This window comes from Triturus cristatus, chromosome 12 (assembly GCF_964204655.1).
Source record: "Triturus cristatus chromosome 12, aTriCri1.1, whole genome shotgun sequence".
Taxonomy (NCBI): Eukaryota; Metazoa; Chordata; class Amphibia; order Caudata; family Salamandridae; genus Triturus; species Triturus cristatus.
The window spans coordinates 428486005-428630183 of NC_140595.1; the positions used below are offsets into that span (position 1 = coordinate 428486005).

Genomic DNA, 144179 nt, shown 5'->3' on the forward strand with positions numbered 1-144179 from the left:
GATACAGTATTTTTGAAGGGGACAGAACTGATTTTCAGATGGAGTGTGCCAAAGGGAAAGTCATTTACTTGGAAAGTACTGAATTCCATGGGATATTATCGTTAAGCCCTTTCTTATGAGTGGAAAGTCTGTACACCCAACGTTGTTCTTTTTCAAAAAGTCTTTCCTGTGATTTTTCTCCTGCTGTAATCTGTTCGATGACAGTCCATTTTAGATCGTTGGTTGTATGACCGTTTACTAGGAAATGTTCTGTTAGTTTTGTCATTGATTTCTTGCATCTGATTGTGCTGCGGTGCTCGCAGATTCTTTGTTTGATTTTTCTGGTTGTCATACCCACGTATTGTAGGTTACATGGGCACATGATTAGGTATACTACATTCGTGCTATTGCAGTTTGTGTGAGCTCTCAAGGTCCATATTTTTCCTGGTTCCAAGTCTAGAGTTTTAGTGTTCTCAGTGAGATGGCAGACACTGCAATTGCCACATTTGTAATGTCCAATGATACCAGGTAGACCCCATGCATTTAGAACAGTAGGTTGTTTTAGCTGATCCGTCATTCTTGGGCGTGTATTCACCAGAGTGTCTTTTAGGCTCCTGGCTTTCTTGTAGGAAAACAAAGGTTTTTCCCAATTGAAGATCCCAGTATTGAGGATTTTCCAATGTTTATTGACCGATTTTGTTACTAGGTTTGAAACACTATTGTATGTGGTTACACAAGTTAGAGGTGTGGTACCTTCTTTTGGAGGTCTGTTTTCCAGAAGTGCCGCTCTAGGTTGATTGCGCGCTCTTTTCTCGCATTTATCGAGGATCTTCTCCGGATAGCCTTTTGATTCAAGTTTCTTGGTCAAGTCAAGGGCTTGTTTCTTAAAATCGTTGATTTTACTGCAATTTCGTCGTATTCTTAAATACTGGCCATACGGGAGATTCTCCCTCAGAGGCCTAGGATGGAAACTTTCAAATCTTAATAGATTATTTTTTGCTGTAGGTTTATAGTGGGTTATTGTCTCTAGGCGATCTTTTTCTTTCGTGATCTCAACATCTAGAAAGACCATGGTGTTTCTATCTGTGGTGTGGGTGAATCTCAGGTTCTCGTCACAGGTGTTGATCCACTGACAGAACTCCACTAGGATGTTTTCTGGTCCTTGCCAAATTGCAAGGACATCGTCGATGTAACGTTTCCAAAAAGAGATGTATTTGAGGAAAGGATTCTGCTCAGTGAGTATGAATTTCCTCTCGAAGTTGAACACATAGAGGCCCGCTACGCTCGGCGCAAATGTGCTTCTCTTGATAATTTGACATAATGTGATATGTTACTCAATTGTCTCAAAGCCTCCATATCATAATCTGTCTTATCTTGTATAATGATACTGCCACCCTTATCAGCCGGTTTGATCACAATGTCGTCCCGACTGGCAAGGGTTTTGAGAGTCAGATGTTCCTCCTTTGAAAAATTATATTTAACATATTTTCTATCACGAAACATTTGTTCAACCTCAGTTAGTACCACATTTTCAAAGGTAACTAATTATTTTGGCATCAGATTAGTAGCTGGATAGAAAGTAGATGAACAGCGTAACCCTGTGATATTATTATATGTCAAAAAAGGAGTCTTATTGAACAAATATTTCAGACGTATTGTTCTAAAAAATCTGTACAATTCAATCTGGGTTTCAAACGAATCATTTCTATTAGTAGGGACAAATGATAAACCATGACTCAACAACTCAGTCTCCTTGGTACTCAATTCATATCTCGATAGATTGAAAATAGGAACTATCTCCAAAGTGTGATTGTTTTGATTAATCATTATGGAGAGATTATCAATAGAGGTTGGCTCTACCATTCGTAATAGGTGTTCCTGGTTTGGCGGAATCCCGGGGTGTACTGGTTCCTGAACCAACCCCTCCGGGTGTTCCGAGCTCTGCCTCTCTGTGGTTGCTGACCCCTCGCTAAAAAAGGGGAAGAGGAGGAAGGATTCTGTCCTCTACCAAATCTATAGTTCGAAGTGTTCCCACGACTATTATTTTCATCCGAACTTGAGGAAGCTGTATCAGAGAAAGTAGTGTGTTTTGGTACCCAATTGGATTGATTAGGATTCTGTTGGAAGAAGTCTTTCTTCAGATAAGGATAAGTATGTTCCCTAGAATAATTTTTTATATCTTTTTGCAGTTTTTCAGTCTTTTTCAATATGTTGTTTCTTTGAAAATCCGATATAGTGGTTTCTAGTTTTTTAAGAAATTCCCGAGCATCTGTAATAGAAGTGTCCTCTAAGATTTGTTTCTCCAGATCAGCTATTTCGCTTTTCAACTTCTCTATATGTTTTAAAGCAGTCTCAATACTGAGGACCATCCAGCTTCGTGAGCACTTATTCGAAACGAAGCTAAAGCCTACTTTGAAGTCCTCATCATCCACAAAAATCACTGGGATATTTCGCACCTGTAAACCCACTGGGATTATATTGTTATTTAGGCAATCTGTGAGATACTGATGCGGATACTGCACACCACTACCGCAACAAAAAGCACACACATTCCATCAATGTGCAGGCAATAGTGGACCACCGGGGAATGCTCACCAATGTCGGGTTTGCCTGGCGACTGTACCCCATCTTCCTCTTCTCATTGGCTTTCCACGGGCCCTGTATTTCTGGGTGTTCCTCCGTGGGGATTGTGGGGTTCATGTTGTCCTCTGCATTTGGTCAGGGTGCATCCGTGGTACTCCGCAGTCGATGTTGTTTTTTAGTGGCATTTTCCGTATGCTGTTCTTGTGCTTTTTCCCGCATTACGCGTGGGTATTGCTGGCCTCTCGCTGGTAGTCACTGATTTCTTATCGCGTTTGGGCACATCGCGTCTTTTTACGCATTGGGGTTTGTGTTTTTATCTCCATCGCGGTGGTTGGATCGCGGACATTGGCTGCGTTTTCGGCGGACTATTGCATGGTACCACCGAGTTGTGAATTCCACGTGGATACGTGATTATTTTCCCACGATAGGCTGCGATGTGTAAAGTTGCGTTAACATTTTTTAGAGATGTTTAACACACGTTCTTGTGAATATACCCCTTAGATTTGATTACTGTTGTTAAAAAGGTCTACCAGGACTTTTTTTCCAACTTTAAACAGTTATTAAAGTTTGAAATTAGAACACTAACAGCTTTAGGCTTTGTATCCCCTGAACACATGGATTAACATTTCACTGCAATTATTAAAAGTCAATACTTTAGTAATAATAAAGAAAGATTGGCTCCATTGCTAAATTACTTTGAGGGTATGTGGATTGGCCATTTAAGATGCTCGGTTTGTGGAAGATGACCTATTTAGAGGGAGGGTGCAAAGAATTACAATGCCATAACTCATTTTCCTCTTCAGTTGATAAATCCCAATCAGCATTCTATAATTTATTGGAAACAACGTTTCCAAGAAACAAGACATGTACAATCATTTTCAGTTAGTCTACTAGATGGAATTCCAAAAAGAACAAAATAAATAAATTCACAATTCCTTTCAAACGTGCAACAATTCATCATGTTTTCAGGAGTAGGTTACCATGAAAATGTTGCATACATATTACACTACCAATTGTGTAACAATTAAATCCCTACTTACCAGCCCTTATAATTAACAATAAAATATCAGGCCAAATAAATCCTTCCCTTAAATCTCTAATGACCCAGTTAAACATTACTTAGACAACAAAACATTTTTTGAAATTGGAAATCTATCCAAACCTACTTTATGAAGCCTTCTTTCTTTGGCGGAGTGTTACTCATCTCAGTTCCATGCAAGTGCCTTCGCAGCCCATAGATACACAATCCAAAGAACATACCATCCAAAACCTGAAAAAGCATCTTAGAGTAAAGAAAACCACGCCAGGCAATAGAGAAGAAACAGAATTCAAGAAAAAGATTTTAGATATTCATTCCTGACATCCTTGCACCTGGGAAAAAACACAAAGCACCTCGATGCAAACCAAGTTCTATCCCATTAAAAACCTAAAATATAATGGGAACGTTTCCCCAAATATTACTCATTACAAATGGAGAAATAACGGTAGGGGGTATTTAAGCCTCGTTAAAGAGCTTGAAATCCAAACACCTAGAGTCCATTACAATTCCTCCGTCCATTTTCAAAACCATCCAAAACCCGAAAATATTCGAACCTCAAAAAATAAAAAACTGAATGATAAGTAGGAGTAAAGTGTCTTAACAGAAGAGCACTCCGGACTTTTACCTTCTACTCACTTTTTTTAAAAAAACATCTCCAATATCAATGTGTCCCAACAGGCATGGAGTCCGGCAACCTGTTTAACTAACAAACATCTAAAGCACAAAAACAATTTAAATTGCCCACAACCTAAACGTTGCTTCCCTTTCCGATCAATGAATCTAACTCTAAATATTAGTAGTATGTAAAAATGTTTGAATCTTACCTGACCGCAGCGGCTGCATCCCTCCATCTTCGACCCTAACGGTCGACGTGGTGCTCCACTGACTGAAAAACACAGACACAGCACCAGAAAACATGAAAAGATTGGCGTTGGTAAACACAAAAAAAAGACAATTCCCACCAAGCTAATTAATGTAAATCTGTTGGGAAAAGGAAAGGAAATTGTTAATCAAATGATGTTATTCAAAAAAGGTACCAAATCTTTTACAAATATTGTACATAATTTATTTAATCTTTAATAAAATTTATGTTTGGTGAAAAACATTTATTATTTTCCCTTAAGCAAAACATATGTAGCAAAAATAAATATTTTCTTTCTTTTATTTCATTTCACTTCCCCCAAAAATTATATCAACATTAAGTAACTGTTTTAGTATTTATATAACACATTCCAACCAAAAACCCGATATACCCACAGCCCATTACTATAGCCCTATCCCTGAGCCCTAAAAAGGGAAAACTGCACCCCACAAAAAACTATACTACTCAACCACCATGACCCTAAAATATAAAGCACGGCAAAATGAATACACTGCCCTTCTATAACTCCTATTAACCAAAGAAGCCATCCCTAAAAACCTATGTGAGAGCCTTTAAAAAAATATAAACGCAACCTCAAAAAATACATTACCTCAAAATGAATACACTGCCCCAATTAGCAATAATCTTTATTCGGCAATAGCCATTAATGTAAAACATAAATACACAGTACATGGATAAAAGCGTAAAAATATAGAAAAGTAGGAAACAATGTTAAGGCCTGCCTTCAAAAGAATACATCAAACTTGCTAAAGCACAAAACATACAATCCTTATAAATATAGCTCTTCATAGCATTTCCTGATTGCAAAAGCCATTCTTATAAGATGTATGACTGTGTAAAGAACTTCTACTGTGCAAAGTTTCTGCAAAAACACAAGCCCTTCCTCATGCTGTCTCAAGTTTGTGTTACGCAAAATGGGAACCAAAAAAGAGAACCGAGGTACCGAATACAGAGGACAAAACAATATAAAGTGACTTGTGCTTTGCTCAGATATATTAGCACAATGGCAGGGAGGTAGATTGCACTGCCAAAATCCTTGCAATCTTAAAATGCACTGTACATAATCTAAAAAGAGTACGGTAAAAGCGATGGGAAGAGTTCACGATCCAATCTAAATAGGGTTCTGAGCTCCTTGTAGTGGATACCAAAGAGTATCTATCCACCGTCTCCTTAAACTGCGCTCTCTCCAGCCGCAGTTCCACACAATGGTCTAAGAGGCGCTGTTTAACTACCTCTTTACATTTAAGCATTATCTTTTGCTGGTTTTCAGACACTTCTGGGAGGCCTGATCTCTCAAATGTTTTTCTCAAGTAGGAGAGCCAGGGGATTCGATCTACTCTGTCAAGAGTAAGGTCATCTGAAATACATGTTCTGGCGAAGCCCGCCTCCGGGACTCCCCAACGCTTGATCCATAAATCAAGGGGAGCGAGCCCAATTGAATCTTCCAGGTACGGCAACCCTGATTCCTCATGGCATATACTAGTGGCAGTGCTTCTAGTAACTGAAAGACAGTTTTCAGCAGGTTGAAGAACCCGCAGGCTACAATGGCCCCCACAGGCCTTCCCCGTGTACCCCTGCTGAGTCGCATTTGGTTTTATATAAGCCTATCATCTCCTTAATTGGCTTATGTCTTAGTCTATGTGCAGATCTAAAAATAGAATTGTGTTCCTACTATATTGTTGGGATCTTAAAGGTAAAAGAGCATTCCGACTAAAATATAAACTAAAAAGAATCCCCAGATAATTGAAAGATTTAGGGGCATATTTACAAGGAATTGAAGTAGGGTAGCATCGCAAATCCTTTTGCTGTGCCTCCCTACACCATTTCAAAAGGACAGGAATGCATTGAAATTAAAAGATGCGTGCACATTTTGCAGCCATGAGCCAATGCAGCATCCTTGCACCATGGGGCAAGGGTGTTTTTGGCACAATTGTTTTTGTGCAGGAAGGGGCATCTTACACAAAAACAATCACAAGAAGCATTTTCCTCTTTCTATGTGAGCTGCAGAATGCCACACACGTGGAAAGAGGAAAAAAACAAGAAGAAAGGTGAACATTTCTCCTCGGTATGCCCGCTCTAGGGGGGTGCAAGGTTTCGGCGCTGCCCCAGGTTTACCTGATGTCGCAAATCTGGGGCAGCGTCAAATTCCATGGGGGTTGAGTGGGAACACCCAAAGCAACACCCATGGAATGCATATTTAAAGCAGAGTAAGGCAAGGCAGCGACTCGCGCTGCCTCGCCTTACTCCATATCTACCAGGCCATGAAAAACCACGCAGTGTGGCTTGACCGGGCTTTGTAGATATGGCTAAGCACTGTGCGCCACTGGGAAGTCACAAAAAGTGACTTTATGGTGGCGCACAGGGCTTGTAAATATGCCCCTTAGTCTTCACTAGGTTTGTCCCCATACCAAAACACTTGGACTTTGTATTTGGGTGTCCACAGGTCATAATATATGATTTTGAATGATTTACCTTTAGATCCAAATCATCCATATAGGTTGAAAATGAATTCAATATAACCTGTAGGCTGTTTGCTGTGCGGGTGATAGGAACTACATTGTCCTTGTATAAAAGAATGGAATTGATTGACTTCCTATACGGGCATATCTTTCCCTTTCCCACCAGATATTTTTTAATCCCATTTTTGTAAAGTAGAAAACAAAAGGGGCTAAAATACCCTTGTCTGACATCCTGAATGGAACTAACTACACTGCCCACACATAGCCCTTACAAACTCAACGACTTGTTCCTAAAAAACTATCCAAGAACCAAAAAGGAATTAATTAAAAATATTAAAACTGCAACCCAAAAAGTAAACTTCCCAACAACCCAGAACTCTAAACAATAAAGCATCCCAACGTAATACACCACCCTCTTATAACTCCTATTAAACCCACAACCCAGCCATAAAAACCCACCCCTGGACCCTAAATATTTTAAACTGTACCCCAAGTAAACTAGCCAGTATCTTCAATAAAGCACTCCAAAATTAATAACCTGCCACCCATAACCCCTATAAACCAAATACCCTGTCCTTAAAAACCTTTCCCTGTACCATAAAAATGAAAAATACACCCAACAAAATAAACACCCAACTACCTTCAAACGTGAAAAGTAAAGCACCATAAAATTAAAACACTACCCAGCCATAACCCCTATACAAAAATAACCTGTACCAAAAGAGCCTATCCCTGAACCGCAACGAAAACATAAAACTGCATCTTAAAAAACTACTAAACCACCCGGGACCCTAATAAAATACACCAAAATTAATACACTACCCACTAATCAACCATAGAAACCCAACAAACCGTCCCTAAGAATATATCCATGAACCCTTAAAAGAAATAAACTGCACCCAAAAAAACACTACTCAACTAGCCTGCAACAAAAAATAGCGCCCACCCACACTACCCACCCAAAATCGTATTTAACTCGAACTTACCACCTTGCCAAGTAATAACTCCTAAAGTCTTGCCACGTGATGTAAATACACCCCATGTTACATTCACCACAAAGTAAAGGCCTTGTGGTAAACCTAATTCATGGTAAAACTTCCGAAGAAAAGTTAGCATTCTGGACTGGACTGGGTGTTGGGATGTGTCCTACGCCCAAGACCATGGTTTGTGGTCTTGCTGGACAGGCAACCACGCATGGGGCATAGATAAAATAGAAAAAGGATACAAAAAATATTAACTTTTTTTATTGATTTAATGCATTCTTGTAATGTTGCACTAAAAGGTAAGAATGTTCAATACATCAGTCTTAATCCTTTGTAAAATTATTTCTAACGAAGGATCAATGGCAGATAAAACTTTGACTGCGGTCTTGTGTTGGCGTACAATTAGGGCCTAATTTATGGCATTTTGGGGTACGGCATCGCAACAAGGCACCTTGCTGCGCTGCCCTATGCCACAGTGAAAGGGCAGGAGTGCGCTCCATTTAAGCAATTCGGGGCATTCCTGTCCTTTCTGCCTGCGCTGCCATAGTTTCAGCAGCCTAGCGACAACATAGACACCCTTGCCCTCCATTGCATGCAGGATTGTTTTTGTGCAGGAAGGGATGTCTTCCTGCACAAAAACAATCCTAATATGCATTTTCCTCTTTCTGTTTGTGCTGTAGAATGCAGCACACATGGAAAGAGGAAAAAAGTAGGAGAAATAAACATTTCCCCACGTTATGCCTCACCTCAAGAGGAGTTCGGATTTGGTGCTTCCCCAGGTTTACATCACTTTGCAAATCTGCTGCAGCATCGAATTCCATGGGTGTTGTGTGGGAAAACTCACTGCAAAGCCTATGGAATGCCTCCTGGGTGCAGAGTAAGATGATGCAGCAATTCGCGCTGCGTCGCCTTACTCATAATATATGTGGCCACTCAAAGCCATGAAGGGTGGCTTTGCGTGGCTTCATAAATCTTTATGAGAACCCTGCATCATGCATGGGCCACTTTACGTGGTGCAAAAGTGATGCAGGGCTCTCATAAATGAGCCCCTTAGTCATTACTCATCTCATGGCTAATGAGAAATGAAATGAAGGGTGGACTCTGGCAATGTTCAGTCCTCATGCAGGTAGGTGACACATAACTGTGGGGCTAGAGGACCTAGGCAGTCATAGGGCCGGGCTGGCCGGAGCAGGCGCCGGGCATTTCCCCAGTGGGGCGAAGTCCGGTTTTGTCCCATGAGGGCCGGTTTTGCTACAAGGGGCCGGTTCTGCAGTAGTGCTGCAATATCTGCCCCCTGTGCAAAAGAAGGAGCGGTGCTTCTCAGTTGCAACCCCCGCTGCTGGGGCAGGTCGAGCAGCAATCTGCCAGAGCTAGTTGCTGTTCCCAGTCTGGCCCTGGGCACACAGTGTGGCTAAATGTGTTACCATGTGCCATGAGCACAGTGGCAGTGGGGGTTGGGTTATCAGCAGCATGGAATGGCCAAAGCCCCCATTCTGCGCCAAGAGTTTTTTGCTTATGGCCAAAGTCCATGCCTCTGAGTCTAGAAGAAAAAATTAAGGTGTGCAATGTGGCTAAAGTCACAATCCGTGCCCTGAACTTGCGGATCACAGCCAATAGCCATACCCCTTGGTCTCTAAATGCATGGAGCCCAGGCGCTAGGTGTAAATGAAGGCCAAGGGCAGCACCTGGAGTATATTTTAACATGACCACCGGCTGTACCCAGCAGGTCCTGGGTGCAGCAAGCCACCAACATGAGGAACAGAAAGCTGTCAGAATATTCATGGACATATAGTAAAGGCAAGAATAAGATAGCTCCATTTATCCACCACCCATGAAGTCAGATGCCCCCACATTCCATAAGATTACCCTGCTGGGGGTTGGCCTCAAATCTTGTACCCTGCCACTTTGTTATAACTTTTACACCCTTTATGTAATCAAGTTTGACAGTTTTGACAGTGCTCTCCCAGTGCCATTGCTTACAATGGTAGGGGAGAGCAAATAAACTTCAGTATACTGTCCAATGAACAGTATGAATGTCAGTACATACATAGGGAAGGGACTTATCCTAAATCTATGATCCACATATACTGTAAATTCGCTGTTTTTGGAAAATAATTGAAATTTCAAATTGCTATTAGATTTTCACCCCAGAGGAGCTTGGGATTCCTCCCAAGGCATCTGGAACTCTCCTCTGGGCATGGAGTGCCTATATAGGTTGGTGACTAGAGCCCTGGTCCAGGGTTCATAGTCCAGAGTAGCCAGCAAGGCCTTCAGTATCTCTGACCTGGCACTTTCTGGAGCATTTTACAGTGGAGGAGGGAGGGAGGATTTCCAGGGTTTATGGAACTGATAGAGAGGTCCACCTCGGTAGCTACAGGCCCAGTCCTGGGTCTGGACCCTAGACTAGGCATTCATGCCCCCTACAGCCCTGGATGACTGGGCATTTGTAGAGCCTTACACCCTCGGGGAGCTTGGGAGTTCTACATAGAGTTGAGAAACCAGTCCTAGGAAAGGGAGAGCCATCTCCAGCTAGTGGTTGGATCTCAGGTCCATGGGTTACCAACCCACACATCTCATGTGTCTGGTCCTGTATTGGTTGCCTGCCTGGAAGAACTGTACAGCATTAATGTCTTGATGGAAGTAATCCCCAAGATGCCTATAGAGGTTTTAGGACCAAGATTGGTATCACCCTCTTTCCGGAGAGAAGTATCATGAAATTGCAGTGGTGCCATACAATACAGTGTATAGCAATCCATGTGGAGATAGTCATTCTTGTATTTCATACATCCTTGTTGGTGACAAGTGGACATGTGTCCTAATGTACCTGACGTCTTTGTAGGCTGACAAAAAAATGCAGACAGATCAGGCTCCACTGCAGAATGGCTATTCTGGCCTCTGGATCCATGAACATGGCATGAAACCAGGAGGTACAGGCACCACAAGAAGCATCCGCCCTCAGAGCCGTAACACATGCGCTGCAGGCCGTGCATCAACGTTGCCACCCCAAGCCTTCAGGGGCCACTCAAGCCTTGAGGAGGGCCCACTCAAACCTTGAGGATGGCACCCATCCAGCCAAGGTCAATGAATATCTGTGAAATACGGGAGACTCAGGTTCCCCTCTTAACATTCTGCAGGGGAAGGCTTTATTTTTGGGTGGCAAATGGGTGGGTGACAAGAAAATAAATAAAAAGGCACTCACCTGAATGAAGGTCTGCTCGGCTCTGTCTCCAGCGTGGGACCCTCAACAACTCCCCTAACAAATCCTGGTGCTGCTCTCATCAGCATGAGAGCAGCGCTGAGATTGGAGAGAGTGGCCGCTTTCTGCACTACCAAGGGAAATGGAACCCTGCACTTGCACTGTCTTAAGACCAGCCGTGGCTCCTCTGCAATGTCGGAGGAGCGGCGCCCCACTGCCTGGCTCAGTGCCAGCAAATGTAAAATAAAACAATGTTCTTGCATCGTTTTATATTGCATTTGTCTGATCTTAGCCAGCGCTGTAGGGAGGGGCGGAGCCTAGGCATGGGAGGGGGAGGAGGAGTGCTACGTGCACCCCACTCCCTAAGTGCTCATGTGTGTTTAAGCCAGCCGTCTTAGGGTGACCAAAACACCCATGCGCACTTAGGTTTTCTCCATCCCAGCTGCATTAGGCAACCAGGCTGGAGAAACTTCACAGACTCCCCTGTACTGAGCAGGGCATCTTTTTAGCTGGCTCAGCCAATCCCTGCGCAGCTCTGCAGTATGGGGATTGGTTGGGAGTCTGTCCCAGGGGCTACTGGGACCCAGTAAGTGGAGATGCCGCGAACGAGAAACCTGAGGCAGCTTCAGGTACATTAAAAAAAAAATCATCTATTATTTTTAACCTTCACACGACACGTGCTCCCCCTCCCGCCGCATCACCCTTTATTTGTGGCGGCCGCCACTGCTTAAGACAGCTGGGTTACAGCTTTCAAAGTGCGCATGTCTGGCCGACTGTCGCAAGACGGCCTGCCAAATGAACACGTGAACTTTGAAATTTGGCCAGGAAGCCCACGCTCCTCCCTGCTGCTGTCACTCTGCAAACCCCGCCCCATCCTGACCCTTGGTTCGGTACAGGGGATTGAAAAATAAATTGGTAATGAATTAAGTTTATTACCATTTTATTTTTCATCTCTGGGGCTTTTTTGTGCATTTAGGTGAGTGGGACAATGCTCCTCTGCTCAAATAAAAGAGCTGCCCCTGTGAACTGGGATCACCTTACTGCAGGGGTGGGTGAATGCAAGCCCGTGCTCTTGGTGTACCAAGTTCCCGCTCTCAGTGCAAAACCAGTGGTTTAGCTCTGGGTGCCTCAATAGGGTTGTGTGTCGCCATGGGCTTCGACAGGGCTACCTAAACCTGACTATGGTGAGCCGTCTGACTGGGCTTTCTACCTGAAGAGTCACCATAACAAAATATTTGTATTCATGAAGTAACGGGGTGGGTAGTGAACCAGGCTCAGGCCTGTGGTGGAATCCTCAAACACAAGTTTGAAAGCAGCTGAACCTTAGATAGAGCTTTGAGTTAATATAACCGGCAGATTGTGCGTTGTATAAATGCATCTGCAATAACACATCATAATTAGTGAAAACCCCAAACTTCGGGTAGTTCTATCCGACTTTGTGGCCAGGTCATTCATTCTTTTTATGTGTGGCAATTTTGAGTGAGGTGGACTGTTTGACCCCAAAAGAGATAGGTGCAAAATTAATTGATGCCTCTCATCCTAACCCATTTATTTCTTGATATAGTAATGAATTTCAGTCTGTTCAGTCAAGAACCCACCATTACATCGGGTAATCCAGTGCTTTCAATGGAAAGTTACTGTCCGGTACAGAGGGCCTGCTCTTCTTTAATTTGAAAGGGAGAATATCTGCACTTTTCTACTCTTCCACAGCAGATTTAATGGTAAAGTTCCAGTAATTCTCAGGAGCAAATTGGTACTCTGAATAGTGAGTACCAATACTTCTGTAGTTCCATTCAAGCTATTGGAGTAATGTAATGCCTCTATGACCCACTTGCCACCTGGCCGGATGATCTAGGAACACCGCCTAAATTATCGAAGGAAGTAAGAAACCTCGGAATGACCATGGACTCCGAGATATCGATGAATGCCCAAGTGGACAAACTAGCAAGATCAAGCTTTATTACTATAAATACTCTGCCACAAATCTTCCCCCATTTGGGATTTCTATTCAAGGTCCAAGCTACCGGGGGCGTGGCTAGCGACCACCGGGAATGGTCGCTCTCTGAGGCGGCTCCGCAGCCCTCGCCAAATATCCGTTCACTTCTCCGGTTCTAGAGAGGTAGATTCCCCCCTAAGCCCGGGGATTGTCAAGACTGCCGGTTCCGATCCCGGCGAACTACTAAAATGGCCGCCGTTCAGTTGGACGCATGCGCGGAGGGAGGTCAGGCGAGTCAAAGCCTCCCTCGAGTAGTGACGCTTTACGTTCACTTCTGCTGGAAACGTTGCCAGAATCTACGTACCCGAATTCTCCCAGGACGCTATGTCTCTTGTGTTGTTTCGGCGCTTGGAGCTGCATCTATCCCGCAGTCCCCAACTCGGCGGCGTCCCTCCTGTTGCTCCTCTTGGTGGCGTCTCTCCTGTGGCTCCTCTTCGCAGTGTCTCTCCTGTGGCTCCTCTTGGCGGCGTCTCTCCTATGGCTCCATCTCGGCGGCATCTCTCATGTGTCTCCTCTCGGCGGCGTCTCTCATGTGGCTCCATTTTGGCAGCGTCTCTCCTGTGGGTCCTCTTTAGGCGGCATCTATTGGGGGCATTTCACGAACCTGCAAAATTAGAAAAAGAGAAGAATTTCATGCCGAATTTCATGCCTGCATTTATGAAATTAACGGTAACAGCGCTCTTGCGCTGCTCTTTTAATTTATTTACTCTGCTACTACTTACCTGATCCTGCTCCTGGCACTGTGGGGATCCGTCCCTTTTCTTTGGTGAAACTATTTAAAAGGAAAAAAGGAATATCTGAATAAGAGGTTATTTTTAATTTTACGCTGTGGACTCAGAACAAGACACCTTGATGCATTATTGTCACAAGCAAGACATGGCATAGAGGTAGGCTTCAGCATCTGCAAAGAAGATTACATTTAGTTCTTTTCACAAGTTACACATATCTCAATATTGTTTTATTATTTATTTTATAACCAAACACAAGCCTTATACATTATATGGAGGAAGGGATAATACAAGACTCTGGCCTTATTATTTTAAGGTAGGGAATAGTACTACAAGGAGATTAAAAAGGGATATAAGGGGAATATTCCTGCCTGTTAATTTGTTCTCTGTCATTTACTACTTTCCCATAGCCTCGTGCCTTATCCTGACAGGTCCTGTGCCACTTGGAGTAACAACGTGGGATTTCTTCCCCTGTTCCTTGTTTTGTTGCCCTTCTTCCCCGGGTTACCATTGTCACTTTGACTTGGTTGGGTGCAATAGGTGGCTTAGGGAAGTTGTGGATCTTGCTTCATGTTCCTGATGTTCCTGCAAAAATATTTTGAACATTGACAGAGATCTACTGTACAACTGATCCAGCACAGAGGCACCGCTCAAGAAGCGTATTGCGCCGGATCCGAAGCCAGAGGGAGCTGCTGTGTTGAGGACCTCTGTGGGCGGCAAAATGGCGGCCTGAGAAGCTGTCGGTGGCACCTGCGGCAATCAACGGCGCTACCCCCGGAGACAAGAGCTCCATCGCCTAGAGCTGCTGCACCTCTCGAAGACCAACGAGAGGCGGAGGTGAGGGGGTGGCAAGCAAGTGCAGTGGCGGGAGGCAGCGTGAAGAGGAAGACGCTGCAATCCGCAGAGAGCTGTGACGAAGCCGGGCGGCTGTGCGATATCGAGGCCCCGGCTTTGAAGCCTAACGACGAGACCAGCGAAAAACAGACCTCACATCCCTGATTCCGGGCCAAAACAGTGCGCAAAGGTGACGCCAGGCCCCCGCCCATCACACAGTGCAACAAAGGCAGATATTAATGGGCAACTTGGCCCCCTGCATCTTTTGGCCTCCCTGGAAGCTCCTTTGTGGGACGCCGTTGAGGAGGAACTGCACAAGGTCGAGGATCGGTCGACTCCCTGCACCACGGCGACCCTTGCGAATTTCGAGAGTGGCGAAAAGAAGCCCTCTGAACAAACGACTCGCAACATACCCAGTACGGTGCTCACTGCAGCGGGGCCCTGGAAATACCAGTCCACAGAACATATATAAACTGTTTCAGTAGCAGGACGGACTCACCCTGCTATCAGGAGGCGATCAGGCTCACTACCTAGCTACCATCACCACCTGGAAAACCTACAGGCTGGCGGGGGGCAGTTTTCACCTCCGCGCAGGCGACGTCGAGTACAGGTGTATCGCACTCTCTTGTCTCCTGATATAAAAGATGGCCAACAACAAAGGACTTAAATCCCAGGCCCAAAAACAACTGGCAAAATTTGCCTCGAGCAAACCTGGTGAAGACACCGACGCAATGCCGGGAGAAGACTCCAAAGCCTCGCAGCCCCACCTTTCAGCCAAGAACCTCACCCTTGAAGACGTTATGGAGGCCATAGCGGGAATACGGACATCTTTGGAGGCCCGTATTGACTCAGTAAATATAGAAGTGACTCTTCTGCGAGCAGACCTAAAGAAAATGGACTCTAGGGTTAAAGACGTGGAAACCACTACAACAGCTCTTACGTCCGACACCTGTACTCTACAACAGCAGGTAGCCCAGCTCCAAGACCAACAAAAAACGATGGAGGAGCTCCTCGATGATTAACAGAGGGCGAGGCGGAACAAGATCCGTATCCTAGGGGTTCCTGAACGGGTGGAGGGGCCTGCCATGGATCTCTTTGTGGAAGATCTGGTGGTCAACAAACTTCAACCCAAACTTCTCTCCAGCTACTTCTCTATCGAACGGGCCCACAGAGTCCCCGGGGGGCGTCCAAAACCCGGTGCCCCTCCCAGGCCCATAATTGCGAGGGTCTTTAACTTCCGCAACAGAAACGTTATTTTACAAACTGCAAGGGCCGGCCCTCCGCTGAAAACTGACAACGTGACTGTTACCTTTTTCCCGGATTTTACTGTCAAGTTTCAAGCACAAAAGCACAGCTTTACAACAGTTAAGAGAGCTCTACGCGATAAGGACATAAAATACTCCATGCTGTTTCCTGCCAAACTCCAGGTTGAATCAGAGGGTAAGGTATGTTTTTTCCTGTCCACGGTGGAAGCTTGGGAATGGCTGGAGGGCTGGTGTCGAGTAGGAAGAACATCGGAAGTTCGCAGCAATAGGGCCCACAACAACAGTCAGCGTGTCTCTTCAGCCTCAAGAGAGAATTATTCAGGTGAAGACTCAGAAGGGAAACGGTGACTTGAACCAACGAACCTCATCTGCTCTAAACAACACCCTTAGACAACATGCTTATTCTCTTACTCTGGAAGTTATGGCCCACATGGGGTGGCTTCCTATGCGATTGTTGGCACCACTCCCGAGGCAGCATTGGATGCACTGAGCTCCTGCCTCATTGGCTCACAGTTAACATGCAAATACCCGTACGGATTGGACTAGAATTGACTGCTCCTAAGTATAGCATGACTATAATACATTGATCAGGCGAGGGGTGGAAGTAGTTAGCCAGGTACCTCACACACGGAGGGGTGGGCAACAGGTACTCTGCCTTGTTGGGGAATGGAAAGTTGTAATTCCACTGGCAGGAGGCAGGAGGCAGGGAGGGGCAGTTTTGGGGGGGAAGGGAGGGTGGTTGGGATTTTTATTGTTAAAGTTCTTCTTACACAGAGCATCCTAATGAATCTAGCTCCGCCGGATTACTTTCCTAGACTGCTGTCACCACCTACATACTTGGGAGGGCATGACTGGTGGGGTTCCACCTTTGCCTCTAACTTAAACCGCTCTCAAGAAGTGGAGTCGCTATGCATTCCACCAATAGTCGCCTTACACTCCCCCCTCGATCTAAAATGCTACCCGCCATGATTAATACAGGGGAGATAAAATTGTCAATACTGACGTGGAATGTGAATGGCCTGGGCAATAAAATAAAACGGGGAGTAGTTCTACATTACCTTAAGCGACAATCGCCAGACCTGATACTATTGCAAGAAACACATCTGTTGGGTAATAGCTGTAAGGCTCTAAATAGGTGGGGCTACAAGCTTCTGATCCATGCAGGGTTTACATCTGGTTCCAGGGGTACAGGAATCCTTATATGTAAACATTTGGTCCTCACTTCTACCCGCATGTGGGCTGACCCACAGGGCAGATTTGCTGTACTGGAGTCGCTCTGGGAGGGTAAGCCACTAAATATAGTATCGGTCTATCTTCCACCTGCACTGGGAAAGATTGCACTGCAAGACCTGGGTAAGATCTTGATAGATCTCCCCCCTGGTACCCTTATAGTAGGGGGAGACTTCAACATGACAATGGACGAGAGGCTTGATAGGCATCCCCAGAAACAGTCTCCCTGACATAGCACTCATATGGCAGACTTCACTCAAGCAATGGGCCTCACTGACATTTGGCGTTCACTGCACCCCACTCTGGTCTACTATACACACTACTCCAATGCACACAAAAGTATGTCCCGCATTGACTATTTTCTTACCTCCCTTGCAGATACAGGCCACTTCCAAAACTCCAATGGACTCCCACGGGGTATCTCCGATCACTCCCCTCTCTGGGTTGAACTCACTTTTCACCAGTGATATACCCGAGGTCCCAAAATCATTAATCCATGGCTCCTTACAATCCCAGATATTAAAGACGACCTTGCTGAACACACTGACCATTATTTTACTGAAAATGTCAGATCCATCGATTCGGCGAAGACTATATGGGAAGCTTACAAGGCAGTGATCAAAGGACATGCCCTGGCGTTGAAGATTGGATATATCCAAAATCAAAATAAACAGCTGACTCGAAAGCGACTTGCTTCAACCAGAAACAGAACATAATGCCTCCCCCACCGAGGCCACAGCCCATAGTCTCCAGAACAAGCAGCTAGAATACAAAGCCCTAGCACGTGAAAAAACCCAGGTGAGGCTGCTCCATACTCGCCACAGGGCCGGTAAAATGCTGGCATGGTTGGAACGACGAGATCAGGCGGCTCGATGGGTCCCTGAAAATTTTACATGACGACGGGAAACAGGTGACAGATCCCCGAGGGTGGAGGAAGCATTTGCAAACCACCTGGAGGCAGTATATACCTCTAAGACCACCACTTCCTCAGACGACTCACGTCAACTCTTGGAAGAAATGGACCTGCCCACACTGTCGGACAATGACCGGGAAGCGCTAGACGCAGATATAACAGCAGAAGAGAACTGTAAAGCCATCTTTGCCATCCAATCGGGGAAGGCAATGAGGCCTAACGGAATTCCAATTGAATGCCTTAAAGGTATGGCCTTGAAAGTGGCCCCACGTCTAAAAAACATGTATGAAGAGAGTCTGCAACAGGGTATCCTTCCATTAGATCAAAGGCTAGCCTCTATAGTTGTCATACATAAACCCGGGAAACCAGCGACCAACTGTGGGTCATATAGACCTATATCTTTAATAAGCTCAGAAGCCAAGGTGTTGGCGAAACTCTGATTGCAGTCCTCCCCTCGCTGGTCCATGAAGACCAGTCAGGGTTTGTACCGGGACGTAATACTGCTTTAAACATTTGTCGTGTCCACAATGTCCTAGGTAGGCAGCCGTATTTGCAGGAAGACGCGGTCATAATGTCATTGGATGCCGCTATGGCGTACGATTCGATAGAATGGCCTTACCTCTTCGAGGTTTTAGCTAGGTTCGGCTTTGGTCCACAATTCCAACAGTGGGTGGCGCTGCTCTACACTGCACTGCTATATCAAGTCAGAGTAAATAATCACATGTCACGATGGTTTGCCTTAGAAAAGGGGGACGAGGCAGGGATGTCCCCTGTTCCCTCTACTGTTCGCGTTGACTCTTGAACCACTGTCGCAATGGATACGACGTGACGTGTCGATACGTGGACTGCGCTGAAGTGAAGACAAGGAAGACAAAATATCTTTATACGCTGATGACATCCTAGTATATTTGGCGTCCCCGTGGACCTCTATTAAAAGCCTACTAAACGTCATGACTAATTTTAGCAAATATGTGCGTTACACCATCAACTGGTCCAAATCTGTGCTGTATGTCTTACACGGCCCCCCACCTAGGTTTCCTCGAGGCTACACATTTGAGCTGGCCACAGAGGACTTTAAGTACTTAGAATATCTTACGCTCAGGCGTGATAAAGATACCTATGATCGTAATCTTCTGGGCCCCCTTAAACGACTACAGGACGACGTTAAACACAGGAGATCGCTGCCCTTGTCCCTCCTGGGAAGAGCAGCTTTGTTCAAAATGCTCGCCCTACCTCGATTTCTGTATGTACTTCAGAACTGTCCGTTCCCACTTACTGATAATTATTTGACCACCATTGAAGGAGAAATCTGCACTTTACTATGGGACGGTGGTGTGCCTCGCATCGCCCTCCAGAAGCTGACAAAGGGGTGGTATGATGGGGGGATTGCCCTTCCAGATCGGCGCTTATACTATTGGGCCTCGCAACTGGTGGCAATTAACCACTGGTTCCATGGCTCCCCATCGAATCCATCTTTTCAACTGGAAAAATATCAAACAAGGCGGGAAGGATATTTAGGCGCCCTCTACACTAATTTCCGCAGGGGACGCTATCTGGGGCCCATGTCACAAACCGTAGCCTTTTGGCATAAGGCCACTAAACGCCTAGGTTGGGCAGGTAAACGCATGAAAGCTACATCTCTGTGGTCCTCCCAGCAGCTGGGTCTGCTCTGCCATCACACAGGTTTCGACAAATGGGACACCATTGGCATAACAAACATAGGAGATCTGATTTGCAAGGGCAAACTTCTTATGTTTAAAGAACTACAGGCCAAATATGCCCTCGCACCCGGGGAGGTTTTTCGGTATTTACAGATTAGACACGCCCTTCTCACGACAATCCCAGACCTAACTTCCCTACCAGACTCCTCCCCTTTGGAGGACCAACTGCGATAGGTGCAGGAGATAGCCTTGGTCAAGAGAGGTTCTGAAAGGAAACTCTGCAAAATCCTACCTGACTCCTTTGAGACTCTCCGAGATCGCTGGCAGATAGACATGGGACCAATAGATGTCAAGGACTGGCAGTCAGCACTAATGTCCCCCAGGGAGATGGCAATAAACCATCGCTTTCGTCTTATACAACTAAAACTTCTACATAGGTCCTACCTTTCGGGGGTACTGCTGGCCAAAATAGGGATTCGTGCAGATGCGTTGTGCCTCAGGGGCTGCGGCCAGGACAGCACCTTCTATCATATTTTATGGGACTGTTCTGAGATACGTCCTCTGTGGTATAGTGCAACCAAAAAAATGAAAGACATATTGGGTAAACAGCTCCAATTGACACCACGGTTAGGGATCTTAAACATATGGGAGGCCACAGATCTGACGGAAATCAAGCAACAATGGGTAGCACTGGGGCATCACCTGGTAAAACAGGCTATAGCGATGCTTTGGGAATCTAATAGACGGCCCTTAACAGTTTGCTATCATGCATCTATCCATCTCCGCCACCCAGCCAAGAAGGAGGTCTACAAACTGAGGGACTGCCCCAAGAAATGGGACAAGAAATGGGTGGGTGGAATGCCTATAGAGTGTAAATTTGTACCTCACCGACAGAAGACATGGCGATGCGGAGACGACCGGAACTGTAACCTCCCAAAAAACTGAATATACAGTCTATGAGTATTATTGTATTGTACTTCATGCAATAGACGGATGCTATTGTACTGTAATGATGACTCTGTGCTTTCAACCTTAATAAAATTGTTTGTACAAAAAAAAAAAGGTCAAAGCTACCATCTCTCTTGTTCTGTCCAAACTCGATTACGCCAATAGCCTCTACCACAGATCACCTTTAACGACCAAGAAAAGACTACAATGGACTAAGAACTCGACTGCCAGACTCCTCTTACATATAAAACCGCAAAACCACATCTCCCCATGCCTTGGAAGCCATACATTGGTTACTGGTCACCAGAAAATCCACGTTGAAGCTGCTTTGTATCACCCACAAAGCAATACATGGAACGGGACCACTCTTCATCAGGAATAAAATCACCAAACACATTCAACAAAGGAACCTCTGCTCTAGAGTGGCACCTCACCTCAAAATTCCAAGATACAAGAAAAAAAAACATGGGTGGCACATCCTTCTCTGTTGAATCAGCCAAACTCTGGAACTCTTTAACCCCCAACATAAGATCCATGGATAACCACCTTATCTTCAGAAAACTACTCAAGAATTGGCTCTTCACCACATAAGCACCATATCCAAACAGAAATATACCGTATATCTCTTTGTATATAAGCATTTATTTGTACTATAGATATGTACCTATATATGTGTATTGCTTTGTATGAATGTGTTGAATAGCTATGTTTAAAAATATATAGATATTCATTAGTTCTGCAAAACAAAAGTACATATTACTGATAGTTACATTATTCTGTTTTTAACATGTATATAAGTGACTGCATAAATAAGTAAATCTTTTATCATAACTATTTATCTATAATTGCTTCACTATTAAATTGCAAAAAAATTATATATCAAAAATTAAATAAAATTAATTTTAAGTACAACAACGCTTGAAAGCTGGAGTTTATTTAATGCATCTTTAATCTACATATACTGCCTTCCTTTAGGAATCTATATACCTTCAACGTACTTATGATTCTATATATTTATTACTTTTCTTCAAATGCATTATATCCAATGCACTACCCTATTTCTCACCCTATACCTCTCTCAATATATCCTCTACCGCAACTCCCTGACTCATCTCAAACCTCTTTCTACTACTCTTTCCAATGCACTGCCATATTTCTCACCCTATACCTCTATCAATATATCCTCCACCTCCGCTCTCTCATTCAACCCAAACCCCATACTACTACTATGATCCCCCAAATTACTATTCCAGTCCCCAAAAACAAGCCTTTCTAAACCCTTCCCTCCAACTTTTCTTTCCCCTCCACAACCATTTTACTCTTCCCAAGCCTCCTCCTACTGCTATGACCTCCAAAACAAAAATCAAAAACATTTGAAATCCTTCCCTCATCTATCCCTCCACTATCATTTTCAATCCAAATAACAGACTAACCTGTCCACCTCTCAAATTAATTTCATATTTCACTGTACTAATTCACCACTAATTCTTTATGGGTTCCGGAGTAGCGTGCTACTTGCCCAAAAAAACTTCAACACCTTACCAGGGGTAGCAAGCGCTATGTGTAACTGCAAACCTTTATCTCTCTTTTATCGCTCTGTATCCTTCTCAATACAAATAACTGACTAACATATCCACCACTCAAATTACTTTCATATTTCAGTGTACTAATTCACCACTAATTCTTTATAGGTTCTGGTGTAGAATGCTACTCGCAGAAAAAGCACTTCGACGCCTCTTTAGGGGTAGTAAGCACTATATAAATGCAATGACAATACAGTACAATTATAAACGTCTATCCTTTGAAAAGCAACTGTACTTGCACGTCAAGAGACAGTAAATTAATATACTATGCTACACCCCCCTCTACTGGTTCAAATACGATATGACGAGGATAACCGTATTTCTCTGAAAATTATTGAGAAAGGCGAAAATCTTCATCTCATTTTGTAACGGAGTTTCTATAATTCATTAAAGGCGAGATAGTCCTTTCTCATGTTTGGTGTCCAACTTTGTTGTAATGTAACTTCCAGCGTATACTGGGAATGATTATTAAAGTATACAAGCAAGGATTCTCTAAATTTTGGTCATAGCTCTTTTCACCACAGAGTATAAGCAATAAAACCACAATATATTGAAGGCATAACAGCCAGTGCGGTTAAGCAGGATCACAAGTGTGAAGGCTGATACATAGTTCGAACAAAAATATTTTGTTTACATCTAGACTGCACATATAATTGCTTTGAAAAGTCTCAAATGTCCTAGCCTGCATCTGGGCCGAGAAAAAATCGCAGCAAAACATCTGAATGTAGATTTATGTTAATTTCGTTTAAGTTCAGTTTTGGTATTTATAGAAAGACAAAGCTGGATAAGTTCTTACAGTACACTATGTGAAAAGGAAATAAGCAGTGTTGGACTATCCTTTCAAGCAACCTGGCACCACCAAATTGGCTAGCTTGAAAGGGCGAGTGTGTGGGACTTTTTTGGGTGGGGGGGGGGGGGGGGTGGGATGGTCTTATGATCTTGTTTAGCCATTTATAGACTACCCAAAATGGCAGTCCACCAGTGAAGTTGAGAAACATGCCAGTCTGGTACCATTACCTACAGAAACGAAGGAGGGGAGGATGGTTAAGGCCATAGATCTATATTCTTCCCTAGATCCCCTTCACCAGTGGGAAGTGACAGGGGTCATTCTAGTGTTCTCCCCATTGGTAAGGTGGTAGGATCCCTTAAGGACAAGGTGGACCAAATCTCCTTAGAGGAGAGAGAGCTTGAACTTGAGGCGAGGAGACTAGCCCTTGAGGAGAAGGGTTAAGTTGAGCTTGAGGCCCAAAGATGGTGACAGAAACAATAGTACCAAGGAAACGGAGGACAAAGGGATTGCCCCCACTATAGTGATAGTGATGACATGGGCACATGGTTTATAGTCCTTGAGAGGACCTGCAAAATGAGTAGGAGAGGTCATCAATACCGGGGCGGTCTAGTTTGGGAGTTGTTCTCAGTGGAGGGCAGAGATAGACTGCTGACCTTTTAACGAGGATGTGGCGGAGTCCTATCAGCATATGAAAGGGACACTCATAGAAGGACTTTTATTCATCACAGAAGAGTATAGATTACAGTTTAGAGACACCCATAAAGGTCAAAACCAGACATGGGTGGAATTTGTGGACACTTCAATCAAGGCACTGGAAGGCTGGATAAAAGGTAATGAGATGGACACCAATGATGGGCTGTAAAATTTGATTATGAAAGAGCACATTTTATCCAATTGTACCACAGACAAGTTACACCAACGTCTGGTAGATTCCGAGGGTTCTAACCCTAGGAGCTGGGCAAGAAGGTTGATGAGTGGGTAAGGACATGAGTACCCAAAAAGACCCATGTGTGACTTCAAGAAGGGGCTTACGCCTGCAAAAAAGCATAGAAGGCAGTGGTATGCCCACCAAAGAGACTCCCTCAGGACCTCAAACCCCTACAGAGGAGGAGATTAAAACCCACCACAACTCTGGCAAGCAGTCAGGGGGAGCCAGGGCTTGGAGAACTGAATGTGTTTTGACTGTCAGGTCACTACAGAGGTGACCCAGTCTGTTCCAAAAAGGTGCTTAATAGTGGGCTGTCCAGAGTAGCCATAGGGTAGGACATTTCAGATGAGGAGGTCCTCTTAGCATTTGACTGGGAGAAGGGTCCATATGGTAAGCTGGTGATCCCTGTGGGTGGTAGTAGACACTTCCACCCTATTCAGGTGAATGGTATCCCCACCACTGGCCTGAGAGATACAGATGCCAGTTACACCGTAGTGGTTGGCAGATTGGCGTCCCCAGATCAGTATGTGACAGGAAAAACCAGAAGAGTAACGGTAGTCCCTGGGGAGGTCATTGTTAGACCTGTAGCCACAGTGCCCCTAGAAAGGGAAGGTATCCTTAGCTGGTATAGGGTGGTAGGCAGTCCTGACCTCCCCCTAGACTGTCTCCCAGAGATTGGTCTGATCCCAGAAGGGGTAGTCACCTGGGGCGCAGTCCAACTCAAAGATCCAGGGGATCCAGTCCCCCCAGTTAGGAGACTGGGGTCCCAAAGGAAAGGGAACAAGAAAAGGAAAGGGAAGCCACTCCTTAATAGAGATCTAGTGAAGCAAGGACCTTCTACTCAGGAAGGGGGAACCTAAATTTTGCACTGGTAAGGCTTCACCTGACCACCAAAAAGTCCTGAAAATTCAGGCACCTGTTCAGAATCAGGGTGTCACCCCCTGAACTGACAGAAAGGAGTGTGGAAGAAGGGTGTCTGCCACAGGATGTGGTAGTTCCCACTCTAAACAGCCAGAGAGTTTCCAAGAACCCACAGTTGCCCCTAAAGGAGCTCAACCACATGTCAGTGGAGAGCTGAGTGTGTGGTTTTGGATTCTGACAGCTGTCAGTAGCCTCTGCTGGGTGCTGGCCTTCATAGAAGCACTGTACTTGGCAAAGGAAGGCTACCCCATTGCCAAAAGTAAGTAAGGCCCCCTAACCATGCCATGCGGTTCATGGTGGGGTTGCTCATGTGTTGGGTAACCTCTGTGGATAAGCTAGGTGTTGCCCTAGCAAAGATAGGTTTAGAAGAGGTGGGCACCTCACTACCTAAAGTAAAATGGGAGGAACAAAAAGGCACAACTGTAGTGAAAGTTCAGTTTACAATGGGTCCTGTTGCTGTTGATATGGGTCAACTGCCCAGAGGACGTGGCTTGGAAGGAGGATGTAAGGCAGAGTAGGCTCTGCAATAGTACCACCAGCTTTCTTTACTTCCTTCCTTACTTGACATGCCAGGAAAGCTCTCCCAGGGTTGGGCTAAGTCTCCTGGGCATGTTGGCTGCGGAGGATGTGCAAAAACAGGGGTCTTTTGCAGATGCCCACCACTTTTAGCCCATATTTGGACTACTAGACAATTGTTTTCGACACTGACAGTGCACTGGGCCCTGCTAATCAGGCCCCAGAGCCAGTGCTCTTTCCCCAAAACTGTTAAGTGTGAATTGGTAACGTCTTTTGGCAAGGACTTTACCCCTTTATAAGTCCCTAGTATATGGAACCGGGGTACCCAGGGCATAGGTGGTAAAGGGGTCCCTGAGGCCGCAGCACGGTTTTGTGCCACCCTGAATGGCCCGAGTAAACTACTGACAGCAGGCCTGCCATTGCAGACTGCAGGAGCAGTGCACACTGCTCAAACTCAACTGTGCCCTCACAGAGTGTGGCACTGTTAAATGCCCTATGTTTAATATATGTCAGACACCCCTAAGGTAGGCCTCCTCAGCCCAGAGGGAAGAGTGCAGTATATTAAACAAGAGGACATATAAGTGCAAACCGATATGTCCCTATAGTGGTGTTCAAAGCAAACACAAGGAGATGATGGACGGAGCACTGAAACTTTTGAGACACTCAACCCCAGTCACAGATCTGGTTTGAATCCATCATCGTTCTTTAGCTCACTTCTGTGCTCTGGATGACCATCCCATGCTTTCCCATTGCTGCAACCAAGACAGGATTCTGGCCTCCTGCCAAGCAGTGTGCTTACTCCCATGAGCCAGGAACAAAGGCCTGAGCAGGAAGGAAGACACACCGCCTCCCCCTCAGGCAGGCTAGTGAAGTGGTACATCAGAGCAGTGAGCGTTAAAGGTTGCATCACCTCTGATATGCATAAGGGCTGACTCCCAGTAGAGGAAACAGCCCTTCCCCTGCCCCAAGCACAATTTCACTTTGGCAAGGTGGGAAATTAGGTATGCAGGAGGTGTACACCTCCAGGTAGGCTGGCCACACCTCCAGGATGAGCAGCCTGATCTGTAAACCTAAAAGAGAATTCTGACATCCTTGTAGTGACAGAACTAGTAGGTTATTGGTAGAAAAGGTGACGTACACCCCAAGACGTGGTAACCTCAGGGCGGATTAGCTGCAGGGACTAGCTGTCCATTGACAACTAGCTCCCACACCCATAATTCCCCTAAATCTAGGATTTAAGGGACATCCCTGACACCAGAACCTCAAATCTGAACAACCTGCATCAAAGAAGGACCAAGAGGGGACACATGTTGCCGACAACAGGACGTTGCCCACAGCACCAAAGCAAAAGAGGGATACTCTGTCCCTGTGGCAACAGACCTGGAACTGAGTTAACAACCCTAGTCCTTAGCTGAAACTAGGTACTTCCAAAGAGAGGTACCCCTGTGGAACCTAGCAGCACCCTCAGTCTCCCCATAACTAGTGGAACTACTCCAGGTAAAAACACTCACCGGATCCAAAGAATCGATGGCAATCCGGCCTCCATGAGATTACCCAAATCCAAGTGGTCTAGTACATTGTGGGAGTTGTAGTCTCGCCTGCCTCGAAGTCTCAGGCCGCTAACATCACTCCCGTGACCCTGGAGCTTTCAAAGCTTTTTGCTGTGCTTGCCGCTGCCAAGGCTTGTTGGTCACCAGTCCAGAAACTGACCCCTTTACTTGACTCTGCATCAACAGGGAATTCCAATCGACCTGTGACCGATGTCAGCAACCTCTCCGCTGTTGTCCATTTGTATCTTTCTCCCCCACAGCATCATTCCATTGGTTAAAACAGTTTTCCTGCAGCACCCGTTCAGTACCACGGAGAGCCAGGACAACTCTGCACCTGGGCTCCACGGGCCTGGTAAAATTGCAATGACTGTCGTGACTTGGTCCTGGGATCTGCACCACCTTTACCCTGAAAGGGTACAGGGCAGCTCAACCTGCGAGTGACTGATTGTCAGTAGTGGTTTGTCCCATTGACTGCAATGTTAGCTTTTCCATGTATGCTCTTGCACTTATTTAATATTCCTTCAAAATTCTATAACTCTGGTTATATGTATGCAATTCCATTCATTTTGGTGTCTAAATTAAGATAAAAATGCACTCTATTTTTATAAGTTGGTGTTGGATTTCTTTCGAGTCATGTCAATTACTTATCATCCATGTTGGTACTTGTGAGAGGCTGGCCTGGTATATGATGTCCACTAATGTAAATAGGCACCTTGCACCACTCCAGACAACCCTTATGGTGATGTAAGAGGTCTCAGACAACCTTAGAAAGCTATGCAAAGTGGTAGCTGTGGAGAGCAGCCTTCAGGCTTAGTCTTGAAGGAGTGTAAACAGCTTGTTTTACCAGAATGCAATCTTATAGTATAGATTAAATGAAAAAGAACCACACAAATTATTTATAAAAATCTTTATTATATAAAACACTCTCTAGTACGTTACAGTATCTCCTACATGGAGATGGACAAAAAGCACACAATACTATAGCAAAGAAATCACAGTAAATTGCACTAATACACAGTAAGCCCCAGAGGGGGGACCAAACCATATACTAAAAAAGTGGTATAAGAACCATGACTCGAGTCAGGACAATGCCGAGAGGTTGTAGAATCGTTGTGGATCCAAGGAACCACCCAAGGTAAGTAGACAGGGACCCCACGGAGGCTGCATGCAGTGTGAGAGCACGACCACGGGCTTCGTACAACTCTACGTGTAAGTTCCGGTTGGCTTTTTAAAGATTAGGGGCCCTTTCCAGTGGATCCTGAGGAAACCCAGTGGAAGACAGAAGGTTGGAGAGCCACCCCACCCGTGGATACCATGGTACCCAAGTTACCTATCTCAGGGAAGCCGGGTGTATAGGTCTGAAGTGGTGTCAGAAACCACCGTCGAACCCAAAGGAGGACCTCAGGAAAGTGCCGCTGCTGGAAGTGGAGAAAGTGTCAGTGGGAATCCAAATGTGGCTTCTTGATGAAGAGTACCTGAAAGCACAGGGGACAGAGTCTGGGTCACTTGAGAGTGACCAGGGGCTTGGTAGATGAACGTCCACCGATGTCGGGTGCGTCAGGATAGATGTCGATGACCTTGACTCTGCAGCTGTGGGACCAAGCGACGCTGAGGGCAACCAGGAGCTGGATGCGAGCTGTCCCACAAAAATGTTCAGTGCTGAGGGATCAGTGTCCGGCGGAAGCACAAACAAGCCTTGGCAAAAGCAACCAATGCAGGAAGTCAGGAACTTGCAGGAAGAGGACCAGCAAGGTCCAGGAGACTCACTACAAGCAGGGGAGTCAGGGCAAGCCCAGAGCAATTGGGAGAGCCCAAAGAAGACTTAAGTGACCCTCCGCAGGAGCCACAGGTTGAGGACACTGGAGACACAGGACGACCACAGGCACCTTTACAAAACAACAGGCCACGGAGCACATGGTGTGGTGGAAGATTTTTGCAGGAGAAGTTGCCAGAGGTTGGGGATACTTGGAGTCCAATGCACTTGCTGCATAATTGCCAAAAACCATTTACACTTGCAAACCTACGCTCTGCACAGGGGTTCAGGTATTGCAGCCCCCACAAAGGATTCTGACCTCAATCTGGGTGAGAGGGCAGCTCGGGCCTTGAGGGACGTAGAAACCTACCTTCTGTGTTGTTGAACCCTTGGGAGTCTGTAGGAGCTCAGGATCAGCAGACCGGTCAGCAGTGTTGCAGTGCCTGCGAATGCAGGGGAGTGACTCCTTCACTCCAAAGGAGATTATCTTCAAGTGTCTTGGATGCTCCACAGGCTCTACACGGATTCTGTATGGTGCACAGGCACAGAGGAGGCAGCAGACTGAGAGGGAGACGAAGTCAGGCCCAAACAAAGTCCAGCGAAGTTCAGAGTGCCCAGACGGTCGAAGTGCAGTGGTTTCAGTTCTGAATCTTGCCCACGATGAATCTAGTGGCCTACAGCCAGGTAAACCCTTAAGTACCCTTAGGAAAAGGTTGGAAAGATTCAGGGGACCCTCCCAGTCCAGTTTTGCACCAGAGCGGGAGCCAACGGCTCCGAGGACTGGTTTGAACTCGACTATGCACTAGGACATCAAATGTGCCCTTCATGCAGACTCTCAGGCACTGGCAAGCACACCCACCCAGCCCTAATACACTAAATCCTGTCTGGGAGGTGGTTACACCTCCCTGTGACAGGATGACTATTGTTCTGCCTTCACCTCCTTGAGCTTGGCTCAACAGTAGGAGGGCAAAAATGTGTCTCTGGTTGGCAGCAACCATTTTGTGCTGTCCCGTACTAGAAGGCTGGTACCAGGAACAATGAGAGCCTAACGGTGGGCTCTCCCAGTGGGTGGAATCATACCTCCCTCACCGGTAACAGTGTGGGGGTATGATTCCAACATGTTTGACACCAAACACGATAGGGTTCATTGCAGCCGTTTTTGAGATGGTCATCTATATCAGTATATGGCTGCTTTACTGGCAACCTGGGAGAATGGACTCCATAAGCTGCAGGGGTGTCCTGCTCATGCACCCTCTCACTTAGAACCAAGCACCCTGCCTTCAGGATTGTAAAGGCCTGCTATAGGGGTAACTCATAGGTTTTAAGTGCAGTGACCCTTAGATATAGTAAACCTGTATCTTAAGTAAGTTGTGCATGCACCAACTTACACAGGCTGCAATGGCAGGCCTGTAGTTCCATTTGAGCATGTTCTCTCATGAGTGGCATATTACATGCTGCAGCCCATGAGAGACCTCTGGGGTTCCTATTCTCTGGTTCCACGGGTACCATATACTAGGGACTAATAAGGGTACCCCAGTATCCAATCTGAAGTGTACCTAAGTACATAACAGTTTAGGGAGGAAGCAGACAGACTGGGGTCCTGATTAGCAGGATCCCAGTCAGACTAGTCAAAAACAGCATAACATCAAGCAAAAAGAGGGGGTAACCATATGAAGCAGATCCTACTTTCCTACAGTACTCCAAAATGCTTAACACATGTTCCTCTAGTAAAGCCTGACTGCTTTTTGGCACTCTTCCAGGACTGAGCTAAGGATTTATTATTGTGAATCCAAGGACCATCTTTAGGGCACTGCAATAATAGTACATGGTAAGGCTACCCAACATACCACTAGGCCTGGGCGAAAATTTTGTTCCGTTCGCGGAAATTGCGATAATTTGACATTTTCGCGTTCCGCGGAAAGCGCGAAAATGTCAAAAGTTCCGCATTCCGCTGCTTAGCGATAATTTGGTTCTTGCTCGCGCTGTAAAATAATACATTCTCGCGCGCGATCGCCTTACCTGAATCCCTGCGTTCGCCGACAAGTTTTCTTGATCCGGTCACGTTCTCCATGAGATGTTGTATTGTTTTTAGCCATTTGCGCTGTCTCGCGACAGTTCGCACCCGCAGTGACGTCATGCGTCGCGCGATCACGTCTTTCTTCTCGCGATCATGCACCGCGAGACAACTGAAAACAAGATGGCCGCGCCCGCGAGCAACCACATGGGTAAGTTGGCGAGCCGCAACCATGCAGAAAATCTTGCGAACATGCGGGAAAAAAACTTCCGCATCTTCTCGATATTTCCGCGTGTTTGCGATAATTTTTAACATTTTCGCGATAATTTGCGAAAGTGGATTTCGCAAATTCCGCCCACCCCTACATACCACATAATATTCCCCTTTCCAACAGTTCATAAGACCAAAACAGTCCCCAGCTTCTTCAGGCCTGTCAACTTGTGCCAAGAAAGGGAGGTCAGTTAAAAACATGCATTGGCTACAGGACAATCAACACCTATCATGGAGCATCAGTATCAATTAACTTTGTTATCTGTCATTTGAGATACGATTAAAAAATACATTCACCACACCTCTGTAGACTATTGGGTGTATGTAATTAGCTCGAAGGGTATTCAAATGAATGAGGAAAAATATGTCAGCAATACTTACATGTTCTACCCCTACTTCTATAATGGCTGGCAAAAGTTTCTTGGCTTTGCTAATTTTATAGAAGGTTCAATCATCAATTCTCTGAGATTGTTGAACCTGCTACCAGATTAGGATTTGCCACTGTATGGTCACAAAAGTCCCGACAAACCTTTTGTGTTTTTTGAAGACATGTTTCACTAGCACCTCTGTTTTGCAGCACCTAAACATGGAACTCCCATTTATTGTAGAAACTGTTGCCTCATTACGTGCAGTGGGAGGAGTGTTATCCCACAGAAATCCTGTAACTGGACAGACGCATTCAATAGCTTATATTTCTTAGATGTTATCCCCAAACTTGTTAACACAAAATAAATTTTTCAAGGAGTGGGAGCACACAGAAGAGGTTTACCTTGACCACAAACAAGTTCTAAAGTTAGCCTGGGTGATAATTCACAGACCACTCAAGTGGATGATTTTCTTTTCTGATTCTGATATTGCAATTAATTATAAAGCCAACACAAATAATGGTAATGCCGATAATGTATCTCAACAGAATTAGACAGAAATTGATAGTACAATAGAATAATTAGTAAGTGGATTAATGTGGATACAATCATAATAGACATCCATACTAATTTATAGTCTATTGGTACCGAAGCTTGGCTTAGAGTAAAATACAATAGTACTGAGAAATATTAATTATTGTATCAAGGAGCGACTATATATTTGACTTCTGCAGTTGGCTTCATGACTTTGAAACTACTGGGTATCACGGAATTGCCAAAATCATATCTGCAGTTAAAAATAATTTGTGGTGGCCAACTCTGTTTACTCTTTATGTTCAGACATGTGGAATTCTACCCATATTAAAAGTTCATACACAAGGCCTCTGAGACTTTTAATACAATTGTCTGCTCCACTTAAGCATTGGCATTAATTACCCATAGATGTTATTGTAAAATTTCCGAAGAGGCAAAATTATACTGCAAATCAGGCTCTTCGTGATCATTTCACAAAGATGGGAAATTTTATTGCATTAGCAAGGCTGCTTTAGTGGTCTGGTATTAGCAAAGACCTTTTTTTCTAAAGTTATATGTATAATACACATACTTATAGGGGTTTTCAGCCATCTCTGTTCATCCATCGGCCTGTTGTTGTGTCTTTCACATTTTGCTTATGCCCACCACAGATTAGGACAATGGGTTAGCCTCCTTAAGCCTCTGCTTAACTTCACTTTGAGTGACTGCATTTTGCTCTCTCACAAAGTAGTTCATTCAGTGATAATATTTTTGTTTTTACTTCTTAAGTATCTTAGTATTGCCTTTGTGTTTAGAGCCTGGAGAGAAAGCAGGGCGCTTTATAACAGATGTAAGCACACGCCACATTCCATGCTTTATCAGTTCCTTCCAATACTGTTGTAAATCCCTCTTTAAGTGTCCTTTGTTTCGCTGCCTTTGTCAGCAATGGGCCGGGTAGCAGTGTCCATAATAGTGGTCCTCCCCATCTTTTATATTACTTCGCCAATCTGCCAATAATGATCCCTCTACAAATCTTCCGAACACTGGACACTATACTCCTAGACCTGATATGTGGGCCTGGAAGGTGAAGGGTGAGCCTTAAAAAACTACAGCTTGAGAGAAGTAAAGGGGGGCTAGGGGCACCGGATTTCAGAGCATACTCTATTGGGAGCCAACAACAATGGCTATCTTACAGGGTTGCGGGCCGCAATTTACAAGAGATAGTATACACCGTGCAAGACATAAGCCAGGGGACTCTGCACACGTTACTACTACCAAACAGTAAACTCCCCCCAGATACACCGCCATTGCTGCGAACAGTGCTACTGTTCTGGAAAAAAGCACTACAGTACACGTCCCGCCACCTTCCATATGCCGATAACATTCCACTATTGGGGATCCCAATACCCAATACCCAAACCATTTATATATAACACATGCGGCGATATCGCAATATGGAAGGATACACTGGGCCCCTCAGGGAGAAGAACCCTCGAAACATGAATTGGTTCGTACACTATACCACATGGGAGAGGGACGCCATCTCATCAAATGTTTATATGTCGGTACCTGGGCGCACGCTGCAGTGCCCCTCACCGACCTACAAGCCAAATGGTCGGGTGACGTGGGGCGGGTACTGTCTGACAAGGAATGGACTGATATCCTCGAACTTCCCAAAAAAGAGACCCGCAATGCGAAATTTAAATTCATACAATGCATGGTTCTCCATCTGGCCTACCTAACGCCACACCGCTTACAGCAGATGTTCCCAAATACACAGCATGCAAGCTGGAAAAGGCAGACTTAATCCACATGTTATGGTTATGCCCATGCCGCAGAGGGTTTTGGGAAGAGGTTTGGCACCCACGAGGCAATCACACACCTGCACATTAGAGATTCCATGGCGGAATGCCTGCTAGGCCTCAGTCAACGCACAGCTCGCCAGAAAGTCCAACTCCGATTCCTTAATCTCGCTCTCACACTAGCAAAACAGTCCATAACCATGAGGTGGAAGTCAGTTAAAAAAAACACGGTCTACACCTGGCACAGCGAGGTGGTGCGCTGAGGAGGGGCTAAAAGCGCAGCTATAAGGCGAGAGAAGGCCCGGGGGATACTCAAAAAACAGATATCCATGGAATGGGATGTTATGCTAGAGACCTTCAGAAGCCATAGACCGTGACCCTCTACCGAGTGCCCCCGAAACACACAGTAGACCATGTTGACAAGCCGCCGCGCCCTGAGATGCAGTTCATAGTAAGACTAGTTAGGATACACGAGCACCAGCATTAAGCGCAGTACTCAAGTTAGCCTAGACGCAACACCACAACGGATTATGAACATGTTGGCAAACACAAGGAGATGATGGACGGAGCGCTGAAACTTTTCAAACACTCACCCCCAGTCACAGATCTGGGTTGAATCCATATGAACATGCTGGGCCAGAATGGGAGAGGGAGGCGGTGTGGGTAGGGGTAGTTGTTACCAATTGGTAAAATCCTTTTCAATGTTCATGTTTCGGCAATTAATGCGAGGCATTGCACGTATGCAGGACAACATGTTGATGGCAACGATATAAATATTGGAAATGTGTTACATGCAATTAAATACTGCAAAATTCACAGATTGTTAAAAATGTAAGGTGTAAATGTTTCCACTGATTGCACCGGCTATAACAAAAAAACAATAAAGTATGTTTAAAAAAAAAGTGTCCTTTGTTTATCTGCTGGTATTTCACAGCATAACAGCTTGAATCCATTTGCAATAGGTCTGTATAAAGTTATTCTCTTTTTACTATGCATGAAGTACACCAATCAAAAGCTTCAATGTTATACATGTGAATTCATAATTAATTTCTTGTGGACTCAATGTCATCAGTGGTTCTTTAATAAACTTTGACCATGAAGAAAACCAGCATATATAGTGTTTAAATTGCAGCACTTGTAACTCTTTTTAAAATGTCTTTCTTTTCGTCCTTCTTTATTTCTTCCTTCTTTGTTTCTTCCCTTCTTTTCTGCTTTCGTTTTCTCTTGCCTTCTTTCTTTCTTTCCTTCTTTCTTTTCTCTTTCTTGTTCTCTTTCTCCCTCCCTTCCTTCTTCCTTGTTATTTCTTTTTTCATTCCTCTTTCTTTCCTTTTTTCATTATTTCTTTCCTTCTTACTTTCGCTTTCCTTTCTTCCTTCTTTACTTCCTTTTTCTTTTCTTTCCTTTTTTCTTTCCTTTGTCTTTCCTTTCTTTCATTCCTCTCCCTTTCTTTCATTCCCCTTCCTTTCTTTCATTCCCTTCCTTTCTTACATTCACCTTCCACTCTGTCATTCCCCTTCCTTTCATTCATTCCTCTTTCTTTCCATCATTCTTTTGATCTTTCTTTTCCTTCCTTTCTTTCATTCTTTCGATCTTCCTTCCTTTCTTACTTTCTTTCCTCCCTTTTCCTTCCTTACTTCTTTCCTCCCTTTTCCTTCCTTCTTTCATTGTTTGTCCCTCTTTCTTTCATTCTTTTTCCCTTCCTTTTTTCTTTCTTTGTCTCTTTCTTTCCTTTTTCTGTGGTTGTCATTAACATTTTTCTAAAACCCACCCAAGCATGCATCAAGGGGCAATGGGTAAGCCCACTTCAGCCATTGGCTGACTTCACTATGAGTGACAGCATGCTTCCTTTTCACAAGCAGCACATCCACACACAAAGTAGTTCTCTTCCATGCCAGGGAGTACTATGTAAATGTGTGCTTCTTTGGCACTAAAAAAATACATGTTTGCCTTCAGTGAATGTCTTTCATTTATATTGACGAGAACCCTGTAGCTTCCCATAGAATAAAGTTCTCCAGAAACCATGACTAAACAAAATAAGAATCGTCAAAATGCTGGTGGGCAACACCAGACCTATTGGGTTTGTTACTGTTTGTTCTAGTGGGTCTGCACAGATTTATGCACAGCTTATCATCCTTTTTGCATGGAATTCTACAGGTTCTGATAACTGATATAGGTTTTTGGTGTACAGCAAAGTTTTGGTCAGCACAAGATTTGCTAGAAGAGGCCAAGGCTAGTTATACATGATATACTGATAGAAAAAGAATGGCCAGCACCTTGTATTTCAAGACAGCTTCAAAAGTGCAATCTAAGTTTATTAATCCTTTTATCATTGAACATATTGTGAATACTGTAGGTGTCCATTTAAAGTTGCCTTGGTTCATGAGGATTCATCCGTTGAGGACAGCTGGTCCCTCAACTCAGTCCTATAAACTCAAAGCTGGCTGACACGCAACCACTTGAAGTTAAATTCTCTCAAAACGGAATTCCTCCTAATCGCACCACACAAGCAATCTCCCGTCATCGAACAATGGTTGACTCATCTCACTGCTCTTAACTGTAGGCCGCACCTTGTTGATTCGGCAACCTCTCTGGGAGTTATGCTAGACAAAAGTCTGAACATGCAGAAGCACGTCAGCTCCCTCACCAAAGCGAGCAAACTTCCAAATCAGCATCCTAAGGAAATTCAAACCTTATCTCCATGCTCATGACCTAAAGGTGGCAGTGCAAGCCTTAGTGATCTCAAGGCTGGACTGTGGTAGCGCAACCCTTTGCGCCCTACCTAGAGTGAAGATTGCTCCTCTTACAGCTGCCTTTAACACTGCTGCCAGGCTCGTAACAGGTGCCAAAAAATACAACCATATCGCTCTGGACATGTTGTCCCTGAACTGACTTCCTTATGAAGTTTGGAGACAGTTAAAAAATGCATGCATGGCACACAAAGCAATTCAGTTCAATACCCCACTGTACCTCACTCAGAAACTGGAGCTCTCTTGTGGTTCGAGAGCCTCCAGAAGTGATAGCACCTTATTACTCAAACCACAAAAATTCAAGGAAAAAAAACCTTCTATCAAACCTTCTCAGATATGGCACCGAGGATTTGGAACTCCCTCCCCCTTGAAGTCAGGGTGAGTCCTTCCATTGTCCTCTTCAAAAAGGAAGTCAAAGTGCTCCTGATGAAGAAATGTCTACCTCTGGCTGGCTATTCCATTGGATATTGAGGCCACAGTTGCTGATCTGTGGCCCAGCTGCCAGGGTCACGAGAATGCCTTGGCTTTACATGATTGTGTATCTTTTGCTTTGTTGATTCTGATTTTGATTGTTGTATCCCTCTCGATGTATAAACTGTAAAGCGCTCTGATACCCGTGGTGATGTGGCCCAGCTGCCAGGGTCACGAGAATGCCTTGGCTTTACATGATTGTGTATTTTTTGCTTTGTTGGTTCTGTTTTTGATTGTATGTATTCCTCTCGATGTATAAACTGTTAAGCGCTCTGATACCCATGGTGGTCATGTTCGCGCTATAGAAAACTTTCAAAATAAATAAAAAAATACAGTGTTTCATATATCCGTGTTGAAACTCTGGTCTGCAAAAACAACTGTTGCTTTATATCCAAAACCATGTCAGATTAATCTTGAAAAGAATACAAAGTACATGAGATTTTGGAGGCACAAATTATTGTCCCTCTTTGCCTTGTGCTCTCTTGCTTTATTCACTTCTGTGCCGTCTCTTTTGCCTTGTGCTCTTATGCCCCTGCTACCATTATGAGCCATCTCTTTGTGACTTATGCCTTGTGCTCTTTTGTCTTGCCTTTTTACCTTTGTGCTGTCTTTGTCAGGTTTTGTGCCACCTCTTTGTGACTCCTTTCTCTTTCCTTTGTGCCCTTCCTGTACTCTTTATCCTACCACCAGTGCCCCCACCGTCGGTCGCCTGCTCGTTCTTGTGCTCCTGCTAAGCCCCGACCACTTCCCACTGCACTCCTCCCCTCTCCCAGCTACCGCTTTCCTGCTGTGTCATAGACTATAGTTGGGCATTCGATAGGGTTGACTGGGAAACCATATGGAGGAAACTTAAAACTTGTGGTGTACCCACAAAGTTTCTAAGAGCAATCATCTCATTATACACCGGAACATGGGTCTCTGTGAAAACTGGAGCCAGCGCTGTCTCATGCAAAATTTATACCAACCGCAGTTTAAAACAAGGTTGCGTTCTTGCTCCTCTGCTCTTTAATTTATATACCGCCAACCTGGGGTGGGCCATGGAGACCCGATGCCTAGCACCACCTTACCTAGGGACCACCAAACTGCACATTATCCAATATGTGGATGACATCCTGATAATGGATCACACCAAAGCAGGTATCCAACGAGCACTGAACACCCTGAATATATATAATGTGTTTAATCATCTCCTAGTAAACCAAGGCAAGAAAAAGGTTCTTGTCTTTGCAAGATTCCAGAATGAAATGCAACTAACCTGGCACCTGGGTGGCATAACCATTCACACAGTTAGGAAATATAACTATCTGGGAGTTTGGTTTGGTGAAAACAGCAAACCCATGGCACACGTGAAGTCTCTGAAAAAGAAAGGAGCTGCAATTATTCAGTGTATGAAGCAACTGAACTTTATATTTGCAGTGCATCTGATGCCCCTATCCTCAGGCTTATGAATGCAACTCTCCTTCCAGCCTTGCAGTACGGGCGTCGTGCCCATCCAGGTGCCTTAGTTTCTGTGTTGGAGCAAATTCACTGTACCGCCTATAGGAAAATATTTCAACAGCCCCGATACGCAGGCTGGTCAAGACTAAGGGGCCGATTCACAGAACTAACTTAAGACAAAATCCTAAACTTACTACTTTTGGTATTCACAGAAGTTAGGATTTTGTCTTAAGTTTGTTGTTAGAGTCGGGGATCTCTGGTTGGTGCAAGGTTGCCCTTGTGTCAAGCAGGAACCCTTTCCTCCACGTCAGGGCGCAGGATAACCCCTCGCGAATGACCCTTGCTCACCCTCTAGGTGCGTGGCGTGAGCAGCCAAGGCGATTCCTCAGGCGTTGTTGGTTAAGCACTTACAATCATACACACAGTAAATACATCAATCCCCCCAGAAACGGACACCAGACTTGGATATGTAGAAAAATACGCTTCTTTATGTAAAAATAGGTATATATATCTCAGCAGACTTATCACAAGACCAATAACGTTTTTGCTATGCCACCAGGTTGTAAAAGCAGGCAAATGTTCTTTGTTCGTAGCTTCAAATAGATACTTTGTAGTCTCTTGCAAATGTTACTTGTGGTTCCAGTACTCACAGAGATCGGCTCCTGCGAACGGGGAAATAAGGCGTTGCGGGCCCCGAGCCCGATACTGGAACTTCTTTCGTGATGTGGAGAGTCGGCACAGGTCGGTGCGACTCTCAGCTTGGGAAGTGTTCTTGGGTCCTCAATCAGCAGGTGTGGGCACGTAGGCAGGCGCGGCCAGCGACCCTTTAGCACGGCGGTGCCGGAGGGTCTCCACAGCGGGGGCGGCGCGGCCTGAGATGTCCGGGGATAGCGAAGCGGGGTCGCAGGGCACGGTCAGTGCAGCTGGATGACCCGGCGTAGATCACAGTCGTCGGACGGTTTCCGGCGGGAGGGGTGATAGCGCGGTCAGCGCGCTCCAGTCGCAGGCGGTGACAGGGATGCAGGCGGCCTGGCCCGGGGACAGAGAGCGGCTCGGGACGGAGCGGGGCTCTCACGGGTTTGAGGCAGGCGAGCTTCTGAGTGTCACGGCCCTAGAAGGGGCGCTGAGGGGCGCAGTCTCTTTCCAGCGGGATGCACACACGGCTCGAATTGGAGGACGAGCAAAAGCACAGAGAACCCACTGGTCCTGGGGTTCAGTTCAGGGGGCAAGCTCAGATCAAGCCCTTGGAGAATGTTCAAGCACAAAGTAGCAAAGTCTTTTCAGTAAGTCTCTTCCTCTCCTTTCTCAGCAAGGCAAGCAGCAGGCCAGCTCCTCCGGCGTCTTCTTCTCCTTCTAGTCGGGCAGAGGTTCTTTGTGGTAAACAGGATTCTGATTTCTTAGGAGCCAGGCTCCTACTTTTATACCATGATTCTTTTGTTCTTTAGCGCCAGGGGGCCTAGGCCTGGCTCAGTCCAGTTCTGGAGCACTTTGTTATGGTGACTCTGCTCTTTCCTTTCAGCAGCAGGGCAGAGACATCAGCCGCCCCACAGGGGGCGGCACCGGCTTTGTGGTGGCAGAGCACAGGGCTATTCAAGAGTCAAGGTGTACTCCTCCCACCCATCCAGGTGTCACCTCTCTACCCACCACCTGGCAGCCAACCTGTCTCTGGGGGATCCCCCCCACCCTGCTCCTTACTGTTGCCAGGCAGAACACACACACACAGCAGAGGCGGACTGAGATGGTCAGGTCAGTAAATACTAACTTTCTAAAAGTAGTATTTACAAACCCAGGATATTAAAATAAACTTGACTACAAGAAGTATTTTATTATTCTGAGTTCAGGCATACTAAACTTGACACTCTACCATGCTCTCTGAGTCCACTGGGGTCACAGCGTTGGCGTGATCCCAGCAGCCCATTCTGGCCTATGGAGAGCAGGTAGCCTTCAATAGTGAAGAACGAAGATGGCTGTAATTCACTACTAAGACATGCCACACACATCAGGGCATGTCCTACCTTATGCCTACAATGCACCCTGCCCTTGGGCCTACCAGAGGGGTGGCTAATATGTAGGTAAGGGAAGGTTTAGGGACTGGCAAGTGGGGGCACTTGCGCAGTCAGCGCGACGGTCCCGGACCGCGCACAGGGTCTGCGGTGGCAGACCCTAGACACACTTTACAAGGCCGCTTCCGTGGGTGGCGCAACCAGCGCTGCAAGCCCACCAGCAGCATTGGCATTCACAAGCCCTGGCACCCCTGGTGCACTTTACTGGGGACTGACAGTGAATCCAATAAACCAATCATGAACATCAATTACAGGTACACTTTACTTAGGGAGCACTTGCACTGCGGCACGGATTAGCCGTGGCGCAGTGCCCTGAGCGGACAACACCAGCAAAACAATCGAGGCACACCATCAAAAAGTGGAAGGGAAACTCACGCCAAGGTGCCAGGTCTAACACGTGTCCCCTCCAGCTGAAATGTGGGGAGAACTACCCTTGCCCAGGGGGTTCCTCGTCACTAAGGCGGAAATACCTGGACAGACCGTCAGCGTTGGCGTGATCTGTACCAGGACGGTGTTCCACCGTAAAGTCCATACCCTGTAGGGAGATGGGCCACCTCAACAGCTTCGGGTTTTCACCCCTCATTTGCATCAACCATCTGAGGGGCCTGTGGTCCGTCTGAACCCGGAAGTGAGACCCAAACAAGTAGGGTCTTAGCTTCTTCAGCGCCCAGACCACAGCAAATGCTTCTCGCTCAATTGCACTCCACCTACTTTCCCGTGGAAGTAACCTCCTACTGATGAAGGCTACGGGTTGGTCCCAGCCCTCCTCAGTCATCTGTGAGAGAACAGCCCCTACACCATGCTCTGAAGCGTCTGTCTGGACTAGGAATTCCTTGGAGAAGTCAGGGGCCAAGAGCACGGGCGCCGTGCACATGGCAGTCTTCAGGGTGTCGAAAGCTTTCTGACAGGTGTCAGTCCAAATCACGTTCCTGGGCTGCTTCTTGGAAGTCAGCTCCGTCAAGGGGGCAACGATCGTTCCATAGCCCTTGACAAACCTCCTGTAGTACCCAGTGAGCCCCAGGAAGGCCCTCACTGCGGTCTGCGTCTTGGGGAGTTCCCAAGCCAGGATGGTCTCGATTTTGGGTTGCAAGGGTGCCACCTTGCCACTCCCCACTTGGTGTCCCAAGTACACCACGGAACCCTGCCCGATCTGGCACTTGCTTGCCTTGATCGTGAGGCCTGCTCGGCGCAGCGCCATCAACACTTCCCAGAGGTGGCGCAGGTGTTCGGGCCAGGTGGCACTGAACACTGCGATGTCATCCAGGTAGGCGGCACTGAACGCATCCAGCCCAACCAGTACCTGGTTGACCAACCTCTGAAAGGTGGCAGGGGCATTCTTCATTCCAAATGGCATGACTCGGAACTGGAAGTGCCCATCTGGAGTAGAGAATGCTGACCTCTCTTTGGCCCCTTCGGTCAAGGCGATCTGCCAGTACCCAGACGTTAAATCAAACGTGCTGAGGAACCGGGCAGCCCCCAGCCGATCAATGAGCTCATCAGCTCTGGGGATGGGGTGCGCGTCAGTCTTCGTTACTGAATTGAGTCCTCTGTAGTCCACACAGAACCGGAGTTCAGGTGTGGCTCCCGGCGCAGCAGCCTTTGGGACCAAGACCACAGGGCTGGACCAAGGACTGCTGGAGGACTCAACCACCCCTAGCGCAAGCACCTTGGAGACCTCCTCCTTGATGCAAGCTCTGACCCTGTCAGTTACCCTGTAAGCCTTGTGCTTCACAGGTAAGCTGTCTCCTGTGTCCACATCATGGACGCACCAATCTGTGACACCAGGAACCAGGGAGAATCGGTCGGAAAACTGGCCCAGCAAGTGGCGGCAATCTTCCTGCTGTTCGGGCGTCAGGGTGGGTGAGAGGTTAACTCCATCCATTGACCCATCTTTCTCAGAGGCCACTAAGAGGTCAGGAAGAGGCTCGGTCTCCTCTTCCAATCCATCATCAGTGGCAAGCAGCATGCCCACTTCGGTCCTCTCTAAGTGGGGCTTAAGGCGGTTAACATGTAGGACCCTCAAAGGGTTCCTGGGAGTCTGCATGTCCACCAAGTAGGTGATAGGACTTTTGCGCTCCACAACCTCAAATGGACCTGTCCACTTATCCTGAAGTGCACAAGGCTCCACTGGGGCCAAGACCCACACCTTTTGTCCAGGTTGAAGCTCTACCAGAGTGGCATTCCGGTCGTACCACCGCTTCATCTCCTCCTGGCTGGCTTCCAGATTTGCCTCAGCAAGTTGCCTGAAACGCCGAGTCTGGTTTCGGAAGGCCAGCATGTAACTATATACATTCTGGGGAGGTTTCCTGGGAGATTGCTCCCAGCCTTCCTTTACCAAACTCAGAGGTCCTCTTACCGGGTGACCATACAGAAGCTCAAAGGGGCTGAACCCTAGAGACTTCTGCGGCACCTCTCGGTAAGCGAAGAGCAGGCATGGCAAGAGGACGTCCCACTTACGCCTCATTGGACCGTCCAGGCCCATGATCATGCCTTTGAGGGTTCGGTTGAATCTCTCAACCAACCCATTTCCTTGGGGGTGGTAAGGAGTGGTGAACTTGTAAGTTACCCCACACTCCTTCCACAGGGATTTCATATATGTGGATATGAAATTGGTCCCCCTGTCGCTCACCACCTCTAGAGGGAATCCCACTCGGGAGAAAATTCCCATCAGTGCCCGTCCCACCACGGGGGCCGTCACTGTCCTCAGAGGGATGGCTTCAGGGTACCGGGTGGCATGGTCCACCAAGACCAGGATGAACCTGTTGCCCAGGGCTGTCTTGGGGTCCAGAGGCCCCACAATATCAATACCCACTCGTTGGAATGGCGTACCGACCACAGGGAAAGGTTGCAGAGGAGCCTTGTGCTTCCCTCCGCTCTTACCACTTGCCTGGCAAGTCTGACAGGTTCTGCAGTAGGAATCTGAATTCTTATGCATTTGGGGCCAGTAAAAGTGGGTGACAAGCCTGTCATAGGTCTTGTCCCTCCCCAAATGTCCTGCTAAAGGCACCTCGTGAGCAAGCCCCAGTAGGAAGGTTCTGAACTTCTGGGGTACCACCAGCACACGGGCTGACCCAGGTTCAGCAGCCTTAGGCTCGGAATACAGGAGGTCACTCTCCCAGTACACGTAATGTGTTTTGGCCTGAACACCATTGGCCTGGTCTGCAGCCTGTTGCCGCATACCCACGAGAGAAGGGCATTCTTTCTGCTCCCTGCAGAATTCCTCCCTGGAGGGACCTCCTTCTTGCTGCCAATGGGTCAGCTCAGGCAGATCTCCCAGTTCGGCAATCTGTTCCCCGGTAGGCTCCAGAGCATCCCCCTCAGGGTCTACTTCCTCCTGGGCCGTGGGAACTTCGGGGGCCGGTTTCCCGCGCCTCCTGCGCCTTCTCCCTAAGGCCGGTTCCTGGACCTCTCCCTCAGGCTCCAGGACCCTCTCAACACCCCTACTGGCTGCCATGGACCGGGTGGTCACGCACGCCCAGTCGGGTAGACCCACCATCCTCAGATGCGTGGTCTTCTCCACCTTTTCCCAAGGGGAACTCTCCAGGTCGTTCCCTAGCAGACAGTCTACAGGCATGTCAGTTCTCACAGCGACTTGTAGAGTACCAGAGACCTCCCCCCACTCAAAGGGAACTTGAGCCATTGGACAACGACTCTCTACGTTGTCAGCATTGACAACCCTACAGTAGGCATTGGGTACAATTTGCTCTTGAGACACCAGGTGTTGCCTCACCGAGGTCACGCTGGCTCCCGTATCTCTAAGAGCCTCAACCTTCTTTCCATTGATGGTCACCACCTGCCCATATTTCTTAGTGTTAGAGGGCAGGTAGGTTACAGGGACCATCTCACTGTCTCCTAGCGAGACTAGGGTCATCTGCCCGGGACCCCCACCCTCCTGGACTGCTACCTCCTCCCCAAAGTTAACACTAGCTACTTGCCGGGGTGGAGCACCAGTGGGTGCGGTCTTACCAAACAGGCGACACTTAGGATCAGAGGCAATGTGACCCGGGTCACCACACCTATAACAATTGAAGGGCCCCTTTGGAACAGGTCTACCTGTCGGGGCCCCGTTCTGCTGCGGGGGTGGGGGAGGCTGAGAACCCTTCTGCTGGGTCCCTTGGGAATTACTTTGGGGGCCTTTTTGGAACCCCTTCTGTTTACCCTTGTCCCCCCCACTCTTCTGCTGGGGACCCTGCCCACCTTTGGCGGAGTCTCCCACTTGACCCTTGTGGACCCTGGTGCTGAGCCAGCGGTCCGCCTCCTCAGCAAGCTTCCTCGGGTTGGACAGCTTGCTATCTATCAGGTGCTGGCGTAGCTCAGGAAAACATTGACTGGACAAGTGCTCCCATGCAATTAAATCAAGCAGCCCTTGATAATCATTCACTTTGCTACCCTTCACCCAACCATCCAGCGCTCTGCAGAAAAAGGTCACATATTCCACATACGTACTCTCAGGGATCTTCTTGGTCTCCCTGAACCTCTGTCTATATAGCTCAGGAGTTAACCCATACCTGGTCATTAAAGCTTCCTTCATATTGCGGTATGAGGTCTGGACTTCTAAGGGCAAATCTAACAGTGTGTCCGGCCCTTCCGCAAGGAACCTTCCCCACAACCCCGCTCCCCAGTCTTTCTCAGGGACCCGGTGTGAGGACATGGCCACCTCGTAGGCTCTAAACCACTGCCCTATTTCATCCTTTCTAAAATACTCCTTTACTACATCTTTGGGGATGTACACCTTGGACTCTACCTGCGCTGGTGGAGTGCTGCCACCAGAAGGAGCGGTGTCCAAACTTTTCGCCTTCAGCTCCAACTCCTTCAATCTTATATCATGATCCATTTGGCGTTGTTGTGCCTCCAGGGCCAACTTCTGCTTTTCCATTTCCATTTGTCCGGCCAACTTTGCCATCTCCATTGCATGCGCCCTGTCGGCTGCCCTGTCTGCCAGCTCCTCTGGCGACCGGACTCTGCTGGGCTCCTCAAGGTTGTCGGGTGGAACGATGTCCCCCGCATTCCGTGGGTCTCGTGACTCCCTCCAGGCTCTTAGCGCCTTGGCGTACTGGGTTCTCCTCTTGAATCCAGCATGGGGAACTCGGAATTTTACACTGTAGCCTTTCAATTGCTCTATCGTGTAACCTTCCAGTCTCTCCCAATCCACCTCACCTATTCCAGAAATCACGGAGAGCGCTCTTCCAGCAGAGAGTGAGCCAGGCATGGTTGCAGTAATGGCAGATGTCTCAACAAAGTTCAACAATTAAAAACCTGTGGCTGCGTTATTTGGTCTGCTCTCACTATCTGGTGATTAATAATTCACTGTATGCAAATTACAAGTGCAAATCCGAAATCCCAGCCGCTGCCAACAATGTTAGAGTCGGGGATCTCTGGTTGGCGCAAGGTTGCCCTTGTGTCAAGCAGGAACCCTTTCCTCCACGTCAGGGCGCAGGATAACCCCTCGCGAATGACCCTTGCTCACCCTCTAGGTGCGTGGCGTGAGCAGCCAAGGCGATTCCTCAGGCGTTGTTGGTTAAGCACTTACAATCATACACACAGTAAATACATCAATCCCCCCAGAAACGGACACCAGACTTGGATATGTAGAAAAATACGCTTCTTTATGTAAAAATAGGTATATATATCTCAGCAGACTTATCACAAGACCAATAACGTTTTCGCTATGCCACCAGGTTGTAAAAGCAGGCAAATGTTCTTTGTTCGTAGCTTCAAATAGATACTTTGTAGTCTCTTGCAAATGTTACTTGTGGTTCCAGTACTCACAGAGATCGGCTCCTGCGAACGGGGAAATAAGGCGTTGCGTGCCCCGAGCCCGATACTGGAACTTCTTTCGTGATGTGGAGAGTCGGCACAGGTCGGTGCGACTCTCAGCTTGGGAAGTGTTCTTGGGTCCTCAATCAGCAGGTGTGGGCACGTAGGCAGGCGCGGCCAGCGACCCTTTAGCACGGCGGTGCCGGAGGGTCTCCACAGGGGGGGCGGCGCGGCCTGAGATGTCCGGGGATAGCGAAGCGGGGTCGCAGGGCACGGTCAGTGCAGCTGGATGACCCGGCGTAGATCACAGTCGTCGGACGGTTTCCGGCGGGAGGGGTGATAGCGCGGTCAGCGCGCTCCAGTCGCAGGCGGTGACAGGGATGCAGGCGGCCTGGCCCGGGGACAGAGAGCGGCTCGGGACGGAGCGGGGCTCTCACGGGTTTGAGGCAGGCGAGCTTCTGAGTGTCACGGCCCTAGAAGGGGCGCTGAGGGGCGCAGTCTCTTTCCAGCGGGATGCACACACGGCTCGAATTGGAGGACGAGCAAAAGCACAGAGAACCCACTGGTCCTGGGGTTCAGTTCAGGGGGCAAGCTCAGATCAAGCCCTTGGAGAATGTTCAAGCACAAAGTAGCAAAGTCTTTTCAGTAAGTCTCTTCCTCTCCTTTCTCAGCAAGGCAAGCAGCAGGCCAGCTCCTCCGGCGTCTTCTTCTCCTTCTAGTCGGGCAGAGGTTCTTTGTGGTAAACAGGATTCTGATTTCTTAGGAGCCAGGCTCCTACTTTTATACCATGATTCTTTTGTTCTTTAGCGCCAGGGGGCCTAGGCCTGGCTCAGTCCAGTTCTGGAGCACTTTGTTATGGTGACTCTGCTCTTTCCTTTCAGCAGCAGGGCAGAGACATCAGCCGCCCCACAGGGGGCGGCACCGGCTTTGAGGTGGCAGAGCACAGGGCTATTCAAGAGTCAAGGTGTACTCCTCCCACCCATCCAGGTGTCACCTCTCTACCCACCACCTGGCAGCCAACCTGTCTCTGGGGGATCCCCCCCACCCTGCTCCTTACTGTTGCCAGGCAGAACACACACACACAGCAGAGGCGGACTGAGATGGTCAGGTCAGTAAATACTAACTTTCTAAAAGTAGTATTTACAAACCCAGGATATTAAAATAAACTTGACTACAAGAAGTATTTTATTATTCTGAGTTCAGGCATACTAAACTTGACACTCTACCATGCTCTCTGAGTCCACTGGGGTCACAGCGTTGGCGTGATCCCAGCAGCCCATTCTGGCCTATGGAGAGCAGGTAGCCTTCAATAGTGAAGAACGAAGATGGCTGTAATTCACTACTAAGACATGCCACACACATCAGGGCATGTCCTACCTTATGCCTACAATGCACCCTGCCCTTGGGCCTACCAGAGGGGTGGCTAATATGTAGGTAAGGGAAGGTTTAGGGACTGGCAAGTGGGGGCACTTGCGCAGTCAGCGCGACGGTCCCGGACCGCGCACAGGGTCTGCGGTGGCAGACCCTAGACACACTTTACAAGGCCGCTTCCGTGGGTGGCGCAACCAGCGCTGCAAGCCCACCAGCAGCATTGGCATTCACAAGCCCTGGCACCCCTGGTGCACTTTACTGGGGACTGACAGTGAATCCAATAAACCAATCATGAACATCAATTACAGGTACACTTTACTTAGGGAGCACTTGCACTGCGGCACGGATTAGCCGTGGCGCAGTGCCCTGAGCGGACAACACCAGCAAAACAATCGAGGCACACCATCAAAAAGTGGAAGGGAAACTCACGCCAAGGTGCCAGGTCTAACATTTGTCTTAAGACAGACTTAAGACAGACTTAAGACAAAATCCTAACTTAAGTCTGTCTTAAGTCTGTCTTAAGTTTGTCTGAGGAATGTACACTGTGCAGCTACAGATATGAACTTTGGCTGCACTGGTTATGTTGCTGCCCCAAATTAGACACCCAATGGAGATTACTGCTCAATCAGACCTTTCTCGCACATGGGCAACCTCGCTATGTTTTGCCCATTCTGCACCATGGGACCTGGTGAGATGCATGAAATTTGTTGACAAACTCAGGTTCCAGAAACATGCAGTCATTGAAAGTGGAACCCTACAGAAACTAGCACCTAACCTGCTATCCCCAATTTTATACAAACAATGGGAAATACCCCCAAATACGTGTGCACACAATGTAAGCACCCACTGTCATGGTGCAGTCCACAACTGGACTAACAAAGTTTAACAAAACAAAGCAGTTGGTGCACCACCTTATGAACAATATCACAAAATTATAAGATCTGCGTCCAAGGTTTTTCTTCAACTCATCCTATTTATTTAATTACAATTTACTTTAAACGTATCAGACTGGCTGGTCTACCCAACACAGTTTTTTGATATGTGTAAAGTATATTGTAATTAAATAAAAAGGATGACTTGAAGAACAACCTTGGACGCTGATCTTATAATTGTGTGATATTGTTCATAAGGTGGTGCACCAACTGCTTTGTTTTGTTAAACTCAGGTTCCAGCGCTGCCCTCCATCCGTAGCTTCGCCCTGCCAAAAGCAAGCCCAAAAACTGATAACTCACTACTTTACCCGGGGCGGAATGGACTGCCGGCCTGGAGCCGACAAAGTGATCTTAATAGGGAACAAGGCCAGGCTCAATATTTTTAAATTAGAACTGAGGGGGCAAAAGTGTTTTTTACATATTTAATCTGACTAAGGATCTAATCTACCAACAAGGACAATGATGCCGTAGGCAGACATTTTACCCTTTTAATTTGGTTCTTAATAACAGTGGCAGCCGACTGCGATGCGGCGAGCGCAAGGTGAGTGGTTTTATTTATTTATTTATTTATTTTTCATTTCCTATCCTGTCATTTGTCACTTTTACCCCCAAACCCCGCCCTACCGCACTTACCTGCATGGGGCGCCACTGCTTAATAACTCCCTGAATCACACTAATCTTATTGGTACTATAGTCTTGCCAGATGTTGTAGAGGCAAATGGAATCGCCTTCGGAATAAAAATTTCAGTGGGGGCTAATTCTTCCAGCAATAGGCAGAGTGGACATGCAGGGGCTCTAAGAAGGAGTGGAATACAACAAAGCCTCGTTAACAAGTAAATGGTCTTTTAAAGACCTCTAAAGTACTCGGGTGCGGCTGCAATAAGAGGGACGCCAGACCGGCCAGCCAGCCCACAGCAGCTCAAAAACTGTTTGTGTGTGCGCCCGGGAAGCTGATATCCTATGGGCGTTGCGTGCCTGGTATAAGGCAATAGTCATGAAGCTCAAAACGGTTTGATAGGATTTACACCACATAATGTCCGACATTTTGGTGGATTTCCAATGCTACATGTATTGACTAATACAGAAAAATACGCAACCTCGCTATAAAAAAAAAATTCCCGGAGCATTACCCATCACAGAGGCATTCTAGTAAGCAATTGGCAAGTGTAACAGTAGGATAGAAACAGCAGCACTGAGGCCTATGAGTCAAGGTTCCACTGTGTTTTATCATGAGTTTCAGTAATCTGCCTCTAGAGGGCAGTCAATCCAAGATAATAAACTGTTTGAAAAGCATGAAAAATCAGACCGACTTAACAGGACATCTAATAGGGACTTTAAGCATGGTAAACTCATGAAAATGACAGTTGGCAAGGATCAAGTCTATCACCAGAAATCCATAACTGATCAGGTCTATGAAATTATAAGCAAAGTTTCCACGTTAGCTAAAATGAATGCAAAATGCAGTAAGCAAAGATCATATTAGATTCCAGAATGATACTCAAGAATAAAGCCACATTAAAGGGAAAGTGCATTTCGCTGTTTTCCAGCAGTTTCAGGCCCTTTTCGTAGCTACAGATTGCTTCCCCAGATGGAACACGGGTCAAAATCAGCGGGGGCCTCCTGGTGAGAGATCAACCCCATTTGTGAAGAGTTCAGGTGAGGCGCGTGCCGGTGGTTGCTCGACAGTAGGACATGCAACTATGGGGCAGGGACAGGGTGGTGACAGGCTGGAGGGGGTGTTAGGCACTACCTTCACTGCGCATGTGGGTTTGGCCGGTGTCTCAGGCCGGCCAAACGCACATTTGTAGTGAAGCTCTCTCCGACCCCAGCTGCATTGCTGGGTTGGAGCGAGCAGGCACAGGCTCCCAGTCTGTATGGGAGCCTGTTGGAAAGTGGGTTATTGGTAGGGGCAAATGTAGGTCTGCCACTGGCAATAAGGCCACTAACACAGGATAGGACTCAGCATAGGTCTTGGAAAATTATTCCTATGCTCAACCCTTGGTAACGTGGCTGCGAGCAGACAGGCTTAACTTCAAAGACAGGTATGTAAAGCATTTAAAAACACAATTTTAGTAAATAATTAAGACACAACACATAATAAAAAATCAAACATCAATTTATAAAAATAGGACATATTTTTATCTTTAAAATGACACCAAAACAACAAACATCCAATGTAGGTAACCGGAGATATGAATTTTCAAAGGTTTAATAAAATATAGCACTTGGAAGATTATATCACCCTATTGTGATACCTGCTCGCGATAGACCGGGGCAAAGTCAAAGTTTCAGGCCGACCGTGATGGAGCCCTGAGCGGCTGCAGCTTGTGGCAGGTCCCGGTCTCAGTTTCTACCTTCACACTTAGAAACTTTTCTGGAGCTTTATCTCGCGAGGCCCCTCGAAGCTCCCAGCCTGTCCAAATCCGGTGAGGGTTTGTCGGCTTGACTTGTGACGAGTCCCAGTCAACTTCCCTGGAGCGGACTTAGAAAATTTCTCAAGATCGCTTCAGCGGGGCAACCCAGGAATCCAGGCCGGTATGCGATGGAAGTCAGGCGGCTTGGCTCTCGCGGTTGCTCCCGGTCACCTTTTCTACGAGCTTAGAAACATTTCTAGAGCTTTTTCTCGCGGGGTCTCTCGATGCTCCTCATATAGCCGGATCTGGTGAGGGTTCGCCGGCTTCAGATTTTCTCTAGTCCCGTTCAATCTCTGGAAGTTGGACCCATGGAGCTTTTAGCGGGACGAACCTGGATGGCTTGGCCGGCTCGCGGTTGAAAGCAGGCGGCCGGGCTGGCCAGGTTGAGTCAGTCCCTCTAGGGAGCTTTTTTTCAAAGTTTGGCCAAAGTTCTCCAAACTTCTTGAACTTTTTCCTGAAGTTCCTCAAGGGGTCCAAAAGTGTCTCAATCTCACTCCAAGGGTCTGGAAGGTCCAAGAGGGTCCTTGAAAGTTGAGGATGTCAGGTCCCACAATCCACTGGTACAAAACCCTTACAAATCCACTGGTAGTTCTCCAAGGCGTAGATTTAGTTGGTGATGTTCCAGTTGAGCTCTTTTAACCTGTAGCTTTCAGGGAGTCCACTCTTTAGTTCTTTTTCAGCAAAATAATCAACAGGGCTGTAGTTTCAGATGGTGCAGTTTTCAGAGGTCAGGCCTTAGAAATCTATGCACAGCAAAACCTCTCAGCAGGGCACTTCTTGATTCAGTAAGTTTCAAGTAGCAGATCTGGAGGGCTCTGTCCCTCTCAGATACTTATTCCAAGTTCTCTGGGTCATGCAGGAGTTCACTTCTGACCAATGGGAGCAGGGTAACTCCTCAAAGTTATGACCACATCCTGTAGAGTGTGGCATTATTTTGTCCCAGAGTGCATCAAATCTTCCAAATCCATAATGGCTGATTTTCCAGCAAGGAGGTAAGAGCTGGCTAAACACCCCCCCCCCCCTAGGATGGCTATTTCCATAGACTCCCCCCTACCATCTGCACATACCTTCCCTAATGCTGGGTCTGATGGGGGTCAAAAGTGTAACCCCACTCTGGTGAACACATCAAGTAGTGCTCTAGCCACCGCAGGAGCATCAATGGTTCTAAGAGGTATGGCTTCAGGGTATCTAGTGGCATGGTCAACTACCACTAATATATACCTATTCCCTGATGCAGTAGGTGTGTCCCAGAGACCAACAATGTCCATCCCCACCCTTTCAAAGGAACCCCCACCACTGGCAGTGGTATTAGGGGAGCCTTTGTCTTGCCCCCTGCCTTGCCATTGGCCTGACAGGTGACACAGGAGCTACAAAACTCCTTTACCTTTTCAGACATATGGGGCCAGTAGAAATGGTTCACCGACCGGTTCCATGTCTTTGTCTGTCCCAAATGTCCTGCCAGGGGGATATCATGACCCAAAGTCAGGATGAACTCTCTGTACTTCTGGGGCACCACCAACCTCCTGGTGGCCCCCTCCTTGAGGTTTCTAACCTCAGTATAAAGCAGTCCATCTTCCCAGTAGAGTTTGTGAAAACCACTGTCACCCCCCTCCTCTTGCTTAGAAGCAATCCGCCTCAAGCTCTCAAGGGTGTGACAGTCAAGCTGTCCCTGACTGAACTCCTCTCTGAAGGGTCCACCTGCTCCTGTCAGTTCTGCCAAATCTGACAGCTCTGGCAGGGATGGAGTCCCTCCCTCAGAGGCCAGATCCCCCCTCATCAGGGTTAGATTCTTCCTGCACCTCTGAAGTTCCCAGGGCTGGCTCACCAGGCCCAGTACCCTTGTCCTTGGATGCTTGGCCCTTTGTTCCAGGGTCCAAGTGTCCAGCCCCTCCCTTCTGGCTATTCTGTGACCTAGTCACTTTCTAAAGACAATGGTCCCTAGATAGTTTACGAAATTGGAGCAAACAGTAAACATATGCTAGATAGACTATATGTTCTTTGCCCAGCCGGACAGGATTTTAATAATTAAATAAATGCATATAAGGGAAATCAAGTAAAAATTCAAGTCGGACACAACCTGCATCCAACTCACAACCATAGACAAACAACAAGAATAGGGGGAGGGGTTTTTTCAGGCAAGGGGAAAGTGTCTGCAAATCATACAAGGTAACAGACTTGAATCGCATGAGAGTACCATTGCACACTACAATCCACAGTGTTTATGCATATGGTATACAGGGTGTCGACGACGTTTCAATCCCTAGGGCAAATTCGTGGGATCATCTTCAGGACAATAATTATTTACATGCCTGTGTACGAACAATTCTAGACATTCGAAGTATGCATGTCTAAGTACATTTACACAAATTATTTGGCACATGGTCACATGTAAGGAAAAATAAGGAGGAAACATGCGGGAAAAAAGGAAGGAAGAAATTAGAGAAACCGGCATTAGATAATGTGGTGTCAAGGCTGTCAGACTGTCAGTAGCTCACACTAGCACACACCACTGACCTGCTGTCTTGAGCTCAGCAGGGACGATGATTGTAGATAAGATCCCCAAATCCCCAGAAGTGCAACCCCGGCAGGAGAACGGAACTCGACTGCCGAGGGCTGGACTCCGGGGGAAAGGAAAACACACAGGACCGGGAGGAGGAGGATCCCTTCAGAGACGTGGCAGGACGGTAGGAAGACGCTCCGGGGCTACGGACAACCTGCAGGGATGAGAAAGCGAGAGTCAATGCTGCAGGGATGAACGGTACACAGACGGACTCCGCTTCCCGTTTTCCTGGTAAAGTACCCACCTGTTACGACACAGGTGGCTGGGAAGTAGCACAACGTATCTGCAATACGGGAATTCCTCGAGGGGTAAGTTCTCGGTAGCGTCTCTTGGGGAAACAGGAATGTCTGCCACCGCTGGTCCTGTAGGTAACGAACCAATACGCGAGCACGGCTCGCAATGTTTCGAATCGTGCTCCGGGAAGGAGTGTTGAGTCACACTCGTAAGTAATACCAGGGGGCACAACGTACACGCACAGCGTGCGTCCGTAGTCTCGATCGTGCTCCGGGAAGGAGTGTTGCTTCACACTCGTAAAGAAATACCAGGGGACACAAGGTACACGCACCGCGTGCGTCCGTAGTCTCCTAACGGGATGGAACCAGCACACGAGTGCGGGTCTCGGAGTAACCAAAGTTAAGAAGGAAGCGGACTCGGGAAGAGAGCTCTCAGGCGTCTCTCCCGGGTTACCTTATCTGATTCGCTGGTTCCGTGTCGAATAGCGTCTCCACTCGGCGCCACCCTCTAGGTGGAACGGGGCTGTCCTCTGCTCGAAGCGCTGAAAAGTCTTCTAGCTGAAATCCGGCGGGGAATACCCTCCGCCACAGGTCTCCACTGAAAACAGTTGACAAGCACCTTCCGCTTCCCGCGGAAGTGCTTAAGTAGCCCTTTCCGGGACTTGCGCCCCGGGGCCTGCTGGGAAACGTAGTTTCTTTCGCGCTTTCTTCTCTGTTGGTCCAATGTCGGCGCTCTTGCGCTGGTGATCGCTACATGTGGGCAACGACAGACCAAGGCATAATTAGTGTAGTGACATGATCTGATTAACCGGGTGCTTAAGGCCATGTGCGCATTGCTGGCTTATAGAAGAATAATGGATAGATAAAGGGAAGAGAAAAGATACCTTAGTGAAGGGCGAGTGACGAACAATTTGTGAGATCGAATGAAGGAAAGGTTATACCAGAAGATAGAGGCCGTGAGGTATAACGCCTGTGAAACTTGAGAGCGAACCAGTCGTTGCGCAAGCTAAATGATCTTTACCATAAAATTTAAAAGCGGTTTGTGGCACACGTTGCGGTTGCTAGCCGTGAGTAAATATCAGGCGCCAGGCTTGGTGTCCTATAATCAAGAGAAAACGTGTGAAGCTACTGGGAAGGATATGGCTAAGGTGAGCGAAGGTGTGGGGGAGCAATCCTTACCAAGGAAAAGGGTAATGTTCCAGTCGGCCTGAGTCCACGAGTAATTTGGTGCAAATCTATAAGAAGGAGACAGGGGTCAAGTCTATCATAAGATTATGCTAGGGCAAGGTGGCAGGGAATAGTTATATTAAGCTCACCGAGATAAATTTAGTAAGTCGTGACAGGTAGCGATGACCGTCACGGCAGGGGAGGACCTGTGAGGAGAATTAATGGCAACCATTAGCGTAGGGGGCCTTAGAGAGCTAACGGGAAGGGCCGTCAGCATTAAAGCGCAATTACAAACTTACCAAGAGAATCTCGGATAGGGTCCATACGGCGGGATCCTGGCGGGTAATACAAGGCTCGACGTGCAGTATAGTGCAGTGGTGAAACAAATAGTTAGAGAGGCGGTCAGGTGATCAAGGTCATGTGATCAGCCCGAAGAGCTAATAGAGTGAAAAGGGGAAATAGAGCAGCCATCTTAGAACGGTTTTGGAAACAGATTTAAAAGCATGGACATAATAGACGTGAGTCCCTTGCTCACTTTGCCGCTGGATTCAAGCAAGCCTGGCTGAAGACGGCTGAAATGCCAGAAACCGGTCCTAGGAAGCTTGTTTCCGGTCCAGGGAAGGCATGGCTTGGCAGTTCGGGCTGGACTGTTCCCATGAGGCACAGGGTCAGACTGATTTGCATATGGCCATGTCTGAACTGGGGTGGCAGAGTAGGCTAAAGAACGCTGATGCATCAAACCCAGATCTGTTGACTGGGTGTGAGTGTTTGATTGGTTCTGATGCTCCGTTCATCACCACCCCCTTTTGTACCGCTTTGTTCGCCATAAGTTAGCAGGGTATGCTCAGACGTCAGTCCCTTGCTGACTTTGCCACTGGATTCAAGCAAGCCTGGCTGAAGAGGGCTGAAATGCCAGAAACCGGTCCTAGGAAGTTTGTTTCCGGTCCAGGGAAGGCATGGCTTGGCAGTTCGGACTGGACTGTTCCCATGAGGCACAGGGTCAGACTGATTTGCATATTGCCATGTCTGAACTGGGGTGGCAGAGTGGGCTAAAGAACGGTGATGGATAAAACCCAGATCTGTTGACTGGGTGTGAGTGTTTGATTGGTTCTGATGCTCCGTCCATCACCACCCCCTTTTATACTGCTTTGGAAATAATAGCAATACAGACTTGTATACTTAAAACCATAGAGTTAAGCAGCAATAAAGTTTTTTTTTAAAAAAGGCGTTTTCTTGGACAGTTATTTACAAGAGTCAGTACATGAATGTAGGGCAGCAACAGTGACACATACATTTTTATAGTAGAGAAGTCTAGTCCTCAAGACAGTTTAAACCATTGTGGATACTGTTAGTTTTTAGTATCCATTTTAGTTCTTCCTTATTCAGCAATTGGTGAATATCAGCTCCTCTCGTGGGAGGTCTGATTGCAGTAATGATAGTCCATTTAAAGTCCATTTCACTGTGTCCAGATTCCATAAAGTGGTCCACCAACGGTGCATTCGGGGTCTTGCACCGGATTCTGCTCCGATGTTGACAGATCCGGAGTCTGGCCTTCTGCGAGGTCTGGCCAACATATATTTTCATGCAGGGGCAAAAAAATTGCATAGATAACATTGGCAGCATTGCAATTCGTAAAGTTTCTCCTTTCAAACTTTATTTGATCATACATAAAATCTTTGCCTTCAATAGTGGTATCACATATAATACAATCACCGCATTTGGCATGGCCAGCAAGGGGTGGAAGTCCCCAAAGGTCATTCAGAGTGCTCTTGGGTTCATTGGATAGAAGAGCCACTCGAACCAAGTGGTCTTTAATATTTCTAGCCTTTTTAAAGGCAAAGATTGGGCGTTCAAGATTTAGTACGCCTGCATTTATAACTTTCCAGTGCTTCATTACACTTTTTCGTATGGCATTTGACGCAGGTGAAAAAGTGGTGACACCGACCGGTCTTGTGTTTTCTTGATTTTTGGTTCCAGAAGAACATCCCTGGGACAATACCAAGCCCTCTTTAAAGATTGGCGAACCAGTTTGCGTGGGTAGCCTCGGTTCCATAGCTTGTTGCTTAGAGTTTGTCCCTCATTAAAATAGTCTTCCTTTTGATAACAGTTCCTTCTTATACGGAGGAACTGAGAGTAAAGAAGTGAGTCGCGGAGGGCGTGGGGATGGTGGTTCTTATAGCTAAGCAATGTGTTGCGCTCAGTGGGTTTTCTATATAGGCTGGTTATCAGCTGCCCATCTTGATGTTGAATTCACAGATCAAGAAAAGGAATGGAGTGCTTGCTTTCAGACAGAGTGAATTTGAGTCCACTGCAGTTGTTGTTGAGCCAATGAAGCAGTTGCATAAGTGATTTGTGTGATTCATTCCAGATCATGAATATGTCGTCTATATACCGCTTCCACAGGGCAATGCCACTGTGGAAGGGGTTGGCTTGGTTGAGGATCCATCCCATTTCGAGATCGTCCATGTACAGGATCGCTAAGTTGGGAGCAAAACCTTCTCCCATTGATGTGCCTCGGACCTGGCCGTAAAACTGATCATTAAAGAGGAAGAAATTTTTGGTTAAGCAGATCTCTGAAAGCTGTAGTATAAAGAGTGGTGGTACGGCATGTGAGCGTGGACGTCTGTTTAGTACCTGTTCAAAGACGAGCATAGAGTCAGTTTGGGGAATGTTAGTGTAAAGGGACTCTACATCAAGTGTTCACATTGTGCTGGATGTAGGGTCAAATGGGTACTCCTCGATTAGATTAATCATGGCCATACTGTCGCGTATGTAGCATTCAGTAGTAGGCACGAAATCTTTAATGAAATGATCAATGTATTGGCCCAATGGTTCTAGAATGTAACCACACCCTGAAACAATGGGACGTCCCGGTGGTGCTTCTAAATTTTTGGGAATTTTGGGCAGGGTGTATATCACCGGTATTCTTGGCGATTTGGTATTTAAAAACTGATGTTCTTTTTTACTAAGAAATCCAGCCTCTAAGCCTTCATTTGTAACCTGAATGATTAATTTGTGTATTTCTTTGGTAGGGTTGCAGGGGAGTCTGCAGTAGTGTGTCACAGCACATACTCACTCAGGGAGCTCCAATATTTTCATATGGAGTCCTCTCTCCACCTCTGACCACTGAGAGGCTTCAAGATCATTGCCCAGTAAACACGGGACTGGGAGCACCTTTGACAAAGCTGTCGTACTTTGAAATTTGGGACCGCGTAGGAGGCAGGGCCCTACCCCTGTCTATCCTGGTATTAGCGAACCGCGAATGGTCAATGCGGTATGTACAAGTGCTTTGTATAACGTTCTAGCTATGAAAGCACTGTGTATACGATATTATACATCACTACGTGGGTTCCATCTTAGAGCGGTGGCCATCTTATGGTTGCCCTCACATAGGCTACATATCACGAGCAAATACGGGCCTTTAGAGCACATGTGCCTTCCTTTGACTTCTCTGTGACATGGGCAGCTTGGCTCCGCTGCCCCAGGTCAGTCCCGTCTCACGAGCTCCCCGTCCTATGGCCACCTGTGATTAGCATCAGGGCTTGACACACCATAAAGCCTTTTTCATCCCACACGAGCCTCCAGCTAATCTCTTTCACACCTGACCGTTCCTGCTTTATGGCTTGTTTTCCAAACAGGAGATGCCCGTGTTTATTGGGGCCTGTTGATATCTGATGTGGGATCTGAGCCTCGCTGGGTAAATAATTGTGGGCTGGCCTAACTGGAATGTGGGATGGTCATCATGACTCTGCCTTTTCGTTTGTAATGTATACCTGTAAATGACCATACCGTAAAACAAGGAATGTGTGCCTGAAGCATGATATTTTGTATTTAAGGAGAAGCTCGTTTCTGTAATTTTAAGCAGTCTCCTGAGAACATACACGCTGTTGTACTTCTAGGATGCCTGTAATTGGTCTGCAGCCAATAAACTGATCTTTCACTTCACCCAGAAGACTCTGTGTTTCTGTAGGTCTGAAACAGGAAGAACCCAAAGTCATAGGGTGTGTTCCCCTGCACCGCTGGGCTTAAAATTCCCAGTACTTCAAAGCTACCTTCATAGGGTCTGTCACACCTCCCCATTCCAAATCCACCACAGCCATAGGATGGAGTTTGGTAGTGCTGTCTGCATAAGTCACCTAGTGAAACACACCAGGTAACAACCTCTCTGGAGGCACCAGTTCATCCAGGACCATAGTCACACTAGCCCCAGTGTCTCTGATAGCCTCAACCACAGTCCCATTCACTTTAGGCCTCTGCCTGTACTTGTCCATGTTTGGAGGTAAGGCAGCAAGGGTTTCAATATTCACCCCACCCAGGGACACTAAGGTTGCTTCCACCACCTGACTACCCCTCTCTGAGGGCACCACTCTCCACCCCTACACTGACACTGGCAATCCCTGTGTATGGCCCCTTAGGGGGAGCTTCTTGGTGCAGATAGCATCTCCCTGCTTGTGCCCTGGCTGGTTACAGTCAAAGCACTTACCCACCTTTGAGGGATCAAAGAACCTACCAGGCTTTCCCTGAAACCCCCTCCCTTTGAATTTGGGTTGGATCGGGCCCCCCTCCATGTGCAGGTTTTTGTGGGTCTTTGGAGGATTCCTTAGGTTTTTTACCTTCATTTCCCTGGGCTTTCCCTTGGGAAGGGACCTGTCCTCCTTTCTTCTGGTGACCCCCCTGGTGCTGAATGAAAACCCGGGTTCTCACCCACTCATCAGCTGATTCCCCCAACTCTCTGGGGTCTGTCAGCTTAGAGTCCACTAGATATTGGTGTAACTTCTCCTCTGCACAATGAGTCCAAATATATTTCTTGAACAACAAATTATACAATCCCTCATATGTGTCAACTTTGTTACCAACAATCCAGCCTTCCAGTGCCTTAACTGAAATGTCCACAAAGTCTACCCAAGACTTTGAACTCAATTTCTGGGAGCCTCTAAACTTCAGCCTGTACTGTTCTGGAGTCAGACCAAATCTTTTGACTAAGCATGCCTTCATCTGCTGGTATGATTCTGCATCCTCTCCCTTCAGGGTCAGGAGCCTATCCCTCCCAGCTACTGGAATCAACTCCCACAGGAGTGCACCCCAATACCTAGAGTGAACCCTACTCATGTTAAGGGCCCTCTCAAAAGGTGCTAGCCACCTGTCAATGTCATCCCCCTCAGTGTACTTGGGCACTATGCCCTTGGGAAGTTTAGGTTAAAAAATCTACCACCCCTGGACATCTCAGCATCCTTTTCACTTTTGCTGCCACCATTCCTCTTCTCCTCCTCTCTCTCCCATTTTCTCCTAGCCAATTCCAATTTCTCCTTCTCCAAGGCAATCAACTTTAATTGAGCGTGGAGCTGTCTCTCTGCAAGAGACAGTAGTGGTGCCTGCGTAAGGGACCCTTCCCCACTCCCACCACCACCTTGGTTCACCTGGCTAACACTACTCACAATGGAAGAGGTTTCATCCTCACCCCTCTCTTGGGTGAGGTTGGGGGGGGGGACATCCTCCCACCCCCCTAGGTTCTCCTCAGCTTCCCTGGCACAGGCCTTTGGGGACTCAAGCAACCCTGCCTTCCTCATCTTCTTGGCAGCATGCAGCCCCCTAAACCTACACTGTTCACTAAGATCAGCCAACTTAAACTGGGACAGTTTAGCCAAGTCCATCTCCATGGCTCCCTAGTTTTGGGTCCTAAAAAACTAGGCACAACAGACTTAGAACAATTTGAAAAAATCAAAACAATGGTTAAAAAACAGTTTAGTCCAAATTCCAAAAATCAAACTTAAAGGTTTTGTTCTAAGGCAATTTAGAAGATTTATATAATCTTAAATCATTCACTGAAAGGTGTACTTTTTAAACACAAGTCCTCATCCACACCACTGAGCACCAAATGTTGGAAAGTGGGTTATTGGTAGGGGCAAATGTAGGTCTGCCACTGGCAATAAGGCCACTAACACACGATAGGACTCAGCATAGGTCTTAGAAAATTATTCCTATGCTCAACCCTTGGTAACGTGGCTGCGAGAAGACAGGCTTAACTTCAAAGACAGGTATGTAAAGCATTTAAAAACACAATTTCACTAAATAATTAAGACACAACACATAATAAAAATCCAACAACAATTTATACAAATAGGAAATATTTTTATCTTTAAAATGACAACAAAACGACAAAAATTCAATGTAGGGAACCGAAGATATGAATTTTCAAAGATTTAATAAAATATAGCACTTAGAAGATTATAGCACCATATTGTGATACCTGCTCGCAATAGACCAGGGCAAAGTCAAAGTCTCAGGCCGACCGCGATGGAGCCCTGAGCGGCTACAGCTTGCGGCAGGTCCCGGTCTCAGTTTTTACCTTCACACTTAGAAACTTTTCTGGAGCTTTTTCTCGCAAGGCTCCCAGCCAGTCCAGATCCAGTGAGGGTTCGCCGGTTTGACTTGTGACGAGGTCCCAGTCAACTTCCCTGGAGCGAACTTAGAAAATTTCTCAAGATCGCTTCAGCAGGGCAACCCAGGAATCCAGGCCAGTACGCGATGGAATGCAGGCGGCTTGGCTCTCGCGGTTGCTCTCGGTCACCTTTTCTACAAGCAGACTTAGAAACTTTTCTGGAGCTTTTTCTCGCGGGGTCTCTCTATGCTCCTCATGTAGCCGGATCCGGTGGGGGTTCGCCGGCTTCAGAGTTTCTCTAGTCCTAGTCAATCTCTGGAAGTTGATCCCATGGACCTTTTAGCGGGACGAACCTGGATGGCTTGGCCGGCTCGCGGTTGAAGGCAGGCGACCTGGCTAGCCAGGTTGAGTTGGTTCCTCTATGGAGCTTTATTTCAAAGTTGGTCCAAAGTTCTCCAAACTTCTTGAACTTCTTCCTGAAGTTCCTCAAGGGGTCCCAAAGTGTCTCAAACTCACTCCTAGGGTCTGGAAGCTCCAAGGTGGTCCTTGAAAGTTGAGGACGTCAGGTCCCACAATCCACTGGTAAAAAACCCTTACAAATCCACTGGTAGTTCTCCAAGGTGTAGATTTAGTTGGTGATGTTCCAGTTGAGCTCTTTTAACCTGTAGCTTTCAGGGAGTCCACTCTTTAGTTATTTTTCAGCAAAATAATCCACAGGGCTGTAGTTTCAGATGGTGCAGTTTTCAGAGGTCAGGCCTTAGAAATCTTTGCACAGCAAAACTTCTCAGCAGGGCACTTCTTGCTTCAGTAAGTTTCAAGCAGCAGATCTGGAGGGCTCTGGCCCTCTCAGATACTTATTCCAAGTTCTCTGGGTCATGCAGGAGTTCACTTCTGACCAATGGGAGCAGGCTAAGTCCTCAAAGTTATGACCACATCTTGTAGTGTGTGGCATTATTTTGTCCCAGAGTGCATCAAATCTTCCAAATCCATAATGGCTGATTTTCCAGCAAGGAGGTAAGAGCTGGCTAAACACCCCCCCTAGGATGGCTTATTTCCATAGACTCTCCCCCTACCATCTGCACATACCTTCCCTAATCCTGGGTCTGGTGGGGGTCAAAAGTGTAAAGTGGACACTGACACTGTGGCCATCCCTCTGCCTTTGGTTTACGACTCCTCCCCCTGGCCTGGCATTCCTATGGTACAGCACAGTGCCCTCCCAGCAGAGCTGGTTAACCCCAAGGGCTCTTTATCACCTCTTCAAGGCAGCCTGGCTAATCCACTTAACTCTGACCAATCAGGGCAGACCACTGGAAGGCTGCATTTGGACGTACAAACAAGAAAGTCTTATAACTTCTTGGATGTACACTATAGGAGAAATTCAACAATATGATATTGTTGGATTTATTAATACCATTCTGGGAAGTCTTTGAATGGCATGTCTAGTCCTCTCCTATCAATAGTTATTAATCAATAACTTCCTGCCACGTTAACCTATGTAACAAGGGATTTGCAATGGGAAAATGACTTGGGCCATTTTTCCAGCACCAGGGCTTGCAAAAACATATTTTATAAGTACTTGCCTTATATCTACAGGGACCCCACCCCATGTGCAACTAGGGGCGACTTTAGGGGATCTGAATATGTAGAAAGATTGCAGATGTTCCCTTTACAGTGCTCCTAGCATCAAAGTCGAATTTGAGTAGCACTGTACAACAATGTGGGGAGTGAAATGTGAAAGTTCACTTTACCCAGGCATATACAAACCCATTTTATAAGGGTGTACCTTATAAATACCTGCCCCCCACCCCTGGGATACCTAAGGGGACCCTGGGGGGCCCTAATATGCCAAAACATTGTAGGTTATCCATTTGTAAGTGCCCCAAAGCCGAGTTTGGGCACAATTTTCTTTTTAAAAGCAGTCCTGGCACCCAGTGCTGCTTTTAAACTGACCTCAGGCTTCAGCAGTGCACACATGCAGGTGCCTAAAGGGCTGCTGGCCTTTAAACTGCCATGCCCCAGGGTACTAGGGACTTGTAGGTAGTTTCAATCCCCTTGCTCTATTATATACTAGGGGCTTATAGGGTAGGTCATGCCATTCACAGGGGTACCCCACCATACCAGTGTGTACCCTAGTGTATGTAGGTGTTTTAACTGTATTCTAATGTGTTTCCTTCAGCATAGCACTGGCCCTGGGCCTGGTTAGGCAGAGCCCAGAGTCAGTCAGAGTCAGTTACCACCAGCATCAGTCAGCAAAAAGTTGGGGGGTGCCCAGGGCACAGGATGACTTTGCAACAGAGCCCAAATCATCGGCACTCAGGCCAATCCTGATGCTGCATTCAGCAGCATGAAAGGAGCGTCAGGAGTGGCCACAGTGCACTCTGGGAGCCTGCGCCTGGAGAAGCGAGAAACGCGATGCGGGAATCAGGTAAGTGTTTTCTTTTTTGTCTCCCTGTTACCCACCTCCCTCCCCCGCCCCGTCCTGGTTACCCACTTCCCCTCCGCCCCGCCACTCTGCAACTTGCCGGCCGCAACTGGACTAGGGTTGTATCATAGTACTAGTACTGAAACTGTTAGGAGCGCTTGCTTATAAGCGTCCTGTATGCAGGCCCGTACTGACCTATAGGGCAATCAGGTAGTACCCAATGTTCTGGTCTCAGAGGTCAGTGTGTGGACTCTTTTTTTAGCCGTTCGTGGGCCTGTTTAGAATCTGGTGGGCCAGTTTTACTGTTGCGTTCTCTGATGTTACCATAGACTGCCTGCAGTGAACCAGAATGCATGCGGTCTCCCATACCTTGTAAAATACCAATACAGTCTTTGAAAGTTCAAAATTGGCCTGATTTCCAAATGTGGGCCAATTTTTAGCTGGCTGGAGTGCCAATTGGGGCCAATTTTATTTTGGGGCCCTGGCTTATTTTGTTATCCCAGTCTGACCCACCTGTGTGTTTTCTTGGTGTGAAATTGCTATAATCCTTGGCACTGAAAATAAAATGAAAGCCAAATGTTTACAGTAAATACACGTGTACACAGAGTGACAGCCAGATATGGGAAAGACGGCTAGATACTGATCGTTCCATTCGTGTGGTACATCATGCAGTCGGAGAATGAACCTGGTGGTCTTTCTACCGTCACTTTCCCTGCATCTAAACTTGGTACGAGCGTGGGGGCTGCGGTGCTTGATTAGAGGCAAGGCGGCTGCCTTTTCTATGTTTAAAATATTAGCAAGTCTGGTAAGGTTTTATCACTGGAAAATGCCGAATTTAAATGTGATTTTCAAAGTAAGAGCATGCACTTGATTTTAAAAATGAGACAACTTTATTTAACTAGTGAAATCTGGAGACAAGAACGATTCAGTACAGGCTGGGCTCCATTGCATAATAGGCCAATATTTCTCAAATGCAAATAGCGCAATGCAGTGTGGACACTTCCACAACCTACACAGCATTTCAGTTGAATGTCCCAAGCCCCTTTTATGTTCTGGAAACTTGCAATCGGCGAAAGCCACAAAAGGGAACTGTGTGCTGAATTAGGTAACACAATAACACCACTACAATTCACAAAATGCACTTCTAAAGTTACAACAACCCTAAAAGTGTCAAACCAGGCTTAAATGTACTCCAGCCCAGCACTAGGTCGAGTCAAGCACCGTGCATGGCAACTCCTGGGGCTGCAACACACTCCTATAGAATTCACAGGAAGGAGGTATTTAAAATAACACCCCAATGGAATTAAGGAACTAATGTTAAATTGCATACATTATTTTGACATTTAAATTAACATATAATATAGATCGAATTTGAGAAGTTGATGTTCTGTACAATTGTATTTTGTTTAAATAAACTTATTACATTTCCCTATACTTTCTTATAAGGAATTTTTCACCCCGGTGGTGGAAATTTCCACCAACGGGTGAAAAGTTACTTGTAGTAAATGTATACTTGCAAATCCTGCTGTAGGAGTCTCCACCCTTTAATTGGTGGGGGAGCAGATAGGCAACTTTACACCTTGATATAAATCTCCACTTCGAAAAGGTGAATATAAAGAGTGGAAATGCACCTAAATGTAGGAGTATATCAACATGCGAGTACATCTACACATGTATATTTACCTGTGTAAATTGGGCCCTGTGTGTGAAAAGTTGTTATGCTACAGTACGACTTCACATCCACCATCTGTGTCATGGTTACCAAATGAACGTTACCAACTGCCGAGCTTACGGTTCACGTGAGTTCAAAACTTGCAGGTTTTTTTTATGTATACCACCTTTTTTTAGTATAAAGAACCCCTTCACTGTGGATATTTGTTCTCATTTTGGGGAGCTCTTGTAAACCAGCCTCTCCATTCTTGTGCCATCCTGATTTTCTATATGTATTATTGTTGACATGCGTGTGACTCTTTTAGGCTGAGTCCAGTACACTAGCATTACTACAAAAGTATTGATATGTTAAAAGCATTAATCATTTATATTCTTACAAACAAGTTATGCTCTTTGTCTACATATATTATGTAATAAGTCCTAGAATTTATGTTATTGCCTTATTAGGTGTTTTTGTTATGTTTTTATTACAGTGAATATGCACACTAAAATACCTCTCCTCACTTAGGGGCAGTGAGCACATCTTTGTCGGTCTCTGAGTTTTTTATTCTTGACAGTGAAAGCATGTTGAGTTACTTTTAGGTAGCAATAAATGTGCACCACACTTTCAGCACTAGTACTGATACACCTAAGTAAATCATTAGTGTGATCAGATACATATTTCACTTCCTTTCATTTACAACCTTCTGCTGGTGTTTGTTACCCTTTGTTAAGGTCAGTGTATACAGCAGGGTTCACCCATTCCATCTTTGCACATATATTATAGGGGCAATCATTTATACCAGCCATTCCTGACATAAAAACCTACAATGAGAAGGGTGATCCACCTAGGATCTAGGAATACAACCTTTGAGCTTTGCGGGCGGACAGCAGATTCACTCCAACATTCAGATTTTTTTTTATTTAACGCACCCTCAGGGGTATCAATGCAACAATATTTTGACTCAACCCCTACGGATATTTTTACACTGCTCCTACCCAATAAATTATGGAGATGGCGTCTGCTATCATACTAAACACATTTTGGGCAGGGTCTTCTCGTTCAGGTTCATTTTGTTTTGGGCAAACCTGGATGTCTTGTCCTTTTGACCTTTATATGTTTTCGGTTTTTTCCAGTTCGTTATGCAGTGCCTAATTTGAGCCAGTGGTTTCAGGCACAGCACTAAATGGTCAACAGCGGAACTTATGGGAGCAGCCACATGGTGGCCATGTCTGTCTAATTTTATAGATGAGCAGAACAACAGTTTGTCATTCATATAATAAATATATAAAAAAGACTAATAGCTGCCTTACTAGCCATTCTAAAAGCTTTGAGGGTCTGGAATAATCTGAATTGTTACTGACAGCGCTGACAGGAGCAATGGGTGGAGCAAGCTGCAGTGGCCTTCTGCCAAGGACCCTGGCACTTATTAATATTATTATTTTTTTTTACAAATCGAGCACTGTCATGGTGTCTGATGATGTGAAAAATTCAATCCTGGCCTACTCTGTACATACCTCCTCTGACCCCCAACAACAACGCTAGTGCTTTAACATGACTCTTGAGCAGCATATCAAAACAACATGAAACGCTTCAAAGACTGATGGTTTTAATAAACTTCCCTTAAGGCAGGACAACAGGTTGTGCACTTACAAATGTTGCTGGAAAGGGTAGGAGGCACCTACTCCTTCCTGCCCACCAAAAAAAACTGGACATGACTTTAGCTTGCCCTCATGTTCCCTTGAATTCAAACCAAATTCTCCTCTGCGGAAAATCCAACGACGTGTTACTTATGCACATGGGTGTCATTTGACAACCTAGTGGTGTGACGAACAACCTGGGCTAAAATATGCATAGAAGAGGAGAGTACTTTTGTGGGCGTTCTGCACACTCCGAGCGTCCCAGGCCCCAAGGTGGCGCTGTTGAGGGCGATGGAGGGTTAGGCGGGCCTTGCATTTCTATTAGCCAGGAGAGACATTGGGTGTTTGTGGAAGTGTGAGGAGCGCCCTTCCCTGAGGGTCTTGACAAGAGGCATGGACGATTGCGCAAGTGTAGAGAGTGCGATTTATAAATGGACAGGGTGTGAATAGATTTGGGGCCTGTGGTAATCCAGATGCACCGATTCATAAAGGCTGCACACTATTTGTGCTATGCTCGTCTCTATGCAATTTGGGACTTGCTGTACGGCGTGGCGATGGTTCCTTGGTTTTCCAGCCACTTTTGTTTTGTTGTACTATTTTTACGTACAAAATAATAAACTGAAGTATAAAAAGGCTACAGAGAAGTCGATTACAAGGAATGAGGAGCAGCAAGTGCGGCAAGTAAGAGAGTTAGCAATGTGTGAGAGAAGACTTAATGGGGGACAGAAACGACACTGCAGAGAACTGAGTACACTGAAGGCGCAGGGACTGACAGGAAGCAGAATGGATACAAGGCCCATAGAAAAGCTAAAATTCAGGATTTGTCAAAATCAATAGACAGATGTAATTGGAATGGGAAACACAGTCTTCAAGGTTAGGAGTCTGAGTACAACTATGGAATGCTTCAAAGGGTGCACACATCAAGAAGTTGGAACCAAACTGAGGATCCACTGAGACTTTATAAAGGAGGCAGGGAAACATGTGAAATCTCTTCAAAGAAAACCATCACAACGGGTAATTTGAATAACAACGGCTGATCAGGCAAACAAAAGCTCAAAAGGGCAGATATGTAACTTTTAACGGTGCCCAACACAAAGTGTAGCCAGCCAAAGGCAATGCGAACAGAAAAACACCCAATACTATAGCCTAGAAAGGGTCATATTTATTTTCCTCATACCAGGCAACAAACTGAAACCAGTGGCCTGAATAGATTTGCTAGGAGGGTGACAAGCAACCAAAATGAATTCCACCACCTCAGGCAGTAGATCAGAATGTCTCAATTGGCTCCCTTCAATCTCCAGACATGAATGTGTAGGCTTGAGGTTCTGGTGCGGCACCCTGCGCTGCTGCGGGACAGCAGATCAGAGAAGTGGAGGCAGATGATCTGAGTTCTGAGTATAAGACCATTCGGGACACATCTGGGGCCCATGGAATGTGCTGTGTACAGTCTGATCTGACTTTCTTCAGTATAAGGATAAAACGTGAAAATGCATATAGGAAGCCAGAATCCTACCGAGTGGTGAGCACGTCCCCTAAAGACCCTTGTGGAACATTCTCTAGCTTGCAGTGGGATTTCGCTAGGTGACTGACCGTTACCGAAATCCTCTGGAGTGCCCAGCCACTGCCAAAGTCTGAGAGCCTCCGGAGAGAGCACAAGACCCCACACTTCCCTGCATGTTGCAGTAACACACAACCGTCTTTATTCAGCACTCGGCTCGATCTGCCTTTGAAAGAAGGGAGACAGGCCTTTAGGGCCGTTCAGGGGGCTCGCAGCTCCAGAGGATAAATGCTGCTCAATTTAAGACCAGAGACCTCGGATCTCCACCTTGCCCAGATTACTTCCTGAGCTTTGTGATGACACATCTGTCATATTCTGGGCTCTAGAAGGGGCACAGAGAACAGCCAGCTGCACATCACCAGCCATCCACCATCGAGGTTCCTGAGCCACCTCGTAGTATACAAAGACCTTGTCAGAAAAACATCTCCAGTGCTGAGCCCACAGCAGCAGCAAATTCCTTAGATGGGTCCACATGTACCATTTGCCAAAGACACCAGCAGAATGCATGATGCCGAGAGCCCAAGACGTCTCAGGACCATCAAGGCTGGAATAGGAGCTCTCGCCTGAAACATTAGGATCATAGCCTGAATGCTGTGGACCTGGTATGAAGGCAGTGTGAACAATGGCAATGGTATAGCGAATTGTTAACAAAAACCAGAAGCGGGATTTTTGCTCATAGATAGAGCACCCCAGAGGGAATAGAAATGGCCCTGTTGCCTGTAGGTGGTCTGAGACAAGCTGAGACGAGCTTTCTTGAACAGCTAGTCATCGAGATACGGGTATAAGTATATGCCTGACCTGTGATGATGTGCCACAGCTACTGAAATGACCTTTGGAGAGACCCGAGAGGCCAAAGAAAGGCCGAAGGGCAGGACAAATTTGAAGTAGTCTGACCTCTTCCAATATGAAGGTACTTCCTCTGGGACTTCTGGACTGGCACATGAAAGCACATATGAGGTCTAAAGAAAACACCTACTCTCAGGGTCCAAGCACAGCAGGACCAGTGCATCTATCATTTTGAACTTCTCCTTTTTTAGGACAGCAATCGAGAATCCAGAACCCAAGGTCAAGAATTTGTCTCAGCCCCCCCCCCCCCACCCCCCACCCTCCAGCCATCTTAGAATCCAGAAAGTACTGGGGAAGTAGCAACTCCGCCCTCTCTGCCTGGGGCTTGATTTTATCACGTGTATGGCAAGCAACATTCACACTTCTTTGGACAGAATACAGACATGATCCACTGATGTCTGAGAGTAAACTGGTGGAACATGGTGAGGTATATCCAGAAAGGGAAGAGCACAGCCAAACTGCACAATTTGGAGGACCCATGTGTCTGACGTGATGTAGAGTGAGAGAGGCAGGCAGTGCTTGATCCTGTCACATGTAGGCCTCCTAAGGTGGCTGGAGAGCAAAGGAGAGAGATTAAATTAGTGATGTAATTATAGAATGTGCCCAGTGCACGCATCCTTTGAGTATCCTCTGAATTTTCTATATTGCAGAAACAAAGGACTCCCAGAGGGGGTGGAGGGGGGTGAAGAGGTGGGAGGGTTCCGAGTAGCCCCTGTGAGAAGGCAGTAGCTCTAACCTATAACATCTCTATTTCTGCATACGCCTTTTGTAACATCAAAGGGCATGTCCGCAATGAAGAGTGAATGTCCCCAGTGAAGGCCATGAAGCGTGCCCAGATATGTCTTCTGATAATGACAATGATGTCCATCACGCGGGCAACAGAATCTGTAGTGTCCAATTGAAAATGTACAATATACTTTGCAGCATCCTGTGTTCTCGAAGCATAAGCATTGCACATATCCTCCAGCAAAGCCATCACTACCTCGCAAGCCATATCCTCAAGGGCACTCATATGCCAGCAAGAGGCAAATTGCATTAAAGGGACACAAAGCAAAGACACTTTTTGCAATTGGCATCAAGACCTTTAAGATTCCACGTCTGCTCGATTGGTTTTAAAATAATTTATTTTCCCCTTACTCATAGTCATAGAGGATTGTACAGAAGGGCTCTCAGGAGTCAGATGCAGTTTCAAAAACTTTGGATCGCCTGGTGGTGGTTTGTGATGTCTTGTTATGGGGCGACCCACTGACAGATCCAAAAACTGTTTTAGGTCAAGCGGCCGTGTTTGGGTCAGACAGGGCTTCATGAAAGGCAACAATGCCTCGAATAAAGCTGGACCAAGTTGTAAAATATTTGCTTGGAGGCTAGATCCAGTCTCTTCAGTAGGGACTGTAAGTCCAGGATTTTTTCAGCCCTGCAACCACTACAGCAATAAATAGAATTTTATTTGTGGGGAGTCCCAAAGGGAATCCAGGGCAGACTCGAGAGAAGCGATCAAAGCCAATAGCTTTTTGCAAGGATACATAAAAGCCAGCATCTGCATAGTGAGAAGAGAGCAAATTATCTCCCTCCTCAAAGTCATCTCATGGAACATGTTAGAGGCCTTCTATGTCATCCGAATCCAATCCAAACATTTGCTCCATCTGCCATGCTGTCTAAGTGGAGAACCTACAGGAAACCCCTTGTCAGCTTAATCATTAGCTTTGGTGGTAATTTATCTCTATATAAGATGGGTTTGTGCTGAGGATGGGGGTGGATCAGAGATCTGGGTCAGCAGCTGGCATCACTGGACCTGCAGGCAGCACCAACAGAGTGGCAAGGCCTGATGAGGAAGAGTTGGGACACAGCCTGGTGCCAATGGAGTAGCAGGCAGACTTTGTCCTGAATTAGTCAATGCCAGGTGACGGCCCACTGGCAGAAGTAACCATAGGCCGCAAAGCGTCAATGAATCCAGAAGGTGCATCAGGGGGACCTAGAACCATTAAAATATTTTGCTGCATGGCTTCCTTGAAAGCCTCAACTTACTGCAGACCAATTGATGGCTTTGGGAGCTCAGAGCGCACTGGATCCAGATTCTGCACAGTTTGTAATCCGGATGCTGGAGTCAGTCGTCACAAGATGTGTTATATCTCACTGGATCGGGAGCATCGAGACACCAAGGAGCTTTGGGTGTGCTTCTTCTAAAATTTGTCTCTGGATTTTACTTTTTTTTTTTTCGGCTTTTACCTACTTGACCAGGGCAGTGCAACTGAGATAACAATCACCCTTATGTCCGCGACAGAGCTTAGCCTGTCATTCATTGCTAGCCTTTAGATGCATCATGGAGCTTATGTTGCTGGTCTTGGAGTCATGATTGGTCCAGAGGCACCATAAGGAGATGTCACGTATGTCCGCAACAGACATCTGCTTCTGATACAAGTCACACAGCTTGAATCCTACAATTTTTACAGGAGACCTCAATCAATACAAACTGCCAAAATACGATTTAAAAAGATTTAATGAAAAAAAAAACTGAAATCTTTAGGAGCTGTGCCCTAGATCTGCATTTTAGGGTCTGGCAAAAGCGGAACTCATGGCAGCAGAGGAGTGATGCCTTTATATGGCTCTGTTTTGCCATGTCTGAAGGTGGGACAGAGTGGAGACAGAAGACATTGATGCCACCTGTCAGGTCGCAGAAACTATTGGAAGAGTTTGCTGGATCCAGTCTGGTGCTGGGGAGATTCGCAGGGTGAGAAACCTGCACTCAGAAGTATCTATCAGAAACAAATATCTCTACTCCAGTGTCTAAACTCCAGTCCATTCAGAACATTTAAATATATGGACTAAATATGCTTCACAAAAGATTAATCAACATTCCCTTTATCATAAAGGAACTACAATGACTTCATAACTGTTGATAACCAACACAATTTCCTGAACGCAAATCTTCTGCTCATACATAGCTGCTAATACAAAAAGTAATACTTAATACATATTATAGAGACTCTTAAAATTTTCCTATCAACATTCCCAGCATAAATGAAGCAAATTTCGTGAAGACCATTAAATTTGTTGGACAATTTACCTGTAAAAGGTGTAAACTTCAGAATGGATTCGAGCCGAGTTTAAACCTTCCAGGCACCCAAAGATGATCTATCAATGTTAAAATACAAGTAATATACTAAGTGTGAGGAGTTGGTCTGGTATATGCTGTCCAATATTTAAAGTGGGCACCCTGCACCAGTCCAGACAACCCTTATGGTGATTTAAGAGGTCTCAGACAACCTTAGAATGCTATCCAAGTGGTAGCTGTGGAGAACAGCCTTCAGGCTAAGTCTTGCAGGAGTGTAAAGCAGCTTGTTCCACCAGAATGCAATCTTATACTATAGATTAAATGAAAGAGAACCACACAAGGTATTTATAAAAATATGTATTTATTATATAATACTCTCTAGTACGTTTCAGTATCTTCTACCCAGAGATAGACACAAAGCACACAATACTTAAGCAAAGAAATGACAGTAAATAGCACTAATACTCAGTGGGCCCTGGGGGGACCTAACCATATACTAAGAAAGTGGTATAAGGACCACGACTTCAGTCAGGACGATGTTGAGAGGATGTAGAATCACTGGGACCCCAAGGAACCACCCAAGGTGAGTAGATAGGGACCCCACGGAGAAAGGGTGCATTGTGGGAACACGACTGCATGCTCCGTACAACTCTATGTGAAAGTCGCGGTTGGAGTTTTAAAGATTAAGGACCCTTCCCAGTGGACTACGAAGAAACCCCATTGAAGACAGAAGGTTGGAGAGCCCTCCATGGATACAGAAGTACCCAAGTTACCTAACCCAGCAAGCCAGGTGCATAGGTGTGAAGTGGCGTCGGAAACCGCAGTTGAACCCACTGGAGGACTTCGAAGAGGAGACGCTGCTGGAAGAAAGGACAGTGTCCATTGGTATCCAAACATGGATTCTGGTCGAGGAGTACCTGAAAACAGAGGGGACAGAGTCTGGAGTCTGGGTCACTTGGGAGTGACCAGGGGCTCGGTAGACGAATACCCACCGATGTCGGGTGCTTCAGGATAGTTGATGGTGACCTGGACTCTGCAGCTATGGGGACCAGGCGATGTTGAGGACAACCAGGAGCCAGATGTGAGCTGTCCCACAAAGGATGTCGAAGGCTGAGGGGTTGATGTCCGGCGGGAGCACCAATAAGCCTTGGCAACAGCAACCTATGCAGAAAGTGTACGGTTCGGACCAGCAATGTCCAGGAGACTCACCACAGACAGGGGAGTCAGGGCAAGACTGGAGCAACCAAAAGAGCCCAAGAAAATCAAAGTTTACCCTCAAATGGACCCACAGGATGGAGGCACAGGAGTCGCGAGGGGACCTCAAGCAGCTTCACAAAATGACAGACCACGGAGCACACAGTGCGTGGTGGATGAAGATCTTAGTGGAAGAAGACGCCAGAGGTAGGGGCTAATGCACTTGTTAAAGATTTGCAACAAGCACATGCACTTGCACTGCACTTGCAAAAGTACGAGGTGGACAGGGGTTCGGGTATTGCAGCCCCCACGAGGGATTCTGACCTCATACTTGGTGAGAGGGCAGCTCAAGCATCGAGGAATGTGAAAACCCGCCTCCTGTGTTGCTGGACCCTTTAGAGTCTGTAGGAGCTCAGGATCAGCAGACCGGTCAGCAGTGTTGCGGTGCCTGCAAATGCAGGGGAGTGACTCCTTCACTCCAAGGGAGATTATCTTCAGTTGTCTTTGATGCTCCACAGGTCCTGCACAGATCCTGTATGGTGCACAGGCACAGACTATGCAGCAGACTGATAGGGAGATGGAGTCAGCCCCAAACGAAATCCAGCGAAGTTCAGAGTGCCCAGGTTGTCAAAGTGCTGTGGTTTCAGGTTGGAATCTTGTCCATGATGAATTTAAGGTCCTACTGCCAGGTAAGCCCTTAAGTACCCACGGGAGAGGGTTGGAAAGATTCAGTTTTCCAGACAGAGGCGAGGTTACTCCCATGTTCTTTGTCCAGTTTCGCACCACAGCTGGAGCCAATGGCTCCCAGGACTGGTTTGAACTGGACTATGCACAGGGACACCAAATGTGCCCCTCATGCAGACTTTCCATTGCTGGCAAGCCCACCCACCCAGCCCTAATACACTAAATCCTGTCTGGGAGGTGGTCACACCTCCCTATGACAGGATGCCTATTGTTCTGCCTTCCCCTGCTCGGGCTTGGCTCAGCAGCAGGAAGGCAGAAATATGTCTCTGGTCGGCAGCAACCATTTTGTGCTGTCCAGAGTTAGAAGGCTGGCACCGGGAACACCATGGACACCACGAAGCTCGCTTCTGAGGGGTGGAATCATACCTCCCACAACGGTTACCGGTGTGGGGGTATGATTCCAACATGTTTGACACCAAACACGACAGGGTTTGTTTCAGCCATTTTAGAGTTGGTCATCACACGGTCATGTAATGCCCATCTATATATCGTATATGGCTGCTTCATTGACAACCTGGGAGAATGGACTCCATAGGCTGCAGGGGTGTCCTGCTCATGCAGGGGCACCCTCTCACTTAGAACCAAGCACCCTGCCTTCAGGATTGTAAAGGCCTGCTTTAGGGGTGACTTATAGGTTTTAGGTGCAGTGCCCCTTAGATATAGTAAACCTATATCTTAAGTAAGTGGTACATGCATTAACTTACACAGGCTGCAATAGCAGGCCTGTAGTTACATTTTGCATAACCTCCCTTGGGTGGCATAATACATGCTTTCGCCCAGGGGAGGCCTCTGGGGGACCTATGCCCTGGGTACATGTGTACCATATACTAGGGACTGACAAGGGTACCCCAGTATCCAATCTGGAGTGTACCTAAGTACATATCATTACAGTTTAGGGAATAAGCAGATAGACTGGGGTCCTGATTAGCAGGATCCCAGTCAGACTAGTCAAAAATGGTGTTACATCAAGCAAAAAGTGGGGGTAACCATAAGAAGCAGATCCTTCTTTCCTACCCTAATTAAATGCTAGAAACAAGAATTCAAAAAGAGAGAAAGAGAAAAAACAAAATTGTGAAATTATACATTCAGGTGTTTTGTCATGCAGTTATGATTGGAGATCTTCTGGTTCCCTAATCCCATGGGACATGGTCAAGAAGGCACTAGACCCGAATTCATGACTTGTAACACAAATGTACAAGTCTTTTAAGTAGCATTCTCTTATATCTTATACTCCCTCCCCCCCTCACGAGTTCAAGCAGTGCAATGTACTCAATGCAAAGTCATAAAATGAGCTTACTGTGTAGTGCATTCCTTGTCTGATGGGATGCTGCGTTTGGACTGGGATTAAGCAATCACAAGGGATCATGCAAGTACCTACAAGAGGAAAGAATAGGATTAAAAGCAGCCCTAAGAGAAAGCTCTGTGAGGCAAGATGTCGAAAACTATGCGATGAACCTCTGTGCACTATTAAACATTGGACATCATCAGAGCAACCCTGTTAAAGGGGACATACACGAAGTTTGTATTTTAATTATCAATTGATCATTTTCATACATGTTTCTACTCAATTTAATGTAGCTGCAGGAAGATCATCTCCAGCATCAATTCAAATAACATTACATTGGAAATGAGAAACCCTGAGACGAGAGTTCGGTAGTTGTGGCAGACAGAGAGAGACTCAGAAGGGCATTTTTAAATGGGACTGGCATAGACTAATACATATATTAACAAGCTTCTTTAACATGTTTAATATTCTTTTTTTTAAGTTTGAGTTTATTGAAACCAGAAAAAATAGAACAATGGTACAATCAAAGAACAGTTGAAACATAATTAAGAATCAAGTACATATTGAAGGATAAGAAATGTAAAGGTTACAATAAACACTGTATCCTAGAATAAAGAAAAAAAAAAAGTAGGAAGAAGGGGGTAAACAATATTTCTATCATCAGAAAAGGTTCTAAGAAAGATGAAACTATGAGGTTAAACATTCTATGTAATTCAGAAAAACTAAAAAAAAAAAGAAGAAAGATATAATCATATATTCATGTAAGTGTGAGATATAATAACAGCATTAGTTTGATAAACGAAAAGACAACGTAACACCATCATGGCGGTTTACGAACATTGTCCGACGTACTCACAATAGTAGTAATATAAGTATTTGAAGAGGCAGAATCAGATAAGTATGTTGTGAGAGGAAGCCATAATAAATCTCTTTTAATTGCTAAAGAAATAGGGGTGACATAGTTAGTATCAAGTCTATGATGGAAGCACAAGACTTTATATGCATGCTTCCAATTGGAGGTGATTAAATGTAGAGCTATAGCTATTAATAAATCTATCAGCTGAAAATTTTATAGGGATTGAGGCCAAGAAGGGGACAAGGAACCAAGAAAAATATTTGGTAAGGAAAATGGGACCTTAGTTTTGAAAATTTTGTTAATTTGAGACCAAACTAAATGCCAAAATTTGTCAGTGTTGGGGCAATCGAATAGCATGTGTTTTAAATCAGCAGTTGAGCAGGGACAGGATTAGCATGTTGACGGAGTAGTAGAGGAGAAGCAAGCTAAAGTCGCAGGTGAGTATAATAAACGTTGATACACAAAATAAAGAGTTTGGGTAGTGTTAGCCGCCCGTGAGGTTTTATGAATTTTTAACCACAATTTATCGCAAACAGAGACAGTCCAACATTGCGATAGATCTCTTTCCCATGCCAATTCAGTCTTTGATTTAAGCCTTCCCGAAGGTGATAATAGACACTTATAAAGAGAAGATGCAGAAGGGGAAGTGTTTAATAAAGGGAATAACGTAGAACATGTTATAGGGAGAGATGGAAGTAATGAAAGATATTGATGGAGAGAAGGGAGTAAAAGATCATATTGCTTCTTAAAAGAATTAGGAAGAGCAAATTTATATTGAAGCTCCGAAAAAGATAAAGGGCTGTTATCAGACAAAAGTTGAGAAATCCATATCAGACCTTTGGATTTCCATGATTTCCAATAGAAAGCACGATTTTTAATGCGTAGTAATTTATTGTGCCAAATAGGTTGTTGAGATAGCGAAATAAGGGAGGGATAGAAGGATGGCAGGAGAGGAGCCAAAAGTTTATGTGTATGAGAAATAACAGAAGGACGCAAAGAGGAGGTGTTAGTGGTGAAAGCAAGGGTTTCCAGAAATTCAAAGGGGGAAGTGAAGGACTTCTTTATGGACAGCCATACCGGAGGATGTGTAGGGGAGACAGAAGAAAGCCAGCGGGAAGCTTGTTTTAAAGAAAATGCATAGTGATAGGACTTGAAGTCAGGAAACTTAAGTCCTCCATTTGGTTTATCTTTCTTAAGAATGGATAGGGCTATGCGAGAGGGTTTGTTCTTCCAAAGAAATTTAAATAAAATGCGATCTATTCTCTTGAAATAATATTCCGGTATATGTACAGGAATCATTGAAAGAAAATATAAGATAAGGGGAGAAAGCATCATCTTAATAGAGTCTAACCTACCTCACCAAGAGAGAAAAAGGGGGTGCCATTTAGTAATTGAGTCATTTAGTTTCTTAGTGATATTATCAAAATTTCGTTTTAAAGTTTCTGAGATAGTTGGGGAAAACCATAATCCTAAGTATTTCAGTTTAGAGGATTGCCAGGAAAACCCTGTTTGACTAAAACATTGCTCGAGACACAAGACATTGAGGGGTAAAACTTCACATTTATCTCGATTGAGACAATAACCCGAAATCTTCAAAAAAGCATCGACCTGAGAAAGAAAGTGAGGCAGAGAAGTGTTTGGGTTGGAGCAGTATAAAATAAAATCATCTGCGCAAACAGACAATTTAACTTGATGAGAACCCAGTTGGAAACCTGTGATCTGAGTATCTTGTCTAATTTTGGTTAAAAAAGGTTCTAATGCAACTACAAACAATAGAGGGGATATAGGACAACCCTGACGTACTCCTCTAGAAAGAGAAAAGTAATCTGAGACCTTACCGTTAGCAAAAATAGACGCTCTGGGACCACAGTATAATAAAGAAATCAAAGAAATTAGTTTAGGAGGGAACCCTATCCATTTTAGAGCATGGAACATAAAGTCCCACCCAATCCTATCAAAGGCTTTCTCAGCGTCCAGCGCATTGGCAGCAAGTGGGTAATCTATGGAAGGGGCCTTGCTAAGAATGTTAAAAAAGACTCTAGAATTATCAGAAGACAATCGACCTTTTACAAAGCCCGATTGTTCAGGCCCGATAAGTTCAGGCAAGACAGAATCGATGCGTAAGGCAAGGATTTTTGCAAAAATGTTGTAGTCTGTATTAACTAAAGATATAGGGCGATAATTTTTAGAAAAAGAAGGGTCTTTATTATCCTTTGGGAGTAAACAAATCATAGCGTCTTGAAAGGTACCTTGAGAAGATTCATTCGCAATAAAGGAGTTGAATAAGAGGAGAAGTTTTGGGAGAAGAAGCTTCGAAAAATGTTCATAAAATTCAATGGTAAATCCGTCAGGACCAGGGGTTTTACCTCATCTCAGTAATGAAACAGCATGGGAAATTTCTGTCAATGTAATATCTGCTTGTAACGAGTCAAAGTCAATATGTTGTGAAGGGGGGGAGTTGATTGATTGAAAATATGAAGATAGATCAGACTGAAGTGGTTGGGTCTCAGGAGTGTAAAGATTCTTATAGAAGGAGACAAATTCATTTAAAATATCTTCGTCTTTAAGAAGAATGTCGCCATTGGAATTAGTAAGGGAATCTATTCTAGTTCTGTCTCAACGCCGTTTTAAATAATTAGCTAATAATTTCCCCATTTTATTCTGACCTCTATAATAACGGGCACTACTCTTTAGGAGCTAAGAAGAGGCCGCCTCTGTGGATACCTTATTAAAAGTAATCTTGGCTGTAATAAGTTCTTTTAAACATGTTTAATATTCTAATTGACAGATGGACTGCTTACCCTTATTTGCCTAAAGGCATCACCAGAAAACCAATATCGCTGCATTATAATATGTGGAAGCCTGCAATAGGTATAAAACTCTCCAATTTTATTTCAGTCTGATTGTGACCACTCTAATCATCTGTAATAAGTAAATGACGTAATTACCCTACTGTAATTATGTATTACAGTTGAGCTGTTATATCAAAAGGTTGCTTTTTAGGTCTGACGTGACAGTTCAGCTGTTGCCATACCTTACATGATCAACAGAAAAAAGAGCTTCGGGAGTACCAGATAGAGGGGCTGTGACACTGTCCACATTTTGGTTATCTTGAGTATAGATTTTGATTGGACGGGAGATGTGGGGCTCTACTGAAAAGGAGTGATTGTATTGAACTTTTTGCCTTTTGGGAAAGCTCATGCTCAACACAGCAAGACATTCGTATTGATTGCGAGTTTAGGTGTTATTTATCGCACATGATAAATAACGACAACAGGGGGTACGTTATTTATCGTGTGCGAATAATAACACCTATCATGAGTTTGTGGGGAATAGCATGCAGATTTTGGTGTTTAACACACCAAAATCTGCATGGTACAGTAAATACCGTACAATTTCCCCAGTCGAAAATTAATGACAGTTGAGGTATTTATCACATCCTATAATTATCAGATGCATAAAATACAGCCAAACTCATAAGTCGAATCGTGTGTAAACAGGGATTTATGCATGGCTCGGAATTTACAGGCCCACTCGTAATAAGGGCTAAGCTGGTAATGGCGACAAGTGCCTTGTGGTAAAGTGTATGCTTAAAAGAGCAGAATTGAGTTGATTACAGTGACAAGGCACTTCCCAAAGCTATAAGCCTGATCTGTTTATGAAAGGGTATGACAAAGTCAGTAGGCCTAAATTATTTATTATACAAATCATATGTGGAAGCCACTGAACCTTCAAGGGACGAATATCATTAAACGGTGTTAAAACTTGTAGACAGATTTTGTTACAAGGACTCTCACAGATTACTCTAAGAGGTAAGAGTTTTGTTGTTTGTTACCCCCGTGACAAATCCTAGCGACAGCTATGTACACTTTAAGAATCATTCTTATGCCACTTTAGGAAAGGTTGTTAACAGTTTTTCCAACTGCAATTTTGTACATATTTATAATTTTATTTTATTCAGATAGGTGGCTTGTTTACAAACGTATTGAGAATACAGTTTGCCTGAGTTAGTCATGGTGACAATCCAGTGATAAAGGCTAAAAACCGAGTTGTACCATTAAAAAATGTTATGTTAGAGGCCATAGGTCTAACCTCTTCCTTCTGGAAGTTTAATTGTAATTTTGTGTAGATTTATATAATGTTTCCAGTGTATGCCTAGGGGTTGTCTTGTGGGAAAGCTCATGCAGAATTCAGCAGTCTTGAGCTGGTTTTGTTGGCAAGCCAATGATGAAGGCTACATGCCTAATAGTGTTTTTGGGAACTTGTATGCCAGGTGCCAAAGGTCTGATATATGTATTATGAAAAGTGACAACAAAGTCAGTAAGCCCAACACATTTTTTTGTGAAAAGTATGTGTTAACGCCAACAGATCTTTAAGTGTGGATTGTCATTACACTGTGTTATAAACTGAAAACAGAGCCCCGGTATATAACTGTTCTTTGGGTGAAGAAAGGTTGGAAGTGGTTAATAATTACAGCTACATAGGTAGAATCTTGTTAACAGGACAGGTTGTACACTACAAATGTGTGCAATAGAGCTCTAGCACATACAAATTCTTTGCAGTTTTTTAATCGTTTCATGGGGAAAGGGCACTTTTGACTACCTAATTCAAATTTATAAAACTAAAATCCCCCCTACTCTATTTTACACATTAGCACATACACCATTCAGTTCCTGGAAATTTTTCAATAATTGTGAAGGGAAAATTTAAAGAACATTTCGTTCTGCGAGTTAGTCTTTGTCGGTACAATTGCTAAGATTGGAACTTGGCCTAGTGGGTACATTTGTGCAGGCCCTAGCCAACATAATTCATTGGGGATATAAACTGCTTCATGCTCTTCTTTCCTCTTTGAGATCAAAGGCAGAAATAATGCAAGACTCATAGCTTTCCATAGTTTATGGAAGACATTTTAACTGAGCCATGGGGTATTTTGAGTGCAATATGGTGTTAAGAGGATGGTCCACAGGGCATCTCCGATTCTTCCTCATATCCCAATCTTTGCAACTTGCTTATACCCTGAATAAGTGTCATTGTGCATCTTTGAAATTATATAATACAGCATGCAATTAATGATATTCCTTTTGGACTGGCCTAGCTATGTTTCACATTTTTTGTAACCCACATAGTTTTAGACATTTTATTATGTCCTTTTGTTCAGGGAACGTCTTTCAAACATCGTAATGGCGAGATTGAATAAGAATTCGCAAAAATCTTCACTTTGCGACATTTGCTATAAAGGAACCCAAAATATGTTACATATTTTGCAGTTATGTTAGGCACTAAAAGGGGTTAGATTTAAATATTTATTACCTTTAATAAATAAATACAATCTAGACACACTAAGGTTTGGAGGACCTGCTAAAAAATCCACCCAATGAACTTTCTTGTTTTATAGTGTATTCATTTTTAAAAACATATTTTAGCTATTTTCTAATGAAAGGGATTTCACGAGTAAATTTGTGGCATTTTATGTGAATATTTTCATTACTGTGGTGGTGATTTGTCTTGATGGTATAATGATAATCATTGAAGACCTCAGCTAAGGTCAATAACAATGTTAAATAAACCTGTCCTGTAGACAGAGATTTTGTTGCTTCAAGTCTCAAAATTACTGTAGTAGGCACGGGTTGTGATGCTGGCTACCCCCTTTGACTGACACTTGCAGTTGAAGATTTGCAATTGATAATCCTTGTTAGGCCCTTTTCATAGGGGTTGTCTAATATTTTGCTATTCACATGTTTATAAATATTTGCCATTTTATGGCTGTTCCTGATGGTTTCCTGCTTATGTGCCTCAGAGTATTATGGTGAAGTTTAGAGGCTTCATTCATTCACTGGGAAATGTCTTAAGATTCAACACATGTTGATACTAACAGTGGACTCCAAATTAATCGTGTTTACTTAAAGAGCATTTGTATAACGTAAAGTGACTGTATAGTGATTTCTTATTATTAAGGGGAGGCAGATTAATACTTAGTTGCTTTTCTTTTTTCCCTGTTCCGCTCTCCGTATTCATTTAAGGGCCCTCGTCCCTAATTCTACTGATTCAAGATAGCAAACACATTGCTTCTAAACGTGACAGCTATGTTAAAACCTTAAAACAATAACACACTATGTACAATACCATTGCAAGATGCCTACCCGCTACTATGTTTGCATTTATGTTTGTATTGCAGGTAAATGACCCCTAAATTTAGGTGGTTGTATGTTTTGCTATTTTTATCCTTTTAATAAATCTTTCATAGGTTGTGGGAGCTTGAATATCTGTTTTATTGAAAATATGCAACATGAGTTTAAATGCAATAAGTCAGTGGATGAATGAATGGTTGTTTGTGTGCAGGAATAAATGAGTGAGTGCAGGAATGAATATTTAGTGAGTGCCTGAACTCCTCAGTGATTGAAGACACTTTCTGTTATAAGCCAGGCCTGGTGACATTGCAGTACTTCTTATAAAATCGGAATTAAGAGTTATTCGGCTCCTCTAAACTGTTTCCATGAAGTGGGTACTCATTAGCTTTAACCCTTTATCAGAGTATGTTAGTTGTTTTGCAAGTCTAGATTTCATTGCATCAAAGTAAGGCTCTGTTTGCAGGTTACAGAGCATGCTTATAAGGCGTTCTTCAAGTCACTGGTAACAAGTTACTGGCTGCATACTGGTGCGTATAATTTGAAGTTAGGGAAATGAGTGACGGTATGAAGAAAATACCCCCTGCCATAAGGTATGAGGAGACCGCAAGTCGCCTCAAGTTCCACGACTTTATAAAGGAACTCTGCAGTGACTTGCAACACCCTTATAAAGTATGGTAGAGGGTGTGCTGTCCCATATATCTGTAACTGAATGGGGATGCTACTGGGGATAGAAAGAACTACGAAGTATTCCAATCTCTGTATACATTAGTTTTGTACATTACATGATGACCAGAAAAATAGCACTCCAAAAATTTGCATCGAAGGAGGAAGAGGCAATAAAGCAGCACAAGTCGCTATAGAACAGAATGAATATTTGTGAAAATGTATAATGCACAATATGACTATGAGCATGAGTAAACTAGTTTAGGTGTCTCTTAAAACAGTAATAAGACCGGTTACACAAAATTATGCAACACGCCATTCTACCTGCTGAGACAAATGGCTGAACAAGGTTGAAGTGTTACGTGGTAATCCGGATTGTCACATTAAATCATCTAGCACACAACTTGCATGTTTATATGCACATAATTCAGATTAAAAACAGATGCCATCAGGTGAATGAATAAGAAAACTCAATGTGACACAGTAAGCGATCAATTTACAGCTAAAAAACACACACCACATTGCAGATGTATACCTGCTTTGATTTGCGAGGAAAAAACATGATTGTCCATATAAGATGGAGGCCTTGTTTATTGTAACATCTAGGTCTGATGTGCAGGTCAGAATAAGCAGGATACCAGGCAATATTCTACAAATAAAATTTTCAGCAAAATACATTAAACACACACACAAATAATATCCTTTAGCAAACAGGGAAATGGCCTACACGTGGTGTCTCAGACAATTCATTTTGACAGCATGGGTTGAAACAGGAGAAAATAAACAAAGTGAAGAGTTGAGTAAAATGTCAGAGTGTGGTGGAGTCTCATGGACTTGAGTAGAGGGGAGAGGCATAGAGTGGCAGTGCTAAAGAACAGTGAAATAATATGTTGTAGAGTAGCGTAAAGTAGACTGCTGTGGAGTGGCATGGGGTGGAGTAGAGTCGTGGAGTGGAATAGAGTCATGGAGTGGCGTATAATGGAGTGGCGTATAATGGAGTGGCATAGAATGTAATGGCAAATAGTGGCTTAGAGTAGAGGGGAGTGTAGTAGAGTGTCATAGAGTGGAGTAAAGGGTCAGAGTGGAGCGTAGTGTCAGAGTGGAGCATAGTGTCAGAGTGGAGCATAGTGTCAGAGTGGAGTAGAGTGTCAGAGTGCAATGGCATTGAGTGGTGCAGAGTATCATAAAGCAGAGTGGCTTGGAAGGGCATAGAGTGGAGTGGTAGAGTGGAGTGGTGTAGAGTGGAGTGGTGTAGAGTGGAGTGGTGTAGAGTGGCGTGGCGTAGAGTGGCATGGCGTAGAGTGGAGTGGCTTATTGTGTTGTTGAGTGTCATAGAGTGGAGTGTTGTAGAGTAGAGTAGAGTGGCCTGGAATGAAGTGGCGTAAAGTACAGTGGCGCAGAGCAGATTGGCATAGAGTACAGTGGCTTAGAGTGCATTGTTTTTTAGTAAAGTGGTGTAGAGTGCATTGGCGTAGAACGTGCAGTGGCCTACAGTAGAGTGGTGTAGAGTAGAGACGAATGGTGAGTATAGATTGCAGTAGCGTAGAGTGCAATGGTGTAGTGTGGAGCGGAACAGGGTGGAATGGCACAAGGTGAAGTGGTGCAGGGTGGAGTAGAGTGGCTAAGAGTGCAGCGGCGTAGAGTAGATTGTTAAAGAGTAGAGTGAAGTGGTGCAGGGTAAAGTGAAGTGGTGCAGTATAGAGTGCAGAGGTATAGAGAGGCATAGAGTGAAGTGGCATAGAGTCACGTAGAATGCAGTTTGGTGAAGTGCAGTGGTGCAGAGTAGATTAGAGCCACTTAGAGTGTACTGGCATAGAGTGCATTGGCATAGAGAGGAGTGGTGCAGAGTAGAGTGCATTGGCATTGAGTGCAGTGGTGCAGAGTTACATGGAGTTCAGTGGCGGAGAGTGCAGTTTTGCAGAGTAGAGTGTCTTTGAGTGTAATGGTGTAGAGTGCATTGGAGTAGAGTGCAGTGGCATAGAGTAAAGCGTTGCAGAGTAGAGTGCTGTAGAGAACAGTGGTATACAATATAGTGGTGCAGAGTAGAATAGAGTAGCGTAGAGTGTAGTGACGTAGAGCACAATGGTGTGGATTGGTGTAGTGTGCAGTGGCATAGAGTTCAGTGGCGGAGAGTGTAGTATTGCAGAGTAGCGTGTCTTAGAGTGCAGTGGTTATAGTGTTTTGGCACACAGTGCATTGACAGACTGCAGAGGCGTAGAGTAGTTTTGCAGAGTCGAGTGCTGTAAAGAGCTGTGACGTACAGTGCAGTGGTGCAGAATAGAGTGGCGTACAGTGTAGTGACATGGAGCACAATATCACTGCTTCCACACTTAAATATGAATCATAAAATAATTATCTTACACAACATATATCTTTGCTTTCACAAGCTCCCCCTTCTACAACTGAAGGCACAATCACTCCTTTCCTAACCCTTTAAGGCCTCCTACATATATAAATAGCTCCATTACTCTTCATTTAATTGTCCCAAATATAAAATAGAACTTTTATGGGAATCAGATTTATAACATTCTTTTCCCACACAAACATGGAATTCTATCTGGCAAAAAATACATCACACCTCATGTAATGCTAGCACTACACAAACATTATATTATTTTTCTCAAAGACTGTTCTTCATTCCTACTTCTATTTGTAAATATAATTCAAGCTTGTTGAACTGTTGTTGGACCTGCACAAACACGCCAAGCACATATTTACATGCACTCTTTCATTGCCCTTACATTGGCTCTTTCTGGATGAGGATTTGTAGAACAGTTTCACTTTCCTTTTGGAATCAACTCTATTTTTTGGGAAGTTCCTCACCTACCTGGATTGGTTCTCGTAAATTGGGTAAAATTCATGAGCTTGCTTATTACGTTTGCTTTTAAAATCATTACATCTAACTGGAAAGACGCTACCAAAGTTATTTTCATTGGATGGTGGAATCTACTCTGTCACCACCATTGACTCAACAGAGCATCTGCCTTCAGGAGGACATTTTTTGGTCTCCTCTTACTACCTACCTATCTACTCCTCGAGTGCAGATCCAGGATATATTAGTAATTCCATTTTTCAAACCGCCATGAACTTTTTATTATTGTTTATAACATCCAAAGGTTATTAATTGCTGTTATTCTTATGTATTGTCAAAAGAGGGGGACTAGTGGGCTTTTGAAGGGAGGTCCAGCATACAGGCCCAGTAATTCATTTAGAAGAAATGAGTATGCAGTTCCTCAGGCCAAAGGGAGAGAAAGAGTGTGAGGTGGAGACCGTGTACAGAGGAAGGGAATTCCTATAGTCGGAACTAGTGTCCTCACACACCCAGCAAGCTAGGTGTCATGCTTCATCATATGGACCTGCTCCTCGTCGGGACGGCGCTGCAATCCCTGACGGGCACCCTTAAAGGGGCTCTTTAGCGGAGATCTTTTGTTCCTGGCCGTATGATGTGATGTGTGTGTGGGGTCTAGTGGTGTAGATGTGGAAGAGTGTATGTGATTAAAACAAGTTGGATAGTCCAGAAACAGGACTTTATTAATAATGGCTATCCACTTGATTAAAAAACAACAGGAAACAGAGTGGCAGCTGACTGACGTTAGGGTTCAGCTTAGCTATGCTCTTCTGTGATGGTCAACATGTTTCATGCCTAGTGGTCTAATGATCCATGGCAATTCTTCAGGACCTAATTATCCAATAACTATCTACACACTGTGGGAAGTACAATAGTTACCTGCCACGTGTATTATGGGATAACGGTCTCGCCATATGTAAGGGGGAACCTCTATGGGTGTATATCCCTGCTTCTATCCGTATTCGTAGCGCCACCCGTGACACCAGACTTTTGGTGTCGTCTAGGTTGCTGACGGGATGGGCCGTTCACCTACCCTGGCGCCACACGAACCGCTTTTGCTAATTCACAATAATGATCCTCGGTTAACCTGATTGCCTGTATTATTCCACTTTTCTTTTCCTTTTTTATCTTTTCCTCCCTTTTGTTTTCTTCTTTCCCGTCCTAATTCAAAATATAAATTGTGTTATTATTACGGTACTGTTTTGATACAATTTTTCCTCATTGGTATGTAACCTTAATAATGCAGTGGTTCAATATTTGTCATGCTCTATTACATTATATTGTTCTGCATTACTGTGTCAATACTGTCTTTCTCCTCAGTTACTAGACACGTTTATTAAGATGTACCTTTTGGATGAAATAATTTCAATAAAGCTTTCTTAAAGTTAAAATAAATAAAAACACTATGCATTATAGGAAAAGCCTTTGAAAAGAATGTCCTGCATAAATGAAATTAGTAGGAATTACACCGGGGATTGGATCCTCAGAACATGCAATTCATTGATCAGTGAAACCAAGTTCAAGCAGAACCCTTTCATCAAAAACATTCACACTATTACTTCACTCTTTGGTAATGACTTGATTCCAGCCTTTCTGATAGAGTGTTCTGCAGTCATATCCAGTTCCACGAGACCTCATTGACCAGACCCACAAAGGGTCCCTGCCCACCCTATAACACATGCCATGGAGGATTGGGCTCCATGTTCTGTTAAGAGAACAACAAAGTGGCAAAGAAATCCCAGCATCTTACCCTACCCTCTGTGTACATGCCAAGCCATATTTCTGACATTTGTGGCGAAGATCAGCACAGCAAGTCACTCTGCTGGGTTGCCCTGCATCACAGAAAACAGGCAGGAAAGCACTGTATTTATCCAATATCACGCATTCCTGTCCTTTACCCCTGTACTGGTGCCGTTTTGGCTGCCTAGCACCAACGCAGAATGCAGCACACATAAAAAGAGTAAAAAAGAAAGAGAAATATATTTCTCCTCGTTACGCCTCTCATAGGAGGCGTATGTTTTTGGCGCATTCCCAGGTTTACAAGTCTTTTAAAACTGTGAATGCATCAAAAACCATGGGAGTTACGTGGGAACATCCACTGTAACGGCCATGGAACGCCTCCCTTGCACAGAGTAAGGAAACGTATCGATTTGCACTGCGTTGACTTACTCTACATATTTTAAGCCATTGAAAGCCACACAAAGAGGCTTTGTATGGCCTCATGAATCTTAGAGGTTTGCGTCACGCACGTACCACATTGCGTGGACCAAGAATGACGCAAAGCCCTCATAAATATGCCCCTCAGTGTTTTACAGTTCAACAGTCACAGGTCGCAATAACCATAGCTACAGATTTAAAGGAGCATCTACTGCCAACAGCATAATTAAGACATTTACTGGAAGAGCATACATGCCAGTGTGAAGAGCAAATGAAAGACCAGTTGCCAACCGCAGGGAATAACGTCCACCAGCACACTTTAAAAAAAAGCAAGACAAAACAGCTGAAAAGTCAAAAGAAATAAACAGAACTCAGCATTTGCAATATCTCCTTTTCTTATTTGGGAAAGGCCACCTTTGAATCACGCATACACGCTCTGCATTTACTGCACAGGGCTACAGGATCTGTTGAATTATGACCTTTACACGACACAGCATCATCCCCCGTGACCTCCACCTTGACCCCAAACTAAAATGTCACAGCTCAGAATAAACTGCTGCAGCTCTCTGGAAACCATAGGCAGTCTCCAGTTACGCAAGCAGCTGCCATGGCAGTTCAGCACACAAGCGGCCTTGTAAGCATCCAAGCGCAGTGCATATGGAGATGTACATCATTACAAGGCCCAATGCAAAGATTGCACAAAAATTCATGACCTGGACATGTTAACTCGGCAGATCACAAGATGCGCTCAAGTATTTTGAGTATTACTTACTTCCTAAAATTCAAACTTGTTTGCAGTGTCAATTCCAAACTCCTTCACTTTAGGCTACAAAACATTACAGGATTAAAAAGATTTCTTATTCAAAAGATACGCGAGGGTAATAAAATAGCAGTATACTTTGTCATAAAAAATGGTTTGCCACTAGTTATTTAGATGCCTACATTGAGGCAATATTGTGTGAAAAGGTTCCAAGAGTGGTTGAGGTGTTTGGCCAATCACTGTGTGACTTTGCTCAACTTAGTGGTATAAACTAATCACCACATGAATACTTTTTCGTAATTCCAAGTCACAAATGTGCAGGCTATGAATGATTAATTGGATAGTATATATGTACAGACACTACACGCAGCAGCACATTCCATAGAGAGCAGGACTCCTTGTGACACTGCATGTGCTGCTACTTTGTGCTCTCTTCAGCTCATGCCGCATGCCCCACAGACCCCATTCCTTGTCCGAAAGTGTCCTCATTTGGCTGGTGGCTAGGAGTATCCAGTCCAGGGTGGAGCATGGCTACTCATTACCACTAAGGGGTAATCACTAGAAGTGGTCCCACACCATTCTCTTTGTTTTAGAGTCTCTTCATTATGATGATAGTGAGGCCCTCACTAACCACTTTCCTCAGTGTTATATTTTGTACACTGGCGTACTACGACAATACACTTTGTGTTGGTATTGATGGAGCGGGTAAAATGTTTTCCTTTTATGTACCCAATCCATTTATGTATGTTTGTATTAAAACGATTAATAATTAATCATAATAATTAACAGTTTGTTGTATGGAAACTAATCAACCTTATTAACCGAGAGAATACACGTGGGATTGCTTTGCATGGCTAAAATAATATGTAAACTAAGTTTGTATGCATATTAATAGGATAAACGTTGCTTATGTGATGTTATCGTGAATTATGCTTAAATAAACAAGTATTAATGGCTTTGAGCGTTGCATATGGCTAGATAAATGCACACACATATGGGTATTAGCAAGGGAAATAACACTGTTTAACCATTTCAATGTATTAATTACGTTTTATGTTTCTTTGCTTAAGTTGACCATTTGGGCCTGCTATAAAATGGCCGCCGACTGCATCAGACATTTACGAAGTAATATCAATGAAGGGAAAGGAGAAATGCGCCTGCGCAAACTTCAGCAGCTGCGACCTGCCGGTGAACTGTCATCACTGTGCCCATCAAGGCTGCTCTGGGCGAAAGGCCAACCCTTCAACAGAAATTGTTGCAACCTGAACTATGGATTGCTAATATTCCCATACATTCGTTTTGGAACTTTTAATATGTGGGAACGACATCGAATGTTTCCTGATGCATTTGAATGTATTTCAATTAACCAATGAGAATCTCTGAAAATGTCAATTGCAACATTTGGAATCTAATTTTTAGTATAAATAATGGTAGACTAGAGAGGTATTAGCGCGCCACTTCTTGAACGTCATTTCCAGTATCCTGATGTTATGCTGACGGAGAGGACGGTAACTTTGCATGATAGAACAGAACTTTGACGATTTGACTGAGGACCAGATTCTGACTTAGAAAACGACAAATAGCCAGAATAGGTAAATATGACAAAAGATGAAACTTATTAACTAGGATTTGAACTGCATTTGATTTAGATAAAGAAATATGAATTGAATTCATGTGTCGGGTTGTTCTTTTATTGAAATGTATTATTGAATAATTTTAGAGAATTAAGGAGTCATTAAGCTAATCCCAACTAAATGATTCATTGACCTATTTCTTGATGGGAAGAGAAGCGAGGGTTTGATACAGAGGGAAAGTGATAAAGTTCCCATCAAGGAAGCAGTGTGGTTCGGAACCAATGTTTTCCCTTCTGAGTAGGTGCGGATAGATTGATAGAATGAATGTTGGTGTTATGGGCCCCACCAGCGTATGATGTGTATGTGTGTGTGTGACTGCGAAATCACTCTGTCCGTGGTAATAGGGGGAAATTGAAGAACCCGAACTGCACCAGTATCACCACCCAACTGGCCAGAAAACAGTAGACCATCAAAAATACAGCAGCCAGATTCACACTCCGACACTTTCCCCAACACACACATCAGCCCACACCTCAAAGGCCTTGACTGGATCCCCATTCAGAAATGTGCACCCATTACAGCTTTTTATACACACACATACAAAGCCCTACACAACCTAGGCCAGCCTATCTCAACAAATGCATTAACTTCCACACATTCACCAGACACCTCTGCTTAGCCGTACTCCTGCCCGCACATATCTCCCGCACAAGCCTAACCAGAGCAGACGGTTGCTCATTCTCTTACCTCACTCCCAAAGACTGGAACAAGCTGCTGCTTCACATAAGAGCTGTTGCATCAGTACTTGAGTTCTGCAAAAAACTGAAGACTTGGCTCTTTTCCTAGGCTCCAAGCCACATCTGCCTCATGTTTTCAGCTGCAGCATACCCTCGCGGGTGACTTGAGCACTCTACTAGTACTCATAACATAACATAACCTAACAGTTCCCATTACCTTTACTCTACAAGGTCGGTGACCGACACCAACAATCACTGATCACTCAGCCTTCCAGGAGGGGGTGGAGCGAGGGAAGATTGGAAATGCAGATTCTGCATCACATAGTGTGGTCCTTCCTCTTGACTGGTATGAAGCAGGATAAAAATAAAGATTTTAGAAGTGAACTGAAGGAAAGCCTTAGGGGGTATGCATCAAAGTATTTGAGGGTGCATATCAGAAAATGATAGAACACATCTATGCACTAGAAAATGCTTCTTCAAACATAGCATCACCTGTGCAGAAGCTTAAATCTGATACATTTGTTTCCACTTTATAAATTCTACTAACTGGTCCTGGAATAAACTTGAAATTATAGGCAAACTCCCTGAAAACCCTCCCCTAAAATACAAACATATAGGCCAATTTCTGTTCAAATAGGGATGTGAAATAAATGGAAAAATACAATTCCAAAAGTCATTTAAGTCACAGGCAGTTTGTACTTGAAACTGTTTATGTGCACTGTTACAGTAGTGGGTTGAGAACTTAAAATACAAATCTGAATTTAAAATGGATGTTTAAAAGATCCCGGCCAAAGGGGATTGGCATAGCTGGAGCTTTTAAATTTTGAGTACTTACTGCGTATGTTCAGGAGCATAGCTACCATTGGTGCAGTCTGTGTAATGCACCAGGGCCCAGAGGTTTGGGGTCCCAGTCTGCCCAGGGCCAGCTGTTCTTTTAGATGCCTGTTCTTAGACTGGTGCATGTACAGGGAGAAGTCGGTTTTCATTGCTAGAGGATGCCCTGGGAAATGGCTTAAGGTGTGGGGAGCATGGAACCGATATAGAGGTGACATCTGTCTTCCGCCTGATCCGCAGATTGATGCTGACACTCTTGATACCCCTTGATCTACTTAAGATTATAACTGTAACGAATTTTGTATAATATTCAATGTCACTGTAAGAGATGAAGTTGCCTCCTTGTACTCAATTGATATGCCTTTGCCGAACTGTACAATAAAAAGAAATATAAAAAAAAAAAGTTGCCTCCCTTTCGTATTACTCAACAGTGGCTAGACCCTGATGGTACCCATGCAGCAGTACAGGGGATTTGGAATCGTACAACGTTCTTACTCATTAGTGCTTATGCGCCCCGCGCCTGCAGCAGCGTACACTCGACAGGCTGACAGAGATCCTTATTGCACTCCGGACCCGCTATACATATCATAGGTGGCGACTTCAATGATGTGGTCGAGCCTTTCCTCGACCGAAAACGAGTACGACCGGGGTCCCATGGACCCACAATGCTGGTGAAATTTCAGGACGCCCTTGGACTAACATACTTGTGGAGACGGCACCACCCATATATGCGTGCCTAGTCCTACTTTTCAGGGGCCCATAGGGTATTTTCGAGATGAGACTTTCTTTATGCTCTTGCAGGGAAGGTCGGGCCGGTGGAGAGGGTGGAGTACCTAGCCAGGGGCATCTCAGATCACTCGCCACTTTGGTTAACGGTGGGCGGGAAGGTTGACCATCACATAACAAATTGGAGGCTGAGCTCATGGGCCTTGAAAGATGAAAGGGTGGCTGATGAGATCAGGGTCAACTCCGAGCTCTACTATAAAGAGAATGTAGTTTCAGTTCAGTCAGCAGTCACCCTATGGAAAGCATTCAAGACGGTGCTCAGAGATAGAGCGCAAAATATACTCTGCTTATAAAAAGAGATGAGAAACCCAGGAATTGGAGGCCATAGAACGCAAGCTTCTGAGTCTGGAGACCAGTGGTGGCTCTGCAATCACTGGTCAGACACTTCGCCAACTTGAAATGATTAGAAGGGAGTATCAGGCACTGGTGACCAGGAAGGTGAGGGCTCGCCAACTGGCAGTCCAACATCGACTCTATGAGACGGGCGACAGAGCGGGGAAACTGCTAGCATGGCTGGGCAGGAAGGACATGGAGTCGAGATTGGTAACGTCAATCACAGAGCAATGCACCACTCATACCACACCCACAGATATTGCAGGGGCCTTTGCGCGATATTACACAAACTTATACGCAGCTGCTTCACAGACGGATGTGGCGCAAATCACTCACTATTTGGACACAATTGAGCTACCCTCGCTCTTTCGGGAGGAGAGGGACAGACTAGAGGAGGACCTCACTCTCGGGGAAGTGACAGAGGCCATCACCCGCCTAAAGTCGGGGAAAACCCCGGGTCCAAACGGCCTCCTGGGAGAATTTTTCAAATTAAATAGTAGTCTGCTTGCACCACACTTACTAAATATGTTCCTAACGGCAAAGGAGCAATGGCTTCTTCCATTAGATCTTCGGATGGCAACGGTATTGGTAATTCACAAGACTGGGAAGCCTCCGGAGGATTGTGGGTCATATCGACCCATATCTAAGCTTAATATTGAGACCAAAATTTTAGCTACCATTCTCACGACACGGCTCCTGACTGTCATTACCCCCTTGATCCATAGGGACCAATCTGGTTACATGCCTAAGCGAGCCACACGTTTGAACCTACGACGCTTGGCCAATTGGATGGCCACGGTTCAGGGTCGGGAAAGTCCTCACCTACTCCTTTCATTAGATGCCGAGAAGGCATTCAATACCATTCATTAGCCCTTCATGAGATGCACCCTGGAGAGGTTTGGCTTCGGCCCCATCTTTAGAGATTGGTCAGCACTCCTGTATAATGCTCCTGAGGCTAAAGTCCGAGTTAACGGGGCGATCTCGGAGAGTTGGCCGATTCAATGAGGTACTAGGCAGGGTTGTCCCTTATACCCCCTATTATTTGCTCCTATATTGGAGCCTCTGGCCTGTGTGGTCCGATCCCATAGAGGTCTCTTGGGTTTTGTAGACGACTCACACTTTTTAGAAGAAGAATGAATGTCATTATATGCCCATGATATTTTATTATATGTCACTGACCCAGTAGCGACACTCCCCAAACTGCTACAAATTTTGGGAGAAAATGCCACCACGCCGGGTATCAGGTTAATTAAGGCGAATCTACCCTGTACCCTATAGCCGAAATGATGGAGCCCCATGCTTATCCGATCTGCCTTCGGTTATCTACAGAGGGGTTCACCTATCTGGGACTCTATATTACCACTGAGTTGGAAGCCAACTTAGACCGTAATATCAGGAAGATCCTCGCGAACTTCCAAGGCGACGTCAAGAGATGGCGGAAACTCCCCTTGACGATTATGGGAAGGGCGGTGCTGTACAAAATGACTACACTCCCGCAATTGCTATACATCTAGCAAAATACCTATTGTAAAATACCAGAGACCGTGTTTGCAACTCTCAACAGCAAGCTACGCTTACTGCTGTGGGACGGAGCTCACCCGTGTATAGCGTTACAAATACTACACCCTAACCCATACAATGGTGGTCTTGCCCTACCGGATATCAGAGCCTACTACAGAGCAGCCCATCTAATTGTAATTAATGAATGGAACCACGCTCCAGGGGACCATCCCCCCTATAGGTTGGAAAGGCTACAATTCAGAGAGCGTACGCACTTACACTATGGGGGCAAAGGTAGTACTCGACTCCTGCCTGCAACCCAACGTGTACTGGAGGCATGGAAAAGTGCTGAGAAGTAAATGAAATGGGATATGAAACCAACAAGGGAGACCCCTCTGTGGGACGGAGCTAGATTGCTCGAAATGAGGAAATTAGGAGGATTCAAACAGTGGGAATTAATAGGGATTTTAAAGGTAGGGGATGTACTGCAGGTGTGCACATTGGCCTGGCTACAAGCCACATATCTACTACATGATAATCAAGTTACGCCTATCTTAGACTGAAGCATGCTTGGCAGGCGGAAGGATTGGACACACAGACACTGCCGGAATATGCCCCATTGGAAGGCAGGCTTTTGTAGGAGGAGATTCAGACTCAGGCCATCTTCCTAACCTATAAAACACTGATTAACAATATGCCTGACACACTTGGCCCTCTTGGCACTAAATGGGAACTTAGAGGACTAGACTAGAGGACATCGACTGGGAAGCAGCCCCTGTGCACCCACGATAAATAGCGATTAAACTGCGCCTACTTCTCATTCAGTATAAAATTCTGCATAGGACCTATTTTGAGAGTGCACGACTCCATTCCATGGGGAGAGCAAATAACCCTGACTGTCTCAGATGTCGCACACACCGGGGCACAATTATACACACCCTTTGGGAATGCGCTAAGGTTCAAACTTACTGAGGTAGGATATTGCAGGAACTAAACAGCATACTGGAGGCCCAACTTGAGTTAGACGCAAAATTCGTAATACTAGGGATCCCAACAGATGTAGAACTGACAAAGCAAAAACTTATATTGGCTAATTTGGGGCTGGTGGATGCCAAGTGGGATATAGCTAAATACTGGGGTGATCACCGACTCCCTACACTCAAAGAATGGAGAGCAAGCCTGGACCTATTTATGGTCGCAGAGAGGGTGACCTATAAGGCGAGAGGTTGCCCCCGGAAGTTCCGAAAGATATGGGCGCCATGGATAAAATATTATGGGTTAGAACTGGGCAAAGAGGAGGGGGAATTACCCTTACCAGAGGTTGGAACAGGGAATGGGTCTTGAGGATGGCAAAACCGGACCTATCCTTGTTGTCGGGTATTCAGTTGGTTCTGACCTTTAGCGTATGTATATGCACTGTGTTGAAATCTAACCTCGTGTTCTCTTTCAGGGGAAATGTAGATGTACTTTTTGCCTTATGTAAATTGTGATTGCCCAACTGCCAGACTGTATTGTGCATTCATGACTTTTCTTTTGATTTCATGTTCAAATTATTAAAAGCAAATTAACATATTTTTTTAAAAATGTATTCCCTGGTGGTAGCATTGGGCATAAGGAGCTTTTGGTACCCACAGAGCTGCAAAGTGAAAACTGTATGTGGTCGACCATAAAAGCTTTCTTGGGAAGGATGGTGGCTATGAATGCTAGTGTCATTATTGTGGTAAGAACAAAAGGTTAAATCGGCACCAAACATAGTGGCAGAAGTGGAGGTATTCGAGAAATTTGATCGAAAGGGTCAATTAAGTTTGTATCGGCTTCACGTTTCCACCGATTTGAGCAGACCAGTCTTTTTTTGTAATTAGGGTATCCATCCTTTATTTGATACTTTGCCCAACCATAGAGCAGGGCACTGTGGAAAACATGGCTAACAGTTTGGAGATATTCTTAGGAAATATAAATTGTTCTTGCTGAATTAAATGTAAAGATAGAAGGGAAGTGGCAAGATAGACTGCAAAGCTAGAACTTTCACCCATAAACCATTCTACCTTACCCCACCAAACAACTTCTATTGATGCAAAAGAACTAAGGTTTCTCATTACGAGAAATGTAAGAGCGCAGTTATTGATTTCAGACCTTAAACTATCATTTATACAACAGCAACCACAAAACGACTCCAAGCCAACTGCAAACCATACAAATACCATCATGCAAGCCAGCTCCTCAGTAGATCCCCTCTGGAGCCCAACCCAGTAATACAAAGAAAAGAAACATGCAGTCACTGTATGAAACAAGGTATTGTCTTTGAACATTAATCATTGAACAAACATTGGGCAAGGAGCCAGAGCAGTGCGCAAGGATAAATACTTTGCAAATAATTCTTGTCTGCTCCAAGTGCATTCTACAGGCATGTTTCATATACGTCATTTGAAATTTCACTCAATTATTCTGTGGTGGTTATCAAATAAATGCACTGTAAAAACAAACAGAAATGGGCAAGACCAACCATCTCAGGTGAAGTGCATTTCAAATCATAATTCCATAGAGAGAGTGGCATGAAGATGTAGGTTTTATATGTTTCACTGGCATTTCTGAAGGGACATCCAAAAGTAATTTTTTGTGGGACGGGGCAACTGATCTTGAGGAAGAAGGAAGGTGAAATGAAGAGTAAACAAATCTGACAATCATGTGAGGTGAGTAAGCTTTATTTGATCTACAGAATCTTAAAGGCAGCATAAAATACATAACAAAACAACAATAAATAGTTATACTTAAAATTATGCATGGCTGCATGGTTAAAACTTTATATAAAATTCGAATTCCTAGTCGCGCTAGCCATAATTGGCAGAGAGTAATCAACCTAAAAGGACAATCCTTGTACAAATATTCTTACTCAATACAGGGTCTCTCTCTTATATGGATTATCTAGGCTAACCTTACAAGTATGAAAATAAGAAAAAAACAAGAACTACGACCTGCGTCTTACAACCTTTTAAAAGGATAAATATCACTGTGCAAGTGCAGATTGAAATTAAATATTAAGAAAACCCATGTGCAAATAAGCAGAATATGATCTCCAAAACCTTGCATATGGTAGAAGTTTTAAAAAGACATCCTATTCAGAGAACTATTGTAATCAAGATGGAGCTCAGTGAAGGCAACCACTTATGGCCTACATGATATGTAAGGTCATTACAGTAATCAACAAATTGAACAATTTACGCTTCGTTGCTCCTATCCCAGTCAAAAGTATAACATTTAAATATTTAAAATATACACTTGGAGAAAAGTCCCTTCTAAAGTGAGGTAGCCATATGATGAGAATTGAAGCAAAGTTATTCTAAAGTACGTAAATGTTCACAGTCCATCAAAACCAGAAAATTGGATAGCTGCAAAGCGGTAAGAAAACCTCTAAGCAAATAAAAAATTAACGGCATGTTGCCACTGCAGGGGATTCCAGATGGCACTCTGCAGAACACATCATTGATGAAAGTAGAATGAGATCAGTCTAGGGTTAACTATTGGGTCTTTTTAGCCTGGTTCCTTGTAATGAACTTTAATTGGAGGGTTCTAGTTTTACAAATTGAATCAGCAGCTACTTTTTGGGTCTCGGCTGGCGTGGCTGCGCACATGCGCAGCTCGCTCGGCGAGATTTAATGATTTTGAGTAACTTCTGTAATGTGCTTTAACTCGTGCCCCTCTTTTCCATTGGCTGGCACCACCGTTTATGCTAAACGGTAGCCAGCCATTGGAAAAGAGCTTTTTATGACGTGTACTTTTGGCTTTTCTGACGGCCCACTTGGACGGGCTCGTCTGCTTTCCGTGCGTCGCAAAAGGTTTCTTATCTTTATGGGGCCATGTGTTCAAAACACATGGCCTCATAAAGACAAGGAATCCCCATGCTCCGGACGAAAGTGAAAGCGGACCATGCTTGTTTTTAGGTCTCGCCTTGCTATCGCGAAAGCGATCGCAAAGCGAGACTATTGTAAGGGGCTTTTAAAAGTGCTCCCAAAAAGCGGATTGCATGGCTAGCACACGCACAATCACGCCCATCGTGCCGCCATGCAATCCGTTTGGCATCGCACTTCAAAGGATCCGCTCCCCCGCCTGGAATGCGCTCCCCCGCCAAGCGCGCGCGCCACGCTTCGCCCGGCTTGTCTTGTGTGTGTCACTTTGCCACGTTCGAGAGGGTATTCTCACGCTTCAGACTGATGATAAATGGCCAATTGTAAAAGGCTGTGCCCATCTCAAGTTTTTGTTGGTGCTCGGAGATAGTGAGTTGCACAATTACTAAGCATGCATGCTTAATCTGTTTATATATTGCCAGTGCTAGAAATACTTTCCTCTCCTTTACTCTAGCCACGTGCTGTGGCGTATTTCCACTGAGAGGTACTGAGCAGAAAATGGAAAATGTTGTAAGGCTTAGAAGTAGTTGCCACATTTGAAGTCAAACGTATCTGTGGGTATTGTATCCATCTGTACGTATTTTTTCTATGGGCAATTTAAAAAAAGGTATTCATTTGGATGGTTAAATATCACCCTTTCTGTAAGCATTTTAATGGCATTATATTTATTCACCAGTCAGTTGTACTTTATTAGTACTCTGCAAACTGCCATTGTAGGAAACATGGCAACGTAATTGTTGAACATTTGGTAACATGCGCCTTTGGTTTTGAATGTAGGAATGCTATTACTATTTAAATTAATATATTGATAACACTGAATCGGTGTGATTCTTCAAGGCATACCCAGTGCGTAAGTAGGTTATACCCGGTGCGTAAGTAGGTTATACCCAGTGCATAATTAGGTTATTCCTGAAACTCTTTCTTGTCCACAGTTAGGCATCAGACGAACAGCATCTTTTTGAACAACTCTCACAACCGAATTTGTAGGCGAGGTGGTGGTGCGCTATTGTTGTTTCTTATGAGAGCTGTATTGCTTTAAGCTTAATTGAAGTGTGTCCTGTTATTTCTCTCTCCGATAGAGTACGCTACGCTGCGAGTTTTTTCAGGTGCATCAAATATGACAGGGCACTACAGACATGTTAAAAAAAAAACGCATTATACATAGCATACATTTGACTATCTGTGAAGTAACTTTTGCCTGCAGCCAGTATTGTCTGACATTCCAAATCCTGCTGCACTCTGGAGATGTGTGTTGCATTGAGGGGAAGCTTTAAACAAAATTACCGTAAAGGCTCTAAAACGAGCCCTGATGATTTTTTTGTTCACTGCTGTAGCGGTGAAAGTTCGTATCCTGTAACTAACGTAATAGTATTATTTTTATCTTCAGACAGCATTTTACTTTTGTTTTATATGTGCTTCTGGCCTCTGCTCATTCAGCGGCTGTTTGGTCACTAACAAGTAACAGGAGGTTATACGCATTAAGAGACTTTTGAGCCTCGATAAACAGGCTTTGTTTAGAAGAGAGCAGACACTTAGCCGAGGCTCCGTTAACCCGAGGTGCGCAGCCAATTATTTTATGGAAAGTTGTTGCCTCGATGCACCACGTGTTCGCTTTAACGCGATTATACGGTAACATTTTATCGTTCCCTTTCAGACTATTGGCGGGGTCAGATGGGAGTAAATTGACGTCACCTGATTCCCCGGATATTGGCGAATCCCTCTGTATCCGGTAGAGCGGCACCGCTTCTTTAAACACTGGTAAAGCGTCGACCCAAGCTTCCACCCCACCGGTAACAGGGAGTGGGGGTTTGCGAATCCCAGCTTCTTTGTGCTGTGTCCGCTCTCTGCAGCCATCCACCCTTCCCTTGTTGATGTGTGCAAAGGGTGTAGTGAAACACCGGCCAGGCCGGCTGCTAAGAAGGCTTTGTGCATTCACACACTGCAAGTGTCAGGGTGGCAGAGAAAGGGGCTTGAAAAGACGCAGCTGTGGGGTGTTTATTAAAAGAATAAAGTGTTTGCTAAAGGACATGTTGTTCTTGGAAACTTTTTCTTGGAAACTTAGACACGGATGCGCTTACTTTTACTCAAGAACAGTGTGAGTTTTGTTTAATCCACGTGGAGTTCACGAAGAGTGGCAAGTTAAAAACAAGCATTTGCAATGCATTAGGTCTCGCATTTACGCGAGTTTGAACTATTGACATTGCAAATAACAATGCCTATTGGCATTGTCATTTACAATGCCAATAGCTTTAACTTGTGTAACTGCGAGACCTATTGCATTGCAAATGCTTGTTATTGAAATGCTTTAGCTGACATGACCACATTAGGTTGGCAGAAACTGTATGTAGCACTGAGTCTTTAAAAAATAAACAGGCATGCTTTTATTTTAATCTGGAGTCGGAATTGATACTGGTGGATGTATGTATATTGTGAAGTATCTGTGAAGCAAGTGGGTGGGTGAGATTAAAAGAGCTCCTGGGAGTGGCAGTTATGGGGAGGGGCTATGCTGGCATCCGGATCACAAGCTATTCAGGTGACTTTCCTGCCCTTTATAAACACCGCCTCGTTGTTACCCGTCACACACAAAGCTGAAGCGACTGACTGGCGGGCAATGGGCCTTGTACTGCTTGGTAACAGGAAGGAGGCATTATATTTAGAGGGGCTTGGTGAATAGTGAGTAAGGAAGAGAAAGGCACGGCTCTCCCGCGGAGTGAAGAGACAGAGAGAGGGGCAGAGAATAGGCAGTGAGTGGCCTGAGGTTCTAGGTGGAAGAGATTCTGTGATGAATGGAGGGTCGTTGAGGCGGGTAGGAGAGAAGCAGAGAGTGGATGGATGGACATGGGTAGACAGAGGGCATCCGGTGAGTGGACGCAGAGCAGAGGCAGGGACGGAGCAGGCATGTCCTCACACCTCTGTGCAGCATGAAGCTGCCTCTAGTTGTCCGGTTCGGCCCAGGGCACGCCGGACTGCAGAGCCTTGTGAATCCCTGGGCAGGCTCCTCCACCGGGTCACTCAGAGGTAGATTCACTGACACATGGATTGGGAAGTAACAGGGTGGACATCCCGCGAGCGTGCACGTGCACTCTAAAGGCAGTGAGAAACCAGTGCAACTGCATTTTCGGATCTACGGCCCCAGGGACAGAAGAGGCAGAGCTGGGCGTAGCTACCACGCGTCCAGCAGGTGCAGTGGCACCGAGGCTCAAGACCCAGAGGGGCCCACTGATCCCTGCAGGGGCGTATCTACCACGAGTCCGGCGGGTGTAGTGCCACCGGGGCCCATTAAACTACGATAATTGCTCTATTTTACTACCCCAATAACAATCGAATGGGCGATTTCCCCTGCTTTCACTAGTGCCCAGAGCATCCTTTCTATGCTAACTCACAATGGTACAGTTATGTGAGCCGGTGCAGTAGCACAAGGGGTGAAAACGCTATGATTGTCACAATACACAATAGTCTCGGGAAAGTTACTGCACAAACAATACGTGCTCGTATATCGGCCAATCAGGTGCTCTGCTCTCGAGCTGCCAATAAAGTCCCTGCCCATCATCGCATCTCTCCAGTCCAGCAAAGCAGACATCTTCTGCTGGGGCTCGCCTACTTCTACCTGGGGATTAGCGTCATCCTGGGGGAGGTACCATTTTATACAGGTGAGATGCTAGAAATTCATCTTATCCTTTGAGCTCGTCCCCCAAAATAATGCACTGCATTGTGAGCAGCAAGTCCTCTGTTCCTCTAAACCTGTGTACTCAGTACAAGAATACCCAATGCCCCCCCCCCCCGCCTTCCTCCACACTGTTTCGCACATGTTCCTCGCTCACTACATGTCCCAGGATCCCCTGCGAGATCAGCCTAAGGAAATATATCATGGGGTGCGAATGAGAGTCAATTGCTTGAACTGCACACATTATACCTGCAGCCCCCAAACCCACTATATTTACAGAACGACTGAGTGATTCATAAAATGCAGTTATCCATAAAGTAGCTCAGTGGGTCAAAGAGGGCCATCCCGTGAAAAGTAAGATTCTTGTCTTCTTACCTAAATTTACATCATCAACAATCGACAATAAGCACTCAGGAATGTCTCTGTTCGGTGAGGTCTGGTTGGGTTATGACAGCCATTGTGACATCATTCACCAGATGGCCCTTCCAGGTTTTTGCTGCAGAAATGTATTTTCAACATGCAGAGTGAGGGCTTCTGAACTTAACCGTGACCTATAAACTGAATGCAGCTAAGTTGGATAGGACCGACAACCAGTGCTTCCTTTGTGAAACAATACATGCAGGGGTTGCATAGCAATATACTGGTATATATATTCAAATGGACAAGCAGACACACACCAGTGCAGAAGCCGAGCAGAAAATCACCTTTTCGACACATTTTTGTGAATTTTACTTGTTAGACACCGGGATGAGACACATGGATTGGAAACATACCTTCTAAAAAAGTACATACCCTACACAGACCTGGGTGCTGGCTGGCACTTCAGCAGGGTGAGGTTTGACTACAGCCTGAGGGCCACATGTTTTGTGGCGACCAATTGGTAAAAATAACTTGAGAAAATTACCCTTTTAGTGTATCGGGAGTACTCCAGCTGACAAAACACTATTTCGCCTGGAGCGCTATTTTTTTTGTTTTGTTTTTAAATGAATTTTATCCTTATTGTTGAAAGGGAGCATCACCTCCCAAAGGTTTTGCATGAAAAAAAACCGAAAAATTAACAAAACTCGTGCACTATGTCTTTCCTAGCGCACACACCACTCAAATTACTTTCATATTTCACTATACTAATTCTTCACTAATCCTCATATTTCACTATACTGATTCACCACTGATCCTTCATGGGTTCCGGAGAAGCGTGTTACTCGCCAAAAAGGTGTTTCGACACCTCATAAGGGGTAGCAAGCGCTATATATATATGCAATTACAATACAATACATATTCTAGGGTTGCATTTTCCTTCAAGCCTCTCCCTGTCCATGCTTTTCCCGCTGATGGCCAGAGCGGAAGGCCATTCGAGTGCCCATTGAGCAGCACCAGTGGAAGCGATGCCAGCAGCCGGCTCGCCTATGCTTGTGATATTTTGCAACATGATGCTACAATTTGATCCTTGTTTTTTTTTCAAAAACATTTCTTAGAAGAGGAAGAAGGTGGCTCCAGTCTACTTAATTTTTATTTTTATGGAAGACAGTGAGTGGTGTTGCTTCCTTTCATACTTTCAGGTTTGACACTTCTCTATTTCTTAATAAGAAGCAAATCAACATTTTTCTATTGAAAAGGGAAGACCGGTATATTTTCTCATTTCATCGTGGGTTGCCTCTGAACCCCCCACTTAGACACAAATATATTTATTTACTTTGAGGTTTTTATATAGCGCTAACAGCACATGAGAGGGTCTCAAAGCACTTTGCAAAGAGAACAGGCAAATATGAAAAGGGGGGGCTCTTGGCCCCCCCCGCCCGCATGGCGGTGCGGCGACCGCCCTTACCTCCTGGACCTCTCGGTGGGGGGGCGCGTCCTCTGGGGGGCGCGCCCTGCCACTGATTGGTTGCCACCCTCCCTTGACCCGGATGACGCTAATCGGCATCCGGGTCGGGGGGGAGGGGGCGGGCTGCTGAGGGATAAAGAAGCGGCGAGCGCCCAGGTGACCCCCTTGTTGCCTGGACGCTCCCCCACACCGGACATGCCCTGCGCTCGGGGCTTCTTGTTTTTCTTCCTTCTGCAGGTTTCGTGTTGGCGGGAGCCTTCGTTAGCCCAGCTGATAGAGCGGAGGACCGTTGCGGGGAAGCTGGTGCAGATCCGGCTCGAAGGGGCGTTTGTGTCGAGGTCCGGTGCAGGAAAGAGGTATTGCGAGGCAGCGGGTGGGGTGCGGCAAAGAACGCCGGCAGAGCGGTTTTCCCGCCCATTCTCCACTGGTGCCGGGGTAAGTTTCTGGGGGCACTCCTGGGTCCCCTTTATTTTCTGCTATAGATACGGCAGCTCCCCGTGGAACTCAGCCAGATAAAGATCTTCTGCCCCCCCCCTGGTTCTCGCCCGAGCTCCGTCTGGTAGTGGTCAGAGAGGGGCATGGTGAAATGGTCCGAAACTGCGGGCGAGTCCCTCGTTTCAAGCCTTCGGCACGAGGGGAAGCTTCGGCGTCGTTGGGGAGCTGTATTCATGGAGGTGGAGCCTGCGAGAGCAACCGGAGCATGATTTTCGAAAGTTAAGTTGCTGGGAGTTGAGATGTCGTGGTACAACAGGCACGGGCAGTTTTATCGTGTTTTATGGATGCGCAGGAATGGATATTTTCACAGTTGGTGTGCAGTCCAGGGATAGGGGGGCTGTTGGGAGAAATGGTAATTGCATTGCTTGCGTGTGTGTCCTCGTTTGAGGAGTACTGGTATTTTAGTCTTAATACCGTTAATCGGGGAAGGCAGCCACCTCGGTTCTTTTCGCATGTGTGCATTTATCACAGCGAGAATGAAAGGTTACTTTCACTGCATGTTAGACTGCTGGTGCCCCCTTGGGGGGCATTGAGAACCTCGCCAGCCCCGCGCGGAGCTTACTAGTGATTTTTCTGTAGTACCAATGGGGGCAGGGAATCACCCCGTGACTGCATGTGTAGATACGGGCTCAGGCATGCTCTTCACGACCCTGGGGGCGATTTCGCGCTATTTTGTTTTACTATCGATCTGGGTAGGGAATTACCTGCGGCCCGCCTAAATCTTGTCTTGACCTTAAAGCGCATCACTAATTTGAGGGCACACATAATGAATAACTTCTAGGTAGGTGTTTGTTTTTGGTGGGTGTTGATAGAATGTGACCTCGTGGATTATGTTCAGTTATGGTAGGCAGCATTTTTTCCATCCATACCTGCTTCCCAGGAATGCGAGCAGCTGCCAGGGCGAGTGGAAAACTACTTGCTGTAAAGTGAGAAAATATGTCTCGACCTGGAAATGGTTATTACACATCATTTTAAATATAGAGTGATTCCCATTTGAACTGTGTAGCCAAGTATTTATAACTATAATTTTGTAACCATTTGCTTAAATTACCTTCTTATAGAGAAAGCGTGCATGGCCGTCCATTTCACTATATGCATTTTCAGGTTTTTTAGCCTTCGAATTTCATAAAAGTCGCGCCCAATGAGAAAAGGCATCACAAATGTTGATGCCCCAATATATACACACATATTACGTACCTCTTTCATTTCGGTCATTGTGGTTATTTGTGTTTGTTCAGATGGCTCTGTTTACAAGTTCGCGTGTGGAAAGAAAACCCAAAGATTGGATCTTTTGACTTCTCGAAACTTGGATAAATGTGAACGCACAAAAGCTGCATTAAATCACTTGCTAGGCACCCCGCAGGAGCTAGAATTACATTCGGAGCCCTCTGCACTCCACACCGTGACTGCTGAAACCAAGTTTGTGTGCAGGAAGTGGCTCTTCTGCTACCCGCGTGTCAGGAAAACTCCGGCAGCCATTGTGCACACATTCTGCCACCCAAAGGTCATACAGGTTCATTTGGGATAATCTCTTGCATTACTACAGCGCACTCGGCAGAACATATGGGACCACATCACTTGCTCTTCAAATCTTTTATTGAAACACGCCTTCCAAAATTTACCGACTTTGAAAATCACTTGGTTTTGAGGTTGTTCGTTACTTGCATGGGCACAAGTTGTGCAGTCTACTCAGGTTCCTTCACTTGCAAGCTACTAAACAAACTTAGTGTTTCGTGCATTTTTAATGGTCCTCATGGGAAAATCTGCAAACGTAGCTAGTTTGTTTTGCTATTAGCATATTTTTTCTTGCTTCTTCTGTCATCTATCTGTTTGCCTCTGAGGCATTACATAGTAAGTAAGGTGCCTTGGTATATTTGCTTCAGAGTAATTCTTTTGTTGTATCCACAGAGCTCTTAGAATCTCAACTAGAGGTAGTACTTTCATTTGTACGTGTTTCAGGTGCTAGGGGACAGGTCTCCATGAATAATATTGGATCTTTCCCTTCCAGCTTTCCCAAGACCACATCTTCTCGATCTGCGGCAGCATCAATGAGTTCTTCCCTTTTAGAAGTATTAAGAAAGCTGTACAGTGTATAACGTTTGGAGGATGTGTAGCATCCATGTGTAGGGCCCCCGACTCTTCCCAGACTCCTAGAATGTGTTTGGCGTCTAATTCCCATCTGGGCATAGTGGCCAGAGTGTGTCCTGTGGTCTTACCCTCCCTATATGCCCTGGCATATTTACTGCAGAGGAGGCATTCTCTATTAGCCACTTCATGAAATTCAGACAATACTATCGTAATCTGCTGAGCTACTATAGGATCCTCTGTGTTCCCCATTTGGAATTATAATTGCTTACGGTAGTCTTCCAGGTGGCCCAGATGATTGTGCAGGGAACGCAGAAATCTCCCATTTTTTGCAAGGCATAGCCCCATAACCGGGTCCTGGAATGCTTTCTATACCATACCTATCTGTGGTACCGAGACTGCGTTTCTGATAAAAGAAATCCGAGATTTCTTGGTGAAGTTCCTCAAGAAATTTGTGATCCAAAAGCTCGCACGAGGACAGGTGCCGGTTCGTGCCACGGGGGGTCTGGGTGGGAATGGACATCACAAGTAGGACTGGAGAGTGGTCAGAGTATGTGCATGCAAGATGACAAACCTCCCACACCCAAGACTCCACTCCCCTTGAGATCAACTAGTGAGATAGCCTAGACCACTTCTCATTTACACCTAAATACAAAGTGCCTTCTTTAGTCTTCGGGGGATGTGTTCTCCAAGCAGATTATGCTCCTCCCTGATATCGCGGAGGTGATGGGCAGCGATGTTACAGTAGGTGGGCGGTATGCATGAGCTGTCACTTCCACAGATAAAGTTGTGTTAAAGTCATCGCCCCACAATAGCAAAGATGGGCCAATGGATGTAACTTGGCTCCAGAGACAGTCACCAGGGTCATCTGTATTAGGCACATAGCAATTCACAAATGTGATGGATGGGTGTACAACTTTCCCCACATGATAGTGTAGCATCCCTACACATCACAGAGGGATCCCTGCGGTATGTAGGCACCCGCTCCCTGTGTATATGAGGAGTATGTGGAAAATAGTCTGTGAGAAGCCCATCTTTCTGCAAAGGACATACTAGTGGCAGCACTCAAATAAGTCTCTTGTAAAGGAGCAATGTGAATGCTATGTCTATCCAGATATAACAGTATGTGTGGTCGCTTGCGTGGATTTCCCAACCCCCTAATGCTCCATGTGATGCATTAATAGGGCGCTTGGGAGGAGATAACATCAACAGTGGGCATGGTGGGCATGGTGGACATGGGGAAAGGGAGCAGATGTGGCAGGTGATGAGTTGTAAGTCAGTGGAAACAAGATAAAAACACTGCACAGTTCACATTGTAGTGTACTCTGCACAACTTAAAATAATAAAAACCTATCCCCGCCTTCTCTCACACTGACGGCCCAATCCCGCCAGAAATATATTCCGTCCTCATTCATGCTCTCCAGAGGTCTAAACTGCAAAGCAGAACATGGATGGCATTTAACAGGACCCTAGATACACACATTTTATAATCCCTGATAGCTCCAAAACTACTGAATGGCTTTACACCAGATAACAAAAAGCACTCTTTCTGGACCATGTGTGTGTGTATATGTATGTATATGTATATGTATATATATATATATTCACTGAAAAAACCATAGGTTTCACACAAGTTATAGTTAGCTGGACATTTTACTGATAAAAAACCAATGAAATTCCCCCGTTATAGTTACTGTAGGCAACTATAACTCACGCGACCGCAATCCTCTGCTGATGCTAATACTGTATTTAGACACTTATTTGCCCATATCTTCTTCCATTAAATTTTAGCTATACATATATTACAAATATTTTTTTTTCATAAAGACACATATGTCATCAGCAGAGGATTACGGTTGCGTGAGTTATAGTTGCCTACAGTAACTATAACGGGGGAATTTCATTGGTTTTTTATCAGTAAAATGTCCAGCTAACTATAACTTGTGTGAAACCTATGGTTTTTTCAGTGAATTAGCAAGGTTTTTTAAATGCTATTTCCTAACTATAACGTGTGTGAAACCTATGGTTTTTTCAGTGAATTTGTACGGTTTTTTAAATGCTAAGTTACTTTACGCCATTTGTGGCGTGCGCGCCCACTTAACGCAGTTCGTTCCGTGCACGGTTTTTATCAACTTTAATAAGCCCTGTACATTTGGTGGCCTTCGGCCACCAAAAGCACAGGGGGTGAGGTCAATGTGGATAGTGTTTTTTTTATTTCGATTTTATAATTTCATGTTGCCAAAATTACGTTTTTTTTCTCTATTAATAAGCCCTGCACATTTGGTGGCCTGCGGCCACCAAAAGCACAGGGGGTGGGGTAAGTGTGGATAGTGGTTTTTTTATTTTTATTTTTTTACCGTAAGCGTACGGTAAGCTTACGGTAAGCGTACGGTAAGCGTACGGTAAGCGTACGGTAAGCGTACCCCGCGAAATTGCCGAAAAAAAAATAAAACCGTTTTTGCTCTTGGGGGATGTTTGGGGACTCCCTCAACATGACTATGTGGGAGGGAGTTGTCAAAACAGCCCCGTAACATGTTTTTGGCCATCATGTTTGATAAACAACACTCAGTGCGAGAGACAAAATGGCGGACGCCGCTTCCTGGTTTCGGCCGATTCGAATGTTTACTAAGATCTAAGAGCCAATCAGAATCGCGCTCGCGCACGCCACCGTAAGCTTACGGTAAGCGTACGGTAAGCGTACGGTAAGCGTACCGTAAGCGGGCTCAGATATATATATTGATTTAAAGGCTATTTTCTCAGAATCTACTGAACAGATTTACACCAAACCTACAAAAGGCACTTCCTTGACCTAGGGACTACCTCTCTGCCAAATTTCTAGTAATTCTGTTCAGCCGTTCGGGCTGTAGCTCGTTCTAAAGGTCCTATGGAAAAATGCATGGGAAAAACGCGTTTTGGGACCCCCCTTTTATCTCAGCCCCCGCTTGACGAATCCCCCCGAGACTTTCAGGGTAGGAGCGGAGCGTAGCGCCCCACCTATTTTGAGAAATTCGCGAGGATTCGTCGACCGGCGCCAAAGTTATTCAAAATAGAATGTTGAGGTTTTCCTATGGAAACGTGGTCCTAACTATAACTACCTACTGGCGACCGCCAGTAGGTTGGATATATATATATATATATATATATATATATATATATATATATATATATATATATATATATATATATATATATATATATATATATATATATATATATATATATATATATATATATATATATATATATATATATATATATGGACCCTCTGCTTCCTTATATATACAAATTTTTTTTTTTTTTTCTTAATATTTCAAGAACTACTGGAAAAATGTACATCAAATCACAAGAAGGCACTACCCTGGACCAACATCTACCTTCCTGTCAAATTTGGTGTATTTCTGTTCAGCAGTTCAGGCTGTAGCCACGTCTAAATTTCCAATGTAAATTAACATGCGGAAAATTTGTTTGGGCACCCCCCCCCCCTTCTCTGCTCCTGCTTGATGGATCACTCCAAAACATTTGCGACAGTAGCTGAATTGAGTGTTGAACTCGTTTTGAAACTTTGGTGAGGATTCGTCAAACAATGCCAAATTTCTCCAAGGCAGATAGGCAGGGGGGTATCCAATTCCTGAACACAACAATACAGGGAGACACATTGTGGGTGACAATTTTGAGATCAAAAACTGATCAGGGGTCACGGGGGGAGACTGTGGTACTGCACAGGGCGAGGGATAATCCTTGCTGCCAGGTACACCGTGTAGAGGCTTTCATCAAGCAGCGAGGTGGACAGTTGGGTGGGTCGCTCCTACTACAGGCTGACGGCCCCCCCTTTAACCAAATACCAGTTCAGAAGAGTCATGGAGTTGACTATTGCCAGGGTGGGCCTTGACCCGAAGGAATTTGGCACACACTCCTTTAAGGTAGGCGCTGCCACGGAGGCAATCACAAGGAGTCTGCATGTGAACAGTGTTGGAAGAATTGGGAGATGGTCACCCAATTCCAATTGCTACAAACGGTATGTGGGGGTACACATGTTGTAAAGTACCTAGAGTTTTTCTGACAGTGGCGAGGGGTCTCTCAGTTGAGAATGTGAAGAGACTGGGGAGATGGTCGTCCGAACGTTACAATAGTTATGTACGAATTGACATGTTGTGACAGGACGTTGCTCACGCCTGGTATGTTTCTGGTTTTTTGCAGTTTCTCAAACCTGTCACGCAGGGGAGGAACTCGCCACCGGGCACCAACGACCGACAGCAGCACAGCACAGAGGACACAGGAAATTGGTGACTTGGATTGTGGGCCACTCTTATGTTAGGCGTGCGGAACATGTTTTTCTTTCAGGAGACCGTAGGATGAAGGCGGCGTAAAAGGGGTTTGATATCTCATTCTTCGGGAGGGGGGGTTTATGCCTCAGCCAGTTTCGGAACTTTTTCCAGGGACTCTTAGCTCAGCTGCCCGCCCCCCCGTCAGTGGTGATACTTCACCTGGGGGAGAATGATTTGGTCAAATTGGGGAGGCACATGCTTATTGAGGAGATCATCTCCACTGTGGGGTGGGTGGCCAGGACTTGCCCGGGTTCCACAGTAGTTTGGTCGCAACTTATCCCTCGGTGGCAGTGGCGAGGGGGGGACTCGGTAAGGGCGTTGAATCACTCGGTACGGAGGATCAACACACAGTTGGACAAACTATTTCGAGCCCCCCGGTTGCAGACGATTCCACATGGGTGTATCTGGGGCGAGCAGATCTACCTGAGGGACGGGGTACACTTGACGGAGGCAGCGAACGTCTTGTGGTCTAATAATGTCTGGGCCTAGTTGGAGGGATTTGCAAAGTAAGTGCGCTCCGGGCTTAGGTCTAGGTAAGGGGGAGGCCAGATTGTCGGTTAACAATGCTGGCCTGTGGCGGTAAGGTCATGACCGGTGAGCAACTATTTTAAGGTCTGAGGGGGCGGGCATCATCCTATGGAGGTTCCCGCCCAGGGGGAGGGGTCATTGGCCCCTCCTAGAACTTCAGGGGCAAGGTAACTGGTGCTTCAAAGGGGCGCGGGTTGGAGAGTCACGCTTTCCTTAGGCTGGTAGCCACCCCGCACGCGCATACTCATGACGTCACCGGATGGCGCAGAGTAAGGGCCCTCCTTTAGTGGGTAAATGAAGTTCACGGCGTGGACCGGGTTAATTACCGGGCCCGGCTGCGCATGCGCACATCTTTAGGGGAGGCGCAGCTAGTAGGACCTGACACCGGTTAGCGACCTTGCCATATGGCCCAGAAATGTTAGTATACAAAAATGCAGAGGAGGATGTTAGACTCGGTTAGGAAACAATCTGTATTAGAGTTTTGGTTAAGGATAGTCACTCACACCTGTTGACAATAATGTATCTAATGTCCTGCTGATTTTTGTATAACTGTTTATCGTGCAATTATAAAGTTTATTGTTTTATAACTTAATAAATACGGCCGGGGGGTCTTGCGACCTCCCGCCTTCCAAAGATACCATGTTTTTATGTTCCTGTGTCCGGGGGTTGGTGAGGTCATAGGGAGGGGGCGGTAGCCAGTCACTGACCATGTGAAAAGGGGGGGCTCTTGGCCCCCCCGCCCGCATGGTGGTGCGGCGACCGCCCTTACCTCCTGGACCTCTCGGTGGGGGGGCGCGTCCTCTGGGGGCGCGCCCTGCCACCGATTGGTTGCCACCCTCCCTTGACCCGGATGACGCTAATCGGCATCCGGGTCGGGGGGGAGGGGGCGGGCTGCTGAGGGATAAAGAAGCGGCGAGCGCCCAGGTGACCCCCTTGTTGCCTGGACGCTCCCCCACACCGGACGTGCCCTGCGCTCGGGGCTTCTTGTTTTTCCCACCCACCATCCCTGGAGTACGCGGTTGATGCGTTACTAGTCCGATTTAGTGTGTAAATTGCTAGGATGTTGTTAGCTTAATTTCCCAGGCGTAGTAAACTGTATCTGGAATGTTTATTTTCTGATGAGGTTTTCTTTTAGGACTTTCTCTCCCATTGTAGTGACCGATACTGTATCTGGAATGTTATGTTGCTGATGATGCTTTCTCGTAGGCCTTTCTCTCCCATTGTAGTGAATGGTACTGTATTATGTGTTGCTGGTGCAATTGTGTTTAGGCCCTTTTTTCCCTTGTAGGTCTACGGTGTTATACATAATGTATGACTTAGTCAGTGTAGTTGTCCTTTAGAATTTTTCCCATAGGTCGTCGTATTTATTAGGAATGGGGCATGCGGTAAGGTCATGACCGGTGAGCAACTATTTTAAGGTCTGAGGGGGCGGGCATCATCCTATGGAGGTTCCCGCCCAGGGGGAGGGGTCATTGGCCCCTCCTAGAACTTCAGGGGCAAGGTAACTGGTGCTTCAAAGGGGCGCGGGTTGGAAAGTCACGCTTTCCTTAGGCTGGTAGCCACCCCGCGCGCGCATACTCATGACGTCACCGGATGGCGCAGAGTAAGGGCCCTCCTTTAGTGGGTAAATGAAGTTCACGGCGTGGACCGGGTTAATTACCGGGCCCGGCTGCGCATGCGCACATCTTTAGGGGAGGCGCAGCTAGTAGGACCTGACACCGGTTAGCGACCTTGCCATATGGCCCAGAAATGTTAGTATACAAAAATGCAGAGGAGGATGTTAGACTCGGTTAGGAAACAATCTGTATTAGAGTTTTTGTTAAGGATAGTCACTCACACCTGTTGACAATAATGTATCTAATGTCCTGCTGATTTTTGTATAACTGTTTATCGTGCAATTATAAAGTTTATTGTTTTATAACTTAATAAATACGGCCGGGGGGTCTTGCAACCTCCCGCCTTCCAAAGATACCATGTTTTTATGTTCCTGTGTCCGGGGGTTGGTGAGGTCATAGGGAGGGGGCGGTAGCCAGTCACTGACCATGTGACTTGGTATAAAAAGATAAAATGTAACAAGTCACATAGTATAATGAATAGCCATTTACATGGAAACTTATCTTACTAATGGATGTTAAAAATTGCCTTCTTTCCAATCTCATTACAGATTATCTTTTATATAACGTTTGATCCCACACTTCTGCAGTTTATAAGCGCTGTGAATGACAGGTGCTTCTATTGTTACCCAGATGATTACAATCTGCTTGCTATGGATGGCAGGCTACGGATAACCTCGCCAGCTAATTCAAACGTTTGGCCTGTGGATCAAAGCATATATAAACATCAGGCATATAACTCATCTTGTGGCAGTTGCGAATTCCTGGGCATATGGTACAACAGCGCCTAATTAGTCTTAGAGCAAAGGCCGAGCTTAAGTAAAGACAGCTTGATTGCTTTTAATTCTCTGTCTTTGTTGGCTCGGCATGTAAGGACTACTGTAATTGGCGTTTATCGGCCAGTCAGAAAGCATGGCCCTTCTCTGACTGAAAGGTTGGTCAATGACATTGCTGAATGAACAGCCATTTGATTGGCCACTCTTTCAACCAGTCGGAATAAGACGTTTGATAGGAGCTTTTTGATGTGCTTTGGTGGGCTACCAGAAACACAGTTTCATCCCCGCCCCAATCATAGTGTAGGTGATAGAAGGAAGCCTGGTATTTTTTCATTGGTTATAAACTGTTACATGATTGGAGTTGCACTAGCTTCCAGTTTTGGGACTTTTGGTGCCACATTTTATATCTGACCCTTGAACAGTAAGGCCGAAATGTATGTTTATAATTGTTATAGCAAAACCTAGCTCCAAAGCGCTTCATGTCAAACTGTAAATAACGCATTATGATTTCGCTATTCAACAACCCCAGAAAGATGAGTTGCCCATGCCAAGATTCACATTTTAGACCTTCAGTCCACTCCATGTTTCTGCGTTGATCTTTCATCTTCCTGAGTTATCCATCTTGCCAATACAAGGTGAGGTTTATAATGAGGAAATTAGACTGGCAGGGTTTATGCAGGGGACCTTAGAGTTGGGGGGCATAGGGTAGGAGGTTATGCATGGTGCAGGAAGCGTGCGATGGGGTGGAGTTTAAAGTAGGGGGTTTCATGATTGATAAGAGGGGCGCAGGACACTAGAGAAACTGGTGAGGTTGTTTTATAGTGTGAGGAATGGGGATGGGTTGGGGAGCAGGACCAGCCTTTAGCATGGGCGAGCTGGGCCCAGGGCGCCAATTTTCTGAGGGGCGCATGGAGCTGAGTGCATTATGGTTATGCCAACAGCGACACCCTTCTCATCTTGCTCCAGCCTTGTCCTTGCTTCTCATCTTGCTCCAGCCTTGTCCCTGCCTGTTCGTGTCTGTCTGATTTACCTGTGTAATGTGGTTTTAGTGCTTTATTATCATACTTTGTGCGATGTTTTTAACAGCCCTTCAGCCCCCTTCCTTGCCCTCACTTCACCCATGGACCTCTGCTGGCACACATCAACAAAACCATCATCCGCGTGAGGCAGCTAAGCTATGGGTGATTTAGGTGCACTGGGGGAGGTCCGGGGATGGCTCCACGTGCGGTGCATTAACACAATTTTATTTTGTCATCTGGCAGTGGAGTAAATTAGCTACATATCTGAACGTCAGCTTGTGCTCCAAACATCACAATATTTACAGCAGCCTTCTCAAAACTGACACTTCGTACTAAAAATGAACAATCATTAAAAATTTAATAGGTCTCGCCTTTCATTAAGTTAAAGCCATTTGCTTTGCTATACAATATCATTAGCAAAGCAAATGCTTTAACTTAATCAAAGGCGAGACCTATTGCATTTTCAATGCTTGTTTTTTTTTTTTTTTAACAGATTGTTGTGACCACCTGTGGCGGTTACCTTATTTTCCAGTGATTTTAATGATACTAATGGATTGCTTAAACTTGCATTATGCCTGATGGATAAAGATCATAAACCTAATGTTTAGGGCCTTGTTCTCTGGATTCAAGGCAGCAACGATACCCTGCTTGCAGGTCCGGACTCAGTTTTGATCTACGCAAGTCCAACAGTGCTGGGGGGAGGCATACCACATGCACCAGAGATTTCTCTGGTTGTCCACAGCCCCTACACACCACCGCGCCCGAGGTATGCCACCAGATAGGAATATGTTTGACAATCATGTACCTCAAATAGCCAAGATAGCCCTCAGTTTAAGCAGATTTGAGATGATCTGGCTCAGACTGGCCAACTAGATACATTAATCTAACAAGATGAGACCTCAAATAGCCGTTCTTTTAACCGTGATAAAATACAGTGCAGATTACTAAGTACTTACATCAGCTCGATGAATTATTTCATAGCAGGAAGAAAATGCACTCTGTGACCAAGAAAAAAACATTTGAGACATGAAAAATATGTCAGCATGAACTATTCAAATATTAGGTTGAAATGTTTTAGCATCAGGCAGTCATGATCATGGTGTTGCCCAAACCCCAAGCCACAAGAACAGACGGGTTTCAACCATAGGACAATCAAAGCTACCATGGGGCAGGGAATTTACATCACAGACACATTCAAACATGCTTTACAGAAATACACATGCAGACATACAATATTCCTAACACACCACCCCCCTGCAGATGTCGCTGCCCTTCTTAGTTCTTTTAGCCTCACTGGGAATCTGGGGGTGGACTGACATATTTCACCAGAGTACGGCCCAGCTGCAAGGAGGCTCAGCAGGAAGCAACAGTACTCGTTCTCCCCTTGGTGTAGCCTTACTGGAGGAGTCTACCTGGAGGTCTGAAACAGGAGTAAGAATTACTTCTCTGAGCATTGGAGCATCACCAGACTGCAAGATCAGTGGTAAAGCATGGCTAACAGTTTGGAGGTATTCTTAGGAAATACAAATTGTTCTTGCTGGAATCAATGCAAAGATAGAAGGGAAGTGGGAGTATAGACTGCATAGCTGGTGGCTTGCAACTTCACCACAAACCCTTCCACTTTCACTCACCAAAATTAATTCTACTGAGGCAAAAGACATACTGCCTCAAATAATGGGAAACATAAGTTCGCAGTTATGATCATCAGAACAGCAACCACAAACCGGCTCAAAGCCAATTGCAAACCATGCAAATTCCATCACGCGAGTCAGCTCCTCAGTAGATCCCTTGTGGAGCCCAACCCAGTAATGCAAAGAAGAGAAACTTGCACAGTCACTGTATGAAAAAAAAGATATTGTCTTTTGAACAGTAATCATTGCAAGGAGTCAGAGCAGTCCACAAGAACAAATACTAAGCAAATAATACGTGTTTGCTAAAACAACATTCTCCAAGAATGTTTCCTATATGCCATTTGAAATATCACTCATGTATTGTGTGATGTATATGAAATAGACGCGCTGTAAAGACAAAGCGCAATGAGCAAGCCCAACCACATTTTTCAAATCTTAGTTTCATAAAAGGGTTTTCATGAAGGCTGTCATTTTATTGTTATTTTAGACGGAGGATACCACCCTGAGAATGAAGAGGCAAAAAAAGGGGGGGGGTTATTGTCCAAAAAATGATGCCAGGTATGGACGTATAATTATAATTGTAGAAAAAAAGGAGCAACCTGGCTGTCAGTTTGTGTACCGCTATTTATTTAGGCAGACAAAAGTTAAGACAGAAAAGTTCTTATACTTCAAATGTCATTAATCACATTATTAAAAAAAACATTTTAAGTACATTTATAGAGACATTTCAAGTCATGTCTGAGTCAAATGCGTTTCATTGCACAAACACTGTAAACAAAACATATGTGTAATCAAAAAATAACATACAACAAATGTGAACATTAGACAACATTGGACAGAAATTAAACCAGAATCAAGCAAAAATTAAACAAGCGAAATGTTCATATTGATAATTATAAAGAGCAATTCCTGAAAGGCCCTACAGCTTGGCCTATGTCGGGGAACTGCTGCCACACTGGATTAATATTGCTCTGTGGGGTACATTTAATTTTGAAAGCCCTCTTCAGACATCAGAAGCTTCTCTGTATATCCTTAGTGGCACAAAAAATGGAAATTGCCGACGCGTTTCCAATCCCAGTAATCAATTGAGGGATTTTCATCAGGGCTAAAAGCACGGTGTAACCTGCAAGTCAAAATTAAATCAAAAAGGGGTTACCTAAAATGAATTGCCCCCCATCTCTTCTCTATATTCTATTGACAACATCTGCCTGAAAATAGTATTACCTGAGATTTTAGGAGTGATTTGTGGTACTTCTTGAATGAATGAAACATCTTATATCCAGGACCTGAAAAACCAGGACATCTCCGTGTAAGCATGGCTCTGCTTCTTATCTCATAATTATCATTTCTGGAGATCTACACTCCAGGGAATACTGATTCAAGTATCCTCGCCACTCGTTACAATCAGTAATTGTTTTACTTATGCGGGGCTCGTGCCGCGCTGGCTGAAACAAGAAGAATTATACATGCATTTTATTTAATGGCCGGTAACTTGAATAATGTTAAAAAGCCGAGTGTTTGGAGATTCACTTACTCTATTACGTGAACGCCGATCATTGAATTATGTGTTTTTGAAAGAACGCAAACTTCGTTCTGTAATGTGAAGAGAGTAACACTAACTGCTTATTCAATCCGGTTAATTCTCTTCATCAAGGGCAAGCAACTGACTTTTGGTCGCCTCGTCGTCAGCATTTACAATCCAACCAACGCCTGATACAATCAGAAATGGTCTATAGCGTCGGATTCTTCTGACTATATCCTGTTTAACAGGAAATATTTGACGACCCCTTGTTAGTGCATTCTGGGATATGCTGTTCTTTTTGAATAGGATGGAACAAAACCACAGATTTTGGGTTTCAGTGAATGCATTTCGGGCTGATGCAAGATAATCAACTCTCAACTCAATAATTTGTGACATTTTACATATTATTACCCATGCTGTGAACCATAGCGTTGATTCTAGGTTATAAATCAATTTTTGTTCGCCTATGTAGAAACTATATAAAGTTTTGGAATATTAAATAGCCAAGTGAGTGCATTGCTGGTGTTCTTTTATGCTTAATGGGGATAGTATCGTAATTCTTAAGTGATTTTCGGGGAGTTTCGTATTGAGTACAGTATAACTCAAACTTCTCATTTCAGCCTTGCGTAATACCTGAATTATTTATAGAGAACTTCAGGGTAAAATTTGATGTAGCTCTGACTTCTCGTTTAAGCCATCCATGACACAATTATATTTCATAATCAAATAGGCTTCTCTTTTATGCAAGAGGGTTTCGGTGTCGTAGCCGCCTCTAGGTGATGATTTAATTCCTGACAAGACTGTCCACACAAAATCTTTCGCAGTGTGTTCCTTTTCAACAAAATGAGGTACCATAGGTGCTGTTAGAACTTTTTGCTTTATTCTAAAGAGATGTTGAACAATCCGCTGATTGTGTTGTTTTTCCGATGTACATCTTTGGACAGGAGCACATAATGGCGTACACAACGTTCCTTGTTTTACAGTTCGTGAACTCTTTATGTACCCATTTAATGGAGTTGTATGTGAGTTCGGTACCTTCGACAGTGTTGGTACATGCACAACAAGTGCCACATTTGTGGTGTCCTTCAACTGGTTTGAGATTAAAAATAGGGTTCTATTCCATGAAAGGCTATAATGTCGGAGGACGAAGCTCCTCTCTACACAGAAGACTATATTGCTAAAATAACCAGTGGACCGTCACTTTTTTCTACACATCCCAGTAAACTACCAACCCTAGGCAGCAGCTGCTAGAGAAACTAGAAAAGGCTAAAAAGAAGCACGTTAGAACCGAGCCCCATGCTCGGATGCTAACAGAATACCTGAAAGCAGGCATAATTCCACAGGGGCTACAAATCAGAAATGTTCCTGGAATCTTCAGAGAAGATCCTAAATTTAAGGGTAAATTCAGTAACATCTCCACGACCTGCTCACGCCACTGGATGGTACTAGGCGTGGAGACAGCGCTAGAACACGCAAAAGCAGAACTGAAAGAGATCGAGGAACTCGAAAAAGAACTACAAAGCGGAGACGCAATAACTAAAGCAAAAGCACCACTTGACAAACTCAATAAAACCATTGAAGACTTTGACGCATTTGAGCTTAAGAAAAAAGCAGACAAGGTCTCTAAAGACATAAAAAACTAGCATATCCCTACCTTAGAGAAGACTATTACACTACCATTGGTAATCAAAACAAACAGAATACCTGGGGTAGATTCCGAAGGAACCAACCAATCAAATTCTCTGAATCATCTGGAGGCTCAGACGACTCAGACGCTCAGGCAGGCCCTAGTCGAGCTGACAATCACCCCGGTCAGCCTTTTTTTAGATCGAGGAGGCAAAGCCAAAAACAAAACATGGTATCAACACCCAGGGGAGAGACAAACTCGCAGGAAACATTACCAAAGGGGTCCGCAACCATACTAACACAGAATAACATCCAATCAGAGACTATCCCTATCTTCAATCTGGTGAACAACCTTTACAACGCAACTTTTACACCGCACTACCATTACAACGAAACTATTACAACGCAAAATCTGTTACAACGCATGCCATTACAACGCATGCTATTACAACGAAATGCACTAGATGGCGTGCTAACATTAGAAATAGTGTAGTTTTACTATCCAAATACCTTCCCTACTGCAACGTGGACTGGAGTTAGAATAGTAAATTATACATTTCTAATGTCAGCACTCCATCTAGTGTACGTCGTTGTAAAAGCATGCGTTGTAAAGGCTGGCGTTGTAACAGATCTTGCGGTGTAAAAAATGCGTTGTAACGGCATGCGGTGTAAAAGCATGCGTTGTAACGTCATACATCCCTTCAATCTATCTCAACACATAATGTCATCAGCAGAAATTTCGCTGCTCATCAATGGTCTCTCTTATGTCATCACTGAACGGACCAATTTCTTTACACTAAAAACGGAGATCTTCCAATTTTTTAGAAAAATAAGGTTGAAACTATTCTTTAGAGATAAGGAGCCTCCTGTCCAAGATTCATGTACGGGACTCAGACCCCCTTCTAACTTCTACCCTACCAATGGGATGATGCCACCAGAGCTATTAGCCGTTGGAAAACTGATCATACAAGGCATAGACAACATGAAAACAAAGAAATCATACATTCCATACAACATTACACTAGCACTGAAAAATGATGACTCTATAATTCTGAAACCAGCAGATAAGGGTGGAGGTATTGTAGTACAAAACCGTAAAGACTATGAGGCAGAAATTCACAAACAAGTAAATGAGAAAAAGCATTACAGAAAGCTCAGTACCAATCCCCTTCCCCAAATCTGCAAAGATATCCTGTTGGTCACCACCACAGCTAGAGAAGAGGGCTACATTACCAAAAAGGAATTTGAATTTCTTAATGCTGACAACCCCAGGACCCCGGTCCTGTACACCATACCAAAAATACACAAGAGTACCACCAATCCCCCGGGCCAGCCTATACTGTCAGGGTGCGGTTCCATGCTGGAACCTATAGGCTCATACATAGACCACTTCATTAAAGGTTTTGTTCCTCTACAAGACACATACGTGAAAGACACAATGTACATGATAAACCTAGTGGATGGCATGCCGTTTAACTTAGGGAGTGACCTATTAGCCACCCTAGACATAAGCTCACTTTACACTAACATACCTCAGGAAGACAGCATAGGGATTATAGAGAGTCTTATAGAGAAAAGAGCAAGACCAATACAGGTACCCACCAGTTTCATCAACAGTTTACTACGCATCGTCCTACGGAGCAATTATTTTGTTTCAGAAGGTCAATATTACCAACAGTGCTCTGGCACAAGCATGGGAGCAATTTTTGCTCCAAATCTGGCGAATATCTACATGGACCACGTTGAGCATAAGTTCGCCCTCAACGGCAACAATCTGTACCGTTCCAACATCAAATGTTGGAAGCGATACATCAACGACATCTTCGTTATTTGGACAGGTACTGCCACAGATTTCAGTAACTTTGTCACACATTTGAACACTGTTCAGACGCATCTTACATTTACATCTACCACGCATGCGTCTACCATAGCGTTTCTAGATCTTAACATCAATCATGAGTACGGAGCACTTTACACTTCCCTTCATAGAAAGATCACGGAAAGGAACACATTGCTATCATATCGCAGCCATCACCCACGGGCCCTCAGAGACAGCCTACCATTCGGGCAGTTTCTCAGAATCCGCCGCAATTGCACTTACAAAGCGGACTATATGAAAGAAGCAGAGATACTCAGAGGAAAACTAGTTAACAGAGGCTATCCAAACAGACTAGTTAAAAGATCACTCAAACGGGCCTGGTATTGTCCAAGAGAAGAACTTCTGAAAACCAAAGAGAAACCAGCCATGGAGAAAATAGTATGCGTTACCACTTTTGGAACACACACAAACCAAGTACGCAACCTCATAACAAAAAACTGGAGCATCATCAGAAGTATAGACCCCACCTTTGAAACACCGCTTTTTTCCTATAAAAGAGGGAAAAACATAAAAGATCATCTCGTAAGATCGGCCACGGATAAAAAAGTGAACTCACGCAATACTCTCACCAACGCATGGGGTTTACCCAAAATCAAGGGACACCACAAATGTGGTAACTGCGTGTCCTGCGAGTTCACATTCAACACCTCCACCTTTGAACACGGCAACCTCAAACACACCCTAGAAAGCTTTTCTAATTGCAATACACGGAATGTCATTTACTGCATTTGGTGCCCGTGTAACCTTCCGTACATAGGCCAGACCCAGCAACATGTTAAGCCCAGGATCAGCCAGCATCGAAGCCGCATTCGCAGATCTGTTCTCAATGCCCCTTTGGTCTCTCATTATAATGAGAAAAACCACACGGCCGACGAACTGAAATGGCAAGTGATTAACATTGCCTCCCTACCAGAGAGAGAGGGTGATATAACAAACATACTGCAACGCATCGAATGCAGATGGATAGACAAGGTCAATTCGATTGAAGGACTTAATTCTGCTGAAGAATGGAGAGGCTATGTAACCACCCTACATTAAGACACTCGCTCCCCCTGTGCACCATCTATCTGATGTCCAAGCCTTAAACATTTCCGCTACTTAGCCCCCTGCATGCCGTACCTACGCAACAGCTCAGACTCCATGAACACACTGACTACTGGAGGCAAGCACAGTGTCCATTCCATTTCATCCGAGGTGCCGCCTTCGTACATTTCACATCTCCACATATCACGCTATGTACAACATCGTTCTCACATCCTTGTATATGGTTGCTGTGAGAAGTTGGCCTGGCATATGCTGGTCACTAGTTATAGTGGCCACCTTGCACCAGTCCAATTCGTCTCTTATGGTAGATAGGTTTAAGACAACCTTTTAAAGAAAGCTATCCTAGTGGCAGCTGTGAAGAGCAGCCTTCAGGCTAAGTCTCAGAGGAATGTAAAGCAGCTTGTTTTACCTTATAATCTCTTGAATTACCAAATGAAAGGACACCACACAGGTATATATATCAAATATATATGTATTTATTACTAGACACACTCTACTAATCTCTTTATGAGATTAGAAACCAGGTACACATTCAAATGTCAACGTTTCACAATAAATTAAGCACAAATATGGCTGGAGTCCTAGGGGCGTACCAGACCATATACTAAGAAAGTGGTATAAGGATGTCGACTTGCAAAATAACAAAGCCTAGGGCCTGGGGAATCGCTGGGGCCTCACTACTGCAGTGTTAGCAGGTAAGTAACCGGCCCACGGGAGACGCGTGCAGTGTGTGAACACAGCCGCGGGTTCCCTATTGATTATAATGGTGCAAGTCGCGGTTAGATTTTTTCAGTTTTAGGGTACTTCGAGGAAGACTACAAGCAAGCCTCTTACAAGGTAAGTACTTTGAAGGCCAACACACACTTGGGCACCGGAGTGCACGTGTTACCTCACCCAGGTAAGCCGGGTGCATAGGTGTCTTTTGGTGTCGGGTCGCGTCACTGTTTTCTATGGAGACCAAGGAAGACTTGCTGCTTGCGTCGACTGAAGAAGTGTCCGGTGGAATCCAAGCCTGGACTCAAGATGGAGAAAACCTGAAAATTGAAGGGACAGTGTTCAAAGTCACTTGCCAGTGACCGGTGGCCAGGAAGATGGATGACCACGGATGTCGGGTGATTTCTGGTCGTCGATGGTGTTTTGACTCGTCGCTCACGAGGTCCAGGTGAGATCGATAATGACCAGCGGCTGGATTTGGAGTGTCCCACAAAGTCTGCAGCTGATGGCGGTGTCGGCAACCGGATTGGAGCAAACAAGCCCTGGCAACTGCAAGTCTCATGTAGACTGAAGAAAGTGGATGATGCAGCCCAGAAAGGTCTGAGGAACTCACCCAGCAAAGGTAAGTGAGGGCAGGCCTGGAGCAACCAGGGGAGCCCTTTGAGTTGATGAGAAAGTCTTCGGGGGACCCACCAGCTAACGGGCAAGTGATTGCAAAGACGCCTCCTCAGGAAATGCTTTACAGGAGCCCACGGTCACTCGGGACTGGGTAGGCCACTGATTTCTGGTGCAAGACCTGCTGGAGGCTTGGGCCATAAATGGTCCAATGCACAAGTTCGTAGAACGTTGTTTAGGGTTTGCACTCAAAAATGGTGCACGGTCCCCGAGTATTGCTGTTCCTCATCACTCGTGGGGTCCACTCGCCGCAGCTTTGCTGGGTACTCACAATGGATGTTGAGAAGTCAGGGAATCCACTTCCGGGGCAGCAGGGACTTTGAACTCCAGCGGGAGCAGGAACATTTGCAACCGTTGATTAAGGTTTTTGGTGCCTGCCAAGCAGGGGAGTCACTCCTTGACTCCAAGGGAGATTCTTCTGTCTGCCAAAGGTAGTGGAACGTCGAAGGGCCAGGATTCTTCTTTGTAGAGCATCATCCAGGGTTATCTGATTTGTAAAGGCAATGCTTGCTATCTTATAGTGAAGATAGGGGAGGGACTAGCTCTATGACCACTACTCTAGGAGGGTCAGGGGAGGGGGTGGTTACACCCACTTCCCTTTGTCCAGTTTCCCGCCAGAGCAGGGGCAGGTAGCCCCTGAACCGGTTTGAGCTGACATATGCACAGAGGAGCCTACTGCTCCCCCAGTGCAGGACTTCAAAGCACTCTAGGAGTGCACCCACCCAGCTCCAATACACTAAATCCTGTCTGGAAGGTGGTGACACCTCCCTGTGACAGGATGCCTTTTGTTGGGCCTCCTCCACTGCGAGTTTCAGTCAGCAGCAGGAGGGCAGCCCAGTGTCTATGCCGGTGGCATCCATTTTGTGATGCCAGGGCTCTATAGGATTTCTGTCGTTTAGTACAGTGGGTACATGTCATCCCCTCTAGAAGGGTGGGATCAAACTCCCACACCAGTTACTGGTGTGGGGGTATGATTCCAAGTTGTTTGACACCAAACACAACATGTTTTGATGCAGTCATTCCAAAGTTAGCATTTACCGCTAGGTTATAATGCACTTAAGAGTATATGGTTTAACCGCATCAACAAACAGCCACAGGGAATAGACCCTGCCAGCTACAGAGGGGCCCTGCTCAGGCAGAGGCACTCCCTCACATAGTAAACCAAGCACCCTGCCCTCAGGATTGATAGGGCCTGCCATAGGAGTGGCTGATAGGTTTATATGTGTGTGTATGGTGAGATATAGGAACCTATACCTCTGTGAGGAGTGCTAACACTACCTCAAACATGCTGCAGTAGCAGGCCTGTGGTGTCAGATTGAGTCTGCTTCCCAGGGGTGGCATAATACATGCTTCAGCCCCTGGTAGGCCTGTGAAGTACCAATGCCCTAGGTACCTAAGGTACCATATACTAGGGGCTCATAAGGTAGCACAGTATCCAATCACTAGTGCATCTAATATGCACACCAAGTCGTTTAGAGAGAACAGAGAGACTGGGGCCCTGATTAGCAGGGACCCAGCCAGACTATAACCAGAAACCAGTGTATACATCAGAAAAAAAGTGGGGGCAACATAAGTGCAGATCCTACTCTCCTACACCCCCCCCCCCCAAACGCAGGGACATTAAACTAACCTTGACCAGTTGAGTCTTCATGTTCTAAGTGGAAATACCTTGAGAGTCCATCTGCATTGGCATGTTGAGTCCCAGGTCTATGTTCCACTGTATAGTCCATCCCCTGTAGGGAAATGGACCACCTGAGCAATTTAGGATTTTCACCTTTCATCTGTTTGAGCCATAGGAGGGGCTTGTGGTCAGTCTGAACTATGAAGTGAGTGCCGAACAAGTATGGCCTCAGCTTCTTCAGAGCCCACACCACAGCAAAGGCCTCCCTCTCTATATCTGACCAACGATTCTCTCTAGGGGTCAGCCTTCTGCTTATGAAAGCTACTGGCTGGTCTTGACCTTCATCATTAAGTTGAGACAGTACAGCTCCCACACCCAGCTCTGAAGCATCTGTTTGAACAATTAACTTATTTTGGTAATCTGGACTCTGTAAGATGGGGGCAGTGCACATTGCCTGCTTGAGGTCATCAAATGCCTTTTGACAGCTAGCTGTCCTCTGAACCTTTTTTGGCATTTTCTTAGAGGTCAGATCATTTAAGGGGGTCACTATAGATCCATATCCCTTAACAAACATCCTATAGTACCCAGTCAGGCCTAAAAAGGCTCTGACCTGTGTCTGGGTTGTTGGAGCTACCCATTCCATTATGGTTTGGATTTTGCTCTGCAATGGTTGAACCTGGCCTCCACCAATAAGGTGGCCCAGGTACACAACCTGACTATCTGGCACTTAGTGGCCTTGATAGTGAGGCCTGCTTTTTGCAGGGCCTCCAACACATTTCTGAGGTGGTCCAGGTGATCCTGCCAGGTGGAACTAAAGACAGCAATATCATCAAGATAAGCTGAGCAATAAGTTTCCATACCAGTCAGAACTTTATTCACCAACCTCTGAAAAGTGGCAGGTGCATTTTTCAAACCAAAGGGCATTACCACAAAGTGATAGTGCCCACAAGGGGCCGAAAATGCTGTTTTGGCCTTGGCATCATCAGCTAACTTGATTTGCCAGTAGCCAGCTGTTAGGTCAAATGTACTGAGATACTTGGCTGAGGCCAAAGTGTCTATAAGTTCGTCTGCCCTGGGAATTGGATAGGCATCCGTCCTGGTGACTGCATTGAGGCCCCTGTAGTCAACACAAAACCTAATTTCTTTCTTACCACCCTGGGTATGAGGTTTTGGCACAAGGACTACTGGGCTAGCCCAAGGGCTATCTGAGGGCTCAATAACGCCTAGTTCCAACATTTTCTGGACTTCAGTCCTGATACAGTCCCTGACATGGTCAGGTTGCCTGTAGATTTTACTCGTGACAGGCAGACTGTCTCCAGTGTCCACCTCATGGGTGCACCAGGAAGTCCGACTTGGGGTCAGGCTAAACATATGTCTAAATTGTTATAGCACTTGTCTACATTCAGTTTGTTGATGCTCAGTGAGGCTGCTTGCCAAAGCAACACCATCAACTGACCCATCATCAGGGTTCTGTGAGAGCAGGTCAGGGAGAGGGTCACTCTCCTCCTCCTGGTCCTCATCAGTTGCCATGAGCAAGCCCATGTCAGCCCTGTCCACATATGGTTTAAGTCTGTTTACATGGAGCACCCTAAGGGGGCTCCTGGGAGTTCCAAGATCCACCAAGTAGGTGACTTCTCCCTTTTTCTCAACAATTGTATGGGGGCACTCCATTTGTCCTGGAGAGCTGCTGGGACCACAGGCTCCAACACCCACACTTTCTGGCCTGGCTGATAAAACAGTCAGGACAGCCTTTTGGTCATGCCAAGCTTTTTGTAATTCTTGGCTAGCCTCAAGGTTGTTAGTTGCCTTCTTCATGTACTCTGCCATCCGGGAGCGGAGACCAACTACATAGTCCATCACATCCTGTTTGGGAGGTTTGAGAGGCAACTCCCATCCCTCCTTCACCAGACATAAGGGTCCTCTTACAGGGTGCCCAAACAGAAGTTCAAAAGGGCTGTAGCAACCCCCTTCTGTGGAACCTCCCTGTATGCAAACAGAAGGCAGTGAAGTAAAAGGTCCCATTTTCGCCTAAGCTTTTCTGGGAGGCCTTTAATCATTCCCTTTAGGGTTTTTTGAATCTCTAAACTAACCCATTGCATGGTGGAAGATAGGGAGTAGTGAATTTGTAATTGACACCACACTCCTTCCACATTGCGTTTAGTTATCCTGACAAAGTTTGTAACTCTGTCAGATATGACCTCCTTAGGGAAACCCACTCTGGAGAAAACTCCAATGAGGGCCCTTGCTACCACAGGGGCTGTGGTAGTCCTGAGGGGTATAGCCTCTGGATCCACTACCACCAGTATACATCTGTGCCCAGATGCAGTTGGAGGGTCAAGGAGACCAACAATGTCAATCCCTACCCTTTCAAAGGGAACCCCCACCACAGGTAGTGGTATCAGGGGGGCCTTTGTTGTGCCACCTGACTTGCCACTGGCTAGGCAAGTGACACAGGAGCGACAAAACTCCTTGGTGTCCTCAGACATGTGAGGCCAATGAAAATGAGGGACAAGCCTGTCCCAGATCATGTTTTGGCCCAAGTGTCCTGCTAATGGGATGTCATGTGACTCAAGAGGAACCCCCTAAACTTCTGAAGTATTACCAACCTCCTGGTGGCTCCAGGGGTAGGATCTCTAGCCTCAGAATATAGGAGCCCCTCATCCCAATAAACTTTATTGGACCCACTAGCACTCCCAGCAGCCTCAGCAGCAGCTTGCTGTCTGAGGGGTTCAAGAGAGGGGCAGCACTGTTGCTCCTTACTCAGATCTTCCCTGGAAGGTCCCCCTGCCCCCAAGAACTCAACCTGATCAGGCTCAAATCCCTCTGGGGCAGCTCCTTCTTCATGATCTGCTTCTCCTCCCTCAGGAGGGGAATCTGAGATCTGAGACAGAGGGGAAGGCACAGCCTTTACCCTATTGCTCCTCCTCTTGGGTAGCATCTGGTCCATAATTTCAGGATCCAGAGCTGGTTCAGCTTTATGCATTTTGGCCCGTGACCTGGTCACAGCAAACACCTCTGCAGGTATGCCCAACATCTCAGCATGAGTCCATAATTCTACTTCAGACCAGGCTGAAGTCTCCAGATCATTGCCCAACAAACATTCGACAGGGAGGTCTGCACTGACTACTACCTTTTTGAGGCCAGTTACCCCTTCTCAGGAGAAGTTCACAACTGCCAGACTATGGTTGGTCCTGACATTGCTTGCATTGGTCACCTGGTACATTTCACCCAGGATGATCTGTGCAGGGTCCACTAGATCCTCTGCCACCATGGTGACACTAGCACCTGTGTCCCTGAATGCCAAAGCCTGTTCGCCATTAATGATATGCTGCTGTTTGTACTTGCCCAGATTACTGGGGCTCACTAGGAAGGACATATCATGGTGTCCCTCACAAACTAGCAATGCCTGTATTGGTACTCTGACTAGGCCAGAGTCCACCTCAGAACCCAGGGTCAACCCTACTACACCCTTATTCTGGTTACCACCTCCACCAATGACTGCACTAGGGGAACAGCTGCCTTAGGGGCTGGAGTGGTGGTGGTGGTTTGGTCTTTGGACTTGGTACAATCAGAAGTCCAGTGCCCTTTCTGTTTACAGAATTTGCATCAGGGCTTATTTTGGCCTTTTCCCTTTGTAGACTGTGAATCCCCACCAGTTGCAGATTTTTGGGGCCCTTGTGAAGACTTCTGGTCTTTTGACTTATCCCCACCTTTATCTGAGCCTTTAGGATCTTGCTTCTTGGTGTCACCCCCTTGGTTCTGGGTGTTCTGCCTCGCCCTGGTTCTGACCCATTTGTCTGCCTTCTTTCCCAATTCTTGGGCAGAGATCAGATCAGAGTCCACCAGGTACTGATGCAAAAACTGTTTTTGGCAATTATTAAGGATCTGTTTTCTCATGATAGGATTATACAATCCCTTAAAATCAGTAACTCTACTAACAACCAGCCAACCTTCTAGAGCCTTGGTTGCACAATCAACAAAGTCAGTCCAATCCTGAGTCTGTGCTTTCTGGGTATCTCTGAACTTCAACCTGTACTGTTCAGTGGTTAAGCCAAACCCATCTATTAATGCACTCTTCAGGGCTTCATAGTCATCAGCATCCTCTTCTCTAACAGTGAGGAGCTTATCTCTACCTTTATCTGAAAAGGAGAGCCACAAGATTGCTGCCCACTGTTTCTGGGGGACCTGTTGAACTTTACAGGCCCTCTCCATAGCAGTTATCCATGTGTGGATATCATCCCCACTCTGGTAGGGAGGAACAACCCTGGACAGGTTCCTATGGTCTGGAATGTAATCTCTGCCTCTAGGGACACTGTTTCTGCCACCAGGGGTATCTAACCCCTCTTTTCTAGAAGCTCTCTGGAGCTCAAAGGCTTCTCTATCTAAGGCCAATTGCTTGGTTCTGAGGGCAAGCCTAGCTTCCTCATACTGGAGCATCTTGTACCTTCTTTCAGAGGAGGTCTCTCTATGTGAGTATGAGTTCCTCTGATGGACAGAATCTCTGTTAGAGTGATATGAATGGTAAGATTCCCTTGAAGGGGACCACTCTATCAGCCCTCTTAGGGAGGATTCCTCTGTCCTGTTCAGACCTTTCTGGGTCTGGCCCTTCAATCACAGACTCCAGGTCATCTTGATTTTCATCATCAAACCCAGAGACTATGGCTGACCCACCCCCTGATCCAGATCCACCAGCTTCTAGAGCCAGTCTAAGATCACCTACTACTAACAGATCTATCAGGTGTTGTGTGGAGGGACTCTGTCCTTGCTTCAGGTGTCTTGCAACACACATGGCCTTCAAGTCATAGTAGGTCATGTCCTTGTACTGAGGCTGGGTGGACCCACTGGCTCCACCTTTTAAGGACATTCTAGTGTTGTGCAGTGTTGTACTACCTACACTAGTTTGTGGCCTACTGAACCTAACTTGAGCTGTAGCAAGGGTGTGCTTATCCCTTCACAAACAGCTCTAAGTTCAGTAGAACGTATTAATACTAAGCTTGACTTTATATGTACCTTAAGTGGTTTTCAGTTAGTAATTCAAATTGAGATTTTCTGGTAAAACAATGGCAAGCTGGAATCCCACACGTTGCCCACCAATGTGAGAAGTTGGCCTGGCATATGCTGGTCACTAGTTATAGTGGCCACCTTGCACCAGTCCAATTCGACTCTTATGGTAGATAGGTTTAAGACAACCTTTTAAAGAAAGCTATCCTAGTGGTAGCTGTGGAGAGCAGCCTTCAGGCTAAGTCTCAGAGGAATGTAAAGCAGCTTGTTTTACCTTATAATCTCTTGAATTACCAAATGAAAGGACACCACACAGGTATATATATCAAATATATATGTATTTATTACTAGACACACTCTACTAATCTCTTTATGAGATAAGAAACCAGGTACACATTCAAATGTCAACGTTTCACAATAAATTAAGCACAAATATGGCTGGAGCCCTAGGGGCGTACCAGACCATATACTAAGAAAGTGGTATAAGGATGTCGACTTGCAAAATAACAAGGCCTAGGGCCTGGGGAATCGCCGGGGCCTCACTACTGAAGTGTTAGCAGGTAAGTAACAGGCCCACGGGAGACGCGTGCAGTGTGTGAACACAGCCGTGGGTTCCCTATTGATTATAATGGTGCAAGTCGTGGTTAGATTCTTAAAGTTCTAGGGTACTTACAAGGTAAGTACTTCGAGGGCCAACACACACTTGGGCACCGGAGTGCACGAGTTACCTCACCCAGGGAAGCCGGGTGCATAGGTGTCTTTTGGTGTCGGGTCGCGTCGCTGGTTTCTATGGAGACCAAGGAAGACTTGCTGCTTGCGTCGACTGAAGAAGTGTCCAGTGGAATCCAAGCCTGGATGGAGAAGACCTGAAAATTGAAGGGACAGTGTTCAAAGTCACTTGCCAGTGACCGGTGGCCAGGAAGATGGATGACCACGGATGTCGGGTGATTTCAGGTCGTCGATGGTGTTTTGACTCTTCGCTCACGAGGTCCAGGAGAGATTGATGATTACCAGCGGCTGGATTTGGAGTGTCCCACAAAGTCTGCAGCTGATAGCGGTGTCGGCAACCGGATTGGAGCAAACAAGCCTTGGCAACTGCAAGTCTTGTGTAGGCTGAAGAAAGTCGATGGTGCAGACCAGCAAGGTCTGAGGAACTCACCCAGCAAAAGTAAGTGAGGGCAGGCCTGGGGCAACCAGGGGAGCCCTTTGAGTTCATGAGAAAGTCTTCGGGGGACCCACTAGCCAACAGGCAAGTGATCGCAAAGACACCTCCTCAGGAAACGCTTTACAGGAGCCCACGGTCACTCGGGACGGGGTAGGTCGCTAATTTTTGGTGCAAGACCTGCTGGAGGCTTGGGCCATAAATGGTCCAATGCACAAGTTCGTAGACCGTTGTTTAGGGTTTGCACTCGACAATAGTGCATGGTCCCCAGGTATTGCTGTTCCTCGTCACTCGTGAGGTCCACTCGCCGCAGCTTTGCTGGGGACTCACAATGGCCATCAAGAAGTCAGGAAATCCACTTCCGGGGCAGCAGGGACTTCAAACTCCGGCGGGAACGTTTGCAACTGTTGATTAAGGTTTTTGGTGCCTGCCAAGCAGGGGAGTCACTCCTTGACTCCAAGGGAGAGTCTTCTGTCTTCCAAAGGTAGTGGAATGTCGAAGGGCCAGGATTCTTCTTTGTAGAGCGTCATCCAGGGTTATCTGATTTGTAAAGGCAATGCTTGCTATCTTATAGTAAAGATAGGGGAGGGACTAGCTCTATGACCACTCCTCTAGGAGGGTCAGGGGAGGGGGTGAATACACCCACTTCCCTTTGTCCAGTTTCACACCAGAGCAGGGGCAGGTAGCCCCTGAACCGGTTTGAGCTGGCATATGCACAGAGGAGCATACTGCTCCCCAAGTGCAGGACTTCAAAGCACTCTAGGAGTGCACCCACCCATCCCCAATACACTAAATCCTGTCTGGAAGGTGGTGGCACCTCCCTGTGACAGGATGCCTTTTGTTGGGTCTCCTCCACTGTGAGTTTCAGTCAGCAGCAGGAGGGCAGCCCAGTGTCTGTGCTGGTGGCATCCATTTTGTGATGCCAGGGCTCTATAGGATTTCTGTCGTTTAGTACAGTGGGTACATGTCATCCCCTCTAGAAGGGTGGGATCATACTCCCACACCAGTTACTGGCGTGGGGGTATGATTCCAAGTTGTTTGACACCAAACATGACATGTTTTTATGCAGTCATTCCAAAGTTAGCATTTACCGCAAGATTATAATGCACTTAAGAGTATATGGTTTAACCGCATCCACAAACAGCCACAGGGAATAGACCCTCCCAGATGCAGAGGGGCCCTGCTCAGGCAGAGGCACTCCCTCACATAGTAAACCAAGCACCCTGCCCTCAGGATTGATAGGGCCTGTTTATATGTGTGTGTATGTGAGATATAGGAACCTATACCTCTGGGAGGAGTGCTAACACTACCCCACACAGGCTGCAGTAGCAGGCCTGTGGTGTCAGATTGAGTCTGCTTCCCAGGGGTGGCATAATACATGCTTCATCCCCTGGTAGGCCTGTGAAGTACGAATGCCCTAGGTACCTAAGGTACCATATACTAGGGGCTCATAAGGTACCACAGAATCCAATCACTAGTGCATCTAATATGCACACCAAGTTGTTTAGAGATAACAGAGAGACTGGGGCCCTGATTAGCAGGGACCCAGCCAGACTATAGCCAGAAACCACTGTTAGAAGGAATGGCATAGGTTGACTCAAGAAATTGACATTTCTCCTGGTAAGTGGTTACATTGGACACACCAGTATATTGTGCATGGGCCAGTCATGTTCCAAATGTTACACTGCAATATGCTTTGGCACCACCGAATGTGGTAAAGAAAGATTTATTTCTAGGTGGTACAAAAGCCTTCACTTAAGACGTATGTAGCTTTAGGGAACCCAGATTCTGTTGCTCTACGGTCTACTTTGTTGTACACTCCAGGGGAGCACTGTTGCAAATCATATGACATTGTGGGTTCAAATGCATGCGTTTCTTTCTTGTCACATGGGCTTGACAGTGGTAACAGAGCTTATTAAAATCCTACATCAAATTTCTTTTATGATGTATTATGATCATAAGTTCCTGCACTTCAGTGATTTAATGCGTTAGAAGAACAATGGTTCTGGTGAGGCCAAGAAAGGTCCCGTTCTTGGCCACACCAGAACCATTGTTCTTCTAACGCATTATTCGCCCCAGGTTCACATATTGGAGTACCCTTGTTTTTTCAAAACTTCAGTGATTCAAGGCAACCTTCTTGTTTGAGCATACAAGGTAATGAGTGATCACATTCAGGCCTAGATTTACTAAACTTACTCACAATGCAGCCCAGCACCCACAAATGCTGCGCTGCATTGTGTGAGAGAAGGGCAGCGCCATGTCTACCGACCGAGATATGGCACTCTCCTTCCCTCACCCTAGCGCTGGCACAAAATCAGAGTGCACACATCTACCAACACACCTTTGTGCCACAGTGCAAGAGTGTGTGCATGAGTCTACCATAGGTATCATGCTGGAAGGGAACTCTTTCAGTACGAAATGCAGTGCATAGACTAACTTTAAAACTTTTCCCACGTTAGATGGGTGCTGTACCGTACAGCACACAAAGTGGGAAGCATTAGGAGAAATACAAGCATTTTTCCTTTTTAACTCCTGCTTCAAAGTAGTGTTATTTTTGAGTGCAAAATCCTGTCCACTAAAGTTAGTAGGTAGTGCTTTGCGACAAAACACATGGGCTCCCCCATACCAAGTACCTCCCATGTAATGCCCCCTTGATTGATAAGTAACACAAAACAGCTTTTTCCGTTCCAGCACACAAGAACCCATTGTGCAAACGTGGAACGTGTATATTCTGAGTGCATGAAAATACTGAAGGCAACTTTAAATCAGGAACACTGACCAACGCTAGCCGGAGAAGACTGTGGGCCACCTAATTATAACACTTCATGCCAATGGCTTGTTACCACAAACTTACTTCGCCATCAATAACTCTTAAGTCGATTTGTCAGTAACATCACTTTCTCATTATATAGTCTTATCATCATTGAAATCAACTTTATTGTAGTACTCTGTACACCCCTGATGAACAGTGGCGGCCGACACAAGTAAGAAGTGGTGAGGTGGGTGGAGGGGGCGTGGGGGAGCACAGATGGGAGAACGCGCGGGGAATATATATCTTAAAAAAAATACTTACCTTAACCTGCCGGCCTCCTCCAGCCTCGCGTCGAGCCTCGGTGAATTTCTTTGTCCCAGCAGGCACTGGGGCAGCGTCACAGACTCCCATCCAATCCCTCGCACTGCTCTCTTATACTTGAGAACAGTGCAGGCATTGGCCTGAGTTAACTGAGAAGACTCCGCTCAGGTGAGGGAGTCTGTGGGGTTTCGCCAGCCTGGCTGCTCAATGCAGCGGGTTGAAGAAACCTAAATGCGCATGTGTGTGTTTGGCTGGCCTGAGATGGCCAGCCAAACACACGTACCCTTAGAAGTGCACACAGCACGCCTCTTGGGAGGGAGGGGTGGGGGGGAAGCAGGCCACTGACAAAGACTTTGAGTGAAAAAGGCCGCTTTATTGGAACAGGTGCACATTACAATTTTAAAAAACCTTGGCAAACAGCCTTCCAAAACTAAACCTCACTAAATAAAACATATACCCAACCCCACACCCCGCCCCCTCCCTAAATTTCTTGAACCCGCCCCCGCCTGTACATTACAACATTACAACAATATCAAACATTACATTCCTGTATAACCCCATCAAAAATCTCTAAATACAAACCTTCCGTTAACCAAAATCCCCTGCCTGCCCCTTTACAGCTATTGATCACCCAAACTGTGGAACCGAGCTAAACTTAACCAACTTATCCTTTCCCTGCCGATAACCCAACTCAACAAATAAATCAACCAACCTCCGGCAAAACTGTCAAAATTCACATAACCCCCGCACTGCACCTGCTCCAAGCGACAAATACATAGTACAAAACCCCTGCGCACCTGTCCCAGAAAAAAACACCTGAAAAATTCCGAAAGAAGAGAAAACAAAAAAGAAAAACAGGAAAAAACTACAAAAAAGGGGGGACCAAATGGAAAAAAGGTGTTTTTTAGTGGGTGGGAAAGGGGGGGACAAAAAACAACAATAGCCAGACTCCCAGCCACCAGGTCACCAAACCTAAAATGGTGGCTGGGAGCAGGCGCCCAAGCCCTTTATAATTGGTCTACTTTTGGGCTACAAAAAATGTAGCCCAAGTTCAAAATGGCCTGCGCAAGGCCAGCCACACCCCCCCCCACACCCACTCGCAAACTGCCCGGGGGGGACCTCCCTGCAGTCGTCTGCCCCCCCAATCTCCCCTTGGGAGGGAGGGGTGGGGGGGGGAAGCAGGCCACTGACAAAGACTTTGTGTGAAAAAGGCCGCTTTATTGGAACAGGTGCACATTACAATTTTAAAAAACCTTGGCAAACAGCCTTCCAAAACTAAACCTCACTAAATAAAACATATACCTAACCCCACACCCCGCCTCCTCCCCTAAATTTCTTCGAACCCGCCCCCGCCCTTACATTACAACATTACAACAATATCAAACATTACATTCCTGTATAACCCCATCAAAAATTTCTAAATACAAACCTTCCGTTAACCAAACTCCCCTGCCTGCCCCTTTACAGCTATCGATCACCCAAACTGTGGAACGGAGCTAAACTTAACCAACCTATCCTTTCCCTGACGATAACCCAACTTAACAAATAAATCAACCAACCAACCTCCGGCAAAACTGTCAGAATTCACATAACCCCTGCCACCCAGAAAGAAAGGGGTGGTGTAACCACTAACCACCCCTCTTTCTGCCCCCCAACAAAGAAAAACCTTTACACCCCTTGACCATGACTCTGCACGTTCATACATCGGGACAGAACTTCCCTAATTTCGAGCAAATATAGATACATGCCCATCCTTGACAAATGCACACCATCACCCCGAAAAAACTCCCCCGCCTCAAAACGGATTTCCTTGTGAGTCACTCTCCCGAAACCCAAATTGCGGCAAAATCTAGAAATCTCTGCATTCACCTTCTTCCGTGCCCTGTCAATAGCTCTGGGGTTCAAAGCCCCTCTCCACACCCTCCGCGGGACCAATTCTGTCCAAAGCACATGGCAACCCGACCAACGCTCCTTCAACAAGGTCAAATCCCTCTTCATTGCCCGCAATAAGACCACCCCTTTGACGCCACAAAGATCATTCTCGCCCAAATGTGTCAGCAGAATGTCAGGGCATTGGCCCTTCACCAAGGCATTATTCACACACGGAATAAGCTCCCTCCAAAGCATTCCCCCTTTTCCTTTCCAGATAATCCGAAAAAGACGTTCATTGAACCCCAAAATTCCCCCGAAATAACTTTTGCACGCTTGTACATGTGCCCACTTGATGAATGAATGCACCACAATCCACACCGTCAATTCCTTCGCGTGGGGCCCAGCCACAGAACCTGAAAAGAGAAAAAAGAATGAGACTCACAAACAGGGGGTTGACGCATGCGCCTCCACTGCATTAACTCTCACATATTTATGAAAACAGTCCTATGACCAACGCCCTAGCCGCATGATGTCACCCTGACACCAACCCCGGTTATGCGCTTCAGTTGCCGCCCGATCCTAAAAGAATGAGTCCCAAACTGAGCCCCATCCAAACCAATCCGCTGCAACCCTTTGCGCAAAACCATACGCAGCTGATAATCTGTGACACGGGAGCCATTCATGTGTTTAAAAACCAAATCGCTCCCATCTCCCCCCGATAGGATTTTCCATTGCTTTGCCAAACGCAGCGGACAAGTAAAACTGTGGGTTCCTGCCTCTAAACCAAACAACAAATTTAAACGAGGGTCAAAATGGGGGACTTGGTTTAAGGACTGAAACACCTCCAATCCCAAATAGACACAATGAAACCAGCAGAAGGTGCACAGTCCGTGGCAGAACAGAATAGCAAAACAATAGTTAATGTAGAGAAATGCAGGAGATCCTACAAATAATTGGGGCAACCCCTCACAGGAGGTAGGAGTCCATCAGCCCACCCTTATTGGCGGAGCATCGTCATCTGGTACTCCTGGGAATCACTGTCTAGGCCCATATACGCAGATCCCCAGGGACTCTGCCTAGGTGCACCGACTAGTGATACCCAGAAAAGGAATAAACTCCTGCCAGGGTGTGTACCCAAGTAGTTGAGGGCTCCAGTGGTGTGCAGTGCAAGAAAGTGAAGTGGAGTTAAAAATGAATACTTGGTCAAAAAATATGTTTAATGTGGATCAACCAAGTTTCATGTCTAAAAGAACCTATAGTCTGTTATATATTTTTTACAGGCTAGTCTTTGGTTCATGTGAGAGTGTGGTCAACATGTTTCAGCCGTTACGGTGACTTAACCCGGCTTTCATCAGGACCGAAAGAAAGAGCTACTGCAAAACTAATTATAAAGTGATAAAACTAACCCCATACACCAAATGTGAGTGTGGGATACCGGTGTGGCAATTGCCACCCTACCACAAAAGGCTCAAACTAGAGCGTAAGAACGATGTCTTCATTCCTAAAAAAGAAAAATATATATGAACCTCATGCATATCAAAACACAACTACTGAATGCCACAAGGCAAAGCTGATTCAGCATCACCCAGGTTAACAACTAAACTCCGAAATGATGTTTTTAAATACTAAATTTGTATAGAAAGTTGAAAAAGACTCACCCAGCTTTGTGTGGGAGAACAGCCTCACCTCACCCGGCTGACTGCTCGGAGAAGGAGGCACCGCTCTGTTTAGATGTGGAGAAAGAAACCAGACAGATTGCCAATGGATACCCATCTGCTCAAAGCTCAACACACATATTTTAAACAAGTTAAAAAGGAACCAAAATTGATTAAAAAAGTCCGAGACCTCGTGACCGCCCATATAAGTCTAGTAGTGTTAAGGTGATGTCTCTTTAGAACAACCTATCAGACATCCAGTATGACCAGGGTCAAACATAACTATGAATGATTGTTATTAAGTTGTTGAAAAAGCTGTCAACAGAATTCCAACAACCAATTCTGTATTGGAAAACATAGAACAAGCTGTCTTCCACCTTGCCTATCTGTCGACATCTCTGACTAACTCGCAGGCTGTCTGAGAGGCGTTTGGCAGGACAGAGAGGGTGCTACTTAGTAGCGATCGTGTTAGACGTGCGCGTTCTAAAATTACAATCAGCTGTATGTGCGCGCTATAAAGAGACAAGTCCAAGACCTCAATGACTAGGTCTATGTAGTTAAGTTGATGTCTCTTAAAAAGAACCTGTCAGGCATCCAGTATGACCAGGGGCAGATATAACCATAAAAGATTATCGATGGATAAAAGAGAAACCAACCCTGGAATCTGTCACCAGAACTCAACCAACCAGTTCTATGTTAAGGAGTAAATCTAACAATGAAGTGAGCACAGAGCACACGCAGCCTGCCTCCTCACCTGTCCGTCGATACCTCTGACTGACTCGCAAGCTGTCTGGGAGGTATCGGCAGGAAGGGGAGGCTGCTATTAATAGCGCTCGTGTGAGACGCGTGCGTCTTAAATTGAAATCAGCTGTGTGTTCACTTGCACGGAAGCAGCGTCTATGCACAGTAAAGCGTAATGTCTGGCACTAACGCATGCGCGTTTCAATCAGCATTTGCCCTAGGCGCATGCGCTTTACTGTGCATAGACGCTGCTTCCGTGCAAGTGAACACACAGCTGATTTCAATTTAAGACGCACGCGTCTCACACGAGCGCTATTAATAGCAGCCTCCCATTCCTGCCGATACCTCCCAGACAGCTTGCGAGTCAGTCAGAGGTATCGACGGACAGGTGAGGAGGCAGGCTGCGTGTGCTCTGTGCTCACTTCATTGTTAGATATACTCCTTAACATAGAACTGGTTGGTTGATTTCTGGTGACAGATTCCAGGGTTGGTTTCTCTTTTATCCATCGATAATCTTTTATGGTTATATCTGCCCCTGGTCATACTGGATGCCTGACAGGTTCTTTTTAAGAGACATCAACTTAACTACATAGACCTAGTCATGAGGTCTTGGACTAGTCTCTTTATAGCGCGCACATACAGCTGATTGTAATTTTAGAACGCGCACGTCTAACACGATCGCTACTAAGTAGCACCCTCTCTGTCCTGCCAAACGCCTCTCAGACAGCCTGCGAGTTAGTCAGAGATGTCGACAGATAGGCAAGGTGGAAGACAGCTTGTTCTATGTTTTCCAATACAGAATTGGTTGTTGGAATTCTGTTGACAGCTTTTTCAACAACTTAATAACAATCATTCATAGTTATGTTTGACCCTGGTCATACTGGATGTCTGATAGGTTGTTCTAAAGAGACATCACCTTAACACTACTAGACTTATATGGGCGGTCACGAGGTCTCGGACTTTTTTAATCAATTTTGGTTCCTTTTTAACTTGTTTAAAATATGTGTGTTGAGCTTTGAGCAGATGGGTATCCATTGGCAATCTGTCTGGTTTCTTTCTCCACATCTAAACAGAGCGGTGCCTCCTTCTCCGAGCAGTCAGCCGGGTGAGGTGAGGCTGTTCTCCCACACAAAGCTGGGTGAGTCTTTTTCAACTTTCTATACAAATTCAGTATTTAAAAACATCATTTCGGAGTTTAGTTGTTAACCTGGGTGATGCTGAATCAGCTTTGCCTTGTGGCATTCAGTAGTTGTGTTTTGATATGCATGAGGTTCATATATATTTTTCTTTTTTAGGAATGAAGACATCGTTCTTACGCTCTAGTTTGAGCCTTTTGTGGTAGGGTGGCAATTGCCACACCGGTATCCCACACTCACATTTGGTGTATGGGGTTAGTTTTATCACTTTATAATTAGTTTTGCAGTAGCTCTTTCTTTCGGTCCTGATGAAAGCCGGGTTAAGTCACCGTAACGGCTGAAACATGTTGACCACACTCTCACATGAACCAAAGACTAGCCTGTAAAAAATATATAACAGACTATAGGTTCTTTTAGACATGAAACTTGGTTGATCCACATTAAACATATTTTTTGACCAAGTATTCATTTTTAACTCCACTTCACTTTCTTGCACTGCACACCACTGGAGCCCTCAACTACTTGGGTACACACCCTGGCAGGAGTTTATTCCTTTTCTGGGTATCACTGGTCGGTGCACCTAGGCAGAGTCCCTGGGGATCTGCGTATATGGGCCTAGACAGTGATTCCCAGGAGTACCAGATGACGATGCTCCGCCAATAAGGGTGGGCTGATGGACTCCTACCTCCTGTGAGGGGTTGCCCCAATTATTTGTAGGATCTCCTGCATTTCTCTACATTAACTATTGTTTTGCTATTCTGTTCTGCCACGGACTGTGCACCTTCTGCTGGTTTCATTGTGTCTATTTGGGATTGGAGGTGTTTCAGTCCTTAAACCAAGTCCCCCATTTTGACCCTCGTTTAAATTTGTTGTTTGGTTCTGAGAGCAGCCACGGCTGCGGGTCATTATTAATTTTAGACTCTAGGAATCTCTAGCAGTCTGATACCGCTCGCCTTTTGTTCTTGACCTCGTGTTCCTGCTCTATAATGGCTGACTTTGCAGGCCTAGCCTTTGATGATGAGACCTTAAGTAACATCCTATCTGATAATCCCAGCATCCTAGACTCCTTGCCGGAGATCACAGGGAATCCCAAGGATGACTGGGCTACTTTACTCAACCTCAGGAAGAGTCAATCACGGACCGCAGTTCATGGCCTTGTCATGGCGGAATATCTACGTGGGAAATGTGCCCCTACTGGACTGATCGTGACGAACGCTCCAAGATTGTTCCTCACAGACAAACAGTTTGTACGAGATTGGTCACTTATAGCCTGGCGCTGTACCCGTGACTGGCTAATTCTTATTATTAGCACGGCGAAACGTCAGGCTGATGCGATTCTCGTAGAAATTCAAACTTTGGAAGGGCAGATTAAAACCACCATCACAGCAGCCCTTTTCAAAAAACAAATGGATGAGACAAACAAAACAAATAAAGAGTACAGGGATAACATCTTGATCAATAAGATCGACAAATTTAAGAAAGATCTGGCCCGGTTTTCATGGGAAAAGATATACACATACACAAGTGATACCTATGTAGCCCCCACATTTAACAACAAGGGGAGACGCTACGGATCTAATTATTCTTCGTCTGGGTCCGAAGGGGGATCTGATGATTCTGACTCAGGTGCTACAGGAGCCCCACAAGGTAGAGGGAGAGGTCAGTCCCGGAGATACAATAGAAGGAGGGGTAATCAGAACTTTTACCCTAATCAAGGTCAATGGTGGCCACCCGCACCTTGGGGTTACCAACCACCCCCTTTCCACAACATATGCACACCTATCCACCTCAGCAGCAATTCTTCCCAAATCAGTCTTTTTTAGAACAGGGACGCAGCAGAGGCAAACGGAGAGGAACCCCAACGGTCCACTGGCAACCAGACCAGACATTTCCCAACACTCGGAGCAGGCGGGGCAATCAACAACCACCAACGAACTCGACCAGCGAGTAGATGACCTTGTAGTCAATCTCAGTTCTAAAATCCTCACCATCGATGAACAAAATGTCCTAAATAGGGGCTTGGGTTTCGTTCCCACACACTCAGGTGATCCTTTCACTCTGAGATGTGAAATGGAGAAATTTTTTAGGAAGATTCGGTTGCATTTCTTTTTTAAAGAAAAAGATCCTATAGCACCAACCCTAGACAACGAGACCAATATTGTGAACACTGGACTTCGTCCTAAAAGTACTTTCACGCCTCTACCCCATCAGGTCCCCACACAAGTCTCTACCTTTGAAAAAGCGGTTGTTCATGATCTGATGACTTTGCACGACACCCGTCCCCATGCCTTTTGTAACTTCTCTAAGAAAGAAAAGACTGCCCTGAAGAACTTTACCAAAGACACGTCGATTACTATCAAACCGGCAGACAAAGGCGGGGCGATAGTCCTACAGGACACTGTCGTCTATCGGGCAGAATGCCTTAGACACTTATCGGATTCTAAATCCTACCGGGCCCTAGAGTCAGATCCCACATCTAGACTCTCCCGAGAGATCAAACAGCTGGTGGAGGAGGGGGAGGCAGAGGGATGGATAACTTCACATGAGGCTAAATTCCTGGTGACCAACAACCCAGTGATGCCCTACTTTTACTGCCTCCCCAAAATTCACAAACAGCAACGACCGCCTCCTGGCCGTCCCATTATCTCTGGGATCGGTTCATTACTAGAACCTCTGTCCAAATTCGTAGACGTGTTTTTACGACCTATGGTCAGTGAGATGCCAACTTACCTTAAAGACACGGCAGACGTTCTACGACTCTTACCTGAGATAGAGTTCAACTCTGACACCGATCTCTTGGCTAGTCTGGACGTAGAGTCACTTTATACGTGTATTCCCCAGCTAGAGACCCTCGATGCCATCAGAGGCCTTTTGGAAGCACGTTCTCTGGACAGTATCACCCCTGTGCCTTTCATCATGGATTGTGCCAGACTAGCCATGATGGAGAACTACTTCAAGTTTGAGGATCAGATCTTCCTCCAGACATCTGGGACTTCGATGGGCAGTGTTTTCGCGCCTAGCCTCGCCAACCTCTATGTCCATCTATTCGAACAGGACTTTGTACTCAACCACAGCAACCCGTTTCGTCATCATCTGTTGCTGTGGAAGAGATACATAGATGACATCCTTGTGGTTTGGCGGGGCACAGGTGACGAAATTCATGCTTTTCACTCATGGTTAAACCAACAGAATGCGTATTTGCGCTTCACCATCGAGTACAACAAACATCGTTTGGCCTTCCTGGATATCTCTATCTTTGTTCACGATAACTCACTGAGTTCTGAACTATATAAGAAACCCATGTCCAGAAACTCGTTGTTGTCCTTTAACAGCCATCATCCAAGGGCACTCCGAGAGAACCTTCCAGTTGGCCAGTTTCTGCGGGTTCGCAGGAACTGCTCGACCAGACAACTGTTCGACAAACATGCTGAGGCACTTGCCAGACAACTAGAATCACGGCAATATCCGAAACGTCTGGTGCGTAAAGCCTGGAAACGGGCGTCAAATAACAATCGTGATGCCCTACTGGACACTGACGCGCCTAAGACTACTAATGAGAGACTCACATTTGTCACCACTTTCTGTACTATGTCCAGCCAAATACAGAAAACAGTACGGAGACATTGGCAAATATTGAACATAGCGGATGGCAAGATTTTGCCTCCCTTATTTGCCTTTAAGAGGGGTCCTAGTTTGCGCGATAGTCTGGTCCATACCAGACCGCTGTCACATCCCACAGGTGAGACCAACACTTTGTGGTCACTACCCCCAGTTCGTGGCCACTTTCCCTGCGG

At 45.5% G+C, this 144179-nt stretch overlaps 1 long non-coding RNA gene across 1 annotated transcript; it reads right to left on the bottom strand.

Moving 5' to 3' along the window:
- Positions 1-3745: 3745 nt before the first annotated feature.
- On the bottom strand, positions 3746-118332 carry LOC146776061 (uncharacterized). The gene is made up of 7 exons (XR_014972308.1): positions 118199-118332; positions 117889-118109; positions 75638-75714; positions 13841-13890; positions 13423-13722; positions 4426-4487; positions 3746-3832 (listed from the first exon to the last, which is right to left on the bottom strand). It is a non-coding gene; the product is annotated as an uncharacterized LOC146776061 (long non-coding RNA).
- Between the last annotated feature and the right edge of the window lie 25847 nt (positions 118333-144179).